The 117,256-nt window shown below is 48.1% G+C and overlaps 7 protein-coding genes across 11 annotated transcripts; 6 read left to right on the top strand and 1 right to left on the bottom strand.

Annotated features, from left to right (window-relative positions):
• The first annotated feature begins 7,659 nt into the window (after positions 1-7,659).
• Positions 7,660-27,519, top strand: RNF169 (ring finger protein 169). Of its 3 annotated transcripts, none has more exons than XM_050334169.1 (6): positions 7,660-7,996; positions 16,538-16,614; positions 19,876-20,022; positions 20,663-20,766; positions 21,448-21,547; positions 22,346-27,519. In XM_050334169.1, the coding sequence occupies exons 1-6, from the start codon at positions 7,660-7,662 to the stop codon at positions 23,522-23,524; spliced, it is 1,944 nt and encodes a 647-aa protein (XP_050190126.1). In that variant the 3' UTR covers positions 23,525-27,519. The 3 variants fall into 3 exon arrangements, with proteins under 3 accessions (XP_050190126.1, XP_050190127.1, XP_050190128.1); XM_050334170.1 differs by lacking the exon at positions 7,660-7,996 and adding an exon at positions 8,354-9,558; XM_050334171.1 differs by lacking the exon at positions 7,660-7,996 and adding an exon at positions 12,545-16,015.
• A 1,512-nt stretch (positions 27,520-29,031) lies between these two features.
• Positions 29,032-34,139, top strand: SPCS2 (signal peptidase complex subunit 2). Its single transcript, XM_050334186.1, has 5 exons — positions 29,032-29,110; positions 32,142-32,225; positions 32,532-32,696; positions 33,434-33,564; positions 33,884-34,139. Exons 1-5 carry the CDS (start codon positions 29,072-29,074, stop codon positions 34,068-34,070), a joined length of 606 nt encoding a protein of 201 aa, XP_050190143.1. The 5' UTR covers positions 29,032-29,071; the 3' UTR covers positions 34,071-34,139.
• Positions 34,140-35,857: 1,718 nt separating this feature from the next.
• On the top strand, positions 35,858-38,691 carry NEU3 (neuraminidase 3). The gene is given in 5 exon segments (XM_050333811.1): positions 35,858-35,926; positions 36,703-36,747; positions 36,839-36,857; positions 36,860-37,077; positions 37,196-38,691. Coding segments are annotated over 5 exon segments (1,296 nt in total). The 3' UTR covers positions 38,141-38,691.
• A 635-nt stretch (positions 38,692-39,326) lies between these two features.
• Positions 39,327-45,958, top strand: P4HA3 (prolyl 4-hydroxylase subunit alpha 3). Its single transcript, XM_050333854.1, is given in 14 exon segments — positions 39,327-40,164; positions 40,628-40,770; positions 41,449-41,669; positions 42,194-42,343; positions 42,434-42,485; positions 42,662-42,724; positions 42,727-42,818; positions 42,909-43,085; positions 43,562-43,626; positions 43,787-43,946; positions 44,481-44,543; positions 44,823-44,891; positions 45,587-45,683; positions 45,826-45,958. Coding segments are annotated over 14 exon segments (1,821 nt in total). The 5' UTR covers positions 39,327-39,766; the 3' UTR covers positions 45,897-45,958.
• A 1,050-nt stretch (positions 45,959-47,008) lies between these two features.
• PPME1 (protein phosphatase methylesterase 1) lies at positions 47,009-70,542 on the bottom strand. Its single transcript, XM_050332918.1, has 14 exons — positions 70,362-70,542; positions 63,127-63,220; positions 61,280-61,372; positions 59,335-59,392; positions 58,774-58,825; positions 56,819-56,973; positions 56,217-56,307; positions 55,876-55,941; positions 55,153-55,288; positions 54,580-54,709; positions 54,088-54,132; positions 53,261-53,325; positions 52,073-52,140; positions 47,009-51,164 (listed from the first exon to the last, which is right to left on the bottom strand). The coding sequence occupies exons 1-14, from the start codon at positions 70,457-70,459 to the stop codon at positions 51,146-51,148; spliced, it is 1,170 nt and encodes a 389-aa protein (XP_050188875.1). The 5' UTR covers positions 70,460-70,542; the 3' UTR covers positions 47,009-51,145.
• A 546-nt stretch (positions 70,543-71,088) lies between these two features.
• On the top strand, positions 71,089-111,418 carry C2CD3 (C2 domain containing 3 centriole elongation regulator). The gene is made up of 33 exons (XM_050332648.1): positions 71,089-71,124; positions 71,272-71,529; positions 72,471-72,628; positions 73,183-73,373; positions 74,084-74,289; positions 75,118-75,250; positions 76,324-76,452; positions 77,547-77,691; positions 78,006-78,160; positions 78,790-78,996; positions 79,469-79,581; positions 80,491-80,609; positions 81,620-81,742; positions 83,511-83,945; positions 84,247-84,398; positions 85,292-85,535; positions 86,254-86,434; positions 87,334-87,514; positions 88,577-88,749; positions 90,532-90,649; positions 91,829-92,097; positions 92,569-92,658; positions 93,690-94,302; positions 95,067-95,404; positions 96,650-96,788; positions 97,454-97,518; positions 98,251-98,456; positions 99,174-99,274; positions 100,072-100,248; positions 101,029-101,246; positions 102,623-103,610; positions 104,218-104,317; positions 110,374-111,418. The coding sequence occupies exons 1-33, from the start codon at positions 71,109-71,111 to the stop codon at positions 110,509-110,511; spliced, it is 6,879 nt and encodes a 2,292-aa protein (XP_050188605.1). The 5' UTR covers positions 71,089-71,108; the 3' UTR covers positions 110,512-111,418.
• A 171-nt stretch (positions 111,419-111,589) lies between these two features.
• Positions 111,590-114,883, top strand: UCP3 (uncoupling protein 3). Of its 3 annotated transcripts, XM_050332645.1 has the most exons (6): positions 111,590-112,833; positions 112,980-113,190; positions 113,509-113,706; positions 113,860-113,961; positions 114,115-114,295; positions 114,454-114,883. In XM_050332645.1, exons 1-6 carry the CDS (start codon positions 112,708-112,710, stop codon positions 114,557-114,559), a joined length of 924 nt encoding a protein of 307 aa, XP_050188602.1. In that variant the 5' UTR covers positions 111,590-112,707; the 3' UTR covers positions 114,560-114,883. The 3 variants fall into 3 exon arrangements, with proteins under 3 accessions (XP_050188602.1, XP_050188603.1, XP_050188604.1); XM_050332646.1 differs by having other exon boundaries at positions 112,469-112,833; positions 113,860-114,295; XM_050332647.1 differs by having other exon boundaries at positions 112,728-113,190.
• Positions 114,884-117,256: the final 2,373 nt, after the last annotated feature.

Here is a 117,256-nt window from a genome sequence, read left to right as displayed (position 1 = left end):
CCGCGCAGACCCTTCTGCCCCACCCCGGGGTGAAGCCCTGGCACAGCCCTGAGCATCCCACGCTCCGAATGGGGCAAAGCAGAAATCCGAGGTGTGCAGTATTCCTTCCCAGGGCTCTGCTTCACCACCGAGGTCCCCCAGTGCCATGAAACTCTTCCCAATAAACCCCAGTTCCCTTTCTAGTGCCATGGACAAGCTCCTTCTCTCCTGTGGCAGTGGAGGCAGCACACAAGGGACAGAGGTTTCAGAGAGACAAAGCGGTCGAGACCTCTCCCCACCAGCTGTTTGACATTCCTCCTGCTGCATAAAGCCATTTAAACGACCAGCATAGCCCCTGCCTACAGCAGCAACCCCACCCCTGACCCCAAGCCACAATCCCAAATCCTCCTCCCACCATCTCAGCAGCGTGGACAGTGCTCCCACCTCACCTGCCCTTCATCTCCGCATGCTGGGAATGAAATGCCATCGGTTGGAAAGCCACTGGTCACACAGTCACCCCTGGAGAAGCCACCTGGCCTCTACACCACTTTGCTCCTGTTACTGCTGCTCCCCAGTTCCTGCATGAAGTGGTCCAGCTCTGGCTGCCAGCCCTTCTCTGCCTGTCTGTGAGGCTCAGCTTTCTGCTCTCCAGGATTCCTTAGACTCCCAAGACCAGATTTTGCATGGTTTTTTCCCATTCTACTGCTCCACCTTCGCAATTTGCACTTCCAGGAGTGCTCAGAGCAAGACACTCCATTAGCACACAAAACACAGGCTTTAATGCAGAGCTGAACACCTTCATGCCCATGTTCCACCACTGGGAAGGCTTGGGTGGAGGTTCCAGACCTTGCAGGAGCCCTGGGTTTCTCTTTTGCAAATGGCTTCATGTCTCTTCCCCTCATCTCCTTTGGCTTCCTTGCACCACTGGCCAGGAGAGACTGTCACTGCCTGTGATCCCTTTGGTGACCGGAGATCTCCTCCATCAGCCAAGTTCTTTATTTCCTTCCATTAATTCAAGCGTGGGACTGGGCTTTCCAGGCTAGGAGATCTTTGTGCCCAATGCCATCCCACTTGAGATGTGGCATCAAGCCACCAGTCTGCCAAGAGCTCCAAGGTCTCCCCAAACCCCTATCCTGCTCACACCAGCCACAAGCCCCATTTGTCACAGAGATGGAAGCAATCAAGGGGAATTTCTGCAGCAAAACCTCTTTTTTCCATCCACTTCTTATTTCTGTCTCTCTCTAGCCCTATCCCAGGTGCCAAAAACATCCTCCTTTTCCAAACCATGTTTGCAGGTGCCTGTTCCTGAGGGAAATCTTGGTAATAAGAAACCTATTTTAATAACTCTTTGAATCACCAGCTTTGTTATTTTCTCTCTACACATCTCTGGCACTGGTCCTCTACAGAAAGCACAAGCAGTACCACCCCTCTTGCATTTCAGGGCCAACCAGAAATGGGAGTTCTTCTCACAGGGAAGAATTTCTTCCCTATTTCCAATCTAACCCCGCCCTCTGGCAGTGAGACGACATTCCCCCTCGTCCTCTCCCTCCAGACCCTTGTCCAAAGTCCCTCTCCAGCTCTCTTGAAGCCCCTTTAGGCACTGAAAGGGGCTCTAAGGTCTCCCTGGAGCCTTCTCTTTTCCAGGCTGAACACCCCCAGCTGTCCCAGTCTGTCTCCAGAGCACAGGGTTCCAGCCCTTGGAGCATCTTTGTGGCCTCCTCTGGACACACTCCAGCAGCTCCACATCCTTCTTCTGTCGTGGACTCCAGAGCTGAAAGTTCTCACCACCTACTGCAGCTTCCCTTATTTCACTGCTCTGCTCGTTTCCAGCTCCCTGTAAGTTTTGCTGGCAATGCCTCTCTATTTTCTCCTCGTGCCTCGATAAAGATATTAAAGGGTTGTGGGTAAACAGCAGGCTCCTTCCATCTCGCACCACGAACAGCCGGCACCTTCTTTCCCAGCTTTTCCCTTGCACAGGACGGACTTGAAAAGCCCATTTGTAGCACAGGTTTGTGGGCAAGTTATGAAAGTGCTTAGAAAAATGGGGACACGAAGCCCAAGTCAATGAAGTTATTTTGCACCTCTGCTGTAACAGCAACAGCTGAATTCAGGACTGTAGATCCTGGCCCCGCATCAGGGCTAAAACTTATGAGAAAGTTCAGGCCTGTCCTAAGTGCAGACCCAGGAAATAAAGGCCAGCCTTGTCAGGAGCAAGGTGCTGTGTTACATCTCTGTTGGGTCTCATAAAGAATACATTCACGCTTTGGCAAAACCCAGGCGCTTTATCTTCATCTGCAAAGGAATCTGTCTGGCAGTTCAATAGTGCCAACATCAATCCTTGAATCGGGCTCCAAAACCCATGGCACTGACCTGCAAATAATAAAACCTGGGTCTTTTTTATTTGCCTCCTGGTTCCTGAGTCTTTAGGTCAAGCTCACTGCATGTTTTCTGGGCACTTGAGAAGATGAGACGATTCCTTTTTTTCTTTTTTTTCTTTTTTTTTTTGCAGGGGGGAGGAAGGAGAAAGAGAGAGAAAACTGAGTTTCTCCTACAACCTGAGTAAAAAGCATGGGCTCCAACAACACCCCCTGCCTTGAGAGCCCCGTGGCAGGATCGGGAGCTGACAAGGCTGCAGGCTGGAGGAGCTGGCTGCACACTGGACCTACCCTTGGAAGTTTGTAGCGCCGCATCCCTGACATTTGATCTGACCTGGGCAGGGAGAAACACACATGTGAGGGCTGTCAGCTGCAGGCAACGGAGCTGGAAACCTGCAGGACCATAAGATGTTGGAAACTGGACTAAAGAAATCCTGCTGCAGGAGTGAGTGCTGTCCCAGGAACTGAGGAGCTGCTGCATCACTTGAGGTCAGGCTGCTAAAACCTGTAGCTTGCTGCAGGTTTCTTCTGCCCAGGCATGAAGGCTGCCCATGCCAGGGAAGGCAGGAGTAAGTCCTGATTATGGAATCACGGAATTGTTAAGGTTGGAAAAGGCATCTAAGATGGAGTCCAACAGTTCCCCCAGCACTGCCAAGGCCACCATTAACCCATGTCCCCAAGTGCCACATCCACACAGCTTTTAAATCCCTCCAGGGCTGGGGACTCCAGCCTGGGCCAAGGCTGGACAACCCTTCTGGGGAAGGAATTTTCCTCATATCCCACCTACACCTCCCCTGGCACAACTTGAGGCCATTTCCTCTTCTTCTCTCCCTTGTTCCCTGGGAGCAGAGCCCGATTTCTACCTGGTTCCACCCTCCTGTCAGGGAGTTGGAGAGTGCGAGATGGTCCCCCCTGAGCCTTCTTTTCTCCAGGTTGAGCTCCCCAGAGTTCCCTCAGCCACTCCTGGTGCTCCAGACCCTTCCCCAGCTTCATTCCCTTCTCTGGACACGCTCCAGCCCTGCAATATCCTTCTTGGAGTGGGAGGTCCAAAACGGCCCCCAGCACTGGAGGTGCCTCATGGTCACTGCCCTGGTGCTACTGCCACACCAGTGCTGACACAAGCTGGGATGCTGATCAGGCAGCTGCTATCCAGGGTGCATTATCCATGATCCTGCAGTGAAAACCACAGTCCCCTCTCAGGGTACAGCTAAATCAAGCAAAATCCGTATTTTTGGTCTCTTCCAGCCCAAACCAGTCTATGATTCTAAACCATCTCTGGGCTGCAGAGTCAATCCTGCCTCGCTGCACAATGCCCAAGGAGCTCCTCTCACAGCTCTGATCCAGGGGGAAGAGGAGAGCTGACAATGATCCTTCAGGCTGAGCCTTGGCCTCTTTTATGCTGTTCCTTCTCATGCATTGAGCCAGTGGTAGAGCAATGCTGTAATTCACAGCAGTGAAACCATGGGAGAGGAGTTCTCTCCTTTCTATGAGTGATGGTGTAACCCTTGAACTCCTCGCTGGGCTCCTTGCAGCCACCTTTGCAGCCAGTCTCCTCTCCTCTTCCCAGAACCTGGTTCTGACTCAGTGATGGCAGGAGATGTGCCTGCAAGCCAGAAGTCAGCACTGAATGTCCCCTGGAGCTGCAAGGAGTCACATCTCCTGCAGGCAATCACCACCTCCTCGTGTGGCCGCAGTTCTAAAACAGACATTGCTTTATCCAGCACCTGATTCCCTGCTCCCATCCTGATTTCTCTGCTTCTCACCCCTCCCTTTCACCACGGAGCAGCCCCAGAGATTGCTTTTCCCAATGGACCATGGGTGAAACTCAGCCTTGCCCGGGAGCTTTCTCATGTCTCACAACCCACCTCAAGCTGCAGAGGTGTCAGAGGACATCACCCCACGTCTCCTGACTCCGACTCGTGCTCTGGGGGAAAGGAGGAGTGGTCTTTGCATTTATCACCCCACAGTGACCTAACAGCCTGCAGAACCTGTGCTGGAGGCAGCATCCTCTGTTACAGCACCTTGGATGCAAAGTGTGTTCCCAAGGGCTTCGTGCAGTTGCAGCAGGGTGCAGTGAAACCCTCTGAGGGCACAAGCCAGCTCTCAGTTGCATCTGGGAAGGTCTTTTCCCATAAAACAGGCCATAAGCACTGCAGGCAGGGGTTGTTTACCCATCAGTCTGAGTGCTGGTGGACTTTCAAGGGCTCTAAAGCTGCACTTTTGGGAGGGTTTAAGGCAGTCAATGACTGATGAGGCTTAAAATAATAATTTAGCAATGGAACCACGTAGTCCAACCTGGAATGGGAAATCGGGTCATTTTTTTAGATTCTGTGCATGTTGCCAAGCACAAATCCAAATAAATAGTAAAATCCAAACAAATTACAAATCCAATCCAAATAATCAGGCAAACCAGTGATAGAGAGAGGACAGTGAGTATGAGATTCTCCTCCAGGGATGGAGATCAGCAACCAAATAAGAGAGAGGTGTGAAGAAGGGTTGGACAAAGCACAGGGGAAGGAGAGAGAGGAAAAATGGGGGAACACATGCCATGGGTCTGTCTGTATTTCCTGTTTCCTCTGGGACATATCCCACTTGCTCCCTATGTAAGTGTCTGTCTAGGGCTGACATTGCCGGAGGATCATGAAGAGAAATGGTGGTGGCAAAACCCTGCCAGCTCCTCAGGAGAGGTGAGCAGAGAAACGTTCCCTGGCAGGCTGAGGTTTTAGCTGGAGTCGGCAGGATTTGAGGCTGGAGCCTTGCATGGGATTAGGATTCCCTCTGCAGGCCAACACTGAGCTCCGCACATCCCGAACTGGAGAACCACAGACTGGAAAGGATCTTAAAGACCATCCAGTTCCACCCTCTGCCATGGGCAGGAACACCTTGCACAAGACCCTGTTGCCCCAAGTCCAGTCCAACCTGGCCTTGAACACTTCCAGGGATGGGGCAGTCACAGCTTCTCTGGACAACCTGTGCCAGAGCCTCCCCACCCTCACAGGGAAGAATTTCTTCCCAATATCCCATCTAACCCTGCCTTCCCTATGTAAAACCGTTCCCCTTGCAGGCGTTTGGCTTGGAAGACAAATTGGACACACAGAAACCAAGTTCTGTCCAAGGTGGGCTGGATGTGCAGAAGTAATTTGGGAGAACATCTGGCAGAGATCCCTTTCCAAATCTGCTATCACTTGAACATCTGCAGAGCCCTAAAGATCTTCACAGTTGCTTGTTCTACAAGTAGCTTTGGTGGGGAACTGTCTCCTCTTTCAATGTTCTCTGTCCCCGAGGGATCCTGGGAGCCCAGATCCCTGCCTGATCCTAGAGAATAACACACTCCCCATCTGACTCTGTCCAGCATCAGGTTCCTGGCACAGAGTTAGAGGCTGTTTCTTGGGCACAGATCTTCCCTTCCTCTCTCTAACTGTGGCTCAAAGGTTTCAAGCTTCACCTCTGTCCCTGCAGCAACACTTTTTCTGATGCCAATCCGATGTAGCTGAGAGGCTTCATCAGAGAGGTGCAAAAATATGATGAAAAAACTACAGATTTGTTCAGTGTCCCAGTAAAGAGATGAAAAGCAAAAGAAATTTCCATAGCAACCGGTGCAGAGGCTCTGCCTCCTCTGGTTTGCTCTGAGTCACCTTCTATCGTGGTTTAACTCTGGCTGGACTCTGGGTGCCCACCGAAGCTGCTCCATCACTGCCCTCCTTGGTTGGACAGGGGAGAGAAAATGTACCAAAAGACTCCTGGGTTGGGATAAGGGCAGGGAGAGATCACTCACCTGTTACTATCATGGGCAGCACAGCCTCGACTTGGGGATATTATTGAATTTGTTGTCAATCAAATCAAGAGTAGGCCAATGAGAAGTAAAACAAATCTTAAAAACATCTTCCCACCACCCTTCCCTCATTCCCAGGCTTAACTTTATTAAAAATTCTCTACCTCAGTCCCAACCTTTTATCAACCTCACTCTTCTACTTAATTTTCTCTTGTTGAAATTTAAGCCTGGGATTTATTGTTCCCACTGGGATGTTGGCCCTTACCTGCTGTTCCGCCTGAACAAGTATTTGTTTCTATTATATATCCCTATGATAAGTAGAAGAGAATACCTCAAATGCCAGCACAGCTCAGAGGACATTCCCAGCACAAGAAGGATGTGGAGTTGATGGAGTGAGTCCAGAGGAGGCCACGGAGATGCTCTGAGGGCTGGAGCCCCTGTGCTCTGGAGACAGGCAGGGAGGGCTGGGGGTATTCACCTGGAGAAGAGAAGGCTCCAGGGAGACCTTAGAGCCCCTCCCAGTGCCTAAAGGTGCTCCAAGAGAGCTGGAGAGGGACTTTGGAAAAGGGGTAATGTCTTCCCACTGCCAGGGAGCAGGGTTAGGTGGGATACTGGGAAGAAATTCATCCCCATGAGGGTGGGGAGGCCCTGGCACGGGTTGCCCAGAGCAGCTGTTGCTGCCCCATCCCTGGAAATGTCCAAGGCCAGGTTGGAGGGGGCTTGGAGCAACCTGTTCTAGTGGAAGGTGTCTAGTGCAGGTGGAACTGGATGATCTTTAAGGTCCCTTCCAACCCACTTTAAGGTCCCTTCCAACCCAATGCAGTCTGTGATTCCATGATTTGTCTTTAAAAACAGATGGTCTGTTTAGTACCCTGTCTAACATAGCAGAGAGGTTTGCATTCCCCTTGTTCCCGGGAAAAGCATGTGCATTTGGATGCCATAGCATCTCTCCTCATCCCTTCCCTCCTGGAAGAGCGTCCCTCTGCAAACCGTGCCCGGAAGAAGCAGCAGAAAACGGGAGACAGATCCAAGCAAGCTGCTCCCAAGGCAGCTGACAATCCCACAGGGATGGAGCTGGGCTTCACTGGACACACCGAGCCAGCCCAGCACCCCTTTCCCACGGCCACGTCTCGCTCTCCTGCTTTTCAAACCATTGCCTGGCTGTTCGCCGCCTCCGCACCCCTGCCCGTCCTGCTCTGGAGCCACAGCCCCTCCATGGCGTTATTTGTTTTGTGACCTCCCCGGGTTCGTGGCGGGGACAGCGGCACCCTCGAAGGGCCGAGGCCCCACAGGGTGACTCCGTCTCCCTGCAGGAGCTCCGACCGCAGCGGGAACGGAGCGGCAGCCGCGGGAGGAGTGGAGCGGCGGACCGTCCTTATATACCGCACTCATGAATATTCATCGAGAGGGCGTGGTCTGTGCGGAGGCGGGCCGCGCGAGCGCCGCGCTCATTACTATGAATGACAGCGCGCGCCCCTCTCATTAATTATGCGGGATGGGCGTGGCCTCCGCGGCCCTTCAAAGTGTGGGAAGATGGCGGCGGCGGCGGCGGGCGCTGGCGGCCGGGCCGCGCTGCGGGGGCGGCGGCGGCGGGGGCGGCCCGCGGCCGAGGAGGAGCAGGACGGGGTGGTGCTGGCGGTGGCGGAGTGCCCGGTGTGCCGGCAGGCGCTGGCGGAGGCGGTGACGGTGACGCCGCCCTGCCGCCACTCGCTCTGCCTCGCCTGCTCGCAGCGCTGCCTGCAGGGCCCGGGCCTGTGCTGCCCGCTGTGCCGCAGCCGCCTCTCCACACGGGCCCGGCGGCAGCAGGCCGAGCCCGCAGCCAGCACGGCGGCCGGAGGAGGAGGCGGGGAGCAGCGGCCGCCGGACCAAGGTGCGGCGGCGGCACCTGCGCCCCCCCATCGGCGGGGCGGGGGCGCGGGGGCCGGGGCGTGGCCCGGGGCGCGAGGAGTGCGCGGGGCTCAGCCCCGGGCGCGGCCACGCGCGGGGCGGGCGGGGGTGCGCGGGGGCTCGGACCGCGGGAGGCGGCGCCGCTCGCCAGAAGTGCGACGAGTTTGCGGGGCTCAGACGGGCCGGAGGGTGGGGGGGATCCAGACACGGGAGGTGTGATGAGTTTGCGGAGGCTCGGCCCCCAGGGGGGTGTGGCCAGCGCGGGAGGGGGCGGCAGCGCGGCAGGTGCGATGAGTTCCTGGGGGCTCAGGCCCGCCCCGAGCCCAGCGGAGCCAAGCGTGGGAGGTGCGATGAGTTCGCGGGGACTCAGACAGGGGTCGAGCAGGAGGAGTGATGAGTTTTACCAGGAATCAGCTACCCCGAGTCCTGCAGGGCCGTGCCCCGTCGGGGCCCAGACCCCGTGGGGCGTGGCCAGTGCAGGGGGCAGGGGGGGCGATGAGTTTGCGGGTGCTCAGGTGTCGTTCCCTCCTCCCCTTCTTCCCCCCCCCCCGCCGTGTCCTGCGGGGCCAAACGCGGAAGGTGCGATGAGTTTGTGGGGACTCAGCCGTCTCTCTCCCTCCCACCCCCCGAATCCTGCGGGACCGAGCAGTGAGGGGGCGGCGGGGCTGAGCCCACCCCTCCTCTGTGGCGTCAGGAGATGGAGTGGATGGATGGCGTAATCCCTGGAAGGGATGCCCGGACGGGGGGGATATTTCCCCACTCTGCTGTGCCCAGATCAGCAGCTCTACGCTCTGAGTGCCCATCGGGTCCCCTCACCCTGGAAGGCCCTGGAAGGATGCGCCATGGGAAGTCCTGCTCCCTTGCTGGCATAAAATAATCCATCGTTCCTGAGTTCCTGGCTTCTTGTCACGCGTTTCCTTCCTGCCTCTAAAGCCAGCTGCCTTCCTCAACTCCTGGAAAACCGCTCCCTGCGTTTCCTTCAAAATCCTTGTCTGAGCCGGCGGTGTTCTTCTTTCCCAGTGGGAGCTGCTGGAGATGCCCACCTTGCTGCTGTGAGCTCTTGGAATGTGCCAGGATCTCTTAGTTGGGGAGGTGATGCAGAGATCGACCACCCAGAAGCCGTGCCAGGGGGGAGCCCTCTGGAACAGACAAGGATTTAAGCTACGGATAAACATCCTTTTAGCTGGACCCGGAGCATGTTCCTGGTCTCCCAGTTCGTGCTTGTGTCAGCATCCTCTAATTGGCTGCGGGAAGAATTGGCAGGACGAGCTTAAACAGCTTAAATTGGTGGTTTGAACTAACCCCGCTAACCTGGAAGAGATTTAAGGAGCCTTTGCCTGGAAGGATTTGCAGAATCAATGAACAGCCGGGCTGTCCAGAGGGAGCTGAGCCAAAGGGATGGGAGTGGTTCCTCTGGGAACTCCCCAAGTCAATCTCTGCTCCGAGGCAGTGCTGTCAGTCCTGCTTAAATGGACTCGGCTTGGTCCAGGCAGGCTTGGATGGGAGTATCCAGCTATCCTGCAGGAATGCTTGTGCAGTATCTTGGTTGGTTTTCTTTAAAAGGAATTAGTTTTAATTCTCTGCTTGTCCTGAATTGTGTGTGGGATAAGGGGGAATGGCTTTCTTCTGCCAGAGGGCAGGGTTAGATGAGATATTGGGATGAAATCCTTCCCTGTGAGGTTATTGAGGCTTGGCACAGGCTGCCCAGAGAAGCTGTGGCTGCCCCATTCCTGGAAGTGTTCAAGGAGCAACATGGTCTAGGGGAAAGTGTCCCTGCCTATGGCACTGGATTGGAACATGATGAGCTTTATGGTCCTTTCCAATCCAAACCATTCCATGACTATATTTTGCAATAAGGCACAGAGTAATTGTCTTGGTTGTCATTTTCTTGTGCTCCAAGTTGTGCTCGTAGTGTGGGAATCAAAGGCAGATGATCCATTGCAAACAGGGACCTCCCCTTGCAGGGAGAGAGCAGTCAAAGTGGTTTATCCTTGCATTAGTGAGGCTGATGGAGGATCCCAGCATGGCAGGGAGAGCCAAGCCCTGCTCAAAGCAGGGTCTCCAGGAATGTGTCCAGGTGGGTTAGTACCATCTCCAAGAGACTCTGTGGCCTCCCTGGACAACCAGTACCAGTGCTTGACCACCCTGACAGTAAAAAAGTGATTTTTCTATGTTCAATGAACTTCTTTTATTTTAATTTGTGCCCATTTCCTCCTGTTCTGTTACCACAGAGAAGAGCCTGGCTCTGTCTTCTCCACTTGTCATTTAAAGCATTGGTGAGATCCCTCTGAGCTTTCTTCTTTTTCTGTGAGGGTGACTAAGCACCAGCACGAGTTTGCCAGGTGGAGTTTCCATCCTGGACATGGACCTGGCCAGCCTGCTCCTGGTGACCCTGCTTGAGCAGAAGGGTTACGTGCCCAGAGGTCTTTGCTAACCTGAATTATTCTGTGAATTCTGTTATGAAACACCCATTAAGCTTATATTAAAACAGTTGCTTGTTGAAAGTCTTGGAAGGCAGAAAGGAGCAGCAGATGGGAGGCTGGGAGACCACATATGTGTGTGTGAGGATTCAGCAGGCCAAGGAGAAGGAACAGAACATGTTTGCAGGGAGGTGCTCAGCCAGATTTTTAACAAAATAAGTACATTCACATTTCATAGAGTCAGAGAATTGTTTAGGTTGGAAAAGCCCTTCAAGACCATTGAGTGCAATCGTTCCCCAGCACTGCCACGGCCACCACTAACCCATGTCCCCAGGTGCCACATCCACACAGGTTTTAAATCCCTCCAGCCTGTTCCAATGCCTGACCACCCTTTCAGTGAAGAAATTTTGCCGAATATCCAACCTAAGCCTCCCTGGCACAACTTGAGGCCACTTCCAAGGAGATGGAATATCTTATTAATAAAGAAAAAAGAAAAGAGGCTCGTGAAGAAGGACAAACAGATGAGATTGTGGCTGTGTCTTCTCAGCAGGCACAAGGCCAAACTTCAGGATCAGATCCCCATCTGCACTGATAGATTTCTGCATGTCAATTCTGACATTACCATCTCAGATTATAGATGATGTCAAGAGAGCTTGGAAGATTGCTGAAGAACAAATGTTCCCTCATGAACTGGGAAACAGAAATGCAGTTTTCTAAGGAAAGGGCTTGATAAGATGGTCTAGAGCTTTAGACTGCTAAAATGAAAGTGGCCTAGGAGCGAGAGAATAAATAATCATAAATCAACCTGGATGGTTTGGGTTGGAAGGGATCTCAATGCACATCCAGTTCCACCCCCCTGCTGTGGACAGGGACACCTTCCACTAGACCACATTGCTCCAGCCTGGCCTTGAACACTTCCAGGGATGGGGCAGCCACAGCTGCTCTTAGCAACCTGTGCCAGGGCCTTCCCACCCTCATAGGGAAGAATTCTTTCCCAATATCCCAATCTAACCCTGCCCTCTGGCAGTTGGAAGCTGCTATTCCCCCTTGTCCTGTCACTTAGTGACGATCCATGTGGGTCCCTTCCAACTCATGTAGAAAGTCACTCCCCTTCTTTTTTTACAAACTTTCTTTAAGTGCTGAGGGGCTGCAATAAGTGACTGGGTATGTAACAGACCCCCAGGTGTTTTTGGAAGGGACAGGGAAATTCTGCTCCCTGTGCTGAGGTAGGACTGGGTGTACCCAAACCATTCCTCACAGACATCCCAAGTCTCTCATCTGAACACAGACAGCAGGATGGGATCCCACCTTTGCTTCAGCCTCTGAACACTTGGAAAACTTTCCCTAATGTCTAATCGAAATCTCCCTTATTACAAAGGCAGCTGATTTCTTTTGTTTCTCTTTTGCACTACAATTAATAACTGATGCTCACAGAAGAGTGTTTTTGCCAAACTTTTAACATGACTTCCCCCTCCTTCCTCACAGTCTTTTTTTGGCTGTGGTTTCCCTCTTTCCCCACTGGCCCGGACCAGTCTAGTTCTGGAGCATTTCCTGGTGATTCCTTAATTTCCTGTTGTTTCTGTTGTTCTCTAGTCTGTCACCAGTTGTTTTTTATCTCAAGGCCACAGTGTTTGGAAGTGGCAATCCCGATGAACAAGGCAATCCCTGCCTTGGGAAAAGCAGTGATTTGCCCCCCTTTCCCCCCCATATCAAACTGATTAAAGACAACACCACTTCTTTTTTTAATCTACCATTCAAGCTGTTAATGAAGAGAATGATTAGGGCCAGACGCCATGGCCAGTGTGAGAGGCTCTCCTAGCATGGCAGTGGATCGTTAGCTCCTGGAAAATAATTTTCCAGCTAGTTGTGCCTCCATCTGAATAGTGCTTATACCTACAATAGGGGTTTTTTTCCTCACTGTGCTTCTAAATGTTTTTTAAATGTTCTTCCCAATTAAAACAACAAAATACTGGCTCTGTGGAGACCTTAGAGCCCCTTCCAGAGCCTGAAGGGGCTTCCAAGAGGGTTGGAGAGGGACTTTGGACAAGGGCCTGGAGTGCCAGGACAAGGGGGAATGGCTTACCAGAGGGGGGAGGGTTAGATGGGATATTGGGAAAGAATTCTTCCCTGTGGGGGTGGTGAGGCCCTGGGCACGGATTGCCCAGAGAAGTTGTGGGTGCCCCATCCCTGGAAGTGTTAGAGGCCATGTTTGGAGCAACGTGGTCTCGTGGAAGGTGTCCCTGCCCATGGCAGGGAGTGGAACTGGATGGGCTTTAAGTCCCTCCCAATCTCAACCATTCCATAATTCTATGCAAATCTGTTGGGAAGCTTTATCTCAGCTGTTGGCATATCTTCATATCATTTAATTAAACTGCTCCTCTTGGAAAACTGTTTCCAAACCTCTCTGCACTCACAAAACTTCTTGGTTTGTATTTCGAAAACATTTTAAAATTTCACCTTCAGCTGCAAGTATAAACACTCACTGACTGCTGGGAGGGGAAAATAGTGAAAACCTCAAGGGTTTTTTATCCCTGCCAGGAGGAAAGGGGAGAAGGAAGCTACAACGTCTACTGGAAGTTCCCTTGGAAGCTGGGGTTGAGGAAATTTGCTCCTGCTCATGGCACAGTTTTGACTTGCCGGATGGAATCAGATTGGCAAAACTCAGGAGCCTCTGAATGACAGACAGGCCTCTGAGTCGAGTTCAGCTTTACTTTTATCCAGCCCCTGGTGCTGAATTCGCCAGATGGAGGTTTCTGGATCTTTTGCCAGTAAATATAAAATGTGCTGGTCGGGAGTGTGGCTCCACGGAGATGGTGTGTAAGGCACACTTCCAACCTGGAAAGGATGGAGTCAGAGGGGATTTAGGCTGTCAGATGCCTCTTATAAAGAAAACCAGCATTAAATAATTAGAAAATCTGTTGTCCTCTCAAATAGTGCAGAAATCAATTGTTTTTTCCAAGGCTGAGCACAGCGGAATGAAACTCTTGTCTGCCAGGATAAAAGAGCAGGATGCCAGGTCTGATCCTGTTTTGGTGCTCTTACCTGGGCTTGGAAGGAGCATCCCAGTGCCAGCCTTCCCGGCAGCCCTTCAGAAAACATTTCTGTTGGCCCACAGATCACTTGAGAGGAAGACCAAGCAGGAGATCTGCTGCAAAATCGCGTGAAAAGCCTTTTCTTCCATGTTTTTGCCCATTTTGTTGCTCTCTGTGGCACAGCTGAGCAGCCTTGTCCTGGCCCTGAACATCCAGGACTGGCACAGTGAGGTATTCCAGGGAAACACGTGTGGTGCTCTGGTCATCTTGCTGTCCTTCCTGGCCGCATCCCAGTGTGAGGACTGGTGTGGTTCCACCTGGAGTGGTTCTGATGGCCAGGAAGTTCTACCTGAAGATGAGGAAGAACTTCCTTCCTATGTGGGTGACCATGCACAGGAACAGATTATCCAGAGGGGATGTGGAGTCTCCCTCACTGGAAATATTCCAGAACTCTCTGGACACAATCCTATGCCATGTGCTCTGGGATGACCCTCCTTGAGCAGGGAAGTGGGACCAGATGATCCACTGTGGTCCCTTCCAACCTGACCCGTTCTGGGATTCTGTGGAGTGCAGATATATAGCTATGCATACATTTTTGATTCCATCTCTTCTACAGAGTTGGACCCAACTATAAAATATTCAAGTTGGTTCATAAAGACACTATGGACAAAATTGCCTCCCTTGAGCTAAACCAGCACAACTTTACAAATAAGTGTTATCCCACTATTAAAAATCTCTTCTGGCTTGCTGAACCCATGTGAGCAATGAGACAGTTGACGTGGCTCCTCTTTCCAGTTGTATGTTTCCCTGAAGGGGAAAAAATATCCACCTTTTTACCTCTGGAGATGAGGTCTGAGACAAGCCTTAACCATTGAGAAGTAGCTGAAGTTTGCTGCAGGGGAGTTAAATTCCTGTTGCTGTCAGGAGCATCCCAGTGGAAATTCAGCTTGATAAAGCTCACAAAGAGCTGGAAGTACTCAAGGACACAACTGGAAAAACATTTGGGGAAACCAGTGGAAAGTTTCCAGCATGGCTGGTTGCAGGAGCAAGGAATGCAGCCTGGCCTTCCCAGCACTACCTCTGCTTGGGATTTTCATCCCACATATTGGGACATTTGGGAAGTTCTCCTTTAAAAACAAGCCTGGCTCTCGTAGGCGTGCAAGGAGGAGGGAATAGCAGCTTTTTTATTTAAAAAAAAGTGCCTTATAATCTATATGCTTGATGTTTGCTTGCATGAGATTATTTTTCTCCTTTCTGAAGGGAGTATTAAAGAAATACTCTGTGATTTGTTCTGCATTCCCATCTCCAGAGGCTACAGAGTTTGAACTCGCCCTCAGTGGGAGGGACTCAAGTTACAGGAGTCTTCTGTAAGATAAAAGCAAACCAGTGGAAAGCAGGACAAGTGAAAACAGAATTTAGTGAGTGATTAAGTGGCATATGTGGGCACCAGGGCTGTGACCTGAACCCAGGGAGGAGGGAAATGTGGCCCTGAACCCGAGGATGCCCAGCAGGACAGTCAGCAACAGGTCACTGGGCGTTTGATTCACTCCCCCCGCTGTGAACCTTTCATTTTGGGCCAAGTGAAAGTGCTTCCTAAATAAAGGAAGTCCTGTGAGGAGTGGCTGAGGGAGCTCGGGGGTTTCAGCCTGGAGAAAAGGAGGGGCGTGGGGAACCTTTTTGCTCTGTCCAACTCCCTTGACAGGAGAGTAGAGCAAGGTGGGGGTAGGGAACAAGTGACAGGAGGAGAGGACACAGCCTCAAACTGCACCAGGGGAGGTTCATACTGGACATCAGGAGAAGTTTTTTCATGGAAGGGGTTTTTAAGCACTGGAAGGGGCTGCCCAGGGACGTGGTGGAGCCCCATCCTTGGAGGTGTTCAAGGAATGACTGGATGTGGCTCTCAGTGCTCTGGTCTGATTGACAAGGTGGGGACCAGTCACAGGTTGGATTCTTGGAGGTCTTTTCCAACCTAAATGTTCTGTGATTCTCTGAAAACGTGATGGAGCTGCTGGTTTATATCCTTTAATTTTAGCAAGCTGGAAGAAGGAAATACCCCTGATGTTTCCTCCATGCTCGTACCTGTTCCATCCTGACCACATCACATTAGGATGATGGGCTGTCCTGCTCCCTGCCTGGAATACTGATAGGGATTGAGCCAGGATGGTTGTCCAGGGCTTGTTTTGTTCTTGTTGTTCCCTTTTCCATCCAGGCTCCTCCAACGGTAGTGCAACTTGCCCAGACTTGCACTGCACAGAAGTGGGAGGGAGCTTTGTGGCCGACAGAAGGAAGGGAGTCCTTTGGGAATAACAGACTCCACGAGGTTAAACTGTAACCCCGTGCCAGTAGCCTTTTGGTTCCTGAATTCCCGAGGGGGAAGGGAGGAAGTGGGAGCAGGACGGGGAATTCCTGCCAGACAGAGAGAAATATTGACCTCGGGGAATGAATTGCAAGTGGAAAAAAAAAAGGCTGTGCTTGCTCCAGATCAGTGGGATAATGCTGCAAACAGCTGGAAGGGGATGTGGAGGAGAAAAAGCACTGTTTATCCAGAAAGTAGGTAGCATTCCCAATGCACTGGTGTCAGTGGAAGAAGGGCAGGGATGTGAATTGAGGGTGCTGTGCTGCAGCTGTCAGCCTGTGTGCTTTGGGTGTCTGGGAGTAGGAGCTTAAAGCCTGAGTTTATTCCTAGGCTTCAGATTCCCTGTGCTTAAAGCCTGGCTTTATTCCTGGGACTGAGATCCCCTGTGATATCACCAGGCTGTTACTTCACCTCTGTGTTTACATCATGCCAATACTCCTCTGATTGCTTAACTGCTTGTCAAGGACTCTTGAGAGTCTCCAAGGAAACTCTGGAAGTGCAAAGTAGGATTGCTTGGCCACCCTCCTCCTGATGTCCCTGCCTGTTAAACAGAGCTTTGATAGCAGTGGTGGAATATAAACATCTGGAGTTGGAAAAAGTGCTGCAGAACCTCTTGCACAGCCCATGGCGATCTCACACTTTTTGGGAAATACTGGCCAACACCATTATCCTGCACTAAAAAGTGTTTCCTTTCTTTTTTTCCCTTCTCTTTCCAGATTTTATATTCAGAGCACCCATTAAATTAAGCAAAGCAGGGGAACTCCGAGAAGAATATGAAAGCCAGCTAAGGAAGGTCAGTATTCTGGGTAATTGTGTGTTTTGTTCCAGGAGAACTTGGATTTCTTGCAGGAATGCTATCCTGTAGAGAAACCTGAAGGGCTCTTTATTCCTGCTCTGTGACAAAAGTCATTTATTCCCCTTATGCTGTTCAGCCACTTCAGGAAATGGCTGTAATTGAGCATTTAGAAACCAAATTTTGCTGTCTTAGTCTGTCTTCCAGAACATGGAAATGTACCTTCCTTGGAGCAACTGGTTGTGGATGTAATTCCATAAAGGCTTTTGCAGCATAAGGTATCTCCTGCAATAACATCCTTCTCCTCAGAAACAAACTATTCCAAACCAGAGCTTTCTGTTTATTTTTAGGCAAGGAAAAAATGTCATTTAAAGGTCAAAAAAATGATAAGGGAGGAAAAGCTTTTCAGCTGGTTTGCAGTTAAAGTCCATGAAAATATTTTCTCCATTTAAAAAGGGATTTTTGACTTCTGTGATGGTGTTTTCCCTTGAGATGGGTCTGGCCCCTCATTGGTTATTCTGCCTGCTGGGGAAAAGGATCCCAGGGGGCTCGTCATTGCTGAATTTTCTTTGGGTTTTCACTTGAAAATACCAACAGGGGTAGAAAGGGCTGTGGAGCTGAGTTAGAAAAACAGCCTTGTCTGAGGAGGAAAATTCTGTTTAGGTGATACTTAAGGTAAATAACTAGGCTGAGAAATGCATCTGAGTGAGGAGACAGTTGAAAAGTGTGGAAGGGCCTTCCCTCCTGCTTCCCCTCGAGTGGAATTAGCCATGGCACTGATGGGAAATGTCGCTGCAGGTTATTAGGGTAACTTTGGCTGACTGTTTCATTAACTGATCTCAAGCAGTTGCAGACTCTTCTCCCATCCAGGTGGCTTGGAAGGAAGGGAAGGAAACTTTGTGTGCAAAGCTGTGGGGCTTGTGGCATTTTCAGCAATGATGTTGAGGAGCAGCTGGGTTTGGGCAACAATGTCAGACTTTAAGTGCACAGGAATCTTACTGCTGTAAAAATATAATTAAGTAATTTAAATGTGCATCACTGTGTTTTTCACTGTGGTCTTTAAGATGAGTTGATTCAGGGCATCTTTGGCTTAAAGATGAAGAAATGAAGTTTTTTGTATAGGTATTAACAGATGATCTAAAGGTCCCTTCCAATGCCTTCAAGGAAGCTGTAGAGGGACTTTTCTTCAGGTACTAGTGACAAGACAAGAGGGAATGGCTTCCCACTACCAGAGAGCAGGATTAGATGGGATATTGAGAAGAAATTCCTCCCTGTGAGGGTGGTGAGCCCCTGGCACAGGTTGCCCAGAGCAGCTGTGGCTGCCCCAGCCCTGGAAGTGTTCAAGGCCAGGTTGGACAGGGTTTAGAGCAATGTGGTCTAGTGGAAGGTGTCCCTGCCCATGGCAAGGGGTGGAACTGGATGTGCTCTAAAGTCCTTTCCAACCCAAACCATTCAGGGATTCTGTGAGGCATATCTGGATCTTCTGGAAGGATTAAACCATCTTCTCTCCCATGATCTATAACCCTTTTATAGGAACATTGCTGAAAGATACTGCGTGCAGTCCCATGCCAACACCTCTACCTTCCCCATCAGTCACAAGGAAATGTTTTAACTTGTTTCTGGCATTTTGGGCCTGGTTCTGTCTCATTCCTGTTCAGCCTCCTGCCTTGCCCTTTCTGTCCCTTGCCAGATGAGAGATGAGTTTCCTTCCCCTGCCAACTTAAACCTGCTTTTTATGAAACTCAGCTGAAAGAGCTATGGGGGGAGAGATTCCCTGAATCGTCATCGAAGAGGAAACTGCAGTGCAATTTTGCTGATGAAATCACAACCGGTGCTGCAGTCACTCACTGTTTCCTCATTCATAGAATCACAGAATCATTTAGGTTGGAAAAGCCCTCTGAGATCATGGAGTCCAACCGTTCCCCAGCACTGCCAAGGCCACCACTAAATCGTGTTCCCAAGTGCCACATCCACACAGCTGTTAAATCCCTCCAGGGATGGGGATTCCTGTTCCAGTGCCTGACCAGCCTTTCAGGGAAGGAATTTTCCAATTTAAGCCTCTAGTGGTGCAGCTTGAGGACGTTTCCTCTCATGCCATCACTTGTTCTGTGGGAGAACAGACCAACCTCTCCAATCAGAGAGTTACAGAGGCAAAATTGGGACTGTTGTCACTTATCAAGGATTTCTCGGTGTCTCTGAACTGAATTAGGCAGGAGGAGAATTCAGGTCTGGGAATCTAAGCTTTTCCTGATGGGTATTCCCTCTGTGTCTGGAAGCAGAAGCTCTCATCTCAGCTCCCCCTGCCTGTGGAATGGGGATAAGCCAGGCTGGCTTTCCTGAGAAAGGGAGAGGAGCATTTCAAAACTCCTTTACTCATCCCAGTTGCGAGCTGTTTTCTAAATCTGGCAGTTTGTGAAGATCCCAAGTGTGCGTTTGCCAAACTTTTGGAAATAAATATTAATATCAGGAATGATGGTGTTTCTTGAACAGAAAATTACCACATGTTCAGCATTTTTTCCCTGCAGTTCCAGTACTCAAAACAGCTACAAACAAGTTAAAATGCATTTTCTGCTAATTGTGCTGCTAATTTTGCCGATGGTCTTGCATTCAGTATTCCGGAGATGCTACTTGGATAAACTTCTCCCAGGGTGGATGTTTCACACCACGTTGTTTCAGTTTCTGATCCTCACGTCCCAGCACATTTCTATGTGCTAGCATTTGTAAAGAAATTCTCTGGGAGATAATTTACACAAGGCTACTTAATTTTTTGGTTTTTAATTAGTATAGATTTTATCATTAGAGTTTGTGTGCAGCCTGAATTCTGGACCTAAATTCTGGTTTGTATCCCTTGATTAGGATCCTGTTGTTGTCTTTTTGACTGGTCACCGTCAGCAAAGATTGTGCTGGCACCTCATAGGCTGGGTTTGCCCAAAATCCTTAAATATTCCTGTATGATGTTACATATCCACAGAGGTTAGATGGGGGAAGGAGGGAGGCTGTTCTATTTACAGATATATGTAGACTATTCATGGCCTGTGTCTAAGTGCCTTTGTTGTCCTGAAAAGAAGATAAAATCCCTGCTATTTGTGTCAAAACCACAAATGTGTTGTAGAAACAAACCAATCTTCATGTTATTATGAGAGAGAGGCAGGAGCTCTGCCTTGAAGGCACAAAATTTAGTGCTGTGACCTGACTCTTGCTATTGCAAATTTGTGTGGAGGACTTCATATATTATAAATACTCTTTTTTCATTCTTTCCAGCTGAGAGAAGAAAAACTACAAGAAGAAAAGGCGTCTGAGGAGCTGATTCACAAGTTCATTGTAGATGACATGGATGTAGGGAAAAGAAAAACAGAGGAACAACAGAAAAAGGATGAATCTGTCGTGCTGAAAGTGAACCAAGAGTGTGTAAGTAAGCTCATGCTTCTGCTTCCTATCCACATATCCAGAGCTTTCATCCTTTGGCTTTCCAGGATGATTTGATTGACCCTTTATAGTCCCTGAAGGCTGTGAGCTAACAGATTATAAAGATCCATGTTGATTATGGCAGATGTTCTTCCAGAGGTTTCTGTCCCCCTTTTACCCACCAACACATGACTTCCAAACAGAGCAGATAAATCTCTGCTTTGGGAGGATCCTTGTGCACTTCCTTTAACACTTCCCCGTGAATCTTCTGCACGATTCTGAAGTTCAACACATCCTTCAGGCTGAGTCTTGGCTGTTTCCCATTTCAGTTGGGAGGCTCTGTAGGAAATGCTCTTACCATTTCAGTTTGATGGGCTGATCTGTGGGGGCTGAGTAATGAACACCCTGTAGTAATTTAACTGTAGGATTTTCTCACTTTTTCTTGATCAGTAGATAAGTTTATTCAATGACTACAAATAGGAGCTGTGTGCTTATTTTTGCATTATTTATGCTTTATGTCCTCTCGGTACAATCAGAAACTAGGGCTTTGGGGATCTTTAACACCTTTGCAAGAAAGAATTTTATTTTCCAAGTTATTTTCTTTGTTGTACATGTCAGTTAACTCTTCCTTGATTGACTTCAGTTTCCTGAACGGCTCTCGGATTCAGAGAATGAAGAACCATTCCAGGGCAAGCAAACTCATCGGTCGGCTTTTGTTTCCAAGACCTCCTTTGCTCTCCTTTCAGGGTAAGATGCTGAGACTTTATTCAGTGTCCCTTAAAGATGTTCTTTCAACTTGTTCTAAACACACCTGAGATGCTCTAATTCAAATGGTGGTTTCAATCCAAAATAAGTGATTTTTTTTTTTTCTGGAATTTTAGAGCAGGTTCATTGTTAGGACATGGTGTCCATCTGCTTACTTTCTGCCTGTTATAAAATCCAGGGGATCAAGGAATTTAGTGTTCACCCCATGAAGCAGAAGAATCATTGCCTGTAGATTTAAATCATTAGTCAGAAATCAAAGTCCTGTGGGATGAACTCAGGAGTGCTGGATCCTTCTCCAGCACAGACATGAAGAGAGACCATCAGTCCCAGACAGCTTTTTCCCTAGAAAGCTGTTGCTTGACCTAGTGGAAGCAGCTGAGTAACCAAGTGTGTTTCCACATGAGAAGCAAAGGGGTTTCCACAGCTTCATCATTAGCTCTGACCTCAGTAAATTATGAGCCGTGGGTGGAGGTGTCCATATGTTTAGTGGGGAGCCCATGAACACAATCTAAAATTCTTGGATCCCTTTCCCAGAGGGCATAGGAGGTATCTCTTACAGTCAGGTGCTGCCAAGGCTGATGCCTCTCCCAACAGCTGCCAGGGCTGTTGAGCTGGTTGTCCTTAAGGCCATGAACAATCCCGTTCCACCCATCTGCTTTCCAGGAATTTAACCGCCAAGCTGGAGAGGAGTCGGAGCTGCAACGACACCATTCAGGAGAGATCCAAGAGCAGGCAGAGATCAGCCCCAGCCAACAAAGCAAAGGTACAGGCAGCGTCTGGGAACAGGTTGTTGTATGTAAATGTCCTTATCTGAGGTTACGCAGCACCAGTAATCTGCAGATATGAAACATGGCGTTTGTGGTGCTGCGTTATTGCCCTGGGGCCAGTCACTTCCCAGTAAAAACCTGATGGGTTGGGAATTGCTGAGCAGAAAAGCAGACAGGTGACAGAGTTATTGGAGGCTAATTGGGAGGATTGTCCTTAGCCTTTTGTTTTGTGATTCATTTTCTTTTCAAGGCTGAATCTGCAGCCAATTAAAGAAAAATCTTACAGAAGTTTAGGAAAATAATCCTTTCTTCCTTTCCCTTTCTCTTCAAAGCTCTTTAAACAGAGCAAAGCTTGTTTATTTGTTTTCCTGATGTCAGGATATGTTCTTTGGCACTTCCATGCTATGGGAAGAGATTCATAAGATCGTAGAATGGTTTGGGTTGGATGGGACCTTAAAGCTCATCCAGTTCCAGTCCCCTGGCATGGGAAGGGTCACCTTCTAGGTGCTCCAAGCCCCATCCAGCCTCATTGGAGTGAGATGATCTTCAAGGTCCCTTCCAAACCAAACCATCCCGTGATTTTGCCATTGGAGGGGTTGCCCTGCTCTTGCACTGACATAACTTCAGACCCAAATCATGCTGGATCTGGTGTGTCCTGCTCGTGCCCCATATTGAGCATGGAAGGTGCTGTGCCCAGAGATCACAGTAACCTCGGGCTCTCCTGTTTCCCTCTCACATTCTTGTCCTTCTCCTCTCCGTGACCAATATCCCGGGTGTTCTGCCTTGCCTTTCAGGTGCTGCCCGTGACTGGCACATCGACACCGCTGATCGGGGTCCTGTCATCCACGCAGAACAACCGCTGCCTCTCGGCCCCGGACCTGACGGCAGAGAAGCGCCTGGTCCTCACCGCTGTGTCGTCCCTCTCGGCCCTGCACAAGCCAGAGCGGTCCATCAGCCCCGAGAGCAACGACAGCATCTCTGAGGAGCTCAACCACTTCAAGCCCATCGTCTGCTCCCCGTGTACTCCTCCGAAGAGGCTTCCCGACGGCAGAGTCCTGAGCCCTCTCATCATCAAATCCACCCCGAGGAACCTGAACCGGAGCCTGCAGAAGCCAACCACCTACGAGGCCAGTCCTAGGATACTGAAAAAATGGGAGCAGATATTTCAGGAGCGTCAGATCAAAAAGACTCTCTCTAAAGCGACCCTCACATCCCTGGCCTCAGAGCCCGTGGAAGACGTTACGGTTCCTGACATCACCAACTCCAGCACTTACACTAAAGAGCAGCCACAAGTGCAGGATGACCACCTTCCACCTGACACAGTGGGAGAGCCTCACCCCAAGCTGGATTCCTTCCCTTCCATCAGTGAAATGAAGCTGGGAAGAGGGAGCGACAAGAACAAGGGTTCACAGGCCTTAACAACAGATGACAGCGCTGCCGAAGCAGATGTGAGATCAAATGTAACCTCCTCGAACACACGAGTGTCTGAAGGCCCTGACCTAAAACTCGTGGACAAATCCTGTCTTGGTCTTGGCCCGAAAATGCTGAGCGTGGGCGTTGGCACGACGCTGCCCGACAGCAGCACGCTCGGAGTCCCCGCCAAGGCGCCGGCGAAAAAGCAGCTGAAGTACCTGAACAACAGCAAGCTGATGAACGTGCAGAACAGCACCTGCAATTCCGTCGGGAACATCATCACGGAGCAGCCGCCGCTCCTGAGGCGGGGCCGGAAGAGATGCTGCAAAACAAAGCACTTGGAGCACAACGGCTCCGTCAAGAGACTGAGGCACACGGCAGGGGAGGTGCCTCCGGAGGTGCGGGAGAGGGAGCAGAAGCTCCAGCAGGAGGAGGAGGACAGGAGGTTGGCCCTGCACCTCCAGCGGATTTTTGACAGCGAGAACAGGACAGTGGACAGGAGGAAAGTCCGAGTGGATCGGTACCTGCTGCGCTCCAAGAGCACTCTGGGGGCCAAGTAGCACTGGTGGGCCATGCTGCCTTTCTAGAGGACGATGAGGTTTATCAGATTGTCTTACAGGAAAACTATTTTTTGCCCTACTTCCACCCACCCCATTGTTTTCTCGTTCCAGTGGTAAGGCGTTCGTAGGTCCAGTTCGGAGAGAAGCCAGAGTCCTTTCAGATTTGACAAAAAAAAAAACAGGAGAGAACGAGGAAAGAAAATCCCTTCTGGTCCGTTGGTGTGAAGGAGTTGTTATCCCTGTGAATACACTGCAAGGCCTCCACACTCACGTGGGTTCCCCAGCCTGGAGGGTTGTGAACATGGGGTACGAGGTAAGGACCTCGTTCATCCCTTGCCAAGGGAAATCTGAGCTCTGCTCATGGAAATTAGGTTTGTTCTGTCTTACAGTCTTCTCCTCTCTGCCTGCCCGATTTTCTCCCTCAGACTGTGGAGTCAGGCCTTACCCATGTCAAATGACTTGAGGGCTGCTGGGGAGGGAGCCTGTTCCGTATTTCTCCAAGGAAATCCCGAACAGTACTTAAAAATGAATGTATCTCACTGTCTGCAACAGCAGTACAGACCATGCGTCACTTTCTTGATGTAAAAAACCAAATGAAGTGGAAAAAAAAGAGACCTAAAATAAGGGTTTTACCGAAAAGCCTTATAGGGACTTGTAATTCTGGGTTAGTGACAGGGCAGAGAGCTTGGGTGGAGCACTGGGCGCTGGGATCCAGGGAGCTTTTCTCCTAGTCCCTGCCTCTTCCAAGCCAAGAGGATTTCCTATTCTTCCCTCTAACACTGAAGGAAGGGAAATACCAGCTGGGTGATTTTGTTCAGCAGACATTCTCCCTGCTGACACATACCCTCAGGATCTTGCTTGGTTAAGAGCTCTCTGTCTAAGACCTGTTCTTACATGTCCCAGAGGAGGCTCCTGAGGGATCTGACGCATCCCTGTGCTCTCCAGGCACCCAGTGGTTGGTTGTGGAGCTGGGATGGGAGACCAGCCTTCCAGAGGGCTTTCCCTGCTCTGAGCTCCCTGGCTCCAGGTCCAAACCACTGAGAAAGCTCAGGTGAGCAATGCACTAAAAATTCCCACTTCCAGGCATAAAGTCGGGCCTGCAGCAGAGCTGGCCTGGAGCCTGGGCTTGGTGGAGCGTGTGTTCTCTGCGCAGATGTGGCCTCCCGCCCTTTGAATGTTTGTAACACTCATCCATCCGTTAACTCTGTGGATTATTTCCAGTAACGGAGCTCAAACAACACTGTTCCACCTCGATCCTTGAAAGCTGCCTTGCAGAGTATTCACTGGGATCCTCGGAGCCCACGGGGATCTTTGTCCAGGGCGGAGCTGTGGCGTTCCCCACCTGCCCACCCACGTGCCAGAGATTTTGGGGGATGAGCACAGTGCTGGGGCAAGCTTCTCCATGGATGGTGTGAAGGGAGGACACCCAGTGCGCTTAAACAAACAGATCTGATCTAAAAGAACATTTGTTGCCCAATTTCCTCTGTCTAAGAACAGTTGAATTTTCTCCCTCCATCTTAAAACGGTTAAAAAGAAAACAGGAACTGGTTTTCTTTTTCACTGCAAGGACCCTGGCAGATTTTTTTTTTCCCTAATTGAACTGGATTTTTACAAAAAAAAAAAAAAAGGCAAAAAAAAAAAGAAATCTTATATTTTAATGGATAAAATTTATATATTTTAAATACTATATTTCGAAAGATTGACACTTTTGTTTGGAGAAATCTTATAGCAATGATTCCATAATATATATCTGTATCTCTGGATCTCCTTGCCACACAAACTACTGGATGGTTAAAGTTGTCCCCGGGACTGGTGAGACCTGGCCTGCTCTGTCTTTCCAGCACTCCAGGCCCTCTCAGAGCCTTAGGAGGTGTTGCTTGAATCAGGCACTTTTGACCCAAACTGAATGCTGCTCCTCTTTCCAGCTGTGAATTAGAGGGAAATTGAGGAATTAGAGCCTTGGCCAGACCTGGAAGAGCAGCACAGAGAGAAGGAGCAATGGCCTGGATGTGTCCTTAGAGCTCAGGAGGGAAAGCCACAGCTTTAACTGAGAATCCATGTAGTTTCTCCCAACATTTTGAGCTAAAGTATGCACTTCCCAAGTGCATTTAGATTTAGAATTATTTTTCCACAGTTAATCCCTGCAGCCCCACTCAGACTTCCCTGAAGTTTCTTTCTTTCTTGTGGCACTTCTTGTGTGGGTTCAGCCAGGCCTGGGCTGCCACACCACAAAAAACCTAGATTTACATGCTGAATGTATCTTTTCTTTCCCCTCTTCAAAGAGATTTCACAGCCCAATGCACCAGGCCAGTGTCTTAAATATCTCCTTTGGAAAAGATTTTATAAATATTTCGGGGGTTTGTGCGTTAATTTCCTCTTTCCAAATCCGAGCTGGGTAGGAGGCATGCCTCAGCTGGAGTTTGTCCCCAGCCAAAAAAAGCTCCATGGGACCCCAGCTCCCCCCAAAACAGAGATCCCGACTCCCCAAGCATCACGCACAGGCTGTGGCATCCACATTTAAGGAGACCTTTGGATGTGGAATCACAATCGTGGAAGGGTTGCGGCAATGCGAAGCAGGATGAATGTTCTATTAATTTAACACTCTCGAAGTCTGTGTAAGCTTGCACAAAAAACCACAAAAATTGTAAATAATTACACTCAAAAGAGCAGGAGTTCCCATCCTCTCCCATAAAAAGGTCAGGAATGGCACTACCTTTGCCAGAAATTCAGCCAGCTGAGGAGGAAAATACCTCTTGCAAGATGTGCAGAGGCCTGAGATTAAACCACGTATTTATTCACACCTTAGGAAAGTCCTTTCTAACCCTCAGCCTTCCCTCTGGGATGAAGGCATTCTCTGTGGGAGCATCCTCCCAGAATGTGAAGCTGGGGTTGGTTCCATGACTTGTGTCTGCCAAAGATGCCGCTGACTCCAGAAAGTCACTTTTTAACCCTCTGGAGCTCTTTGCCCGGGAACAGCCACACGGAATGAATGGTCCATGTTTGGAGCCAGCAAGATCAGATAAATGAAGGAAAAGTGCCAAAAGGGATCATACCAGGTGATTGTACGATGTTGTTCTATATTGTCAGTATTTCTCTTCCAATGCTCTTGTACCTGCAGTGCACAGCAGTCAGGAAGTGTAGCTTGAACAAGTATTTTCTCAATGAAAGCAAAGGGGGAGGTTGAAGCCTTAAAGACTCTCACTGATTTTAAAAACCAAGCCTTTAGCAATGCTCCGAGGGGAGAGACCCTCCGACAGAGCTCGTCCCGTGCATTAGGGGAAGCATTTCAGGAAAACCTGGACCATTTCACCCCTGAGGGCAAAACTAACCACTGTCCATGATGGACATCCATGGATGGGAGCTGGGTAGAAGCACAGCACGGAAACTGGGATGATCCACGCACCTGACACAAACTTTCCCCCTCCCCATGTCTGGAAAACACCGCAACTCATCCGCTCTAGCATTAGCTCTTCACTATGCAAACGGGAAAACCCTCAGCTGGGCACGGATTGGGATTTGCTGTCAAACTGTTCAAAACAAACCTAGGTGTCGCTACACTTTTTTTTTTTTTTTCCTTTTTCCAATAATGCTTTATATTGTGCTTTTCCATTTGTGGAAAAATTCCAATTGTGCTTTCGCGTTCTCAGCTCGCCAGCGGAGCACTGGGCTGGTGACAGAGACTTTCCACGGTCATTTTGGGTCTCAGCTGAACCACCTGAATGTTTCCAAAAGGCACCGAAGGACCGCTGACTTGCATGTGTGAAATGTGTGAGTGGAATGACAACACGCAGGCAATCCCTCATGTTGTGGCTTCTGTTTGTTTGAAACAGAGTAAATCCTGCTTGTGAAACAACTGTCACAAACCAGAAACACGCCGACAAAATAGCAAATGTGTACAAATAATGTTGTACGTTTTAACAGCAACCAGGACTTGGAGAGACTGCAGGGCAGAGGCCGGGGTTCAAACAGAATAAAACCAGGTTCTGACAGTGAAATCCCTGTTTCTGTCAAAGGTGCTGTGCTTGGTGACAGGCGGGATCCTACTGCTGCTTGTGCCAAACGGGCGAGGTTATTGAGTGACCAGAGAGAATCCTTGAGTTTGGAAAAGCCCTTCAGGATCATCCAGTCCAGCTGTTCCCCCAGCACTGCCAATCCCACCAGTAAACCATGTCCCCAGGTGTCACGTCCACACAGCTTTTAAATTCCCCCAGGGATGGGCACTCACTACTGCCCTGGGCAACCCGTGCCAGGGCTGGACAACCCTTTTGGGGAAGGAATTTTTCCTAATATGTTTTGGAGGGGGAAAAATTGGTGAAAGTGGGTGTAACGACCTATTTTTTCATGTAGGGAAGCAGCTAGTGGGCAGTGAGCATCCTCCATTGCTTCTCATCGCTTGTCCCAGCCACTCTGATTCCAGTTTTTGGGCAGGGATGGATGAGATGAATCTTGTCCTGGATTTTCCAGGACAAGATTGGATTTTCTGATCCAATTTTCCTACTAGATTTCCTTACCTCAGGAGGGGGAAAGTGGCTTGGCCGTCTCCTCGCTGATGGTTACAGGGGGGAATATCGAACACCACATGGAATTCCTGCTGCCTCCAGACCTGCCCTGGGCTGGATTCCCTGTTTTGGAGGCCAGGGTTGTGAGCAGAGGGATGGTATGGCTCCTTGGATGGCTTGGCTCTCTTCCGTCCCCACATGGTAGGGATCCAGTTCTATCCTGGAACACGCATGAAACATGGGAGCCCCAAAAGTAAAGGCACCAGCAATCCTGAGCAATTCCAAAGGGAAAGCAGATGTGCTGGGTTATTTACTATTAGCTGCAAAAGGCGCCTTAATTTCCTGCCTCTCTGCCTCCTCTCTTCCCCAGCCAGTGCAGAGAAGTATCAGGTCCTGCTTGCACTGGCAGTTCAGATGGAACCACCATTGGAGCTGGGATGGAGATGAAACATGGAAGAGATCGAAGTCCTACTTCACATTGGGGCACATTCACTTTTACTCCAAGGCTGTTCTCCCAACAGCTGGGTTTGAGGTGAGGTTAATCCAGCTGTGAATCCAAGGGACCCCCAGCAGTATCTGTGTGGCATTTGCCCCTCTGTAGCCACAGCATTGGGGTCCAGCCTTGTGGCTTGGCCACACAGCAGATCTGTTGAAGATCATGGAATCATGGAATAGTTAGGGTTGGAAAAGATCTCCAGGGTCATCCAGTTCCCCCAGCACTGCCAAGGCCACCACTGTTAAATCCCTCCAGGGACGGTGACTGCGGGCAGCCCTTTTGCGGTTGGACAGGGCTTGGAGCAACCTGGTGTAGTGGAAGGTGTCCCCGCCCATGGAACTGGACGGGATTTAAGGTTCCTCCCAACCCAAACATCCCGTGATTCCAAGATTTGAACACCCCGTCCCTCACAGGAGTAACCTGAGGAGCGGACTACATTTCCCAGCGTGCCTCGCGGCGCGCGCGAGGGTGACGGGGCGTAACTTCCTCCCGCGCGGCCAATCAGGAGCGCCCAGGTGTCGCGCGCGGGGAGGGGGCAGAGACAGTGAGAAGATGGCGGCCAAAGGCGGCCGGAACGGGCTCCTGGACAAGGTACCGCGGGCGGGGCTCCTGGGCCCGCCCCGACCGCCACCCTGCCCCGGCCGGGCCCCTGGGCATCCCCCCGCCAGCCCTGGGCACCCAGCCTTCATCCCTGGGCATCCTCCCCTTATTCCTGGGCACCCATCCTTCACCCCTGGGCACCCATCCTTCACCCCTGGGCATCCCCCCCTTCACCCCTGGGCATCCCCCCCTTATCCCTGGGCATCCCTCCCTTCATCCCTGAACATCCCTCCCTTCATCCCTGAGCATCCATCCTTCACCCCTGGGTATCCATCCTTTAGTCCTGTGCATCCCCCCTCCTCATTCCTGAACATCCTCATCCCTGAGCATCCCTCCCTCATCCCGAGTATCCTCCCTCATTCCTGAACATCCATCCTTCATTTCTGAGCGTCAACCCCCTCATTCCTGAGCATCCCGCCCTTCCTTCCTATCTCCCCACCCTGTCCCTGGGCATCCACCCCCTCATCCTGAGCATCCTCATCCCTGAGCATCCTCAGGCCCAGGAGTTGGACTCGGTGATCCTTGTGGGTCCCTTCCAGCTCAGGGTATTCCATGATCCTCTGGGATGTTGGGGGGAGCAGATCTGACAATCCCAATCTCATCCCAGTAGTGTAAAGTACCTTAGGTTTGGATTAGCTTTGGTCTCAACTCGGCGTCCAGATATCGTGTCCCAGCTTCTGGGGATACTTGGCAGCCTGGGAGCTGGAATGAAAGACCTAGAGGCTCTTTTTGTGCTTCCTAAGGAGATGGAGTTGGTCTGTATCTATGGATGTATCTCCAGAGGGATGGGCTTGGCAACTTGTACTGAACTTCAAAACACAGGCACTTGCAGTTGGGATTTAAAGAGTATAGTTTTCCTGCACATGTTTGAGGTGATGTTTTCCATGCATTCCTAAGAATTCCATGGTTCTCCTTTGGAACAGTAGATTTAAGCTGTTAAGTTGGTGCTTTTAGGGCATTGTCTTTGCAGATGTGCTCAGCAGTCCTTTTGTGGTTAAACTTCCAGAACTCATGGAAACACCCTGCTCCCAAGGCATTCCTGTTCTTCCTGCCGTGTTCTCTGGATGCTGAGGGGTGAAAACCAGGAGTCATGGGGAAGGGAAATACAATGAATCCTCTAGGGAGAAACCCCTGAGGAGTTCCCACCCCAAGAACACACACGCTTGGCAATGTTCCTCCTTCTTTTCCCTGTGTGTGCCTTCGTTTCCTCTCTCTGCCTGAGGGAAGTCTGGTCATTTCTGTGAACTCTTGTATCCGTTGATGGAGTCACCTGGAATCACCTGGAGAATTCTGGCCTTAAGTCCATAATTTGTCCCAGTTTCTCCGCAGCAGGGAAATAACTGATGACCAGCGAGGCTTCGAAGCCTTAGGACATATTGCTTGTTTACCTTTCTGTGCTTCCCTGGAAGATTAAATCGGGAGTATAGGGAGATTTGTGGTTTAACTATTCCATGTTTTTTTTGGTCTTTCTGATGTCCTTGAAGTCTTTGTGATAACTGGGAAGCTATTCCCGAGCATTCCCTGCTCATCCAGGGCCACTTAAGTGTGCACAGACACGGAATTTGGGATGGTGTGGCCACAGTTCCTCCTCAGGAAATGCCTGGGGATTTCTCCCATTTAAAGCACACTGAATTAATCAAATTAATACCCATTTAAGCACAACACCAAGAGTTGGCTCCAGGACTAAAACCACTTCCTGAACACCAACTGCCTTCTGTGCCCCAGAATTGCATCATGCACTGAGGCTCTTCCAGCCTCTTGTCTCCCAGTTTGAAAAATTCCTGATTTTAGAAAGGAGGGGTTCCTTTCTTTTCATCCTTATCATAGAAAACACAGATTAGACACAGAAACGTTGTTTCCCTTGAAGAGTTTTTACACTGGTGCTCCTCTTGCAGTAGCAACAAACCTGATTTTACTTTGTGACTTGATTATTGATGTTTGTAATTCCCAAAGTGTGCTAGAAACTCCGGTGGAATATTTAAAGAGCCAAGCCAGGTACCCAGCCTAAAACTGAATGGAATGTAAAGCAGCACAAGGAATAATCCTTGGGGGAAGAAAGGTTTGTGTCAAAACACACCCAAACTTAAAAAAACCTGTGTTTTGAACTGGTTGGTTTCTTCTTTTCTCCATCAGGCTGGAACCAAAGTCTGAGTTTTTCTTTATAAGCCTTTGGAGCTCCTTTCCTCAAAGTCCTCAAACTGGATAACTGGGAGCAGTGAGGTCAAGGCTGGATGGGTTTCTTGGAAGCATTTTGATTTTCCTGTGGGATAAGGAAGCAGGGGTTGGGGGTTGGTGGTGTTACTCAAAGACTTGGACCGGGGGTTAATAATCCAATTCAGGAGCTGTAGGAGCAGGAAATAACATGAGGGAAATTGAGGATTGCTCTCCTGGCAGCTAAAATTCCATCTCCAGTCACTCAACTGAAATAAGGAATGACTTAAAATACACAGGGCTCAAAAAATAATATAGTTCAGGTGAAGGCAAACCCCTTGGAAAAGCTGAGCTGTTGTATCTGGGAATTGTTGTTAGGCAGGGACCTATTTCCAAGGAAAACCTGAATATGGAAGAACAACAGAAGCTTTTGGTTTCATCCTGGAGGATAGTTTAACTGAAACTTCATTTCTTATTTGTGCCTTTTAATTCTCCCCTTGTACCCAGATAGTTGGGGATTCTTGGAATTTTCCTCCTGCCATCCAAGAGTCCGCGTGTAACAGCAGGAATACATTCAAAGGCAGGAATTCAGTCACAATCTGGGGATGGCAGCAAATGTAGAAGCAAATTTAGAGTAAACCTGATGTGAAAAGCCCCTTCAAACCTGTGACAAGATGAACGAGCTGGAACCTGCACAGGGAACAGGTTTGGTGGTGCTGAGGGGGCTTTTGGATCCCAGATTCCCTCTGTCTCCACTGAGGTTTTCCCAAACTGGCAGCTGCTCTCTGGTTTGCCTCCTGTCTTTGTGTTCAGGGCAGGAACAAGGGCACTAGGATGAAATTCTCCTCACTCCCTTTGGTTTCCTTTGCAGTGGAAGATTGATGACAAGCCAGTGAAAATTGACAAATGGGACGGTTCGGCCGTGAAAAATTCCCTGGATGACTCTGCCAAAAAGGTACCTTCTGCCACTGCTGACTTTTTCCTTCTTGGGAAACGCTCTTATTTTCTTTTCTACTTTTTTGGGGTTGTCTGTGCCCCTATCCTTGCCAGGCCTGTAGCACCTCATGTGATTCCCATGGATTGTGCTTAATTCCCAGTGTTAATCAGCAAATTATCAGGATGCCTGGCATTAATTCTCCATGAACTCTCTGCTCAGTTTACCCGTCTCATGGAGGCTGTTTCCTCTAAACCTTTCCCAGAAACAGTTTGTCATATTCACGGAAAGCACAAAATAAACTCAGCCACTCATTTTCTCCCACAGGTTCTCCTGGAAAAGTACAAATATGTGGAAAATTTCCGCTTGATCGACGGCCGCCTCCTCATCTGCACAATCTCTTGTCTCTTTGCAATTGTTGCTTTGATTTGGGATTACCTGCACCCTTTTCCTGAATCCAAACCCGTCCTTGCTTTTTGTGTTGTCTCATATCCTTTAGAAATGTTGTCTCACTTCTACCAAAAGGCTTTGATCTTCCACATGAAGGAAACCCTTGTCTCTCCTGTTTTCAGGCCTGTGGGAATTTTTCGTCCCGAGGTCAGCTGATAATCAGACAGTTTTTCATGTGATGGGAAAATTCCTGCCTGTCTGGGTATGATGCACCCACATTTGGGTGACCTCAGAGCAAATCATTCCCTTATTCTATCCACAGTGCAGTTACAGACATGTCTGCTCTTCCCTAATACCACAGGGCAGATACTGAGAGGGAAAAGTGGAACAGAGGGAATTCTTGCCAGCACCTCTGCAGACAGATCTGGGTAGCCTGGATCCATGGGCTGAGGCCACTCTGGGAGGTTCAGCAGGGTGAAGGATTAGTGGTGGCCCTGGCAGTGCTGAGGGAACAGTTGGACTTTTCCAGCCTAAACAGTTCCATGAAAGACCTTCCAGCTCTAACCCCAGCCATGGGCAGGGACACTTTTCACTAGACCAGGTTGCTCCAAGCCCCGTCCAACCTGGCCTTGGACACTTCCAGGGAGTTAATAAGAAAATAATTTTGTTATTATTAAAGGTAAGAATTCATTAGTAATTTCTCATGCTAATGAGGCATCAGCCATGCATGAGAACGGAGTGTCACAAGAGGTGGTTAAACAATCTCTCTGAGGGGATCCGAGGGACTTCCCTGCCTGTCTTTGCAACTCCCCGATTTCCTTAACTTTCTCTGCACATATTTTGTGATGATGGGAATCCTGACCATCTACACCTCATACAAGGAGAAGAGTATTTTCCTCGTGGCTCACAGGAAAGACCCGGCGGGGATGGACCCCGACGACGTTTGGCAACTCTCCTCCAGCCTCAAACGGTACCCTTTGCTCCAACATCCCAGGCTTAGCCAGAGCCACCATTTCCATCCCTATCCCTCCAGAGCATCACCCTAAATACTCTCTTTCCATTCCAAACCTACAAATATTCTATCAAAAATTCCATGTCCTGGTCTAGAAACAGTGCCGAGTGGTTTCCTGCTGCAAATGGGTTCTGGTTCTCTTTAATCCCCCTGATTTAAGCACAGACTATAAAACTGTGTTAATTGTAGCTGTGGGTGCCCAGGTGGAGACTCCAGCCTGGGAGGGTTCTGATTCCAGCTGGGATCCTGCTCTGAGACCTCTCTGCTCTCCCTGCAGGTTTGATGACAAGTACACCCTGAAGCTGACGTTCATCAGCGGGAAAACCAAGCAGCAGAGGGAAGCCGAGTTCACCAAATCCATCGCCAAGTTCTTCGATAACAACGGGACGTTAGTCATGGAAGCCTACGAGCCAGAGGTGTCCAAGCTCCATGATAGTCTGGCCCTGGAGAGGAAAACAAAATGATCCCGGACACCGTCCCACCTTCCCGGGAACGTGCTGAGTTAACACCAATAAAGTCGAATGGCAAAGAAAGCGAATCATGGCCTCTGTTTTTGTCCTGAAATCCTATTCCATTTTTGGATTTTTAATCTTGCATCCAAGATTTCTTGAAGCTCATGGCTAAGCTTGGGCTGTGTGCTTGCAGGGCAGACCCTCAAGTTGGATTTTGGGGACCCCCGTGAGGGGAGACACGTCACTGATGCTGCCCCAGCTTCCTCCGCTGTACCTGGCAGTGCTTTATCACATGGCTCCATGTCTGGGGGCTGTTTTACTAATCCCACCTTTCCCTTCCATGTTAGGAATTCAGGACAAAACTCTTGTGTGGAACAACCGTCCCCTGGCAAACAAGTTTTCTTTATTTTTGTATTTATCTAAGTGGGGATAGATTGTTTTGTATAAAAACCTTTTATGTGTTGGGGGGGGAGGGGGGGATAAAATATGCTACTTCTGTGTGTTTGGCCACAGAGCTTCTCAAAAAGGTGTAAAAGAGGTTTTCCAAGCTGTGTCTGTCCGTCTGTCCCGCTGTTTCCTTGTGGCACCTCTTGTCCTGCGTGTCCCTTCTATAAACTGGCATTTTTTAAAAGATTTTTTGGGAGTTTTTTTTTCAATAAAAGGGAAGAACAGACATCAAACGTGTCCTGGAGCATCTCTGGGGTGTTTCAGGGGAGGTGGAGACCAGAGAGGGAATCCCAGTTCACAGAATCGTTCCCTCCTGGATTACAGGGGCTTCACTCAGCTCCCCATCACTGACTTCCAGCTCTGGGAGCTGGATATCCTGAGGTTTTGGTATTAAAGACTGAGGCAAAGGAGGCATTGAGTCCCTCAGCCTTTTCCTCATTCCCTGACACAGCTGCCCTCCACATCCAGCAAAGTATGGAGACTCTCCTTGGTCCTCCTTTTGCTGCCTATTTATTTAATGATAGGAACTGTTATCTTTCACCTCAGTGGCCAAATTAAGTTTCGGTTTGGCTTTGGTCCTTATAATTTTCTCCCTGCATCACCTCATACTATCTTTGTGGTGTCGTCGTTCCACCCCTCACCCCCCAAGTTTCCTGTCCTCTTTCTGCTCTTTTTTTCCCCGAGTTCCAACTTAAGTTCCCTGGACAACCAACGGCAGGTAATAGGGGGCCGTAAAGATCAGGGAGTTTCCTAGTAGTGTCCCTTACCCGGGCCCCAGGGAGGCAGCAGAATTCCTTGTGGGATGGGTCCAATCGGTTTATCAGACCCTCCATTCCCCTCGGAAGGGAGCGGACGATTCCCTTTTTTTTTCCCCTTGCAGAGCTCGTTGGGGTTGGCTGACTCACCCCAGGGAACCCCCCGATGGTCCTTCATCGTTTTCCTGGCCCTCACTCTCCGCACCTGTTCCATAGGGACACCTGGGAAGGTGAGGTCGGTCGGCAGGGGCACCCCAAGCCTCCATCCCGCTCTTGGGTCCCCTCCCGCCTGTTGGGAAGAGAACCTCCTCGGGAGCAGCTCCAGCACTCAGTATCCTCCCGAAATCCCACCTTTCCACCTCCTCTGCAGGGGGCTGATCACATCACCTGCCCACACCTGCGCAGGTATCGGCCCTCTGGCACCAGGACCAGGCTCTGCTGTCCCCACACTTGGATCCCCGCCCATTTCCTTGGGCTCTCCGACCGCCTGATCCGGTTCCCCCCCCTCTCCGGGAGCTGCAGGAAGAGGCGGAGCGGGGCGGCCCCGGCGCGGCGGAGGCGGTGGCTGAGGAACGGGGTCTGCGGAGGGATGCGGGAATGTGGGAATGCGGCGTGTCGGGGCACGGAGAGGATTGGGGGGTCGTGAGGAGTCATTACGTGCGGGGGGTAGGGGACTCAGGGGTTTGGGGGGCAGGGGTGTGCGGCGGGTCCGGGATGGGGGGGATTGTGGGGGGATCGGTGCATGTGGGGTGCAGGGAAGTCGGGGTTTTGGGTGTGCAGGGGGATGGAAGGGGGGTCTGGGAAAGGGAATGGGCAGGATTGGTGCATGCGGGGTGTAGGGGAGTCGGGGTGTTGGGGGTCAGGGAATGGGAAGGTCGCTGCGTGTGGGGTGAAGGGGAATCGGGGTTTGAGGGTGCAGGGCAGGTGTGCAGGGGAGTCGGACCAAGGGGGTACACGGGGAGGGCCTGGGCACTGGAGGTGGATGAGGGGGTCGGTGCATGAGGGGAAGGGGGTGAGGACATGTGGGGTGCAGGGGGGTGCACAGCGGGGGTGTCTGTCGTTGGGGGTCAGTGCTTTCTGAGGTGTGGGGGATTTATGCTGTGGGGTGTAGAGGGGGTTGCAGGGACATGGGGGTGCAGGATGGGATCCAGGTGGGAGGTCGTGCATGGGGGGGATTGGGGCAGGGGAATGCATGGGCATGGGGACTCTGGGGTGGGGACACTGGGGGACCTAAAGGAGTTGTAGGCTTGGAAGTACTGGAGAGGCACGGGGGGTGCAGAGCCCTTGGGAACAGCATGGGGAGTGGGCTTGGGGGCGAAATAGGGGAGCTTGTGCAGCACTGGGGATCAGAGGGACACGGAGACACCACAGACAGGCAGGAGAGTGGGCTGTGACCCCTCCAAGGGGCTCTGCTCTCAGTCCCCCTCTCCTACCCCGCTTAGGCCCCAGCAGGAGCCACCATGTTCCAGGCCACCACTTGCCTCAAGGTGAGTCCTTATCCCTATCCCTCCATACAGGGGGACATGAGGGCTTTTCCTGGTATTTAACCCTTTACACCCGGCATTCCCACACTTCCAGCACCAGGGAGATGGCAGGGAGAGCCCCCACTGCCACCACCATCGGAATCCCCGCTTGTCTCCCCTCCGGAGACGCTGTTCCGACAGGGAAGTGGGGTCACCTACCGCATCCCAGCTCTGCTCTACATCCCCCCGGATGAATCCTTCCTTGCCTTTGCCGAGAAACGCTCCTCAGCCCGGGATGAGGACGCCAAGTACCTGGTGCTGCGTCGGGGCTGCCGGCACGGCTCCTCGGTGAAGGTAAAATCCACCCCGCGCTGCAGGAACAACCTGTGTCCGCATCCACGCCGGGTGGTTCCAGGGTGCGGCGACGCTGGTGCACCCCACGATTGAGCCCCGTTTCCCTCATTGCCGGCAGTGGGGTCCGGTGGAGGAGCTGTCGGCGCTGGCGCTGCCCGGCCGCCGCACCATGAACCCGTGTCCGCTCCTCGATGCCAGGAGCGGCACCATCTTCCTCTTCTGCATCTGCGTGGAGCAGGGGAAGACAGAGCAGCACCAGATCTGGAGGGGGAGCAGCGCCGCGCGTCTCTGCTTCTCCACGAGCGCCGACGGCGGCCGCAGCTGGGCCCCGCTGCGGGACGTGACGGACGAGGCCGTCGGCGCCGACCTGTCCCGCTGGGCCACCTTTGCCGTGGGGCCGGGCCACGGCGTGCAGCTGGATTCGGGGCGGCTCGTGGTGCCGGCGTACACCTACTACATGCACGGGCTCCTGTGCGGGGCCGCTCGGCTGCCCTGCTGGACCCGCCAGCACTCCCTCGTCTTCTACAGCGATGACGGCGGGCGCCGCTGGCACAAGGGCGCCCTGCTCGCCGGCGAGCGCACGGGCGAGTGCCAGGTAGCCGAAATCCGCGGCGCCCAGCCGCCCTTGCTGTACTGCAGCGCCCGTGCCCCGCACGGCTGCCGCGCCGTGGCGCTCAGCGCCGACCGCGGGCTGCGCTTCCAGCGCCCGGCGCGCTGCCCGGCGCTGGCCGAGCCCCCGCACGGCTGCCAGGGCAGCGTGGTGAGCTTTGCCGCGCCCGCCGGCACCGCCGGGGCGCCCACGTGGCTGCTCTACTCCCACCCCACCGACCGGCGCCACCGGCGCGATTTGGGTGTCTACCTGAACCCGTCGCCGCTGGACGGGGCGGGCTGGCGGCGCCCCTGGGTGCTGCACGCGGGGCCTGCCGGGTATTCCGACCTGGCCGTGTGTCCAGGCAGAGTTTTCGGCTGCTTGTTCGAGTGCGGCACCGCCAGCGCCTGCGAGGAGATCGTCTTCTGCCTCTTCACCCTGGACTCCTCTGATCAGAACCTCAAGGCTTCCTAAAAACAGACCTGTGTTAGTCAAGGGGGTCACTCCTGACTGCTGGTATCCCGATCCAGACCTCCCCAGGATGTTTTGGATGCTCCAGAGGCTCAGCATCGTGTCGCTTTTAATTTTATATTTAATTATGGCTTTTTAATCACCCATCAGTTGGTGGTGGTAGAGGATCTGCTGCAGGCTGGCCAAGGGGTGCTGGCACAGCACCCAAAATGATGCTGCTCCTCCAAAAATGGGCATTTTTCACCTGGTAGCAGCAAAAAAGTGCCACCGAGAGCAGCTGGTTCCCTGAGGCAGAAGTCCCCTAAAGTCTTATGTAAGTTAAAAATGTTTCCAGTCCCTGTGTCGCCCTCATGTGGCAGAGAGAATTCCTATTTTTTATCCTGTTTTATTCCAATTGCCTGCTTTGGGCCTGTATTCCCATAGGAAAAAGAACTCTGGTCTTGCAGGGATTTTTTTATTCTGCTCCATAGGAATGGGTTGTGGCATCCTGACGGCGACAGCAACCTCACAGTCCTGTGCTGCTGGCAAATAAAGTCCTCCCAAAGCAGGTGAAATCCAACCAGTATTGGGGAAAAAAAACTGGGAAAAGCCCTGCACCCATCATGTCTTTGCACTCATCACCCCATGGTGGAGAACAGGGCTGGCCCCTCACAGCCCCTCAGCGCAGGCACCCTCGGAAAACCACACTTCCCATTTCTTGGCCCTGCTTTTGGGAATTCAGCCAGTTCTGGCCCATTTTCCCTGGGAGGCTCCAGGGTTCCAGGGGCTGGGGGTACTTTGGGGTGCCATTGTGGTGCTGTCCCCACAGAAGGGGTACCTGAGCACCTCCTCCAACAGGGTTTTCTCCTAAAAAGGGTTCTTCCATGGTGAGTGTCCACATATTGATTGGGAACGAAGTGGGATGTTCCCAACCCGCCACCCTCAACCCACTGGGACAGGATGGATAGGGACAGGACAGAATGGGATGGGGACAGGATGGGATTATGACAGGACAGAGTGGAGTCAGGCAGCAGAGGACACATAGGAGGGGGACAAGGATGGGATAGGGACAGGACAGGATGGGGAGAGACAGGAGTGGGCCAGTCCAGCTGAGCACAGGGCAGGGTGGGGACAGGAAAGATGGGGATGGGATGGGAACAGAGGACAGCAACAGGCAGGATGAGTCCAGAACAGTTTGGGGACAGACAAAAGGTAGGATGGGATGGGGACAGGAAGGATGAGTGCAAGGCAGGAAAAGGGACAGGTAGGATGGGGGCAAGATAGAATAGGGACAGGGACAGGCAGGATGAGGGCAGACAAAAGTGGGACAGGGTGAGATGGAGACAGAGGACAAAATGGGGACAGGCAGGAGCAGGACAGGCAAAATGAAGCTGAGGACAGGGCAGGATGGGACCAGCAGGGAATAGGGAGAGGGACAGGCGGGATTAGTTTGTGGCAGGACGGAGACAAGAGAGGGACAAGCAGGATGGGGACAGGGACAGGCAAGAGGGGGAACAGCACCACCCTTCCCCTCCCCAGCCAGCGTGGCGGATCCGGGAAACCCCCACCCCTCTACCCCCCTTTTCCCCCATAAAGGCGGGGCCTCTCCGCCCCTTCCCCCCTCCTTTCTCCGGCGGCGGCGGCGGCCGGATGCGGGCGCTGGAGCTGGGGTCACTGGTGACACTGGGAGTGCTGGGGGCGCTGCTGGGACGGGGAGCACTGGGAATACCGGAGGTACTGGGAGCGCTGAGGGTACTGAGGATTCTTTGCGTGCTGTTGGCACTGGGGGAACCTGGAGCACTGAGAGCACTGCTGGCACTGGGGGCGCTGAGGGCACTGGAGGCGCTGGGGGCACTTGGAGCACTGGGGGCACTTGGAGCACTGGGGGTACTGGGGGCGCTGCTGGCGCTGCTGCCGCCCCCCGCCCCGGCCGAAACCTTCTCGGCGATGCTGAGCGTGCGAGCAGCGCTGGGCGCCGAGCGCCGCCTGCTCCGCCGGCTCCGGTCCTACCTGCGGGAGGAGAACGCCCGCCTCCGCCGCCTCCGCAGGTACTGCAGACTCCCCACCCCGCCGCGGTCACGCGTGGGGGCACCTGCAGCGTCCCCTCCCCTCCAGCCGCCCATCCTGCCCACCCAGCCCCAAGGGTGGGTGATGCCCTGGCAGTGAGGGGGGTTAATCCATCTCCACCTCCCCGCAGCACCCGATTTTCGGGGTGCCCCCAACTGAAAGAGGATGGGGAGCTCAGACCGTACACTGCTTGTGGGCCCCCCAGCCGTGCCACTGGACGGGGACATGGCCTCCCCACCCCCGGGGATGTGACTCACAGCATCCCCAAGGCACAGCCCATCCCACGCACCCACCAGGGATGCGGGTGGACAATCCCTCAGCTCTGGCTTTGGCCCAAAAGTGGACACCGAGGCAAAGCCACCCAAGGATGGGGGGACTCAGCCCCCACCCCGGGGGTGTGACCACTGAGGAGCATCAAGGTGTCACCCAGTGGGTGCCTTGTAGGTTCTATGAGAAGGTCCAGGTGCTGCACCAGGACCCCGAGGCCTCGGTGGACAATCCCTTGCTGGCCTTCAGCCTCATCAAGCGCCTCCACTCCGACTGGCTCAACATCATCTACAGCGACGAGGCCACCAGGAATGCCCAGGGTATGGCCACGTGTCCCCTCTGTCACCTGGCAGAGCCAGGAAGTGGTGAGGAAAGGGTGGATGGAAAAGCAGAGGGGAATGGGTGGAGGAGCAGGAGAATAGATGGAGGAGCAGAACATATGGAAGAGCAGGAGAATGGACGGAGGAGGTCAGTGGGTAGAGGAGCAGGAGAAGAATGGGTGGAGGAGCAGGGGAATGGATGGATGGAGAAGAGGTAAATGGGTGGAGGAGCAGAATGTGGAAGAGCACAAGAATGGACAGAGGAGAAGGGTTAACAGATAGAGGAGCAGGAGAATGGAGCCAAAGAATGGATGGAATAGCCAGGGAATGGATAGAGGAGCCAGGGAATGGATGGAATAGCCAGGGAATGGATGGAGGGGCCAGGGAATGGATGGAGAAGCCATAAAATGGGTGGAGGAGCAGAATGGATGGAGAACCCAGGGAATGGATGAGGGAATGGAACATGTGGAGGAGCAAGGGAATGGATGGAGGAGGAGAGCAGGTGGAGAAGCAGAAGAACGGTTGGAGGAGCAGGCAAATGGATAAGGGAGTGGAACATGTGAAGGACCACAATGGATGGAGAAGAAGGAGAATGGATGGATGTGGGTCCCTAGGGATTGAGAAGGGCTGACAGGGGTGATTACACCCCAAAACCTGCACCCCATTCCCACCCTGCAGCACTCCATGCTGGTCTCAGGGAGGTGGAGCAGGAGCTGCCTGGAGCCGAGGACCTGGACGGAGCCGCCCGGGCGCTGATGCGGCTGCAGGACGTCTACGCCCTCAGTGTCAAGGGTTTGGCCAGCGGCATCTTCCAGAGATCTGGCACTGACCACCTGCCCCTCTACAGCCCCAACCGGCGCGTCTCCCTGTCCGCCGACGACTGCTTCCATGTGGGAAAGGTGAGGGCAAGCCCCACCACCCCACACAAAGCTTTTTCAGCCCAGGACATTGCTTCCATAGGGATAGACATTGCGTTTTCTTCGCTTGGGAAGAGATGGAGGTGCAGGTGCAGATGGGGATGGAGACTGAGACGGAAAGGGAGATGGAGATGAGCAGAATGGATGGGGATGATGTGGGAGGGAATGGGGATGGAGATGGGAATAAGAAAGTGACAGGATGTAATGGGACAGGATGGGTGGGTGCAATGGGGTGGGATAGAATGGCATGAGGATGGGATAGAATGGGATGGGAGAGGACAGGGTAAGGCAAGGGTGGAAGGAGATAGGGTTGAGATTGGGATGAGGATGGTGATGGGGATAGGATGGGATAAGAAGGGGATGGGATGGGTCAGGATGGGATAAGGGTGGGGATGTGGTGGGATGGTAGAGAAGGGGATGGGATGGGATGGGATGGGATGGGAAGGGGACAGGATGCAGGCCAGGATGGCCCAGCTGGCGGGTCCAGGTGATGTGTTGCCTCACAGGTAGCCTATGACACAGGTAACTATTACCACTCCATCGCGTGGCTGGAGGAGGCCGTCAGCCTCTTCCGCCTCTCCTATGGCAGCTGGAACCCGGAGGACAGGAGCAGCCTGGAGGATGCTCTGGACCACCTTGCCTTCTCCTACTTCATGGTACAGCCACAAGCCCCCTCCATCCCCACAGTATCCATAGAGACAAACCACAGAGAGGGGATGCTCATGCCTCTCCACTCCCCCATCCAGGCTGGAAACATCTCTCATGCCTTGAGCCTCTCCAGGGAGTTTCTCCACTACGGTATGTGGGACAACCTTGGCTGCAGAAGGATGAGGGGAGAGGTTTTGGTATGCCCCCATCAGCTCTGCGTGACAACAGCTTCCTTCACCCCATTTCTTGCCCCCACATGGGGCAGTTCCCCAGGGAAGGGGGGTGATGGGGACATGGCATTTTGGGTGACACCACCTCTCCGGCAGATCCCAGTAATCAAAGGGTGACCAGGAACGTGGCCAAGTATGAGAAGCTGCTGGAGATGGGGACGGGGTGAGCGCCAGACCTCTGAGACGCCCCAACAGTACCCGCCTGCAGAGCCGGGACACCTACGAGGAGCTGTGCCAGCGCCCCAGGGGGCAGGTGGGGCTAGCAGGGGGGGCCATGGTCACCCCCCAACCACCTTATCACCTCCCTGCCCCTTATGCCCTCCTTTGTCCCCTTTCTTCCCAGCCAGCCCCAGAGCAGCTCCTGCAGCTTGGCTGCTCCTATGAGACCAACAGCAATCCCTACCTCCTCCTCCAGCCTGCCAAGAAGGAGATGGTCAGGATCCGACCCTATGTGGCTCTGTACCATGATTTCATCAGCGATGCTGAGGCTGAGACCATCAAGTGGTTGGCAGGGCCCTGGGTGAGCCGTCCCTGTCCCCAGGGATGTCTCCTTCCTGGAGGAGGGCGTCCCGAGAGCTGAATGCAGAGATAGGAGGGGTTTTAAGGCAAAGCTCAGCCAAAGCCTTCTCCAGCAAGTCCAGGCTGGACAGGGCTTGGAGCAATATGGTCTAGTGGAAGGTGTCCCTGCCCATGGAGGGGGGTGGAACTGGATGATCTTTAAGGTCCCTTCCAACCCAAACCAGTCAGTGATTCTATGAGACCCTTGGGATTATGAGCCAGACAAAAGATTTTCTGGGGAGAAATCAAGTTCACACGTGCACCTAAACCACTTCCTAACCAAGCCTGACTTGGTGATACCCACCTGTTGGATCTGTAGGACACCTTGGGGTGGGGATGTTTGGCAACCACTGGCAAGCACCAGCTTCGATCCTGACTGGGGTCTCTGCTCGGTGTGAGGGTCCCCATGTGCAGCAACCTCCCCCATTTGTCCTGCAGCTGCAGAGATCCGTGGTCGCCTCTGGGGAGAAGCAGCAGAAAGCCGAGTACCGGATAAGCCAGAGGTGGGAGTCAGCCCCTGCCTTGTCCTCCAGCCAGTGGCACCACCGTGGCCACCACCGAGGTGGCAGTGGAGCCACACTGGGCAGGCCTGGTGCCTCCAGCAGCGCCACAAGGGCTAAGCCCAGCCTGAATCGGGGGGCTGAAGGTGTGGTGGTCCCGCAGTGCGTGGCTGAAGGACACGGCTGACCCCGTGGTGAGGGCCCTGGATCGGCGCATCGCTGCCGTCACCGGCCTGGACCTGCGGCCACCCTACGCAGAGTACCTGCAAGTGGTCAACTACGGGCTGGGAGGCCACTATGAGCCACACTTCGACCACGCCACGGTCAGGGAGCTGCCTGGGCGGACTATGGGGAGGGCCACGGGTGGGCCGTGGGGTGATGTTCCTGTGGTGTTCTTGGGGTGCTCTTTGGAGTGCTCCTGGGGTGGCCTCTGGGATATTCCTGGAAGTGGTCCATGGGGTGGGCTCTGGAGTGGTCCCTCATGTTCCTGGAGATGGACCCTGAGGATGGTCTTTGGGGTGATTCCTCAGATGTTCCTGAAGGTGCACCATGGGGTGGTTCCCGGAGGTGAACCCTGGGGTGGTCCCTCAGAATGTTCCTGGAGATGGACCCTGGCAGGGTGGGTGGTCCCAGGATGGTGATCCCTGGGTGGGTGCCTGGGAAGGGGGAGGAGGGAGGAAGGAGGTGAGGGAAGAGGGAAGGAAGGAGGGGGAGAAAAGAAGGGAGAGGGAGGGATTTCACAGGGAGGGGGAGCAGCTCGGAGCTGTTGGGGCATGAGGTGCCTCTGGGCTGAGGTGCATCAGCACAGGACTGTTCCCACGGGACTGACCATTCCTACCTCGTCACTCTTGGAGCAGTCCAGGAAGAGCCCCCTTTACAGAATGAAGTCGGGCAACAGGATCGCCACAGTCATGATCTATGTGAGTCCTCCCTCACTGCCACACCTGGAGACACGGCCCTGCCGGTCACAGTAGGGTTCAGAGTGAACGGGGTGCGAGATGGGCAAGGGCAGCCCTCCAATGCTGCAGTGGGGTGTTAAACGCCAACGTTTGGGGAGTATTTCAGAACTTGTGGGGTGACAAAGCAAGGGAAATGCAGTTGGGGACCGAGGGAGGAGTCGTGCCTCAGTTTCCCTGTGCACAGCAGCTAGATCTTGGGAAGAGGGACAACCATGGCTCCTGTTTTTGCTCCTTTTCCAGCTGAGTGCAGTGGAGGCTGGGGGCTCCACCGCCTTCATCTACGCCAACTTCAGCGTGCCTGTGGTCAAGGTGAGGGGGACCCACTGAACCCCCAGGAGCAGGGAAGGGGGGGATGCTGCTCCCAGGATGTCAGCTCTTGCAGGGAATTGTGCTCGAGCCTGTTCTGATGCTAAACCCCAATCCTGGGGCTCCTAGCCCTGTTTTGGGGTGACAAACCTAAACCCCAGATCTCCCTGTTTTGGGATGCCAAAATCCTTTCTCTGGGATCCCAGCTCTGTTTTGGAGTGACAAATCCTAACCCTGGGACTCCCAGCACTGTTTTGGGATGTAAAAATCCAGTTTCAGGGATGCTAGCCCTGTTTTGGGGTGCTAAACTCCAACCCCAAGGATCCCAGCCCTGTTTTGGGGTGCCAAAATCCAGCCCTGGGGCTCCTGGCTCCCTTTGCAGGGTGTCAAACCCTGATCCCACAGCTCCCAGCTCTGTTTTGGGGTGCCAAACCTCAATCTCAAGCCAGGGCTCCCTGATCTATTTTGGGGTGCCAAACCCCAATCTCAGGGATACCAGCCCTGTTTTAAGGTGCCAAAGCTCAGCCCTGGGCTCTGGCTCCTTTTGAGGGGCATCAAATCCTGCAGTTCCCAGCTCTGCTTTGGGGTGCCAAACCCTAACCCTGGAGCTCTCACCTGTGTTTTGGGATGCCAAAATATCCAGTCTCAGGGATCCCAGCTCTGCTTTAGGGTGCCAAAATCCAGTCTCTGCTCCTCAGAATGCCGCTCTTTTCTGGTGGAACCTGCGGAGGAACGGGAACGGTGATGGTGACACTCTCCACGCCGGCTGCCCTGTCCTGGCTGGGGACAAGTGGGGTGAGAGAGACTGCTGGGTGTCACCCTGGGGTGACAAAGGGTTGGATGGGCGGGGAACACACAAAAATCCTGGATAACAGGAAAAAAGGTCCCCAGTATCAGCACAGGGACAGACCGGGATCTGTGTCCTTGTCCCTTCCAGTGGCGAATAAGTGGATCCACGAGCACGGGCAGGAGTTCCGGCGGCCATGTGGTGCCGACCCGTGGGACTGAGCCATCGTGGGATCGTGGATGTGGCAAAGCCATCCCAGCACAGCATGTTCCCAAGGCTGGAGCGAGAGAGGGAGGGAGGAAGTGGGTGGAAACATAGTGGGGGGTGATCCGGGGTGGGGGGATGTCACTTGCTCAGCCATGACCAAATTGTGTGGAAATAAAGTGAAAGGGCACTAAGCTGGAGTCTCTTTTGGGGTGACAAACCTAATCCTGGGGCTCCCAGAGCTGTTTGGGGATGTCAAAATCCAGTCTCAGGGATCCCAACTCTGTTTTGGGGTGTCAAAACCTCACTTTCAGAGCTCCCATCTGTGCTTTGAGGTGCCAAAATCCGGTCTCAGGGATCCCAGCTTTGTTTTGGGGTGCCAAAACCTCGATCCCTGTGCTCCCATCCATTTCTTAGGATGCCAGAATCCAGTCTCAGGGAGATGGCAGCTCCTTCCAGCCCTCCTGGCTCCCTGCCTGCCCGCAGACATATTCCCCTTCTGCTGCAACCACAGCTCTTCAGTGACTGGAAGGCCAAGAGGAGAGAGCCAGGATCTCCAGCAGCGCCTGGAGATTGGGCAGCTGATCCCCCTAGGCACTTCCCAGGAGAAACAATCCGGATGAAGTGAGGGTCTCGCTGAAGGACACCATTGGCACAGAAACTCTGTGTCCATCCAGCCTCATCTAAGAACATTTGGATGAGATTCAAATCCTCTGGGATGCCCCCAGCTCCCCACGGGGGCCGAGGCAACCACGTCACCTCTCAGGCTCTTTCCTAACTGGAAGAAAAAAGGATAAAAATAATGAAGGGGGATGGAAACAGCAGGCAGACCTCTCCCAAGGGCTCTCCTGCTCACTTTCAGTTAAAAAATGTGCATTTATCACTCCTTGGCTGCTATCCAGCCCTGGCTTAACCCTTCCATAGGCACACAGGAGTGGAGGGGAGCTGCGAGCAGCGTTCAGGCAGGACAACAGGAGCTGGAGCACTGGGAAGAGGCTCCAGGAGCCCTTCGGGGGTCTGTTAAACCTGTCTGAATGTGAAAACAGCCTGGAAGATTTCCAGTTTCCCCAAATTCCTGCTTTTTCAAAGAGGAACAACCACGCCAGGACTCAGAGATGGTTGGACAGAGCACAGGTTACTCAGCAGCCCGAGGGCCGTGGTTTATTACTTCCAGATGTTTCTGTACACGTGGGAGTTGGTCATGGAAAAGAGCGGAAAGAGCAAAAGCTGGTGCTAAATTCCCCACTTTCCCCCACCTTAGAGTGCAGAGAAGGGATGGAGGAGCATTTCGGATGACAAGAGGCTTCCATGAGTCACCAGAAAAACCCAAGGCTTGGGGATGGCACAGGAACAGCTGGATCAACACCCTTCCTCCACTGGCTTCTCCGAGGAGCCCAAGTACCACAGCTGAAGGGAAAGCAGGAATTCCTACTCCAGGCTTTTCACAAATGCTTTATTTGTAGGCGAGGGAAACGGACACGGAACAAGACAGGAACAGGATGTGGCGGACACGGGACACGGCGCGCGGTCTCTGGAGAACTCACACACACACACACACACACGCATACACATTTTCCATCTGGGAATAGCAGCACGTGGTAAAAGGTCACCCTGCCGGACTCGGAATGCTCGGCCACAACCGACCAAGGATCCGACAGCAAAGCCTGGATCAAACACCTATCCCTATCCCGCTGTTCTGGGATGCCTTACGGACACGGTGCCATCAGACGGGTCCCTACGGATGACACAACCAAGGGATGCAGGATTGGGCAACACAAAGGGCACTTCCAGGCTGTGAGATGGGTAGTAGATGCACCAGGGCCAGGATTTCTTGGAAGGGACAACCCAAAAACTCTATTTTTTGACCTCAGCTGAAGATCCAGGTCTAGATTTCCAAGAGCATGGAGCACCAGTTCAAACCAGTGAATCACTGGTTGCCAGGCTCTTTTCCCAGGCCTTTCTGCTCCCAAGAGTAAAGGGAATAGTGGAGGGCAGGATAAATGTCAGTGCCAAAGTTACAGAATCAGAGTAGTTTGGGTTGGGAGGAACTATAAAGCCCATCCAATTCCAACTCTCTCCCACCAGACCACATTGCTCCAAGCATCATCCAACCTGGCCTTGAACACTTCCAGGGATGGGGAATCCACAATCTCTCTGGAAAACCAGAGCCAGGGCCACAACTGTAAACGAACTTCTTCCTAATATCTAATCCACCCTCCTGGGGGGGGATTTTTCAAGGTTTGTGTTGCCCTGCAATGCACGGCTCTGGCTGGAACAGGCTTCCTCAGGTTTTCCAGGCCTTTCTGTGGCCAAAAAAGGGAAAAATAACAACTTTGCCCATAAATGCATTACCCTCTGCAAATGCCCTATCACAGCCTGATGGGAGAATTCCACGTGGAAAACCCCAGGCCTGAGTTTTCATTCCTCGTTCAAGAGTTGGTTCATTCAAAGCAAGACCACATGCTTTAGCAATAGAGGAAATAATCTTTTTCCAACAATCCCAGTGCTCCATCCAGTCACTGATGGCTTTTTCTGGTGTGTATAATCTGGCAAAACCCATCCTAGGCCTCATTTTTTCATTTATTTATTTAACTTATTAAATTAAAGCAAAGCCTGTTACAAACCAGCCTCCCAAACTCCATGTCATGCTCCTGCCAAGCCTTGGGATCTTCCACAGGGAAAGTTTCCACTTATCTTCAATCCAACAACTGCAACAAAAGCAAGTGTGATTTCTAAATAATCCAAAGGCTGCAGGAAAAATGCAGTGAAAAGCTGGGAGTTTGGGGACAGTTCACTCTGTGCTCGTTTTTCATGAGCTGAACAGAATATTCCTTCTCTCTGCAGTCCCTTTTCTCACAGCCTGTGCTATCCCTCTACCTAAATCCCATTTAGCCCAGCCTGGAGCTCCCTGGAAACTGCAGCAGGAGCATTAATACTTCTCAGACAAAAGTACAGTCTCAAGAATGTACATGGCTCGACGGAACCGAAAGGAATTTCCCCTCCACCCACTCCCACACTGCTGCTGTCTCTGGAATCCCTTTTTTTTTTTTCCAAATCCAGCACCAGTCCCTGAACTATTCCCACCTAATTCCAGGCAAGGCAGGGCTGGGAGCTCAGCACAGAGCGACGCACCATTAAATAGGCTGTTGAAACATTTATTTTCTTTTCACTCACCTCTCCAGTGTTAAACAACAAACCAGAATCCTACGGCCCCACAGGCCACAAAGGCCCCACGTGCCCCATAGGGCCATACAGGCCCCCCTAGACTACATATGCCCCACAGGCTTCAAAGGCCTCCCAGGCCCTGTGGGCCCCACAGGCTTCAGAGGCCGCACAGGCCCTGCAGGCCAAACGGGCCCCACAGGCCTCACCAACAGGATTCCAAAAGTCATCCTTTTTCCAGTGGCGCCTGCAGAGAATCCAGGATTGATCTGCTTTCCACAGAGTATTCGGTGTGGTTGGGATTTATTTTTCAGATCTCATAAACGAAAGAGGTAACGCGAGGAATCCCTTGGATTCTCCAAGTTAACTTCCAGAGGAGGAATGTGAATTCACGAGGATCACTCAGGACTATGATCACAGGCTTAATTACCCCAGGAAGTGAGATTCTTGGATGCACACATACTATATTATTTAATCCCGAACAATTTGAACAAAGGAGTCACCTGGAAAAGAGAGTTTTGCCAATTTTCAGGATATGTCTCGGGAAGGTGTTATTTTGCGTCTCAATTATTGAAGATCCATTGAATCCATAAGGAACAGGGTTGGACATCATGGCCACAGGAAATTAATGCAATCATTCACATGGTGACCATTACAGAGGGAAGTGCTGGGAGCCAGCAATTCCCTTTAATCACCTGATGGCCAAAGTGCCAGGAGGGAGAAGAGCTCTCTGGAATGAGCTTCTCCTGTCCCTAACCCAGGCATTTCCCATCCTGATGTGTCAGGAGCAAGGCCAGGACTCCTGTGGCCAGTGAATCAGACATGAGTGGATTTCCACCAGGTTCAAAGTTAAACCCTTTGCCCCACCTGCACCTCTCTCAAATACCAAAAATTCCTGATGGCTCTTGTCGATGGGATATACACATGGATGCAAATGGCAGCTCCCAAATCACAAAAATCATCCTACAGCAGCAAAGGGTGATGGACACCAGGCAGGAAAAAAGGGATTTCAGATATCCACTGGGAAAATATCGAGGAAAACTGCTCCAAAACATGCCTGCTCTTACACTCACGAGTGACTCTGTCTAGGGATCATTTATCCCTGAAGAAAAGCTCTCTGTGTATATGGAATTCCGGAGGGCAGGCAGCAAAATGATCCAGGAAGTGACAGTGGAAACAAGGTCCTTCCTCCAATTCTGGGGGAGCAGCTGCCTCACCTCTGCATCCACATCAGCAGGACTGACTCTAAGCTCTCCTAGGGCTTCACCTACAGCCATTCCAGCGATGCCGAGCAATGCCTGGCTGTGTGTGGCAGCTATAAAAAGGGAAGCACAGACACGTGCCGGGGCAGGAACAACCTGTTGGCCCTCTTGGGTCTGTCCCATCAGCGCAGGCCCCAGCGTCCCCTTCGTGGGATGTGTCTGCAGTAGATGGAGTTATCCAGGCTATTCTTCCCAGAAAGGACTCGAAAAAAGTACTAAGAAAACTGCCCAGACTGAAACAGAGCTCAGGGCTCCCCCTCACCTTTTTGAGATACAATCCCATCCAACTTTTCCCAGGAAAGTGTCCTCTAGGCTCTTCCCACACCTTAACCGTGTCGGTGAGATGAAACCTGAGCTTTCAACAAAGCCAATTCCTCATTTGCTTTGGGGGAAAGAGAATGTGAATATATAAAACCCAAACCTAAGGGGCACTTCCAAGATGATTCCACAGAGAAATCCCGAAGCCTTTGGCTGTGCTGCAAAGCCTTTGGTGGATCTGGACTGTCCACGGCCCTTCTGCAGTTGGGTCCAAGAAAGCCTGAGAATTGATGGAGATTGGTCTGATCGACTGACTTGGGATTCCAGGAGGTCTTTCCTTGTGGCAGCAGAGAGGAGGATCCCACTCCCAAGGGCCTGAAGAGCTTTTCATGGTCTTCAGTAGAAGCTGCTTCCCAGCAAGGAAGTCCCTAAGAATTTAGACTGGAGAACTAGTTCTAGGGGATGAATCTCACACCAACTTCCCACTGCTGCTGGACTGGGAGATGAGAGCATATGGATACATCACAGTGGCCTCTGGTGCAGTTTATTTACAATAGGATTCAGTGCTGGAGAACACCAGGATATTAACAAGCAGGAAACACACTAGGAGGAAAAAAAAAGAGAGTGGAAGAAAGATCCCATATTAAAATACAAGTATTCTCTGCAGATTCTGCAATACCCTAAACTTAGCTGCAAAGTCCTTTAGTCTTCTCCCTCTCTTCCATCAACCTACACCATATGCTTTCACTGGACTTAAAATATGCAGTTCCCAGTCCTGCATTCCTACTGTTTCATCCCCAAAGATACTGGCTAAAGGAAGAAAAAGGAAGAGGTCATGCAGCAATAACTCTTTAGCATTGCTAGTCTAGTGTCATTCTGGGGCTTCCAGTTTTTGTTGGGGAATTCTTAGCTAAAAGCAGGAAGACTTCTCAGGATTATACCACTCACCTGAAATATGATCCTAAAACACTTTCTCTGAGGTTTAACTAAGACTTTGGGAGTTTTTCCACTCAACCTTATCAGTCACACCCTCCTCTCACTGCTGATCACATAGGCCTGGCTTCCATAGTTCATTTTGATAGGAAAACACATGGGATAAGTACAGAAAGTCTGGAAAGTGAAGTACACAGCTTTATCTGCCTCATCTCATCAATATTTCTTAGCCAAAGAAGTGTGATGGAAGTTGTTTGCAAGGCCTTGATTACTTAAATAAAATATTATTTAAGCTAAATGCCATAAAATTTGTCATTTTCCTTGCCTGGAAGGTTATAAAGGAAGGAATCAGCTTTGCTCCTCCTCTCCAAGGGGGAGAAATTCAGAGGGACATGAGAAATTCAGAGGGAACACACAAACATCAAATGCATTAATGGCTGTGACTCAGAGCTGTTTGTTTACCTGTGGTTTTTAGCATTATGCCAAAATTCCAACCTCCCACCTTGAGAGCCAAATTGGCAGCAGGAGCAAAAGTTCTGCTCAAGGGCAGCACAGCTCCAGTTTCCCTGAATCCTTACCACTGGAATCCTCCGATGGGCTCTGTAAACCTGTGACGGATCAGAAATGTTGCAACAGCTTCAGCGACCTGAGGGAACGGGGAAAAAAAATGGGGCAGGATTTAAAGGGGCACAAAGAGAACAAGAAATTCAGGCAATTTTCCAAACCTGCAGTATTCCCAACAAGAGTTCACGTCCTTGGGGGTCTCTTGCTGAGTCAAGTTTGTTCCTTTAAATAAGAGCTCTGTACAACATGCTTATATATATATATATATACACACACACATATATATACATACATATATATATAAATATGTAAAATGCTTCCACCTTGACTCTGACACTGATCTCACAATCAAGAGCTGACCAAACTTTTTCTCCACCCTTTTCAGTAATTCTTAAAACAAGGTCTGGTAAAACCACAATGCAAGTTATTCCTATAAAGAACAAAGGAAGACAATAACATGACAGCAGCAATAATGGAATGGTTTGGGGTTGGAAAGGACCTTAAAGCTCACCCGGTTCCATGGGCAGGGACACCTTCCACTAAACCAGGTTGCTCCAAGCCCCATCCAGCCTGGCCTTAAACACTTCCAGGGATGGAGCAGCCACAGTTTCTCTGGGCAACCTGTGCCAGGGCCTCACCACCCTCACAGGGAAGCATTTCTTCCCAATATCCCAGTATCAGTACGTTTAGATAAAAATACCTATTTCAGACTGTGAAATGAAGCACAGAAAGGCTGAGTTTTACAGTCACAGCTGTCAGAGCTTTAAAACAGACATGTTCCCAACCACATTCCTGCTTCTGTGTGGACACTAATTCCAGCAGTGCCCAGAAGCAGCGCTGCTCCGTCAGTCTGAAAGTTGTTTCAGGAACATTTGGTTTCCATTTGGAAAATGTGAGCCACTCAATTCAACAAAACACAGACCAACCCCTAAAGCTGCAGCTTGGTGCATGGGATAGTGGGGAACTGCATGAGGAAAGGCAGGGATAAGAAATCCACACTGGGAAGAATTAGGTACATCCCGCACCCAGCATGTAACATCTTAGCCCAGGCTTTCCAGCCAGCTTCAAACTCCAAGCTATTTGTGAAAAGCCAGCTGTCGTGCCAAAAAAAAAATACCCCTCTGCTCCATGGTAAAGAACAGATCCCTTTTGCATTTAACCTGGGGAAGACAGAGTAGCTTTAATCCCATGGTGGGGCTCACCTTGTCTGGAGCGTCTTCATGGACTGCATGGCCACACTGTGGGAGGACCTGCATCTGGAACTTCCCTGTGGATCAAGAGTCAGCACATGGATCTCACATTCTTTGCCAAGAAATCTCACTAAATGCATCTGGCAAAGAGGGACCAGGGAAGGCATGGAAGTCTGGGCAAACTGTACAAGACAAACAGGAGATGGGCTCCAAAGAAAACACGGATCAGCTGCATAATTCGTGTTCCCCAGGTGTAATTAGAGCTGGTTCCCAGGAGTTAAAATGAAGTTAAACTTCTCAGAGTTTCTCAATGCAACTTCTTTCAGAGTTGGAACTGTTATAAATCTATCTTATAGTAACATTTATCCTGCTATCCAATACTATTTTCCAGTACTGGTTGCTCTGGAAAGCTGGGATTGGTTAAAAAACCAGCCCAAATCCCAAAACATTAATGAAGATGCTTAATCTTGGTCTGATGTCTGCCAAAAACACCAGGAGATGGGACAATTTTAGATGGTTGCAGGTGTGCTGCATAGGAACATCAGGAATATAGATAGAAAGGGGAATAATGGACTAGAAAGAAGCCCTCACACACAGTGGGATCCAAGAGAAATGTGGGAGCTCCACTGCTGGAACACTGAACACTGGACTGAACAAAAATTCAGCTTCTTCCTCCTCAACTTCCCCACCTTTCCTCAAGCACAGGAGTTAAAGAACACTTTGGGATGGGCTAATTCTTTAATGCACATTTGTCTGGATATAGACTGTACCCATAGCAACAAGCTGTCCTCTAAAACCAGCATTACAGTAAGGCTGGAGTAACAATAGTAAATATTTACCTTGCATCTGCCCAATGGTCAGATCTTTATCCAGCCTGTCAACACCTGCAATCAAACAAACAGATATATTGGAGAAAAGCCAGAGAGAACACCACTGCATTTTGAAAGAGACATTAGCTTGGAAAACACAAAATAAACACGTCTGCCACCCATGAGGACATTTCACTGCTGCACCTCGAGAGAGTGAGGTGACAGTGAAGAAACACAGCCAAAAAATCCAAGAGCACATCCCTCTCTAAACTTCAAAGGAGATTTATCTTAGTTGCACACTTTACTTCCTACTAAGGTACAAAAAGGGCCTATAGCTCTATCTGACTTTCACTTGAGGAGTTGAAATCACACCACAGTATTTCAAAAGACATGGAAAAGCCAACGTGGAAGAGGCAAGTTTGCTATTCCCAGAGAAACACAGCAGCCAAATGTTGACCCTATTCTCTTAAATACAAGTGGGGTGTCACTGAACACCTAAACAGGACTGGGAGAGACACCTACCAGCTAAAAGCAAAAGCTTTGGAGTGGGACAGCTCAGGAAGAGGTTGGATAAACCCCTGAACCAGCCATCCCAGTACTTCTCTGTTTTAGCCAGTTCAATCCGCCACGTGTATAAATGCTCCTTCTTTGTCTGCAGGGAGGAGAGAGAGAGTTCTGCATTAGTGATCAGGAAAACAGCAGGAAGAAAATGAACTCAGGGAGTCACTTGGAAGTGCACATATATATAAATATACATAAAAATACTGGCTCCCTCTGGTGGATCACACACGGCCAGGGGATTACCCTCCCTCCTCCAAATTTCTTTCCAAATCACAGTCCAACTACACGAGTAGGGAACAAAAAAGTCAGCAAGAGCTACACCAAGAGCAGAAGAGCCTTCAAGACAAGGGTGAGGAACTCGGGGTAATCAATTTGCTATTTTTTACTAACACAAATAGCTCACAAATTGTTTCAACGTTCAGACTTGGAGTTTTCCATCCCTGGAGTTGCTCCTTTTCAAATCAGAATGATCTGGATAATTACTGGTGCCTACTCTTGCAGGGGAAAGTGAAAACACAGCAAGAAACTCCCCACCTCTGTGTCATCTTCTTTCTTCCTTTTGTTGACAGAGCCTCCCCCTTCCTCATCCTCATCCTCTTCCTCCTCCTCCTCTTCAATAATTCCCTCCACTATGGCTTTAGGACATTCAGGACTGGCAGCCCCTTCACACCTGTGGAAATAAACCCAGAAACTGATTCCTTGCCAAAAGAAAAAACTCCAAACCAAAAAAACCACCCAGAATTCAATTTAAAGTGTTCAGAAATTTCTCAGGTATTGGCTGAAAAAAAAACCCTCAAGTTTAGAAGGAGCTGTGGATGAAAGACTGGGATTGAGTGAATGTGCAGCACATGTATCCCTGTGCAAACAGAAATGCCAACAGCTCCTTAGATGAGGCAGAAGTTGTCAAAAAACCAACTTAAGCTTTTCTTAACGGAGTGTGAGACATTTGTAAAGGCTTCAGGTATGTCAAGGATTCAAGTGCCACAAGCAGGTTACTCTGATCCATCCACCACCTCAGATCACTCCTCAGGTAACACTTATTTCTTAAGGTGTGCAGCAAGGCAGGAAAACCAAGGAACACACAACAGTTAAACTTTCTTAAACACAGTGAATTTCTTTTAAATCTTTGTGGGTTTTGCTCAAAGAAATTTTCCCTTTCACATGCACTCAGGTAGCAAATATTTATTGTAAAACAGACTAGGTGACTTTAAGAACTCCAGAAAAATAAATAAATAAAATAACCCCAAAGCAACCTACTGTTTGACTTGACCGACCATAGAAACTCTGGCAGATTCGAGATTTCTTATTTGTCCACTTTTTACACTAGAAAAAAATAATAGGAGAGAAATATTTATTGAAGAGATTCAGGAACCAGCAGGTCCAGAAACAGGAGCAAAATCCCTGCACAGTTCAAGATTTCCTCAAACCGTTCCCAAACCCTGTTCTCAGAAGGAATTTGGAGTGGCTCGTGCTAAATGTCAACTTCAACCACCCCCGCCCCATTGTCGCTGTAACTGTGAATTTAAGATTCATGTGGGAAAAGTGCTGGTGGGGAAACAAGGAAGACAAGTGATTTTAGAGACTAATCCATCCCTTACCTCCACTCAATGGCATTTTCAAGTGACTTGAAAGTTTTGGGACGACTTCTCAGGAAGTTCTGCATGCTGTTCAATGCATCCATGGCTGTTCCTAAAAGCAAGTATTACAGCTTTGTGGCATCTGATGAAATCATTGCCACATCCCTTTATACAGAACTGGTTGCAACACCTTCAGAGAGAGCTGGAGCTCCCCCCGGGGATTTAACGTTGTTAAGGCAAGTACAGTGTTCCTAAACCAATGGTCATTAGTGGAAAATTAGTATTTGAAAAGGTAGGACATTCAGATAGTAAGATAAGAAGGAATCATTAATTAGCACCAGGCATTATAGGAAAAGCCACCCTTTTCCCCACTAAAAAGAAAGTATTTCAAAGCAATTAGCAGGAAAAAAGTGAACAAGGGAAAAGGAGAAGGAAGAAGGGAGAAGAAGGGAGGGTCATACAGGAAAGATTTTTGTGCAGGCAGGATTTTTTAGGAGGATAGAATTGGTTTAAAAACTGGGCAAAACTTTCTGTATCCAGGGGATTTGGGGCTAAAGGAAAAAGTAGAAGGGGTAAGCCCAGCCAAAGGGGTGGCAGGCCATCTGAGGGAACCCATCACTCACCTTCCACGACATCGATCATGCACAGCCCCAGCAGACTCGGCACCAGGTTTGCGACCGCCGTGTGCACCGCGATGGCCCCCCCCATGCTGTGCCCTATCAGCATGATGGGGGGGGGGAGGTCCCCATACAGAGCTTCCACCACATTCCCAACGTCTCTGCCAGGGGGAGAGCAAACCAGGGTTGGCATCTCCACCTCCACACGAGGAGAAAGTACCGATCCCAGAGAGATTTCTGGCTCCAAACTGTCTTTTAACCCACAGGGAACAAGTTTATTCTCCTGTCACTGCTTCATCTCGGTATCAGTGAAGGAAATCCTTCAAATCAATGCTTTCCTGAACATCCATGAAATTTCCGCTTTTATTAACAGAAAGTTCTCATTTAGAAGGTACCCATTTAAAAGATACCTATTTAAAAGAAATTAGAGCAACCCACTCCACTGGAAGGTGTCCCTACCCATGAGGAGATGAGCTTTAAGGTTCCTCCCAACCCAAATTTTGTGATTCCTCAAGGAAATCATTTTAGGTTGACATTTGCTGGTGGGAATGTTAAATAAAAGGTGAGGAAAAAGCTGTCAAATCCTCTTGCATGGAAGCACAGAGCAAGAAATTCATTGTTCTGAAAGAATTGTTTGGAATTAGAGGGAGAAAATAACTGAACCAACTGACCAAGGCAAAGATGAACAATACTGGGCATGAGCAAAAAGATTGACTCTCTACGAGCACAGATATCACAAGGCAAGGGGCAATTTCCCCATCTTTTCCATAAGGAACCTTCTTAATCTGAAGCTGTGACTTCTCGACACTTTCCCAGGATGGGAAAGCTGGATGATGTGATCCTCAACCCCCAAAACAGCAGCAGAGCTAAGGGTTGAAATCTACTGAAGAGCACTGTAGTTTGAAGACATCCCAGTTTCTTTCCTGACTACAACCATTCTGAGGAGCCTGAGCACTGAGCAGTACTGAAAACACAAAAGAAGGGAAAAAATAGGTTGACTGGTTTGTTTGCTCTGCTAGAGAAAACTGCTCGAGGATTTGATTTAAAAGAGTAAGGATAAAGCCAGCACTAACTTAAGGCTCCTATTTAAAAGATATTTAGGATTAACTTGCAAGCTCATTACTAAGAGAAGGGAAAGGTCTGAAAACAAAAGGGACTTGTTTTCCCCACACAGTGGTGCTGCTCTGGACTGAAAACATTCTAATTATTTCATCAGGCATGTCCTCAGGACAGCAACACATCAGGGCCTGACAAGGCATAAGCAGCAGGAATAAGGTACACAATGGAAGTCAGAATCCATTTCACACATGGCCTCCCCACAACAAACCAAGTGGATTTGTCCATGGGAAGGTTACAAAATCCTTCATGATTTAACTGTTGGGGTAGCAAAGAGTCTCTTTGTACTAAAACCAGGCAGAGCATAATGTGCTTTACAGTGGGTATTTGCTTTTCTTACAGTTTTGTCAAGAGGGGGATTTGCATACCAAAGCAGGTCGTGGTAGTTGGAAAAAGCAACCCTCTCTGTGCTTGAAAAATCTCAGTCTGTGACCCAGACTTTGGGGGTGTCACCAGTCCAAGGTGGGTCCACTCTGAACACTCGCTCCAGGAACTGAGGGAGAGCCAAACTGGTGATTTCAGGTTAAAATCCCCCCAGGAATCTCCAAGGAAAGCATTCCCCTGCTATTACAAACTCTCTAGCAAGCGTTGTAGGCTTAAAGTGCTCTCTGATGAGAAGCCACTGAGTTACAAACTGAGGGAACCCCGAGAATGGCTCCAGTTTGGAATCTGACTTCAAACTGTCCCAAAAAGGAAGGAAAAGATGGGATAACTACCAGAATCACATGAAATGAAATCTCCCAGCTCTCTGAATGAATGTTTTATGTCCTCGACTAGTTTACTGTTCAATCAAGGAAAGACAATAAGAGGTTTGTGAAAAGAAAAATGAGCATAAACTTCCTTACTTGGACATAGTTTCTGCAGACAGATCTTCAGGATTCCTAACTTTTGTTTCTCCTAGAAAAGAAAAAAAACCAACCCCAAGTTAAATGCACTTCAGTTGAAAACCTTCAGGCCCTCTCAGGACTCAGAGCACGGAGTGTACAAAGCTTTTTGGCACAGATAATAACAGTGAGTCTACCGTACTGAACATAAATAATTAAGAAACACAGAATTAATAGGAACAGTTATTGCAGTTATGGGTTGGAAATACTGCCCATAACTGTGCTGTATTTGCAACGTATCTTAAAATTAAAGAACAGCCCTTATTTCTCATGGAAAAAATCACCTACAGGTCATGGAAATAGAGAGGAAGGAGTTGGTGGAAGGAACAAACCAACCACTGCCTTGCACAGAAGTTCAGGGAGTCTCAGCTCCTGGCAGAAGCCACTTTTCCATCCTCGCTTTGAATAAAAATTGGGATGCCTTAAAATGCTTTCTTCGTCATTTTGGGAGGAATTCACTACACCTTTAAAAAAACAAGCGTAACACACCGATGTGATCCCAGGTTTATTTATCTGACTTACCATGGCCTCGGAGATCCAAAGCCACGATCCTACACTGGATCCTGTTAATGATTGCAGACTGCAAGGAGGCACAGAGAGTGTGGGATTAGCGACATCAAGCACTCCCTAAAAACCCTTCATTGCCAACAGAGTGGTTGAACCCGCACTGGACAAGGTGTTACAGAGAGCAAGCAAGACTGTTCCATAAAATTACCCTTAATAAACCAAAAGCTCCATCCATGCACTGCTAATGAGGACATTTATTTCCCTGGGCATCAAACATTATAAACACTCATCAAATCATGAATTCAAGCTCTGCAGCACCTCTGAAAACTGAAACAGCAGTGGGATTACAGACACCAAAGGAATTCCCTCCCTCTCCAAGCCCCAGATGGTACAGAATTAACTCCTGGCTGCATGGTTGACATGAAGATGAAGCAGCTCCTTTGCACCACATGTTCAGTTTGCTCTCAAACAACAGAATTTTACAGGTTGAAATGTATAAAAATTGATTAGTCCAAAGAGGTCAGGGGGAACAAGTGAGGAATTTTTTTTTAAGGTAAAGTAGGCTCTATTTGTTGTTGGCAGATCAATTTAACTAAGTTATTTCAGATATCACAGAGATTAAGTGGCATTCTTTGTTGACAGGAAGACCTCTGCGTTAAGCAATCATTGATTATTTAAATAACAGCCCTGCAGGAATGGGGAAATTTGCTGAGGAATTCTTAATAGAACCACCCACATAAATGCCAAAAGCTACCCAACTCTTTTATTTTGATTTTTCAGTTATTCAGCTCCTAAATGGCTGCAGCAGTTGCTCTTCCAAAACCCACTGAATCCAGAAGTTAATTTTTTCCAGCCCCTAAAGACACTACAAACCCACCATCTGCAAGGTGCTGATGCACCATAGCAATAATTTAACAGAGGTCTGCTGCTAAAAATCAGACTATTGTTAGTAGGCAGCAAGGAAAGAGGATCATGGTGTGATGTGAGAAAGTGGAAGGACTTCCAGTGCCCTGAGTTTTATCCAAATTTATCCAGACTCATCGCCAAGAAGTTCCTGCTCAAACAGCAAGAGAAAAGAGGAACACACTGCTCCTGCAGGTTGTTATTTTATTTACAGATGATTACCCTCAATGCTTCTCAAATTGTGTTGTTTTTATTTTGAAGGAGGGGTTTGGGTTGGTTTTTATAAGCTCTGGTTCATCCTAAATATTTAACACTTGATTGTTTGGAACAAATTCATTCCAAAATGCACGAAGAACATAATTCTGTAGCAGGTGTTAAAACTAACAAATATTACAGACACCAGAATTACAGTCCAGTTGGAAAAGCATTTTTCTGGTATGTCCCATCATATTATAAGATAGTTTCTGGTTAGATCATCAGGATCACTCCACAATCCTGTTGGGAATTTAAGAGCAATGACTCCAGCAAAATGGTCATTCTTGGTAGCCTTTAAGCAGAGACTGAAATGAAGAAGTCACCAACATGTCATTAAATTGTTAAAAGGTATTAAATGGCACAAGGAAAACATGGAGGTGTCCCAATTCCATGTAAGTCATCCTATTATCTGTTAAGGACACCAGAGAGCTCAAAGATTTGCTGGATTGAAAAGGTCCTAAATAAACATCCAACACAGCAAGGGATTTTTACTTTATTTGAAGTCTTCAGTTTTCTTCCTTAACTCCATTTTTCAAAGGGAATGGGTGGGATGGAGGAATTCTGGCCTGGTCAGTCCCCACAGCCACTCGTGGTTGGCACCACCTCAGTTTTTGTTCCAGAGAGTTTCAGAGAGTGGCTTGAGCAGCAAAGGAGGTTTCTCAGCAGGACCTCAACCACACAAAGATAATATTGTTATTATCTTTTCTAATATTGTTTTCCTGTGTTTCCCAGAGCTGAATCCACACTCACACAGTAACAGTTCCACACACATTTGTTTCTCTCAAGCAGCAGTTTTACTTACAGTAAACACAGCCCAGGACAGGGCAGAGTGGCCTCCACCGTGTAACAGCAGCAGGACAGGTCCCTCCAACCCGCTTTTGTAAATTCGAAAAGTGTATGAACAGTTAAGGGCATTCCAGAGAGTTACTCAGAGTCACTTGGATGTGTTTTGGAGCCTGCAATACCCAATACTGTTTTATTTCTACCCTTGTGTACTCATTTGCCCCTCTGATTACGTTCAAGCATTACCCGGACAAAACGTAACTGAATTTAAGCTTCAAGAGTTGTTTTCCGCCTGCCCAGTTTTTCTCCTCCCTGTAATTCCCACATCTCCCACCCCCACCCTTTTCCCCCTGTGCACAACAGTGAATTGAACAATGGAGAGAAAACTAGAAAGCCACTAAGCTGACACAGGGACTGGAGCCCCTCTGCTCTGGAGCCAGGCTGGGAGAACAGGGGCTGTTCAGCCTGGAGGAGAAAAGACTCCAGGGAGACCTCAGAATCCCTTCCAGTGCCTAAAGGGGCTCCAAGGGAGCTGGAGAGGGACTTTGGACAAGGACCTGGAGGGACAGGACAAGGGGGAATGGCTTCCCACTGCCACAGGGCACTGTCAGATGGGATATTGGGAAGAAATTCTTCCCTGTGAGGGTGGGGAGGCCCTGGCACAGGTTGCCCAGGGAAGCTGTGACTGCCCCATCCCTGGAAGTGCCCAAGGCCAGGTTGGACAGGGTTTGGAGCAACCTTGGGATAGTGGGAAGTGCCACTGCCCATGGCAGGGGGTGGAACTGGATGAGTTTTAAGGTTCCCCCCAGTCCAAATTACTCCAACAGGTCACTGGGGCAGAGCAGAGGGCACCAACTCACCCATTAATTCAGCTGCTTCCACAGTTCACATCTGCCCAAAACGTTTCAAACAAAGCTGAAGCTTCTCTAAAGGGAGCAGAAAAAATCCCAAATAACTAAGATTTGCTTAAATTTGGGATGTTTATAGGCACAACCCATCCAAATAGATCTATTATGCTTTTTATTTCATATCGGGGCCTCAGGGGACTGCACATTAAACACAGCCAAGGTGCACATCATGAATCATGGAATCATCATGGAATCACAGAATGTCTTGGGTTGGAAGGGACCTTACAGCTCACCAAGTTCCACCCCCTGGCATGGGCATGGACACCTCCCACTAGACCAGCTTGCTCCATGCCCCGTCCAACCTGGTCTGGAATCCTTTTGAGGGCTGGGGCATGAAGAATCCATGGGATCAACTGGACAAATCTGTAATGAAAAGCTGTGCAAAACAACAAGGACAGAGAATTCTCTCATTTCAAAGCATCCTATGCTACTGGGATTATAGGAGTAATTACTAAATTGGTATTTGGAGAGAAATAGCCTGAAAGTTTGGTTTTCCTAATCGTGGAGAAGAAATAGCTGCAGAAAAAAAACTGGCTGGCACTGCCAGAAGACTCTGATGGCATCGCCACCTCGGCCAAAAATTTCGAAGTACTTATCAACATCTAAGTGTTGATGTCGAGGCTGACCTGTTGTCCTGCTGAAGTTGTTAATAAAAAAATCAATAAGCAGCTTTGATCCTTATGGGGTTTGAATGATGGGAACCTGCTGAGTGTTTCCCTGCAAACAAAGGTATCGAGCTGTTGGAAATACTCCTTTTAAATGAATGATGACTAAAGAAACAACGGCCTTGCCCGGAACAGCTTAAAAGGGATAGTTCTAGTATGGAGCCCTGCAAGGGACATAATGGATGAGGATGAGAAGAAACACATGAAAAAGCTGAAGAGAACCCCAATAAACATGTGATACCACCCCAGTCACTGAGATTATGACAAGTGAAATCTGCGAAATAAAAGGATATATCCTTGCCAGTGTCGTTTTCCACCACTACATCCTCCATAGATTCAAAGTACTGGCTCCAAAGCACTGGTGAAAAATCCCTCTTTCTTCCGGGGCTGCAAGACAGAAAAAAAAAAATCCCTGAGAAAGGAGTTATTTTTAAAATCTTCCACTGCAATTGGCATCCAGGCTTCCCTCCATCCACCGAAGAGAACACGCTGGTGTTATGCAACAGTTCAGGACTGGAAGTGAAATTCCCACACAACAATATTAAGGATTTTATGGTCAGTGAGGAAATCCTTCCTTTTTTCCCCTAATTGTTACTGCTGCTGAGGAGAACTCGTGGAAACACAGAGAGAAGAGTATTTTCCTCATCAAATAATTCCAAGGAAGACTGAAAAACAGTGATTTAGACTACACTAAGCCAAGGGAAAATAAAAGGAACACGGAATACAGACATGCCATCCCAGTACAACCTCCCAGTTTGCAGGTGCTTCAAAACAGAGTCAAAAGTCATTAAATACTTTGTAATTTTGCTCTGGCCTTGAGGCAAACATGACACTCGCATGGCTGGGAGTATTCCAGAGCCTGGAACACAGGAAGCCATCCCAAATTTATGACTCAGCCCGTGAATCATAATTTAAAAAAAAAAAAAAAAGAATATGTTGTTCTCAGAAGTCACCTTGACCCACAGTATTGAAAAGCAGTGTCAGATATTTACTGAAGGTTATTACTTTACCACCTACTACCTGGCACAGATTATAACATTCCTAGAAATCCCCTCTAATTTTTGGAAGAAGTAACATTCAAATAGAAAGTCAACCTCTTCCAAAGTCTGGTGGAAAAACTATGGATAGAATTGAAGAGTGTGGTATAAATGAAAATAATTTATAATTTATAAATTACATTTTAAATTTAATTTATAAATTAATTTTAAAATTTAATTTATAAATCAAAAACGCTATTGGAAGCAGAATTAAAAAAAAAATTCACCCACCAGGTTTAATTTCACAGCAGCAAGTTTTAATTACAGCTCAAGTGTTGTGGAATTTATTGTGACAGTCAAAAATCTGACATATTTGTAAAGAGTATTTAAAATGGGAGGTAGGGCAACATCAGGAACATGAAGGGAAGAGAGAAAGCAATTAATTCATTTTGTGCTTCCACATCTATCCTGCCTCAGTTAAGTATAAAGGACCATGGGAAAACGTCACCATAAAATAGAACAAACACTCCTCAAAATGCTGTTTTCCATGTCCTTAGAGCTCTTCTACAGGCAATTTCCTGGGAATCTGACAATATCCTATCCTAAAAATACTCCATTAAGAAGGATGCTTTCAAGTCCAGCAATGCAGGTAAAACATATTGAGGTTATATTTATTAAAACAAAAAATTCAATTAATTTTAAAAGGTAGGATTTTTAAAAACTATTTTAAATTAAGGATCGTAATGACCAAACTGTGTAACACAGATGCTGGTGGAGTATTTCCACACCAGGATGGTGGACTTGGAGTGATGAAAAACTAGGATATCAATGCTACTACCTGTGGCCACTTCATGTCTAGGAATTACCTTTGGCCTTTTCATGTAACCTGGTGTCTTCTCCCACATGCTCAGGGAACAATAACTGAACAAAGGCAGCAAACACCTCCTGGTTTTCCCAGGAAAACACTTCCAAACTGTGAATTACAGTCGTTATTCCCCATCTCCTCTTTGCAATAATTTCTGCTGCAGTTTTCTGGTGGTTACATCACAAAGCACTGCAACAAATTACCCCTTAACCGAGCCGCTCCTGCAGCAATAACGTCAGGGCATATCCAGCACTCTACGGAATGCAATCCCCCTAAATTATCACTAGGCCCGTGGACATCCCATTAGCCAACTCTCAAAGGTGCCCAGTTGCAAAAAAAAAACCAATTTATCTTTCAAGAGGTGCAGCTGTGCCCTCTCCTTGTATCCCCATTTCCAACAAAAAGCTCCGCAATCAGAATTTTCCTGATGACTCAGTTGATGCAAAATCTGGTTCTCGGGCTGCTATTCACTCAGGAAGGCTAAAAGAGTAGGGCTTAATTTTGGAAGTGGCATAATTAGGCTGCATTCGAGCCCAGGATGAGTAACTGCACCATTTTAACTGTGTTTTTGCACTTCAACTCATCTGAGGGAAGAAAACAGGCAGCACAGAATATTAAAATCCAGCATGGGCGTGAGGGGTGAAAGACCTTCCCAGCGGAGAAATGCCCGTGGAAGGAGATTTCTCCCGAATTCACGGTTTCCTAAGGAAATAGAACAGAACAGGCAAAGTAGCTTCTGGATTTTGTAGAAACAGAACTCCTATTTCCCCTTGTATTTCTAGAATATGAAACATAAACCCGCTGCTCCCTGAATCCCAGGATGAAATTTCCACTGTGGGTTTCCAGACCTCCTGTCAAATTTCAGTTAAATAAAATGGGAGGGGTCAGCTACATAAATCCAGAAAATATTAATCTCTTTTACTGCCTCAGCTTAATCTCATGCTCTGATCAAGAAAAAAAATCACATTCAAACCTTAATTTTTTTCCCTGGAAGCCATCCCAGCTCTGCTCATGTGCTCTCTCCACACCTTTCTGGTTCTTTCTGGAGATGCAAAGAACTTCTCACGGCCTGGATGAATTCCCTTCTCCCATTTTTGAACAGGTAAGAAATAAACTCCACCACCCTTTTAAAATGCAGCATTTCAGCTGCAGCCAGACTTTTCCACAGCGTGTTTGTTATGGTTGGATTTAGGTTTGATTTTCCTGAGGAATTCCAGGTGATTAGGAAATATCGTTGTGTGGTTACACCCCTTCCAACATAATCCGTAAACCCGGTCAACAGCAGGAACTCCTGGGAACCACCTGTATCGTGATAGCAGAAATTTTAAGGGAATTCTCTTCTCCCTAGGGGAGGCAGGACATGGGGAAGCTCCTGATTATGCCATGGAAGAGTTCTGGTTGTATGACAAGTTATTGAATTTTTCTGGAAGAAGGGCTTTAGGATGGACAGCCAGGGAATCCATAAATATGTGGGAGATGCATGAAATCACACAACTCCTCAGTAGCACAAATTTGGGATATTTAGCCTCAAAATTAATGACAATAAAAAGCAAGAAATGAACTTCTTGCTGCTGCACACCAAGGCCACGAGACCAAGCTGCAAGGACACAAAATACCTCCCAGATGGCCACAGGCTCAGGGTCTGCCCCAAACAGCAAACCCCAGGGTTTTACCATCCAATCAGATCTTTAAGCACTCGAGGCTGCCATGGGGAATATGAAGCACAGCACTAACCAAAATCACCAAACCCTGCAGCTGGATCGATAAATTAGGGGCACAACTGGAAGAGGATCCAGAGAAGTACAGAAATAATCCAGACTGGAAAACGGGGCATAGAGCAAGAAGCTTTACTGGGATGGGTAAATTAAATTAACTCAGAAGCTGCTTGGATTGAAGGGGATTTTTAGCTTGTTTTCCCAAGCAGATGATTTGAGAGACCCTGGAGAACCTGGTATCAGTCTCAAGCCTCTTAGACTGGCCTGGAGCAGCTCCCTTTCTCCTGGAAAAAGGTTTCCCAGTTCCTGGGAGCTCTGATACACAATCCCTGGACCACAGAACAAACCTGTGAGGTTTCTTCTCCATTCTCCCTGGGAATAGATCCAGCTTTTCAGAGAACTCCAGACTGATTTGGGTTGGGAGGGACCTTAAAGCCCATCCCATTCCAACTCCCTGTTATCCCTCCCTTCCATTGGTCCAAACCCTGCCCAACCTGGCCTTGAGCACTTCCAAGGATGAGTATTTTTGTGTCTCCTTCCATTTCTGACAGCAGAGATCCAACGCTAAAATTTCCAAGCAGGAGGCAGGCAGATGGTAATACCACGACAGATCCATGGAGAGCACCTCAGGAATTGCAAGAGGTATCCATGAAACCAAAGCTGAGCCCTTCCCCGGGAACTCGCCCTACTGATGGATTCAGCAGCTTCAAGTTCAGCTTCAACTTCCACAAGAGTTAACACCTCCAGGGAAAACCTTAATAGTCGAGTGACAAACATGGAATATCTGGGGAAAAGATTTCACAAGAATTCCTATGTTTGCAAGGGAATTGGAGCAGAAAGTGAAGAGGACCTGGGAATTAAAAACTGTTGTCACCTCTGATGCAAATACATAATTTAAAAAAAAAAAAAACCAAACCTCCCAGCAATGCTGAAACATAAAATAACCTCATATTTAACACTGAACCCTTCCCCACAAAGGGCAGACTAAATGTGGAGTTTTCCACAAAATCCCAAGTGACCACGGGGGGTGGAAAACATTTCTCCCGAGAAAAGAATGAGTATCTTTGATTTTGAATTTATCCAGAGCTGCCTTTTTTTAGCGCAACACACACTCAAAATTCAAAATTAGAAGCGCACCCATCAAACAGCTGCTGTGGGTTTGCACCTTCCTCTGCTGAAGCAACATTTTGTTGACCAAATGTTTGAACTGACACAACTAATGAGTGCTTTTTAAAGGACCCAGCAAACCAAACCAGAAATGGGTGCCACAGAATAATTTTTCTGGAACGATCCTTAAACTCCAGCACTGTTAAGCTGGAATTACAGAACACATCCCGGGCACCTTCTGCAGCTGTTTTATCCCACTGTGAACTGAACCTTGGAAGGATAAACTCAGCCTAAGCTAAACTCTATCCCACTTTTTCTTGGCTACTTTCTATACAAGCCACAAGCCCCTCTGGACGAGGCCATTCCATGTTGGGAATGGAAGCCAAAAATACAACTGTGCCACGCAACACAACATTGTTATGGACTATTCCCTGCTACTTCCAAGAGGAAGAATTCCAGGGGAATTCTTGATCCTTAAACCAAAACACCAGGTTTCATATCAGTGCTCTCAGGAAGCATTTGAAAGGGAAAAAAAGCTTTATAGGACAACAGAAAGCAAATTTTCCTTCATGAATCCCCTAATGGTGTTTCAAAACTCTCCAAAGTGCAGCAAGACAGGAAGAACTACATAAATTAATATATAAAATTGCTACTAATGAGCATAAATATCTCTAACTTGTAAAAAAAACCCAACACACAGGTATCTATAAAACCCTTTGAAAAATCCCTGGAAATGCCCATTAGATGTTTGTTTACCTGCAATGAGCAAATGAAGTGACAAATACATGGGGGGTTGATTTGTCAGCACCTCGTTAAGTCAGTAACTTAAATGCCTTTCGTTTTGTGGGGTTTTCTAACAAAAATTATCACAAGGGTTGATGGAGCGTTGACAAAGTTTACAGTGCATGAAACCTGTATAAAGCACACTCAAAACCACACAGAATAGCTGTGAAGGACGAGTTAACAAGAGGAAGAGTTAAAAACTTAATTTCTTCATCTAAACCAGGAAAACTGTGCTCGGCAGACTTTGCTTGGTGAAGCCTGTGAACAACAGAGCCAGCAAGATTAAATAATACATTTAACACCGAGTCTAACTTGGTATGTCCACGTAACCCTCAGCACACTCCTGTGAAATCCAAGTCTCCCCACGGCACCAACTGGGGAATTGGGAGCTTTGTGGCTTGCTCACAGCCCCACGTTTCAACACACCATAAGGAAACCCTTAATTCAGGTAACCAAGGGCCACAGGAGAGCAGACAACAGTCCTGAAAGAGAGAAAGTCATTCAAGCTCGCTTGTTTTCTAATTTCTAGGCATATCTCCTAAATGAAACCATAAACACAACTGTTTTGCTTAACCTGAAGGCCACGCCTTGGCTTTAAAATAAGCTTGGCTTTAAAATAATTCCCATTAAAATAAAGCACTGTTTGATGAAGATTTGGCAGCATTAATTCATGTCCTAACAACACCAATTGCATTCCATCCATCCAAGTATAAACAATGGATACCCCATAAATATGGATGGAAGTACAAAAATAATGTGAACCAACCTTTTAAAACCCTGTTTTTAAGGAGAGGAAAGTGATCCCATCCATAAATACCCCAACAGTTTATTTCCATTTTTCCAATAATTTCCATTATTTCTTTTAGTTATCTGATTTCCTGCATCAAAGCAGGTTTCCTATGGGAACTGTAGGATATTTTTATCCTCCTAATGGAGCAGGAATCTTGCAGAGTCCTGAGGTGGAGAGCACCAGAGCACCAAGCCCTGGTCTCTGTCACAAGCCAGACCTCAAATTCCATATTCTCACATCCCTGAAAACACATTTTCTCCAGATTTAATAAAACCTCAGTTTTTCTGATTAATTAAATTAGTCAAAGCCCCCATGTTTTAAATCTGCACCATCCCTGCCAGCTTCCTTTGCTTCCCTCTTCACCTGGAAACCCCCTCCCTCCAAACCAACCTGCTGCAAGATCCTGTTTTTCTCCTCACATCACAACAAGCTCCTCCCTCACACCTTTGGAGGCAGAATCAGAAAATTCCCTTCAAGAGTGTCCCGTTTGCAGCCCATTTTCTCTCTCGGACTCAGGGAATAAGGGCTGTTCTTGCCCGTTCTATCCTTTCTATTTGCCATCCACATCCTTAAGTCAGCTCCCAAAATGTGCTCTCAACTCATGCTCGAAATATTTAAGAGTATCCCAGATTTTCCATCACCTGGAGCAGGGATTTAAGTCCCTAGGCAGAGCTCACCTACTTCACAGGGAGACCTGCTGCTGAGAAATCCCATTTCACAGAATCACGGGACACCCTGAGTTGGAAAAAGGGACCCACCATAAGGATCATCAAAGTCCAACTCCGACTTAGGAACCCAATTCCCAGAAATTCTAACACACCTCTCTCCCCCAGCCACACTCTGAGGTACCAGCTGGGCAAGGTTCTCGACCCTCCCTCCCAAAACTGATGGCAAAAGGATTCGAAGGAAAGGGCTAGAGAGCAATCCCGGGAGGTGTCACTTCCCCCCAGCTCCGAGGATACTCCAGGCAGGGCCACCTTTGCCCGTTGCGGCTGGAGAAAACTGATCCAGGTGCTGCTCGTCCTGGAGCACCGGGAAGCAGGGCCACCCCTCCCTCCAGACCCCCCAGTGCGAGCCCCCCTTCTGGACTCCCCAATACGAGCGCCCCTCCCTCCAGACCCCCAACAAGCACCACCTCCGTATAACCCCCCCGATACGAACACCCCTCCCTCCACGTCCGCCAAAATGAATCCTCCTCCCTCCAGACCCCCAAAACAACCACCCCTGCCCCCAGAGCTCACCCCTGACCCCTTCAGCCGCCCCTGCCCTCCCCTGCCCTTCCCCCGCCTACCCCATGCGCATCTTGGAGCCGGACTGGCCGCCGCCGCCAGGCAACGGAGGCCGCGGCGAGAGGCGGCCCAGGTGCAGCTGCTTCTCCAGGGCCGACATGACGGCGAGGGACACACCGGGAATACCGGGATACGCCGGGATACACCGGGATACACCGGGATACGCCGGAACCCCCCAGCCGCCCCCGCCCGCTCCGCCCCGCCCCGCCGGAAGCGGCCTCCCTCGACAGCGCCGCCGCGCGGCACCAAGGGAAAGTGACGCGGGGCATCATGGGAGATGTAGTCCGAGGCTCCGCTGCGCTCTGCGGGGCGCGGTGCATGACGGGAGTTGTAGTCTACCGCCATGGCGGCTGTTGTGGGGCAGGATGCGGCACTGGAGTGGGGAACGAGCTGCCGGCCCAGGACCCGGCGTAGGAGAGGTGTGGAGAGGGATGGAAGGATGGAAGGGTTCTGGGATGTCACAGGGGAGACACGGGAGCTCGGGATTGCGGGGCGTAATGCGGGTCCCCGTGGCACTACGGGAAATGTAGTCCACAGCTCCGCCGTACCTTACAGGGCGCGGTGCATGACGGGAGCTGTAGTTCCCCGGGGCGAGGCTCCGGCGCTAGGCGGGCGGGGAAGAGACGTAATCCCGTGGCGCTCTGGGAAGTGTAGTCCGTAGCCGCGCTGGTCTCTACCGGGCGCGGTGCATGACGGGAGCTGTAGTCCCCGGGGGGGGCGGCCGTTGCCGGGCGGGAGGCGCGGGCGGGATGCGGCGGAGGGAAGGTGTGGAAGGGCATGGGATGGGATGGGATGGGATGGGATGGGCGGAGGGAAGGTTTGGAGGGATCCCGCGGGGATGGAACGGCGGCGGGATGGGGCGGAAAGCAACACGGGAGCTCGGGTCGCCGCTGACGCCGCCTGTGCCCGCAGGTGCCGGCGCAGCCCCCGCCACAACCAGCCTCCCTCCGCTCGTCCAGGGCCCGCCGCGCTGCTTCCTGCGCTGCACCGTGCCCAGGGTGGTCTGGGCGTCCCCCAAACCGCCCGTCCTCGTCCGCCTGAGGTGGTGGGGGGAGACCTCCGGCGGCACCTTGTTCCAGCCCGCCTCCCGTGCCGGGCATCCCGCCGGGAGAACCACCGCCCGCTTCCCGGTGCGCTGCGGGCCCCGGCAGCTCGCCGCCTACCTGGCAGGTAGGGACAGTTCGCGTGGGAGACCCGCAAAAGCCCAGGAGTTTATTAGGGGTGGGTTAGAACAAGGGGACATAGGCTTAGGCTGCACCAGGGGAGGGTCAGGTTGGACATCAGAAGGAATTTCCTCATGGAAATTTAACGGTTGTTAAAACATTGGAAGAAGCTGCCTAGGGAGGTGGTGGAGCCCCATCCCAGGAGGTGCTCAAGGAACGACTGGACGTAGTACCCAGTGCTCTGCTTTGATTCACGAGGTGGGGATCAGTCACAGGGTGGACTCGAGAGTGTCCAGAGGTCTTTTCCAACCCCAGCTGTTCTGGGATTCTGTGGGACTTGGTATTATTCATACAGGCATTTCAATGTCTAAAGGCATGGAAAATAGAAAGGTACTCAGATGAGCTTGTAATGTCATTAAGGTGTTTAATTTAGCGAAAGATATGCAGGAAATTAATGCAAGCCTGATGTCCGGAATCTGTCCGTAAAACCTGTGCCAGCTGTTGCTACTCATGGAATCCCAGACTGGTTTGGGTTGGGAGGCACCTTAAAGATCATCCAGGTCCACCCCTTGCTGTAGATTAGACCGTGTTGCTCCAAGTCCCATCCAACATGGCCTTGGACAATTTCAGGAATGGGGCAGCCACAGCTTCTCTGGGCAACCTGTGGCAGTGCCTCATCACCCTCACAGGAGAGAATTTCTTCCCAACATCCCGTCTAACCCTGCCCTCTGGCAGTGGGAAGCCATTCCCATTTGTTATGTCATTCCTTTTCTGGTAATCTTGTGTTTATTTATCGTAATAATATCTGTAGTGACTCTTCTTTTCCCTGATGTCTCATTATCATAATTTCCGTGTAAAACATAACACCTCTGACATTTCTGTCACTTGAACCAAAAAGTGTTAATTGTGACCATGAGACTGACCTGAAACTGTTCCTGATTTTCACAGATATGGGTGTGCTTGTCCTGGAGGTCCTGACCAAGCTTGACCACCTCCCCATTGGCAGGGTGCAGATCACCAAACTGTCCCAGCTCTCTCCGAGCCATCCCATCAAAGGGTCTTTCCCCTTGGTGTCACCAACATCTGCTAAACTTGGAGAGCTGCAGGTGGTCCTGATGTCTTTTGCTCTTTGTTATAAGTTATTGTGTGTGTAATCAGGTGGCAGGATCAAGCTGTACATGGCACACTGCAGACCTGCTCTCTGTCCAAGGCATTTCTGAGCTAAGGTAGCAAATGAAAAATAAATATTGGTGGGTTTGACTCTATTTTGTTTGGAGGGGTGTGTTGTAGTTCAACTTGATAAAGAAAATGTCGTCTGTACACTGAGAGTGAGTTTTAACAGGGGATTTAAAAATGGACCCTCAGTTCTAACACTTCACTGGGCTGGAATTGTAGGAGGTTTTGAAATCTGGAATGAGGAAAGTTCTGTCCTGCAGCCCTGGCTCTGGAGAATTGATGATGAAAGATAATTGTCTGGGATTGGAAAACATGGAGTGGGAAACAAGTGGTTATAAATCAGTCAGAGTCATGCAAAATGTAAATATTCCTTTATGTGGAAGAGCAACAGTTTTTCCTGGCACGACAAGTAAAGTTGAATACAGTACGTGCTGCACTTAGCTAAGGAAAGAACAAAGTCGTATTTTCACCTTCTGTCTTTCAGGTCTCGCTGGCTCTGGAACCTCTGCCAGAAGTGTACGACACCAGCACCACCACAGAGGGGAGTTCAGACCCTGCTCCTGCTCAGGGAAGCAGCAAGTCCCAGCTTACTGCTCCATGCCAGCAGCCCAGGCACACACAGGTGGCTGTTGCTGACCCAGAGTCTGTTGACGACAGCAAAGCCACAAGCCCCAGGTACTCTTTTTTTTTTTTTTGGTCCCGTTACAAAATTCTGGTTTATTTTGCAGTTCACACACATTTTTTTGGTAATAACTATGCATTTGTGAGTTATGGAATGCTTGATAATTTTGTACACGTTACGTTGCATGAAATCCAGACTGTTGAAGGTTTCTGAGCTTACAGGGGCAGTTTGTCATCCGGCAGAAATTCACGTCCTATGTTGACTCAGTTCAAGCCGTGCTGGTTCACACAAGAGGTGCAGCAAATCACAGAATGGTTTGGGTTGGGAGGAACTTAAAGCTCATCCAGTTCCACCCCCTGCCAAGGGCAGGGGCACCTTCCACTAGACCACATTGCTCCAAGCCCTGTCCAACCTGACCTTGAACACTTCCAGGGATGGGGCAGCCACAGCTTCTCTGGGCAACCTGTGCCAGGGGCTCACCACCCTCACAGGGAGGAATTACCTCCTCATGTCTAATCTAAACCTACTCTCTGTCAGTTTGAATCCATTCCCCCTTGTCCTGTCACTACATGCTTTTGCAAAAAGATCTTTTAAAAAGATGTATTTTACTTGCAGCTTGAGTTGGGCCTCTCTTATGGTCTAAGTGGAAGGTGAGGAGTCATGAAAATAACATTACATTTCTTCTTGGAGCATTTGAAGAGTCTGGAATCTCTTTACCCATCCATTTGCGTTGTTACTGAAATAACATTTCATTTTTCACTAGAGGAAAGGACTGTTTGCTCTTCCAAGAGAACTCTGAAAACATGAAAGACACTTCTCCTGCTTCTCACCACCCTGGGATTTTACCAGATGAGCCTTGGAAAATAAATCCTTCAAATCCTTCCCTGTTGTTTCCCACCAGCACCAGTGCTGGAATGAACACACGGATGCTCTCCATGCACAGCCCAGCTACAAAAGACCTGCTGTCAGGTTTGTGTGCAACTGGCATCATCTTTGATGTTCACAACAAACAGCACTTGATGATATTTCCAGTGCTTCTCCAGAGCTGAGATTTTCTGAAGGCGAAGGGATCCTTCACACCCTTTCACTGTGTTATATCAAAGATAATTTTTATATTATTTACTTTACCTAAAAACTACTGATCTAGTCTTGTTGGAAGGTGACTGGAATACCCAGCTCAGGGAAAACATGGTGGCCCAGCAGGATTCCTGAGCCTGGAGGGATGAAAAGAAAAGGAAACTCACCTTCACAGGTTCTTTAGTCTTGGAGGTGTCTTTTGAAGTGACCCTCAGAGCTGCTGCTCCTGTTGAGGGTGGACTTGGGAGGGTTCCAATTCTGTTGGCATTTTCAGGTGGAGAACTATTTTCATTCTTTTTAGACCACAGGCTGCCTGGACTGGATTGAAATGAGCATCAGAGTAGGACACATTTCCCTATGTGCTGTGTTTTGTGCTTCATATTCACAGAAAAGACCTAAAATTAGACACTGTAAGGTGACAAACTACTCCTCCCTAAATTAGTTTGGCTTCTGTATCCTAATAATGCCTTTCCACTGCCCAACTTGGTGTGTGTGGGTGAGTTGTTTTTACGGCTCTGAGTGGGAAACTGGTGCAGGATCACTCTCACTGAGCTGCTTTTTGGTGTATCAGACATGTTTAGTCCCCAGGGTGTTAAGATCTTTTTATAACAGCAGAAAACAGAAGTTTCTTGACTGTCACCGACACATTTATTGCCTTTATGTGTTGCTTTCAAATCCCATTTGACCGCTGAAATATAAATCCCTCTGCTTGTTTCCCAGCTCTCCTGGATCAGGGCAGGAAACTCCGGGATGCCATGGTTGTCTCTGCACTGAAATCCAGCCCTGACATGGAGATTGAGCTGAATAAAGGGGCTCCATTTGTAGAGAGAGAGGATTTTAAAGCATCAACAAAGTGAGCTTGGAATGGGGGGAAGTGAGATTTAAGTTCCAGACTATATATTTTAGGCCTTATCAGGAAAACTTGAAATGCTCCTATTCGTGGGATGTGTTGTAGGATTCTCATTCAAATGGGGAGTTAAATTCTACCTGTGAATAAAACCTACATTTTGTGAATTTATTTTGATCTTCAAGTAGTAAGCCTTGATTTTAATTCTGCTTTGTAGTATGTTTGTATTTAGTTGATAAGGAAATATTGATAAGAAATATTAAATAGTGATAAGGAAATATTATTGATATTATATTATTGATATTGATATTTAATATAGAGGAAATATTAAATGTTGATAAAGAATAAGAGTAGCATAAGGAAATGCAAGTGAAATGCTTACTTCATCCCAGAGAACACGTTTTCAAATTAGTAAATTGGATACTTTTTATTCTATATTTCATTCTATAGATTATAAAAAATACACCATAATACAAATAATATTATAAAATATTAAAATACATAATTACATAAAATATTATTAAATAGTAAATATTATTTTTATCTATTTTGTTATATTCTAGTTTGTATCTCCTGATGTCAAAATTCCCATGCAAATTTGCATCTGTATAACTGTGTTCTCAAAATTATTAGTCATTATCTTCTTCCACATGATTTTTATTAACAGACTGGAAAAAAAAAGTGTTGGTGCCTTTTCAGCTTCGAACTCCACCTTTGTTTAGTATTAGACTTAATAAACATTCTCAGTTCAGTGATATTTAAAAGTATTAAAACAAATGCTTTTTTTTTTAATAGGAGAAACCTCATTTCCTTGTTTTTCCTCTGGAAAAATAGAAATATTTCCTGTTGTTCTGTGATAACCAGAAAGTAGTGTCATTATCTTTGACAGTCAGTGATGCTGTTGCAAACACAATTTAAATTAGTTCTGCTCAAACTAATACTGTTTGTTTAAAGTAGAGGATTTTGGACTCTGCAGGAAAAATTGATAGACCAATGAATGGGTTAATCTTGAATTCCTTTTACTGTTTAATATCTTTATTTTTCCTTTTACCCTCTGTGCTTCCATCGCTGTTATCCAGGAGCCCCAAGGGCTTGAAGTCCAGTTTGGTGCCCCCTCCTGTAGATTTCCATCACTCTGAATCTGAAGTTTCAGAGCAGCAATTGGATCTAAATTCTGAAGAAAGGGCAATCCAGTTACTGCTGGGCAGGTGAGTGTGGTGCACTGGGGGTTGTTACTGCAAAGTTGTCCTTTTTTGACCATTTTATACTAAAAAAATGTCTCTTGACTCCTCAATTTTTCCACATTTTTCGGAATGTAACCAATGTGCAAGTGGTGGAGGTGTTTTATAACTCAGCTTTAAGGCAGGACAGCCTGGAAAGCTGCAAGTCGTGTTGATTTAACAAGAGAAATTACCAAAATCTTTGAAAAAACTTAATTTTTTAATAGTTGTTACTGCTGTATCCTAAAATGTTACCAAGTATACAAAACAAATACACTGTTTCTTTGAAGAAGAAACAGTAAATGAAAACCACAGAGAACCAATAGTTATTTTTCAACTTCCTCCAAATATTAACGTAACATTTCTCTCTCATTTTGTGTGGCAGGAGAATAAATGGTGCTCCCATTGTGCCCAAATCAGGCATGTGAAGCATCCTGAACAACACAGTTTCTGGGTCAGATATTCGGAATTTCAGTTCATTGTTTGCAGATCACAAAATGATGTTGAACTCACAGCACAGAGAAAACCCTTTAAACCAAACAAACCCCAATTTGTTCCAACCATGTTCTAAAAATACTTGGATTTCCCTCCTCAGATGTAGTTTGTTTGGGTTTTTTATTGAAATAAACTGTCCTCAAGTATTAGTGGTACTTTAAAGCAGAAGTTATAAAGCAGTTAAGGATAAAAATTAGATTACTAAATTAGATCTTAATAGATATATTTTATTATGAAAGTCACCAAGGTCTGGAGCCAGTTACCCACAGAGTTTATGGAACCTGCAGCTTGGGAGACACTCCCAATCCAGTGGGATGATTTTTATTTGCATCCTTTCCCTTTGAGCAGGGGTTGGACTAGATGATCTCCAGGGATCTCTTCCAACCTGCAATTCACACACAGTTTTTTCCTGTTGGATCCAGGGATGTTACTACGGGATAACCCTTCAGGTTGGGTCACGGACTGGCTCCATCTGGAGTCAAAACTGCCCAAATCTGGTATAAAAGAGACAGTATTGTCCAGATTCCTTAGAAAATACCTCCAGAACCTGGAAAACTAAGCTATGTTTCTCTCTCTTTTACCCACAGTGCTGATTTCTCTCCGGGGCATTTGTGGGATCGCACAGGATCCCTTTGGGATTCCCTCTCTCTTGGCAGTGAGGTGTATGACAGTGAACTGGGGGACCCCCACTATGACCAGAGTCTGCTGGAGAGGCTTTTTTACACCACTCCTGTAAGTGGAGATCCAAAGGAAAATGTGCATTCCCTGATGGGAAGAAAACCAGAAGTTTGCCTAATCAAAAATTCAACAGATTTCAGGATTTTAAGGCTGAGTTTGGAAATTGCTCAGGAAGAATTGTCCAGGAAGACTTTTTTTTTTTTTTTTTTAAACTGCTGAAAAATTTTGATACCATTGCAATTGTTTCAAGTTAAACAATCCTCAAGTTGGATTTCTTTTTAATATATGTATCATGACTATTATGTATCTCTCCATACATATCTCTCTTCTAATTAACTTCCTATTTATGTGCCTTATTTTTGTTTCAGAAATCTGATTCCAGTTTAAGTGATTCCCTCAGTGATGATGATGTTAAATCCTCAAACAAAGCATCCAAGAGAGAAGCTCTTAGGAAAGCTAATCCAGCAAATCCACAGAAAGATCTTAATGCCTTTGATCAGAATGTGACAGAAATTAAATGCAGGTAAATAGTTACATCACTGACTTCTGACCTCATCTAGTTGTATTCCCTTTTTTTCATGACAGAACCAATAAAAGTGTACCTAAAAATCAAGCTTCACAATACAATTAGTATTATAGTTTTATGACTCCTTTTTTTTAATAATTCAGCTCCAAACAATTATTGCTGATTTTTTTTTTCTTACAAATACTGCTATTTTTACAGTCTTCCTATATCCAGAGGTACCAACACAAAACCATCTACATGTCTTACAAATTAGACAAGTGAAACTGTAAATTATGACTAAAATCCTGGTGCTGTTCCTCTGCAGCAGACGACTTGTTCTTGTGTATAACTGTGTCATCTCCCCAGTTTTGTACATGACATTGAATAAATCTTTTCTTTTTGAAGAGTTAACGTAAGATTTTTTTCTAATTAACAGTGTGGAACCTGCACTTTCTGGGTTGGTTTTTTATTTCAGTTGTGTACCCCAGGTATTGTAACATTTCTGGTACAGAGAGTACCAAAATTGTTGTAAAAATACATTTAAAACATCCATTTTTAAAATAACATCCCAGCAAGCTACAGTTTTCCCTTCATGTGGTCACACTGAGGATGTTTCTGTATCCTGAGTCTCATTTTCATCTCTCCAGCTGCTCTCCCACTGCTCCTCCAGAAGATCACAGGGAAGCAGCTCACGTCACATCCTTGGATTCAGACATGTTGGCATTTCTGCAGCAAATACATCTGGCCAGAGTCATCATTGACAGCCTGAAGATCCCTCCTAAGAGCATCCAGATATTCCAGAGGAAAAAGGATTTAATGGGAAAACCTCCACGACCTGCATCTGTTAATAAGTGGTAAGAGGGATTGTGTCCTCCCAGCTTGTTTCCTGGGCCTTTAAGGTAGTTTTCCCTGAGGTTTGCTGAGTAATCCAGCTTCCCTGAGTTCTCCAGGCTTCTGAGGTCTCCCTATTTCTCTTTCTCTCAGAAAGTGTATCCTGTAATCTTGTTAAAGATGTGTCTAATTTATTGTGATGTGGCCTCACTTCAGGCTGTGCTTTTCCAGGGGTTTTGGGGAGGTCCAAATGTACACTGAAAACAAGAGGTTGTATTGGAGGAGAACCTGTAATATGGAAAAAATTCAGAAAATAGGTGATTCAGTTATCCTAAAAAAAAAAAGAGTGACAGTGTAAACATGGAACTTGCCTGCTGTGTTCGCTTTCATTACATACATTTTTTCATGGATCTTTGGTGGATTTTGTTTTTTAGATTATTTTTCTAATTTGATTCTTGATGGATTGTGATCATCCATTAACTTTTTTATTCACAGCACTTTCTTTGTGGAGTACCACTTTCCCATGGGAGTCTCCAAGGATGATAAGGGACAGGTCTCCATAAAAACGGAAGTAATTCGAGTAGCTTCAAGTAAAATCACAGATGATGGTAAGGGCATTATTTCCCCCCCCCCTTATATTTAGTTTTGTTGACTCTTTCATCTCTTAGAAATTATTTAGTAGTGTTTTCTATTTCTTTTGCTGCCTGAAAATCACAGTGTGATTAGAGTAGAGTTGCTGTGCTGCAGGTGCTGGAATGGTTCTCTCAGGGAGAGGGAAGCCAATTGATTTTTGAACTTTTTTTTTTTTTCAAGAAGTCTTGCTATTGGGATTTTCAAATTTTCTTTCCTAGGGAAAGAACAGTAAGTCAATAATCCCATTCTTTCAGTTCAATGTTAAGCAATTGTCCTTTCTGCCATAGTAAGAGGAAGATAAATTACTTTTAGAAATAGAGATGCTTATACCTCAAATAAGTAATTTTCCAGATGATGTCATGTAACATCTCCAAGAGCTCAGAAAATCTGTTGGATCCAAGGGACCCTGAGTCCTGTGCTCAAATCAGACATTAAGCACTTTTCTGAGAGTCACCATTGTTTGTATCTCCAAAAACAATTCCTGAGCAGAGAATGCTTTAGAAGCAATGCTGTCTTCCCAGAAACTGGAATTCCAGAGTGACTTTCCAATGCCTCTCCAATATGGTCATTGATTGACTATATGAACTGTATAACTCAGAATGAGGCACGGTTCTCCCACTGAAAAAAGGGCAAGAATTACTGTATACAGATGACAGAGCCTTGGTGTCAACTGCAGCCTTTAAATGCTGTTATAATCTTAATTATAATCCTGATTTTCTCCCCCTGTTCTTTTCGGCCCTTGGAAAATGAAGAACAGTTCACTTTGGCCTTGTTGTTAATAAATTATGCAAAATTAAATGGTTGTGTGTGTAACAGAGTGATCTCCAGGGGGAAGTTTATTTATTTTCAGGTAATTTGGTATATTTGTTGCTCCTGTCTTCCAGAGGTGAAATTCCAACAGCGGTCTGTGTTCCCTGTGCGTTTCGGTGGAACAATGATAGAGCACTGGTGGGAGTCTGACCTTCCTTTTAAAATCTACATGAGGAAAAGCACCCAGAAAAAGGTATTGATTAGTTGTTGTTTCTCCTTTGTGTCTTGAAAAAACAAAGAATTCCTGGCATTTTGATTTCCCACACACACTTAATGCAGACAGCCAGATATTGAGAAGGGAAATGACATTATGGGCAGATAATAGAACTTGAACTGGTTGCTGTTCTACTGTCACAGAATCCCAGAATATCCTGAGTGGGAAGGGACCACTAGGATCTGAGTCCAACTCCTGGACTCCAAAATCCCACCCTGTGCCTGAAAGTGTTGTCCAAACACTCCTTGAGCTCTGTCAGGCTTGGAAGTGACCACTTCCCCAGGGAAGCCCGTTCCAGGCTTGTCACTCTTTGTCACTCCATTCAAGGATTTTCTGAGTTCAAAACCAACAGGCAAAAAACCCCTGTCCTTTCCTCATCTTTAAAACTGATCTCCTGTTTTTAAAAACATCAGATCAATTGTAAACATTATTCTTCAGTGAGAACACAGCTCATTTAGCAACATACAATGAGGTCATGTGGATGCAGTTTGTATCTTTACCCTGCCCAGGTTAAGAGGAATAACATGAGCTGTGAAAAACTGGTGTAACCTGTGCATTTGGGGGGAAAAAAGTGCATTTCTGTTCACTAAGATTGTTTTTATAATAATCTACCTGTGATGAAGAGGGTGAGAAGGGTTAACTCAGCTTATGTTGCATTTTAATCAAGACTAAGGATATCTGCTTTTCTTTTGACGGGTGAATAAATTGCATCTCTAAGTATGGAAATTTTGCTCATTTACTAGGGTTTGGGATGGTCATTTTTTGCCTTAATCTGGAATTCTTTACAGTAGGTTCTGGGAGAAATTGTCTTACTGTTGTTCTAATAATTGGAACGAGGGGAAAATTTCCAAATGCCTGTTGGTACTACTGATGTTATGGGAGTGAGGAGTCTGTGTGGCTGCCCGTGGCTTCCCAGAAAGCTTTTGTTTCACAGAAGTCCTTTAAACCTGACCGAAATCTTGCAAAATTGATTCTTTGCTTGTCCTCAGCCCGTGGCCATTGGCTCAGCAGCGCTTCAGCTCCGCAGGGTCATCCAGGCCAAGCTGCTCACTGTCAGCTGGGAAATACCTGTGGAAAAAGAGGGAGATCACCCCCAAGTTGGACCACTTGTGGTACGTGTTTTACCATCTCGACTTTGTTAAACAACCTCTTACTACCAATTTTGGCTGCACGCTGATTTTTCCCTCCTCTGTCTGTTCTCTCTTTGTTTTAATTTGCTGGGTCTTGGATATGAAGGTTTGTAAGACCAATACAAGATAATATAAACTTTTTTTTATTCCTTAAGGGTTTGGAGAAATATTTTGAATTTCCTGCACGTCTAAGGATGTTGCAAATAAGCTGGGGCTTGGATACAGAAACCGCTCCACAGGCAAAGTTTGAGGGGCACATGTTCAGGGCTGGGAGTTTTGGCTTCTGCTTCACATGTAACACGAGCTGATGTGGGGCCTGGTGTTCCCTGTCCTTGGTACCACCTTGTCACTTCAGGAGTTATTTTCTCCAGCCAAAGTTTCTGCTCAGCTCCTCATTGAGAAGGATTAAAACTCCTGCGCAGCAGATCTGCCAGTTCTGAAGATAAAGAGCTCTCTAGATTAGCAGCTGAAGGCTTAAGAAAGTATGTTTAGATGTGGAAAGTGCTGAAGGCAGGGAGGAGAAATGGTGTGTTTATTCAGGGAGAGAATGGAGTGCAACAGGGTATGAGAGAGGAAAAGTGGAAGAAGGTATTGGAGGGAATTGATGAACCCAAGTTCAATGCAAAAACTCAGTGAAGGGGATGTTAATACTTCAAGAAAACTGATTTTGGTTGCCCCATCTCCTGGGTTTCAGATGCTCAGTGAAATACCTGATTATTATGTTTTCCTTATTTGGTCACTTTGTGGCTCAAATCCTTTTCTTTATTTTATTACTTTATCTTCTGGTCTTCAGTTTATTCCCCTCCTTCTTGCTGCCTTGTCACCTGAATGCATCCAGCAAATCTGTGGTGCTGTGTAGCAATTAACACTTGCAGATGGCTAAAATCAGCAGGCAGCTTAAAAGTGAAAGAGCAGTGACAGAAAACATTCAGAAACGCTTCTTTTTCCTAATTTTTCTCGAGCAGCATGTACTGTAGCAACATGGAGCAAGTGACAGTTGTGATACTTTTTCACAGTACTTTTCACCTTGGCTGGGTAGGGGTTCATTTTCAGCCAGCTTTGGGTTTGGGATTGGTTTATTTTTTTACTTTATTCAGAGGAGGGTCAGCAAGATGATTAGAGGGATGGAGCAACTCTCCTGTGAGGAAAGGCTGAGAGAATTGGGATTGTTCGCACCCGAAAGGAGAAGGCTTTGGGGTGACCTAAATGTGGCCTTCCAGTACCTGAAGGAAATGTGGAGAGAGACTATTTACAAGGGCCTGGAGTGACAGGGCAAGGGGGAATGGTTTCAAATGGAAATAGAGTAGGTGTCGATTGGATATTAGGAAGGAATTCTTCCCTGTGAGGGTGGGGAGGACCTGGCACAGGTTACCCAGGGAAGCTGTGGCTGCCCCATCCCTGGAAGTGTCTAAGGCCACATTGGACAGGGCTTGGAGTAACCTGGTCTAGTAGGAGGTGTCCCTGCCCATGGCAGGGGGTGGAACTGGATGAGCTTTAAGGTCCCTTCCAACCCAAACCATTCTCTGAATCATCTGTAATTGTGTGGTTTTGAACTCCAGTTTGGGCTTTATTTAATAAAACCACACGTTTATTTAGCAGTGACAGCTGTAGCTTGTAACCAGCACATGCCTTAGGGTGAGACACCTCAGCTCTGGAGCAAAGCACGGGATATATTTTCCATAGTTTCTGTTGCAGTCCCTTGTTTTGGGATGGGACACACCTGACCAACCCACTTGGCCTTACCTTGCAGGGACTCTTAGAGCTTGCAGCCGACAACAAGGACTTCACCTGCACCACTGCCAGGTCAGCTCCTGCCGGGCACCGAGTCCTGGCTCATGCTGTGAGAAGCCCCCAGCTGGAATTCCAGGAGTCCAGCAGGACAAGTGCAAATGCAGAAGGCCCTCACTGCTTGAGAACAAGCCCTGAAGATCCCCAGAAGGCAGGGGCGGGCAGCAGGAAAGTCGTGGCCCAGGATGTGCTGACCCAGATAACCCCATCTGAGGAGGTGCTACATCTGCTGCACGTGCTGTTGATGGTGCCTGATGGGAAGGATTTTGTTGCTGGGGACAAGGGGCTCCCCAGTTCTTGCAATGTGTATTTAAACTGCAAACTGCTCGGCACGGAGGGGGCAACGAAATCTGCTGTCACGTGGGGCACAACGCAACCTGCCTTCAATTTTTGTCAGGCAAGTCACACGTTTTCCACTTCACACTGATGGTTCCACACTGGCAAACACATTTCATAGATAAATTACTTTTATTTATTTAGGAATATCTCTACTTGGCTCTGTCCAATATATCAAAAAGCGTTCCAAGCCTACCAGTTTTCTGAATTTCATTAGGCAAATGCAAATTTAATTTTTAATTTCCACCTCTGAAAAGCACAGTTCTTTAGACTGGAATGATGTAGTGCTACCAGAATGCTCCTGACTTAGCCAATATTTTCCAGTTTATTCTGAATGCTAATCCTGTGTCAAACCCTTCCAGGTGATGCCTTTTCCATTGAGTTCCAAACGCTTGGAGAGGCTGAAAGACAATGTCATGATTATTGAAGCTTGGAACAAGCTGGGAAGCACTGGCTGTGACAGACTGCTGGGATTAGTGAAACTTCCTCTGCATCAGTTTTACATCTCATTCAAGTAAACATCTTTTTTTTTTTCCCCATATTTTATTGGTTTGGGAAATATCCTCACTGATGCTGAGGGAAGGAAGTCATGGATGATGTCTGGGGGTTTTGTGGGAGGGTTCTTAATGACACTTTTTATAGCAAAAGGCATTTTTGTCCTGGTAAACTTCCTATAGTGAGCAGTGTATGAGTAAGTTACACTGTCCTTGTTCAGGAGTAAAAAGTTCTTTGTTCTTTTTGGGTTTAATCTTGTAGCTTCTTGTTCAGTCAGTAAATATACCTGCCTAACACAGTTTAAATTAATGGAAATACTGGACAGAAGAGATTCTTTCTGATACAAAGGATTAATTGCTTTTATTTTGGTCAGATCTAGTGGTAGGTGTAAATCAGATGGTACTGGAAGTGGCTGGACACCACTTTGCTAGTTATTACTGTGTCATTTGTGTAACTTTTTCAGTAATCCACTGTATTTTACTTGTTTATATCTTAAAATCCTGGATGGTTTGGGTTGGAAGGGACCTTAAAGCTCATCCAGTTCCATCCCCTGCCATGGGTGGGAATACCTTCCACTACACCAGGTTGCTCCAAGCCCTGTCAATCTGACCTTGAATATCTTCAGTGTGTTGTTAGAGGTTTTTACATTTTTTTCTAGGTGATTTTTTTCTGGGAGAACAGTTCCTGTTCCTTCTTTTCTTCGGGCCCAAGTCCATCCATAAAACACGTAACTGCCTCATAAAAGTGTAATATGGCTACTCCCATTAGCAAATGGAAGTCTTCTTCCATCTGATCATGGATGTCTAGGCTGGCTCATAGGTGAGGCTGTGTTAAGACGAGCTTCATGTGATCCTGTTCCTACTCAAATGGCTCATTATTTTGTTGGTCTGTTTTTGTTTCAATCCTCTGTAGAGATCCAAAGGTTTCCCACCTGCTCCTCCAGGCTCAGTACCCGGTGGTTGCTGTGGACAGTTACATGCCTGTGGTTGATGTTTTCACTGGCAGCACAAGTGGGAGCCTCAGAGTCATCCTGGCAATGGGATCAGCTGATCAAATAGTGGCACTGCAAAGGCTAAAGAATGGAGAAGGAGTGGTACCTGCTGTCCCACAACGTCCTTCCCACTCTCTGGACCCTCCTCCTACAAAACCCACAATGGTATTTATTAATCAGTAATACCTTTTTATGAATCGTTCAGTAAATCCCCATTCTTGCTGTTAGGGACATGTGAAAAGGGTTTTACCAGTAGGTTCATTAACAGATGAGTGACCCCCAATCTCCTTTTGAAGCTGTTTTGTCATAAATAATCACATTCCACATGGAACTATATTGTTTATATTCTTTTCTTACCAACTGGCTCTCACCAGTCTTGACATTAGATATCTATTGCCCTTTTTGTTTCCTTGCATATCCACTGCTTCTATCTAAAAAAAAAACCTACCAAATGTTAGAAAATCTTAATTCTCACAGCCTCGTTGTGGAGGCTTTGCCACTACTTTTGAGTTGGATGTGTAAGAACTTTTATGTGCTGAGTTTTGGGTTCTGCAGGGAAAAAAAATTGCTCTCAGGCTTTCAGTGTTTCTGTGACCCTGAGGAGGACATTGGCAGATAATGGCTCCGTCCCCCATCTCAGGCTTCTTAATTCTTGTCATACATGATCATTTAGGTTGGAAAAGCCCTTTAAGATCATCAGGTCCAACCATCCCCCAGCACTGCCAAGGCCACCACTAACCCATGTCCCCAAGTGCCACATCTACACATCTTCTAAATCCTTCCAGGGGTGACTCAACTGCTTTCCTGGGTAGCGTGTTGAAATGTTCCCAGTTTTCCTAGAGGGTCATCCTTTCCATGTGGATTCCCTTTGTTTTGTCAGCAGATAGACCCAGAAGGGGAAGACCTGATGGAACACGTGTTTGAGATCCACGTGGAGAGTGTGAAAGGACTCACTCCCTTGCAGTCCACGGTGTGGGGAGAGGCCGACTGCTACATCCAGTACCATTTCCCAGTTCAGGAGGCTGGTTGTGCTGCACTGCAAGGCCCTGGATTGCATGAGGATGGTAAATTTGGTCTATAGTTCCTTCTTATTTAGAGCATTGCTTTAATTAAGTATTGTTTAGTCATGTTCTCTCTGCCTAAGGAAGAGGTGGGGGTTTTTCTGAGCATTCATGCAGCCAGTGCTTGTTTTTCTTGTAATATCTGCATCCAACTGTACTTGGGCTGTCTCACTGAATTAAAAGCCCAGGGCAGTGGTGGAGTCAACATCCCTGGAAATGTTCAAAAACATGTGAATATGGCACTTGGAGACATGATTCAGTGATGGCCTTGACAGTGCTGAGTTAGTGGCTGGACTTGATGATCTTAGTGGGCTTTTTCAACCTTAATGATTCTATGATCTTCATGGATACAGCAAGAGAAGACTTGTGTGGTTTAATCATTAGGATTATCATGGAATGGTTTGGGTTGGAAGGCAATTTAAAGATCATCCAATTCCACCCCCCTGCCATGGGCAGGGACACCTTCCACTACAACAGCTTGCTCCAACTTGGCCTTGAACATTTCCAGGGATGGGGCAGCCACAGCTGCTCTGGGCAGCCAGTGCCAGGGCCTCACCACCTTCACAGGGAAGAATTTCTTCTCAATATCCCATCTAAACCCACCATTTTTCAGATTATTAAAGAGTGCTTAATTAATTGCAGTTGTAGAAAAGAACATAGGGTTGATTTGAGGGCTTTGGATCACTAACATGTCATCCCACTGAAAAATAGCATTGTTCCATAGCAAATCCTGTGGAATTTGTCAGCTTTCAGCCACATTTAGCAGTGTTTTCCAGCCTGTGGCTCATAGGATCATGGTGCTGCATAGATTACTTGGGTCCTGCCTCCTGGAGGATTGCAAGTAGGAAAAGTTTGGAAACCCCAAATGCCACCATTTTGAACCAACCTTGCTTATTTTTTAGGCATCAAATTGAAGCCATTTCGAACAGCAACCACTTTGTGTGTCCCTGATCCCGTCTTTAATGATGAGCATCATCATTCCCTGGTGGTTCCTGCTGATGTCCCAGTCCAGAGGCTCCTGGTCAATGTTTTTATGGCCCCAGGAGTGGCTGGAGGAGGAATCCAGTTTGAAGTTTGGTGCAGGTACAGAATAACATCCTGTTCTTTGTAGATGGCACATCAATACAGATAGAGATGTATTCAAAAGCTATGAGATGGATATTGCATAGTATTATTTAATAATAACTGAAAAAAATTTAAAAGGTCATCAACATCTGGTGATAAATATCTGCATTTTCAACCCATAAGCCTTTTTTCCTCCCCAAAAGCGGTAATTACTCTATTCTTTTTACAGTTTTCTTTAGAAAAGGGTATGTTCTTAGTGTCCTTTCTTCCACTTTTTTATCAGCACAACAACAATCTAAAAGTAGTGTTTAAAAGCTTGACACATCTAAATTTCACTTAATAGCACCCTGACAGTATAATTTCATTTGTTGGGTTTGATTATTTCCCTACTACAAAAGAAATACTATAAAATAAATAATATAAAATGTTTTGTAAGTCCAAATTGTTTCTTTGGCAACCAAAGATAAGTATTAGTAGCCATGAAGACAAATAGCTTTAGAAAAACGTAATAATCTGTTCATTCTGTAGTAAACAAGTCAAGCATTTTAAAGTTTGCAAAAAGTCACATGAGAATTACTGCAAGTTGTCCGTTAGATAAAGTGCCAAAACTCGCTTTAGGATAAATCTGAAGCCATGTAACACAGTAAGGAAAGGTCTGGAGTAACTTTTTGCACTCACAAGGTGGTACCACAAATCTGTTCTGCAAGAGGCATTTTCATTAATTGATGAAAATTGAGAGCGGAGAATATTTGGTGCCAGATCCTTCTCTAGTTTTTCTTTGGGATACCAGTTTATTAGTGGAGTTTCTGCTTGTTGATCTGTTAGAACCAGTGAAAAAGTATATTTGTAGCATTATCTACTCCCTTTCATTATGATTCATTACTTACTTTCATGTGAATTATTCGGTTACTTTCATAGCATTAACTTAAGCACTTACTGATTCTCTGCTCCGGTGGAAATTCATTTCCTTGAGATTTCAGCTATTGAGAGACTAATTAGGGTTTGAAGACACACAGATTAAAGTTGATTTCTGTGCACTTGTGAGAGAAACGTTGGTGCTGCTTCTTTGTGTCTTCTCAGGTATTATTACCCAAATGTCAGGGACCAGCTGGTGGCGAAAGGGACCTTGCCTTTGTCCCGGCTCTGTGCCATGGTGACCATGCAGCATCGGGAAGAAATAGGGATACAGACTTTTAATCTTCCGTTGGTCCCCCGGACTGATTCCTCCGAGGAATTTCATCCACAATCTTCAGGTAAGGAAGCCTTTGGGTTTTCACTTTGTGTGGTAAAACCAGGCTTAGTAGAGAAGCCTCGGGCAGCGTGTGTTAGTGAAGTCCTTCACTGTGCTGCCTCAGGAGAGGCAGGAAATGGAGATCCACGGGGTGCAAAGACACGAGGGATATGGATGTGTCAGGAACCACAGAAGTGCGTGGGCAGGGTCACATAAGAAGTAGAGCTTCTCCCACAAAAAGGATGTCGGGATCAACAGCCCAATTGAAGTGCTTCTACACCTGTGAGGGAAGCAAACAGGAGGAGCTTGATTTCACTGGGCAGCAGGAATATTGAGCAGGTCCCAGCTGACTGGAAGTTGGCAAAAGTAACACCCATGTACAGGAAGGTTCCAGGGAATTATAGGCCTGTCAGCCTGACCTCAGTGCCGGAGAAGGTCACGGGACAGATCATCTTGCACTTGGCTCACGACAACTCCATGCAGTGCTAAGAGTGGCTGAAAAGCTGGAAAAAGAGCTGGGGGTGCTGGTGACAGCAGCTGAACATGAGCCCAGGTGTGGTCCAGGTGGGCAAGAGGCCAAGGGCACGTGGTTTGTGTCAGCACTGGGGTGGCCACAGGCCCAGGGCAGTGCCTGTCCCCTGTGCTGGGCACTGCTGAGGCATCTCCAGTGCTGGGGGCAGCTCTGGGCCCCTCACTGCAGGAAGGACACTGAGGGCCTGGAGCGTGTCCAGAGGAGGAAACAGAGCTGGAGAAGGGGCTGGAGCACCAGGAGCAGCTGAGGGAGCTGGGAAGGCTCAGCCTGGAGAAAAGGAGGCTCAGAGGGGACCTTCTCACTCTCTCCAACTCCCTGACAGGAGGGTGGAGCCAGGTGGGGGTCAGGCTCTGCTCCCAGGGAGCAAGGGACAGGATGAGAGGAAACAGCCTCAAGTTATGCCAGGGGAGGTTTATTGGGATAATTTCTTCCCCAAAATAATTGTCCTATCCAGAGCAGTGATGGAGTCCCCATCCATGGAGAGATTTAACAGCCATGTGGATGTGGCACTCGGTGGCATAGGTTAGTGGTGGCCTTGGCAGTGCTGGGGGAACAGTTGGACTCCATGATCTTATGGGTCTTTTCCAACCTAACCAATTCTCTGATCCTGTGTGTAAAAATAAAGTCTATTTGCTTCCAAGGCAAATAAAAATACATATTTGTGTTGGCAAGTGAAACCAACCAGGACTGTTTTTCCTTCCAGCTTTCACTGTTGCCATAATGAGTGCAAAATCAGGGATTAAGCACGGGCAACCCTCAGATTCCCCAAAAATTGTATCAAAATGCTTTGCTGACAAATAAGCCACAGCCTGTAGTGAAACTCCTATGTAAGGTGGGAAAAAGGGGATCTGAAGAAGGGCTGTTTATGGTGTGAGCAGAGACATCTCTAAGTTCTCTCGTGGCTTTTCCAAATAACACGAACATCAGCTCTGGGAAGGCCACAAGGAATTATGAGGCAGCTTCTTAGAAAAAAGGGCTGTAAAACAAGCTGGGGCCAGACAAGTGAGGTCACTGTGCCACAGTTACTTTGTAATAGGTGAGTATCATGCAGCAGCAGAACATCTGTTCATTCCAGCATCTCTTGGAAGATTTTGTCACTGCAGTGCTACAAAAAGGTGTGTTGAAATGCTTGAGGAGGGTATTTTAAAGCTCTGATAGTGAGTGCACACGTGAGGGCTTGTTTTAAGAGGTATAGCTAAATACTGATTAGATTGGATGTAACTGTATTAAAAACTGACCCCTTTTTTCCTCCCTTTCTTCCATTTAATCCAGGTTTGCTCGACGTGAGCGTGAGATACCAACGATCCCTGAAAAAAGCAGGAATAACTGCTCAAGCTGTTTCACTTTCTGTACACATACACAGAGCAGCAGGTTTGCAAGCAGCAGCCAGGTAAAGCCTCATTCAAAAAGGACCATTTTTCGCTTAAAACGGCTTTATCTGGAGGCAGCAGGCTGAGGCATGAGATTAAAATGAATTGTAACTCAACAACTTTCCATCTGCAGAGACCGAGATTCAAAGTGGGTTCTGCTCTGAGAGAAAATTAACTTTATATATAAAGTCCATCAGTGGTTATTTTGGTCACTGAAGCTGCAGTACAGAGTGGTAGCATTTGTCCAGTGCGGGATGAAGATTGGAAGGGCACAATTTCCTACATTTCCACATTTTTCTACACCAAGGACTGATATAAAATTGATATAAGACAGTACCTATTTGGATATTGGACCTTGGTGTTACTGATGGTATTTAAAAGTTAACTGAGCTCTGTTTTCTTGCATTTCACTGTCAGAACCTCAGTAAACTAACTAGTAAATGAAACATGGTCCTTTCCACCATAAGGCTGCTGCTCAAAGTGCATGGGATCACCTGGATTTAGTTCCAAAATGTGATTTTCAAGAATTTTAAAAAAGCTAACACTAGAGAGAGTCAATTCCATAAGAGAAGAATGGCCTCTTTCATTCCAGAGCACTGTTCTGACCCTTTCTCACTATTGCTGAGCTCCTGATCCATCTTAATTCAAGTAGACCCTGTAAGATGAGGATCCCTGCCAAAGTCAAGGACGTGATGGAGGTGACCTCAGACTCCTCATCCTTCAGGCATTTGACCTCAGTAATATCTGAGTCTGGTTTACTTGTAAATGATTCCATCTGCAGATTTCCCCTCCTTTTGCTAGTCTGTAAAAATAATTTGGCTTGGCCTTGGGCTCCCTTCTGGAGCAAGTTCTTTGGGAAGTTATTCTAGAGTACAGTGTATTTCTAAGGGTGCTGAGTACTTTCTCAACCACTTACACAGGTAAGAGGACAGCCATCAGTGATGAACCTCACAATAGTTCCTCTTCCCATTTCCTATCTGTTCCTAGTTTGTTCAGATGAAAAAAAAAGATGAAAAATAATATGCAACCAGAACCCACATCTCTGTGGACTTCAAACATTCACCGTTCTGTCTCATCTTTTCACCATGAGGCCTCGAAACCTTTGCTTTAATTGTGTTGGTTCCTAGATTCCTTGTACAATTTATTCATTCTATTTATTCTTTTCTTTTTCTTTTTTCTTTTTTTCATGTGAAATGAAGAGCTGTGGCACAGAAGAACCCCGCAGTCCAGTACTATGCAGGTGTGGGAGTGAACTCTTATGTCTCTGTGCTCCTCTCCTTCCTGCCTGAGGCAGAGACACAAAACACACAAGTCGTGGCTTGTACTTTCTGCCCGGAGTTTGAGCATCACGTAGAGTTTCTTTGCAGCCTCATCAGTCAGAAAAGCAGCGGAGAATCCTCCAGTCTGGGGGAACTCCTGCAGTCTGGCATCATCACCTTCTCTATCTACCATCAGAGCACCAAGTCAGGTGAGGAGTACAAGTGGTTACAAGGACTGAATGCTGTTGCAGAAATCCCCTTAATTTTTAGTATAGAAAAGAGAATAATCATAGAATCACAGAATAGTTTGGGTTGGAACTTCCAAAAACCATCTGGTCCAAACCCCTGCAATGAGCAGGGCCATCCACCACTAGGGCAGATTGCTGAGAGCCCTGTCCAACCTGAATTTCAATGTTCCCAGGGTCTGTTCTGTGCTACTAGAAGTAATTACCTGAACTGGCATTGGGAGAGAACTGTTCCCCTGGAGCAAAGAGTTGTTAAGACTCCTGGTGATCAAGATCATCTCTTAAATGAGGAGATAATGCATTTAAAAGGATTAAAAGTGTTTTGAGGATGGCAGCTGAGCTGTTTGCTGTTGAGGCAACAGAGCTTTTCTTTCAGAGGAGGTACTAAATCTTGAGTTCCAGTATGGAGTATTTACAAAATCATTTCTTTTCCAGCCACTGACAGATTGGCTGATCGGGCATCGAGAGATTATCTCCTTGGGACAGTCACAATTCCAACCAGAGACCTGCTGACAAGAAGATCGGGTAATTACACTACTGACATTCTGTGCAAATGCTGTTGGAATTCCATAAAACAGTTTTCATTCCCATTTTTGGAATGACATGAAATTAAACCCATTTTGAGGGTTTTTTTTAGACCTAAGTGGGTTTTTTGTCTGGTTTCTTTTTAGACCAAAGTTCTTTCAGACCATGTGTTCACTAAAAATCTTGTATTAGAAAACTCATATAAAGATTGTTTGAAGATCTTTTTTTCAGGATGTAGGATGACTGAGTAGCTGAAGGAATAATCTGAGGCTACTATGAAGAAATTTAACCACATCTCAGCTAAAACGAGCGCCTACAATCCTTAGGATTTTATTTAGTTTGTTTATTTTGGTTATTTTCTACTTTTAAGATGGAAAGTCCAAGAGCTGTAGTGTTTAGTGGAGGATCAGTGATTCCTTTCCAGATGTCTAAGCTGGAAACAAAGGTGTTAGATAATAAGAAAACAGTAGCATTGTTTGTGGTTTTTTTTTTTACTAAGTCTAAAATATCTCGATGATCCCTGTGGGTCCCTTCCAACTCAGAATATATCTGTGAAAAAATTATTCACATACTTCTCCACTCATGATCTCCTCTATCTAGTGTTAGTTTGGGATTATTTTGTCTTGTAGTAATGATGTTTTCATTATTACCCTGGTTATTTCTGCTTTAAGTTCAGTATAATTCTCATTTTCTCCAGCAGGAAATTTTGGGGTTATTTTTAATGGGAAGAGAGAAGGAATTAAATGAGAATACCTGATTTTATAATTGTAGATCCATGATGTGTAGCTTCATTGTAAAATGGGTGTTGTTCATGAAATGGAAAGCAAAGTGCCTTCGGGATCGGAACTACTGAAGTTTTCTGAAGTCTAATAGTTTGTTGCTTTTTCACCTTAGAAATTATTTCATAGATTCCAAATGAGAAATAAACACCTCAAGTTCTGGTCCTTGACTGATGGCCAGAGAGGTGACAATTCTTCACTGACGTTTTCCAAAGGGTAGGATGAGTCTAATGGTGATCTTTCCTCCCGAAGGTATTTCGGGCTGGTTCCCAGTGACCCTCTCCAGCGATCCGATGCCTCCACACTGCACGAACGTCACACAGGCCATTGTGGGGGGGCTGGAACTTTCTGTTACTTTTGCTCATTGGGGTGACAGAGAACGTGTTTTGGACGCTGCTAAACTCCTGGGATGGAGCAGTGAGGAGATCCATGGAGACAGCACGGAGGAGAGCAAGGACTGGGAGCCGAGTGCCGACCCAGTGACTGTGACCATCTCCACCCCAAGAGTGTGGCTGCCACTCCACTGTGTGCTGCTCGCAGGCCAGACACACCTCGATAGAAGCACCTTTTGCTACCTCAGGTATAAGCTCTACAACCAGGAAGCCACGTGGACTTGGCTTAAGCGGCCAAAACTGAGCGGCGACGCGGAGAATGTCACGGTGAACTTTAGGAAGCCAAACAAGGTGACTCTCAGAAGGAGCCAAGGGCTGCTGTGGTTCTTCAGGGAGGAGAAATTAGAAATCCAGGTGTGGTGGGCATATGGCAAAGAGGATGAGGTGGAAAGACCACTCGATACAGATCGTCTGATTGGATCTGCCTATGTCGACCTCGCAGCGTTGGCAGAGAGATCCAGGAGAACACTCAAGTGTTAGTGGTGAGTTCCTGGAGCAGAGTCATGCTCATTCCTCATTATTGGTGATTTAATTCGGTTTCTTCTCTAGTAACTTTAAGCAAAATGTTTACAGCTTTACTTTGTCCTGCATGGAATTCCAGAATAGTCAGGGTTGGAAGGGACCTCTGGAGATCATCCAGTCCAACCCCCCTGCCAAGGCAGGGCCACCTGGAGCAGGTGACATAGGAACCCAGGTGGGTTTGGAATGTCTTCAGAAAGGGAGACTCCACACCCTCCCTGGGCAGCTGTTCCAGTGCTCTGCCACCCTCTATGGAAAGTTCTTCCTCATGTTGAGGTGGAACTTATATTTTAGCTTATGGCTTTATGGTACCCATCATCCACCAGGTAGATTTGTGGATGGGTCATTGGCTCTTCTTTGAGATATTCTCAGGGAAGGGAGAAGGAGCAAAAGTTAAACCAAGTTTTTATTCTGGGTGTGTGTTGTATTCTCCATAGATGTATATAAAATTATGCAGAGTCACTATTGCCAGGGCTCTCAGGGAGCTGATGTGCTTTAAAACAGTAATCTGAGCTGCGAGGGGGAATATGAAGGTTTGCCCAATTTGGGGGATTGAGCATGGATTTTAACCTTTCCAAGCGGATCCTTCTGGGCGACACCTCACATAGAAATTACACTGAAAATCAAAATTCCTTCTGCTGGGCTACTGTGAGATCTCTGCTGTAGTGAACTGTACCAGCTGTTTCCCAAGCTCCTGCTTTTCCTTTGGCTTGTTCAGCTGGTTGGTTGTGGGTTCTCCTGCAGGGGTGTATCCGTTGTTCAGATGCAACGCCGCAGACCTGGCAGGAGCCGCCGTGCGTGTCCACGTCAGCCTCGCTCCCGCTCCTGCTGCTCTGCCCAGCAGAATTCCCTGTGCCCAGGAATGCAGCAGCAGTGAGGATGAAGGCACAGGGAAAACCGCCGATCTGAGCCAGCAGGTCCCTGAAAATCAGCAGCTGGATACTGTAAGTCCAGGAATCACCAATGGCAAACCACAGGAAGAAGACGTGATGTTTCTGGAAAACACAATTGCTGTCAATATCCTTGTAGAAAGAGCAATGCATCTGAGTTTGAAAGGTAATATCACCACCCCCCTTTTTATTTTCTTTTTTGTTTCTTTTATTTGTTTCTTTCTTTCTTTTTTCCTCTGGGATCTGTTCATACTCCAAGAAAATTTGGAACCTGCAGCCCCAATCACTGTGTAAAAAGCAGGAGATTAAACTATTCAGCCTCTATGAATACAATTCAAAATATAAGTAACATAATGTTTCCTGTTACACATGACAGCTGAATTCTGAAGTTAAGCTTTATCTGAATAACTAAACCCTGAGACTCTCCTAAAATTGCTCTTTGCTTTGAAATTTAGGCTGAATGTATTAAAATATTCCTTCCTGGCAGGTGATGTTTGGGGTTTGATGTGCAGCAGTTGGGGAATTCATGGGTTTATGGAGCCTTTTCCCTGGTCTGTAAAGGAATCTCTTTAGTTCAAGATGGGTTAAACCCTTTCAAACACATCAGGGGCTCTGCCTTTCACCTTGGGCCAAAATACGAACAGGAGTAAGGAACTGATCTAGGTGAGTTTGCTGGAAACATCTCTGTTAGGATCCACTGTTTCACCCTCCAGGTGATATGCCATGAATATGGCATGGATGGAAGTGTGATGTGAATTGAAAATTCAACTTTTTGTCCCTGAGAACACAACTAAAAGTCAAATATAAGCCATGATTTAAGTGTGTGTAATTCCAAAAGATTCTGAGCCCTGCAGATGGATTTTTTGGTAATGATTCTGGAATCTTCTGGAATTCATAGTCTTGGGAAACTGATGTGACGTTGTTTGCTACTAAAAGTTTTTGGTGAGATAAAGGAGGTTTCTTCTGAATATTGCAGAAATATTGCAATATTCAACGTATCATTTTTAGGGGATTTTTGGAAGTAACTAATTGAGAGGCAATGAATACACTGAAACAAATGCAAGCTGGTTTCAAGAAGAAATTTTATTCCTTATTATTGCCAAACGGGTAGGGTACTGTGGACCTGGATTTTATTCCTAGCTTTGCCTCTGACCTCTCAGATGATCTTGGGCAAATGGTTTTTCCATTTCTCCCTTGAGTATTCCAGTATTCTGCTCTGTAAATGTTCATGTAATATTTGCTCCCATTGTAAACATAAAGGGCTTTCGGCTCCACCTCTGGAAAGAAGCATTTTCTAGATGGTGGATTTCTTTGCTGATTGTCTGGTTTTAATTGCTGAACTGTCTTTAGATTTTTTTTTTTTATTGTTACTATTACTAACAAATTAGTATTTAATTCTGTGTAATTTTAGGAAGTCCTTTGACAGAACGGGAAGTAACAGCCCCTAGTAGCTGTGTATCGTTTGCTGTTGCTGGTGCAGATGCTCCAATAACCACTCCAGTAATAGAAAATACAGACTCACCAGTCTGGGACTTCCAGGAACAAGCCAGGTAAGAGATGGGAACTCACACAGAAACACCCTGGATCTGAGAGCCAGGCCAAGTGTGAAAAGGATGTGTCACGGAATCACAGGTTTGGGTTGGAAGGAACCTTAAAGCTCACCCAGTTCCACCCCCTGCCATGGGCAGGGACACCTTCCTCTAGCCCTCAGCAGATCAAGTCATACATATTCAGGAATATTCAGGAATAAACCTGTGTTTCCAACCTAGTGGCTCTTCCAGCATTTCTAATACCTGAATTGCTTCAAACAGCTTAAAAACTGTTCTACAATTTGACACTTCAATTTTCGGCTTGGGTTTTTTTTATTTCAGAAATGAACCTCAAACATTACAGCTTTCAGCCATGACCTCAGTGCTTTGCTGTCACTGTGTTGTTGAGTCATGAACTAGGCATATTTCTGTTCCTTCATGGTTTTATTGTCCTGTCTTTTAAATGTGCAGCAAGAATGAGGAGAGGGAAATAAGTAGAAGCCCAAACCAAGTAAAGATAGTTATGCTCTGAAGGCTTAATAATTTGGGGGTTTGTTTTGTTCCTGCCCCTATCAGTCCAGAAAGAAACTGGGTAGATACAGTGGCACTGAAACTCCAGGGGCATCTTACTGTACTTGTTCTTTTTCCTGTTTTGCATAAGATATTATGATTTTTGTTCTTAACAGGTTATCCAAAGAGCTTCTGCTGGATCCACAGCAAACCTTGGTCTTCAAAGTTTGGCACAAAGCAGGTAAAGTTTGCAGTACAGTATTGAGAGGAGTGTCTTCTCTGCATCCCTTTCCTTGGGTTACTTGTATTTAATTCAAGGAAAATAAATAAATCAAAGACTAGAATCGTAATTTTTTTAACTTACACTAAAAGAATGCTAGAGATAAATACCTACTGATTTCCTGGCCCTTGGCATCCTCCTTCTCCCCATTAATCACCTTACAAGGTTTGCTTTATTTGTATTCTTTCAGATTTTGTTTTGACAATATTTTAGAAGTTGGATTTTCCTACTGAAGGAAATTCTTTACTGTGTTCTTTCTGCCAAAGAAACTCTTTACTCTGTTCTTTATTGTCTCTTCAAACATGCTGTTTGTTGTCCCTGCAGTTGGTTGAAGCGCAACCAGTTGTAACCAAATACTTTTATTTCTTTTTTTTTTATATTAAAGTTCAACTGCCTGATTTTTGCTTCCAAAATAAACTCCCTCAGCCTTTCTGTATCATCCAGAGTAATGTGTGTTTACAGTGATACTCCTGCCAATCCCTCTCCCTTCCCTGGGCTTTCACTGGTTCTGCAGGGACATTTTTAGCTGAATGTAACTAAGATAACCAAATAATATCCTCTTCTTGGATAGAACTGGTTGTTCTGGAGATGGGGTCTCTTTCCAAGGCATAATGTAAGGGCTGTATAGTTGACTGTGTTTCAGCATTCCTGAAAATGCTTCATTTCGATGCATCCGTGTTTTATATCATCCAGAGACAGAGCGAGTGATTGGATTTGCATCCGTGGACCTTTCCCCTCTCCTTTCTGGCTTCCAGCTCGTGTGTGGGTGGTACAACATCACAGATTTCAGTGGGCAGTGCCGAGGGCAGATTAAAGTAGCAATTTCCCCTCTCCAAAACATAAATCACCTCAAAGAAGAAAGACAGGCCAGGGCCCGAACCCAGCCGGAAAGTTCTTCTGTAAGTGCTTCCATTTCCTCCCCTCTCATATTTAATCAGATTCCTCCTAATTAGCACCGAGTCTCCAGGTTTGTCAGCAAATTCACAGCACTCTTGTGGGCCACAGTCTGTGTAAATGTATCAGAACCACTTAATTCCTTAGAGAATTCTGCTCCATGTTTGCATGGGAGCTGCACGCCAACACTACTTACAGCACTCAAACCAAGTCATGAACGTTCCCAGTAGCTTCACTCTGTTATTTGGAACTTTTTTTAGGATAATAATCTAAATAGTGTGGTTCTGGATGTCTGGGTGTCTGGCATTGTTCTATTCTGTTTGCTGCTTTGGGTGGCAGCTGATGGCCAAAAACAGACCATAAATTCAGCCTTTCATTTCTAATCTGTCAGGAATCTCTTTTTCTGGAAGATTTGCCGTTTCTTCTGGGTTTTTCTTTATTCTTTGGACTTTCCAGATAGACTGGGGTGTGTTATACACATGTAATGGAGCCCCTATCCTACTTTTCATCAGTTTCCTCTTTGATACATGGGAGGAATTAACAAAAGTGTCTGAAATCAGTGTGTTGTGAAATGGTACTTTGGCCCAGTGCTGGAAAATCCACTGAAAATTTAAAGCTATTTAGAAAACGTGAGTTTTTGTTAGTTCGAGCACCATAATGTTTTCATTTCTCTTATTTTCCTGCTGTGGAAGACTCATGTACAGTGTTCCTCTTCATTCTAGGGGAAGGCAAGCTTTCTACCATCTCCTGGGAATGCTGCAAACTTTTCCAAGCAGATGCTGAATTCCTTGTCAAAGGAACTGACTGTTCCTACTCGAGAGCGGTGAGTCCACAGACCATCAACCTTTTTGATTATTTTCAGGGCTCAGATGAAAAAGGCAAACCCTGTCAAAGGTCTTGCTCTTAAAAACTAGAGGAAATTCCCCTTCCCAGTGTGAGGGCAGCACAGGAGATTGCAATCCTGGGACGGGCTCCTTTTGACACAACCCAGATGTTCTTTTTCTTCTCGCTGATATTTTCATTTACACCCTTGTAAATTAGGATTTACATGATGCCATTCCTAAAACTGGCAGGTTCTTCTTCCAGGCTCTGATTATATTTGTCTTTGCTTTTATTTTTAATAAGTTAGAAGAGAGTATTTCTGATATATCCCCTTTATTTTGCCATAAATTCTACCCCTGACCACTTAATGACAGCTGGTAAAATGCTGTCGCATTACATATTCCAGGAGTAAGACTGTCAGATATCCTGCAGTAATTCCTGCTTTTTGTCCCTTAAAACAAGCACCAAATATATTTAACTAGAGAGAGAGTGTTTTAATTCATGATTTGTGTAATTAGCCTATAGAGGTGATCCTTTTCCCACGTGTATCTTTGAAGTTTAGAGGGACCGTGGTTCTACCATTATGGAATCTGTCAGTGGGCATGGAAGATTCCCAGCCACACCACTGAACTCGATTTTGGTGTAAATCTGAAACAGTAAATGCCATTCCCATAGACATTTGAAAGACTTCATTTCATCCACAGTGGCTCTTCAATGGATTTCAAGGCACTGGATATTCTTAGTTAGCGGGCTCTTCACAGTTAGAGATTTCAGCCTGGTTTTTGGTGTTGAACACAGGGCTGTTTTCAGCAGGATTAGCACTCCTGGAACGCACACGCCTCGCCACGAAGAGCACATGCAGAACGTGCGCAGATTCCACGAATCCCTGCAGCAGGAAGGGAACGCGCGGCGGGCAGCGAGGCTGGACTCGGCATCGCCGGCATCATCGCGCGCCGGTCTCCTCACTGCCCTCAGGTAAAATTACAAGGCAATGCCAAGCCTCGGGTTTGCAGAGCAGAGCTTGGAAGTGAAGGATCCAGTTTTGAAGGACTGGAGCGAAACAGCAACAGCAGCGTTTCCAAACCGGGAGAGAGTGCCTGGATTTATCTGTCCTGTCACCCAAGACGCGCCGTGAAGCCGATAGTCCCCTGAACTGGTTTTTACAAAGATAACCTGTAAGCATTTTTATGGTGTGTGGAGCAGGCTTCCCTTTCCCCACAGGATGCTTTTCTCTTTGCTGGAAGCACTTTTCTCCTGGCTATATTCTAGGTTTAAGTAAGGTATAAATTTAGAAGAATATTAAAGTCTGTAGGAATATAGGGCTGAAAGAGACTTTCTGAGGTGTTTCGTCCCTACCCCTGCTACCACAAGCAATATATCTTAAAATCCCTGGATCTTATGCAGGTAGGAATCCTCAGATTTTTATCAAGCTCAGACACAAAATCAATTCATATTCTTGACTTTATGAGTTGTTGGAAGGTCATCTCAAATCCAACTGCTTTGATTAAATAAGTTTAAAGCTAGCTCTTTTTTTAACTTCCAGCCTAAGTTTCATGGCTAATTCAGGATTTGTTCATGAGTGTTATTCTCTTACTTAGAGCAATCTCAACATTTGCCAACTGATCTATTTTTCAATAACCTTTAATCTTGTATTTGCATATTTACATGCTGTTGCCTAGAAAGATACAATTAAAACCCATTTGCCACAGGCTTTTTTTATCCCATTCTTACCAAATTTCTTACCACTGCTTCCAGAAAAAACTTGAGTGAGCTGGATGAGGTTCAAAGATACTTCAGCCAGAAGCTGACCAGGTCTTTTCCTGACTTCAGTTACGGCAACACATCCAAACCAAGCCATGAGGAGCAGGAGAGGGACAACCAGGGCTCCGTGAGCAGAGAATTGGATCCCAAAGGATGCCATCTTTTGGAAAAATCCAGTCAGTTGGTGTCTCAGGTCAGCAGCCTAATCAATGGTAAGTTGTTGCTGTGAGTAGCAAAATGAGATGGAAATCAATTTAAAAGTTGATGCTTTTAAAAGAATTTATCAGAACAGAGAATAAACTGTAGCTCAGAGATGCAGTTGCTGCCAGTGGAGAAGTTACTCCATGCTTTTTCTGCCAGTGGCTCCCTACAGGGAAGCAGCATTTCCAAGAGATGGAGTTAAAAGGCACATCTCTTTTATGCTAGGATTCACTGTTCTTGTATCACCACCTTAAACTTCTCTTTTTTTTTTTCTCTCTTTATTCTCCAAGTTTTGCTCTTTTATTTCCCTTCTTATCCTTAGCAATTGTTTTTCTGTTTCTTTACATGCTCTTCTCTACAGTCTGCCTCAGACTCTTCCTTCTGCTTTCCCAAATGTCCTCCACCATTCCCTTGGAGCAGGACTTGCCTCAGAATAGTTTCCCATTTTTCTTAACACTGGTAAACTCATTTCTCAGAAGATGCAAGCAATGAACAGGATTTGCTCACTAGGAACCAAAAACACCTGTGATTGTGGCTTTTTAAGGAATTTGTAAAATCCCTAGAGATTCTCAGGATTGCATAGGTTTGATTAATTCCAATCCCCTTTTCCAGGGTCTGTGTTAGGAAACACAGTCCTGTTGTTTGCAGCTCTGACAATTTCACCCCCCACAACTGAGCAACAGTGAATTTCTGTGTTACAAATATTACCTTAACCATTGTCTGTCGTTTGATCCAAGTTGGAGAGTTTGACTGGAAGCTGGAAAATATCAGTAACAACTGTGCACATAAAACTAGGGGACCTGTGGAATGGAAAGGTGGAAAGATTATCCACCTTTCCTGTCTAGATTATTCCTTTTATTTTCTCATGTGCTGTGAACTGTCAAAACTGGTTTTAACCACTCCAAAATACCAATAGAATAATAGAATTATAGAATCACAGAAGGTTTGGGTTGGAAGAGACCTTAAAGATGATCCAGTTCCAGCCCCTGCCAAGGGCAGGGACACTTCCCACGAGACCAGGTTGCTCCAAGTCCCATCCAACCTGGTCTTGAACACTTCCAGGGATGGGGTAGCAACAGCTTCTCTGGGCAACCTGTGCCAGGGTCTCACCACCCTCACAGGGAAGAATTTCTTCTAACCCTGCCCTTTGGCAATGGGAGGCCATTCCTCCTTGGCCTGTCACTCCATGCCCTTGTCCAAAGTCCCTCTCCAGCTCTTTTGGAGCCCCTTTAGGCACTGGAAGGGGCTCTAAAGTCTCCCCAGAGCCAGTATTTTGCCTTTTTCATTTGGAAGAACACATAGGATTATCTGGAGAAAGCCAAAACAAATCAATTATAAGCTGAATTGTTGCTCCATGCATTTGCTGATGCTGTTTTTTGTTAACCAGACTTACAGACCATAACTAAAAATAGCAAAGAAGCTTCTAATGTGCATCCAGACAGCAGCAGGAAGCCGAGTGCTGTGGATGCATCCAGCTGGACGGAGGAAGGAGCCAGACAGGAAGTCCGTCAAGGCCAGCTGGAGTTGGACCCACCCAGAATTTCCAGTGATCCACACCAGCCGTGCAATTCTGGGAGACCTGTGTTTGAGAGACACATGTTGCACAAACTCCTAGACCCCATTGTCCCTGAAGATGAGCATCCAATGGATTATATCCAGGAAGATGAAGGTGCTTTTGCCATCCAGCCACACAGTGAAGAGGAATATGAGGAAGATGTTATAGAGCCACAAGCTCTCAATGACATAACAACCATAACAGACAGGATGAGTCCCTGGTCCAGTGTGATCTCTGAAACTGGGCAGGGGCCTGAGCAGCATTCCGTGGACTCCAGGCCTGGAGATCAGCACTCCATGGATGTGGGTTGTTTGCAAAGGGAAAACAGCAGCACCAGCATCCTGCAAGGGGACAGCCAGAGCCAGCTCACAGCCCTGAGCCCATCCGTGAGCCTCCATGCTGGTGGGAATGGCAACAGTCCTTGGGAAGCAATGGAAGGCTTCCAAAGCTTCAACAGCGGCACAGAAACAGCAGAGAAGGAGCCTCTTCAACCTGCTGGACAGAGCCTCTGGAACAGAGCATTTAACTCTGAACACAGAAAGAAAAGTGTCAAGGTCCATGCAGGCTCCAAGGAATTACCGCCGTTCCCAGGAGACGTGGGTTTGGTCAATCCAAAAACCACAGGGAGAGAGGAGGAGGAAAACGCTGAGGATTTAAATGAAGAGCATCATGACAAGGAAGGAAGTGGTTCTGATGAGAATTGTGTTAGGAGTGTATCGACCCAAGCTGGCTCAGAAAGAAACCGTGACAGTTTTCCTGATGACAGCAGTGAAGACCCACTGGAAGAGTCAGAAAACTCCACCAAACCAAAAATCACTTTGTATCCTTTTTACTCTTTCCTTAAGCACTCCTTGCATTCCCAGAGCGTGTCTGCCTGTTTACTCAGACTGTCCCTGGCCTCAGGAAAGAGAAATTCACTCTGTGGAGGTCTTCCCTGGAAAATGAAGACCCTGTTACTTGTGTTTCACTCAGTGTAGCGATGACTCTCTCGCAGCTTTTAACCAGTATATTTTGTGATCTTCATTTTGGCTAATTCCAGTGTGTCTTCTCGCATTTTTTCCCATGTTGTTTTTTTCCATACATTAGAGCTCTTGTGTTTCTTCTGTGTGAAAAGAAATGTGATTTAGTTTGCTTTTAAGATACTTCCCGACGTTTCTTGCACAGATCCCAAATCTTGCACTCAGTTCCACTAAGCAGTCTTGGAAATTTTGCAGGATGAAGCGCTCTACAGATTTGTGAGGTATTGCTGTAAGTCAGGTCAGTGTTCCACACTCTGTGAGAGAGAACCAAGCATTCAGAACAATAGAATATTGATTAAAATGAATGAGATTCACTGTCATCTGGGATCCATTAACAAGCTGATTGCACATCTGGAGCTCTGTGCAACCACTCGCTGCCAAAAGTTGTTCCTTAACAGCTCTGCTCAGATCTGATCCTGTCGTTGTTCCGAACTTCTTCCTCCCACCCCAGGAGATGGAAGCCTCCATGAGACTGCTCAGCACTTCTCATCCTTCCACAGTTCCGAAAGTAAGTATGGGATGCCCTTTCTTTCATTGTCAAACTTAAGTCCATTCCTTAAAGCAGGAACAGAAGTACTTCTCTCTTCTTTTGCCTGCCAGCGCTCTGCTTAGACATGATGGCTTCCAAATCATGTCAAGGAGAATCTTCCTGATCCCTTTTCTCTCTGTCAGGATCATTTTTAATGTTCATGGGTGCATTGTCTGTGCTCATCGGGATGAAATGAGGGAACTGGAAGCAGGAGAGGCTTTCCTGGAGAGACATCAAGGAGCTGTTCTGTGACACAGGGAATAGCAGAATAACAGGCATGATTGTCCCTCCTGCAGCAAAGCTGCATTTTGCTGAGGTTTCACTTTTTTATGTGCATAAATATTTATTTACTGCAAGAGGTCTGTGGCTCAGTCATTTCAAAGTCTACATATTAATCTTATTTTCAGTACTTTTCATAAAAAAGAGGGAAAGCGACTTCTTACACAGGCAGATAGTGATGGGATAAGGGGAAACAGTTTTAAACTAGATGAGGAGAGATTTAAGTTGGACATTAGGAGGAAATTCTTGGCTGTGAGGGTGGGGAGGCCCTGGCACAGGTTGCCCGGAGAAGCTGTGGCTGCCCCATCCCTGGAAGTGTCCAAGGCCAGGTTGGATGGGGCTTGGAGCAACCTGTTCTAATGGGAGGTGTCCCTGCCCATGCCAGGGGGGTTGGAGTGAGATAAGCTTTAAGGTCACTTCCAACCCAAACCATTCAGTGAGTCTGTGATTTTATAGAAAAGTTTATTAACTCTCCCATTTTTAAAATCCATCCTCCTGCCCACTCTAAGAGCAGAGTGTGGAAGAGAAGAACCTCGAGAACTGGAAGCCTGAGTCTGATTGGGAGAAGAAGAGTAAAAAAAAAATCTAGGTTGTGTGAGGCTCTGCAAAACTCGAATCCCTGGAAGGTGGTCATGGATCCAGGCTGAGGCCTGAGCTGCCGCAGCACCTCCTCAGGTCCCCACGTCCTCACAGCAGGAGCTGAGACAGCATTTTTGTCTCAAAATGCTGTCAGCCTTCCCACCTCGTTACTGCTTCATCACTCCCTGAGGGAAGAGTGGGAAAGCAGGGAGTCAGACAAGCCAGAGAGGGGTGGCAGGAGCACTGGGGAAGCCAGGAGGTGTTTGCCAGCTGCCACGTGAGCGAGAGGTGATCTTCAGAGAACAGCTCAGATTGCAGCCATGCTGTCACGCTCAGCGTTCGCTGAACTGTGCAGAAACCAAACAGTCCAGGTTTAGAAACTGATGTTACCAAGGCCAGTTAGAACCAAAACTATGAGAAAGCAGTTTTGCTGAACTCTGTTTTACCATTGGCAGCAGCAAATGGTTTTCACACAGGGTGTTTGGTGGAGCACAGGGCACAACAGAATCCTGTCTCAGCAGACCCTACAAAAAGTGCTGCAGCTAATCCTGGATTTAGGCTGGTTTAAGATTAGCTCTTTCCAAACAGTGCCTTGCTATTAGGCAAATCTACCTAATTATTAATCATTTTCAGGGCTGTGTTTCCAGCCACTCAGCTCAGAACTGCAGAGAGAGGGAATTTGAGTAAAACTGGTATTAGTGTCAAACCGCAGGGTTCCTTGAGTTCAGAGCTATCCTGCCTTATTCTGTTCTGATTCGTCAAGAAAACTGCTTCCAGTGTCATAAATGTTCCTTAGAGCATTTATTTTATAGGTCATACAGAGAGGAATCAATGCATCATCTTATCTGGGAGTGGTAAACAAACAGCCTGAAAAAGACTCATGGAATCCCAGAGTGGTTTGGGTTGGAAGGGACATTAAAGCTCATCCAGTCTCACCCCCTGCCATGGGCAGGGACACCTTCCACTAGAACAGGTTACTCCAAGCCCTGTCCAGCCTTGAACACTTCCAGGGATGGAGCAGCTACAGCTTCTCTGGGCAACCTGTGCCAGTGCCTCACCACCCTCACAGGGAAGAATTTCTTCCCAATATCCCATCTAACCCTGCCCTCTGGCAGGAGGAAGCCATCCCCTCCTGTCCTGTCACTCCAAACCCTTGTCTAAAGTCCCGCTCCAAGTATTTTTCATTTCTTTCTTCCCTCACCTCTAGGAATATTCCAAAAGGATAAGAAAACAGTCTTCCTCAGAATAATTCTTATTTGTATATAGATAGATTTACCTTCAGAGTGAATTAGACACAGCCTTGGGCAGATTCACAGTAACAGGTTTTATATGTTCTAAAAATGCTGACAGCAGCAACAGCCGAAACATCCTTTTTGTGGGTTGTGTTGTTTCTTCTTGATCTGCTGGATCTACTTGATTTCTTACCTGGAAAGCAGGAATAGGTGCAACTCCCAGGGGAGGTTGTAGCCTGTTAACATCCCCTCCATCCCTGGGCACAAACAAAACCACCAGCAAACCTACTGAGCCACAGTCCTGAAATATTCCCTGGCTCCAGTCCCTACCCTCTCTGTGACCTGTAAAATGCTCATGGATCTGTTTGCTTTAATCCAGCCCCTGGATAATCCTCAGATGGTTTCGGTGTCACTGCCATTCCTATAAAAAGAAAAGTGAAGCGTGATCCTCAGTGCACAGTCCCTTTCCCAATGGAATGTGGGAGCTTCCTGGCTGAGTACCAGACATTTGAAGTCTGAGAGAGAGAGAGAGAGAGAGAGGGAGATCCTGGGATGGGCTCTGTGTGTGCTCAGGTCGGAGCCTGGATGAGCCTTTTCCTGTGGTGAGGAACAGTGTAAACACAACATTTCGGATGTGTACTCTGGAAAATATGCAGGTGAAAACTGATGGGTAGAAACTGCCTGTTTGATGGATCAAAGGGAGGTTTGATGTCCAAAAAAAGAGCAATGGGGCTGAGGAAAAGTCTGGAGCACCAGGAGCAGCTGAGGGAACTGGGGGGAAATCAGCCTGGAGAAAAGGAGGCTCAGAGGGGACCTCAGAGTTGCTTTCTCCAACTCCCTGACAGGAGGGTGGAGCCAGGTGGGGGTCAGGCTCTGCTCCCAGGGAACAAGGGACAGGATGAGAGGAAATGGCCTCAGGTTGTGTCAGGGTAGATTTAGATTGGATATTGGGAAAATTCTTTCCCTAAAAGCGTTGTCCAGTCCCTAGGGGGATTTAACAGCTGTGTGGATGTGGCACTTGGGCCCGTGGGTTAGTGGTGGCTTTGGTAATACTGGGGGAACAGTTGGACTCCATGATCTTATGCATCTTTTCTAACCTCAGAAATTCCATGATTCACGATTCTGGACATCTGTGTGAGCTGGGAGCGCTAACAGTGCTTTTAAACCTCTCTCATTTTCATTCATACCTGTACACGTAGAAAAGCAGCAAGGAGAGCTGCTAAACCTTTCTCACAGTTCTCCTTAGGAACATCCTTGGGATAGATACACACATCCCAACACCTCTGCATCCTGCACATTGGAACGGAGGTGTGAAAATGGCAGGAGGTCTATTTTAGCCACTTCTATCTGAAACAACATGCTAGTGACGTGTTTTTCGAGCACATCTTGTTTACTGGCTTCGTGAGCAAACAAACTGCTCTCCTTCCCTTCAGTGACGTCAAATAGCATCAAACACCTGCTCTTGTGTCGTGGTTTCCATTCCTGGAAGTGTCCAAGGCCAGGTCGGAGCAACCTGGTCTGGTGGAAGGTGTCCCTGCCCATGGCAGGGCGCTGGAACTGGATGATCTTTAAGGTCCCTTCCAACTCAAACAACTCTTCCTCACAAAACAGGAGGTGCTGGCCCTCCATCCCTGGCTGAGCATGACGATATGTGTGGCACATGGAAAAGGGAAACTGTGAGACATGGGAAGTGCAGTTTCATTCACCTCTGAAATAGGGTTAATTAGCAGATTTGGGGAATTTTCTAGAGAGCTGCACAGCGATGAACTCCAGGATCAGCACCGTGTCTGGGAACTGCCGCTCTCCAGCCGCTCCTGGTATTTTGGCTGTTCATGGACACGTGGGCAGAAAACAGTGTGGGAAGAATGAGCTACTGACCTGGTCTTCTCTAGACAGCCCTGCACTATCCAAGAGAGGTGCTTTGTGCAGAGAGCAGCTCTCTTTCCTGGTTTTTAAGTTTTTGCTGTTGCCAGGTCTGCATTTAACCTCTCTTGGCTCGTTAGTTTTGTTTTAGGAAAATCATCCTGGAGAATTGTTAAGAACAAACAAGAACAAAGCAAAGATTCTCCTAATTATCCATGTATGTTATTTCAGTGTGATAAAATTGGAAGTGGTTTAAAGTATATTTATCTGCACACTGTCATCTGAGTCTGTAATGTACATGTAACCAAACACAAGGACTCACTTATTCCTAAAAAAGCCGTTTGCCTCTCAATATCAAAGAGAGGAGCTCACTAAAACAGAATCCTGGTGCTATTTCTCTTGGGAAGGAGCTGGTCACCTCAAGAGACCTTTCCTGGGACTCAGAGAAGCAGCCCAGTGATGTAGGTGAAAGGCCAGACTGGTGGATCAGCTTTCCAGGAGCCTTTCCTGGCGCCGCAGCTTCATCCTCTCAAAGCTCCCGGAGCCAGATCATGGCTTTCTCGGGTCTTCATAGGCATGGCCTGGCTCTCGCTGGGGTCATGAGTTTCTTTGTTGCTGAAATTACCTGTCTTTAGTGCTACAGGAACATTTGGGACAAAGCCAGGTTCCTGGGAGGCTGCCAGCAAACTACAGAGGAGGTGACACTGCTTAATCCAGGGATTTTCCTCTTGCGGGATTCTCCTTTGGGGTCCCTTCAGCTGAGCCTGGCTGTTCCAATCTGCTTAGATGCAGGGGGGAACCAGGTTCTAAAACATTCCCATAAGCGAGATTAAGGCACAAACAAGGCCAGATGCTGGATCCCAAAAGGAGAATTCAACTTTATTTTGTAACACAAAAGAGCAGAGAGAAAGAAGGAAGATAGAAAAGTAGGAAAAGCTGAGGGTAACTGTTAAAAGCACAGTGGACAGGAGTTACCACCACCATGAAGTGCCACTGGCACTGGTAGATCTCTGCTGGGCTTCTTCCCTGGTCGCCTTGTAGCCTCCGAGGAGGGAGCCAAACCTGCAGGGTAACAGAGTGGCAGCAGCTCCCACAGGAGTCCTCTCAAACAGCCCCTCCAGCAGTCCCTGGGCTCGGCCCTAAATCCCCTCACCGTGGCAGACCCTTGGATGCCCACTGGCCAGGTCACCTGGGACCAAGATGGGCCCCGAGTGTCCATTGGCAGCTTCCCCACTCTCCAAGCAAGATCTGCCTGGCATACCAGAGAGTAAGTCCTGGCTGTGTTCTTGGTTGTAACAACTTTCTATCTTTTTCACCGGTCTGCCTGCCTCTGCTGGCTTGCTGGGTGCCTCCTGGAGCTTTTGCAAGCAGCTCAGCTCCTGCAGCAGCCCAGCTGTGCCATCAAGGCTTTTTAGCTCAAGACAGTGGGGAAGCAGACTCCATCTTTTAATTGGTACATTACACTGGCCCATCCCATTTGCTCCTGAAATCATATTTGGGTTGGAAAGGACTTCAAAGCTCATCTCATTCCCTCATTCCCACCCCCCTGCCATGGGCAGGGACACCTTCCATTAGAACAGGTTGCTCCAAGCCCTGTCCAACCTAGCCTGGGACTCTCCCAGGGATGGGGCAGCCACAGCTTCTCTGGGCAACCTGTGCCAGGGCCTCCCCACCCTCACAGGGAAGAATTTCTTTCCAATAGCTAATCTAAATCTCTCCTTTTTCAGTTTAAACCCATCCCTGCCTTGTCCTGTCAGCCAGTTTGGATTTGTTGTGCTGGAGCCTTGCCTCTCCGCTGCAAGGAGGTTTCTCTTTAGGGTTCTGCAAATTAAAGAAATGAAATAATAATTGAAAATCAAAACAGAGAGAGTCAGATCCCAGTGACTACACCAGTGTCATTCCTTTGGCTTCACACGAGGAGGCTTTGCCTGAGGATGGGCCTTCACAAATTCAGAGTTAAGGGTTGGGACCTCTCTCATTGTGGTGGTTTTTCCTGTGTATCCAACTGGTCTCCCCATGTTTTGCCACAACCCAAATCCAGATGCTGGCGGAGTTCTCACACCTGATCCCTTCTCTCCACAGGAGAGAAGGAGCGGAGCAGTTCCAGGGGGCATCCCATACCGAAGACCAAATCATCCCAAGCCCACACCCAACCTCTCAGAAGAGGAAGCCCAAAGAATTGCCAGGATCTTCTCAGCTCAGCTCTCCAAGAAGGAATAGCATTCACAAGAGATCGTCTGCAGTGGAGCTTCCCGATCCCAACCACTGGGTACTCCAGTAAAGGGGAGGTGGAAGCCACAGCTTTCAGGCTCTGCTTTTAGTTTGCCTAATTGGTTGGTTAATTGGCATCCCCTAATTAGAGGGGCTTAAAGCCTTTGATCACCCACAGGGAGCTGCAAGACCGTGTGTCTTGCAGGGGCAGGTCCCCAAGGAGATGCACCCCTGTGGGTGACCCATGAACTCTCCAGATAGTCCAATTTTGGGATGTATTCCTGTGAAATCACCCTTTCAAAAATAGCTGGTGGGCAGCACAATTTGCAGTTTCTAAAGATGCCCAAAGTGCTTGTGTGAACACAGGCCAAGGGCACTGTGAAACACTGCTGGGTGTACAAAAGGGGGGGGGACTAGAAAGATGACATTTTTTTATCCTAAATTATTTTTGTATATTTTTATGTCCTGCACCTTTTGGAGAACAGACTTTGAGGCCACCAGAGCTCAGTTATTTTTGTACTGCTCTCCCTCTAGTGTTTGTGTTTCAATAAAATTCCCTGGTTTCTTGTCAGCTGGTGCGAACTGTCCCCCTCAACAGGGAATAGGACTCCTTCTTCCACAAGCTTCCAGGGTGGAGAAATGCTGCTGGAAGCTGGGCTGGCTGGGCACACGTGGAAAGGTCACTGCTTTGCCAAGGAACTCAGTATCATCGTGCAGCACAGCTGCATGGGACAAGTTGCTCCCAATTCAAGCTGCTTTTCAAACGATACATGTAATTCAGGATTTAAAGGAGCCAAAGGATCAGCATCCCCTTTTCCTCCTCCCTCTGTAGTGTTGTTTTTCCCAGGGGACACCCTAAATGTGTAATTCACTGCTGGCACAACTTGTCCTGGGATCCTGGCCCCTTTCCCTCCTGCCCTTACTGGGTTGGGAGATAAACATGCCCAGTGTCCCCTGCGGGGACAGGAGTGACATGCAGGCTGCTTTCTCTCAGTTGCATTCCCAAAAAAACCCAGGCAGGATGCCAGCTGGGCTGGGAACACTGTCACAGAGGAGGTGACCCCTCGGGCATGAGGTAAACAGCACCTTCCTCTTGGGTTTAGGTCAGCGGCACGGACGGGCAGGAAAACAAGGCAGGAGCCAACTGGAAAAGGGTGTCAGTGCCAGGCAGCTTTTTCCTGGAGCCCAAGGGATGGAGTAAAGGTGGTTTCAGGGCATCAGGGCCACTCAAAGTCCCTCTTATGTGAGGCAAGCTCAGGTGTGAGTGTGGAGTTTCCTATAGGGATGTGGCTCATCCCTTCAGGTTTTGTGAGTGCGGTGCTGAGGAACACCAAGGGTTAAACACATGACGTTTTTAAAATAGGAGTTAAAGGGACACTTCTGCACTCCACCTTGGCATCCAGCCTCTTGTCCTGAGCCCTGTCCTCCCTGGAAGCCTCAGCCTTAGTGCCCAGCCACGCTCTGAAAGGTGTCATGGGGATGGTGGTTTTTTTGGCAAGGGTTTTCTGCATCTCATCCTTCCCAGAGCACTTTTAGGTTAAAACCTGGCATTCCTCCTCGATCCCTGCACTCCCAGTGGCCACCTGGACATTGCTGGGTGCTTCCCCACAGCATTGCTCCAACGGGCACTGGGGATTTGGGCAGGACCCCCCTTCCCGTGCCTGAGCCCTGGGTGTGAGCAGAGGGCTGAAACAACCCCGTCACGGGTACCAGGTGACCCCACTCCCATCAGCGCAAATGCCACGGGGGGAACTCAGTTTCCCTGTCACCCGATCCGTGGCTGCTGGAATGTCATCCTGGGTGCTATATAAGGGTGGGGCCAAGGAGTCGGCTCTCAGGGTGCTGCCTGAGCAAGGCAGGAGCCAGGAAGCGGTGCCGGGGTCCCTACGGTGAGGCCATGGGGGGAACACAGACGGTCACCCTGGGGGAGAAGCTCTTACTGAGCCGTTATGGCTGGGGTGGGATAGGGAAGGGTGGGAATTGGTGAATCCCATGCTGAGCGAGGAAGCCCCGTGCCTCAGCTTCCCCTGGGGATGTAAGCGAGGAAAGAGGGCAGCATATGGTTTTTGGATTGTCCCAAGCCAGCGGAAACCACCACGGCACATCATCACCTCCGTCACCAAACCTGCGTGAAGCCCCATCCAGTGCAGCATCCCGGATCCTCCACAAACCCTTCCCTCCCCTGCCTCCAGCCCCTCTGCCACCATGGTGGGTCTGAAGCCCCCTGAGGTGCCCCCAACCACCGCCATGAAGTTCGTCAGTGCGGGGATGGCCGGATGCATCGCCGACCTCTGCACCTTCCCCCTGGACACCGCCAAAGTGCGGCTGCAGGTATGACCCGCCGGGCCCCCCAGAGTCCCACGGGCAGAGGGAACACACAGCGACAATGGGAGCCCCCCCACACGCCAGCTCCACCCCAGAGCTGGTGGCATTTGGAGGGGAACAGAAGAGGTGGTGACACGGTTGGCACCCTGCAGATCCAGGGCGAGGTGAGGATCCCCCGGGCCATCAACTCAGTGGAGTACCGGGGTGTTTTGGGGACACTGAGCACCATGGTGAGGACAGAGGGACCCCGCAGCCTGTATAGCGGGTTGGCAGCCGGGCTGCAGCGCCAGATGAGCTTCGCCTCCATCCGCATTGGGCTCTATGACTCTGTGAAGCAGCTCTACACCCCTAAGGGTGCCGAGAGTGAGTATTCATATGATCCAAACAACCCTGCACTCCCCCATCCCAGTGCACAACCCCACCCTACCTACCTGGAGGGGCACAGCCCACCTCAGGGTGAGCAATCCACTCGGGGGGGGGGGGGTGCACAAACTGCCAAGATGACCCCTGGTGAAGCCCAGGGGACCCCACTTGCCCCAGCATCCCCCCATAGCCCAGGGTGCCCACAGGGCTGAGGGTCCCTGCAGGTCCAGGGTCCCCACACAGCCCAGGGTCCCCCTTGCCCCGGGGGGGGTTGGGGGTTCCCGCAGGGCCGGGGATCTCAGCACCTGCTCTCTCCAGACACAGGCCTGACTGCGCGGCTCCTGGCAGGCTGCACCACGGGGGCCGTGGCTGTGGCCTGTGCCCAGCCCACCGATGTGGTCAAGGTCCGGTTCCAAGCCAGCGGGGCAATGCTGGACGGCGCCCGCCGGTACAGCGGCACCGTGGATGCCTATCGCACCATCGCCAGGGAGGAGGGGGTCCGCGGGCTCTGGAGAGGTACGGGGGAAAGGGATGGGATGGGAATAAAAATGGAAATGGGGATGAGGAAGGGGACAAGGTTAGGGACATCACAGCTGGGGCACCCACACAGGGTTCTCCAGGAGGAGCTGTGAGCCCCCACTCACAGTGCCCCCCTCCCCCCCTACCCAGGAACGCTGCCCAACATTGCCCGCAATGCCATCATCAACTGCGGGGAGCTCGTCACCTACGACCTCCTCAAGGATGTGCTGCTGCGGACACAGCTCATGGCAGGTGAGAATGGCATGGGAGGGACACTGAGGGGCCTTCCCTGTCCCCACAACGTCCAACCCCGGCTCTTGCCTGCCTTTAGACAGCATCCTGTGCAGGGGGGACACGGGCAGGGCCTTCCCTGTCCCCACAACCCTGGCTCTTCCCCACCTTTAGACAATGTTCCGTGCCACTTTGTGGCTGCCTTCGGTGCTGGGTTCTGTGCCACAGTGGTGGCATCACCAGTAGATGTGGTGAAGACGCGGTACATGAACTCCAGTCCCGGGCAGTACCGGAACGCCCTGAGCTGCCTCCTGGCCCTGCTCATGCAGGATGGCCTTGCCGGCCTCTACAAGGGGTGAGTTGGCAACATCCCCCCTGCATGCCCACAAGCTCAGTGTGACAGCCACGTGGACGCAGCAGCACTGAACTCCAGATACCCCAACCCACGTGCAGGGCTTTGGGGATGGGGGTGTCCCTGGGACGTCCTCTCCAGCGTTGCTTTTCCCGGTACAGATTCATCCCATCCTTCCTGCGGTTGGGCTCCTGGAATGTGGTCATGTTTGTGTCCTACGAGCAGCTGCAGCGTGCGGCGGTGTTGGCACGGCCAGCCCTGGCCTGATCCCACTCTGGCCCCTCTCACAATCCCAGAGAGGCTCAGCATCAATTATATTAATTGTGGAAACGCCAGGGAGCAGCAATGCCACTTCTGGAGAGACGGAAGGAGAGACGATGCTGTTTGAGGAGAAACATGGGAGAGTAGAAGTTTCCAGAGAGGAGTTTTAGGAAGTAAGAAAAGAAATTTTTCTAGGTTTTCCAGCTGGGAAGAACAGCACTTCCCAGGGACAGTGATGTGTGTAGGTGGGACCAAGCTGAGGGATGGGGGCTGTGGCAATTCCTGTTATTCCTTATTGGCACTTCCAATAAACCACCCCTATGGGGTCTGATCAAGCTGATTTTCTCTCTCGCTTCTGGTGCACTGAATAATTCCCCATTAACCTCTAATTATTCAGGTCCGTCACAGTCACCAACACCAGCTGTTGTAGTTTAAATTCTCTCGTGTTTTCCCCATGCCTCCGTGAGGGGGCTCTCTCTGAGAGAGATGCGCAAGGCGGGGCTCAGCAGCCCCCCCATACCCAAGCCTGGGGACGGGGCTGCGCCGTGCCCGGGGTGCCGGTCCCGAGTGGACGGAGCGGGCCGGGGCGGGAGCCCTGGAACTGAGATCCTGCGGGAACCGCGTGAGAACTGGAGGAATAAAAGCGCAGCCGTTTCCGCCCTTCGCTTCCCTCGGCTGCGGGCTGGATGCGGGAGCTCCCGCCGGCTCTGCTTGCCTGAGAACCTGCGGGCTTGGATTTGCCGCATCCCCGTTCCCGCACGCCGGAGCTCCCCCGTTTCCTGCCGTCCCGCGCCTCCAGCTCGTCCCTGCCGTTTGGATCTACCTGGATCCAAAGGTATCCAGGCTGCCAAAGGTCGTCACAGGTTATTAATGAGCGTGGCAATAATTAGGACAGGGTTTTGAAGCTTTCCACGTCCGCTGCCGAGCCTTATCCCAAGTGAAAGAAACCTTGCAGCTGCTCAGAGGGGACCCCCATCTACAAGTCGGTGTGAGCATCTCCTGGAATGAAGATATGAAATACGGGTTTCTGCCCCTGACAACATAATGATGATTCAGAATCAAGCAGTTAAATCTTCACAGGTTTAAAGATAAGAATCCAATTCTTACCCCAACACAGAGAAATGTTGGGATCAGAAGATTCATTGAAAAATCTCCATCAGCAAAATACTGTTTTATAGAAATATCCTTTAATTTTTAAAGTGAATATTCCTTTATTTCAGGGTCAGTGAGTGAGTTTATCTTCCCTCGGGAGTGTTCTCCCTTCTTGTCTCCTTAAACATACCAGAAGCAGCATGATTCCTGATCTTTGGAATCCTAACTGCATCCCAGAAAAACTATTTCAACATCTTTAATGAACACGGTGGATCAAACCTTTACCTGAGGTCAAACTCTGCAATCCCACCCGGATTCAGTTTATAATGGCTTTGGGAGACTGTAGAGGGAGGTGAGGTGTTTTTTTTTCTGGGGACTGCGCTTTACTTTTCCCCTGGGAGTGGAGAGAGGGTCTCCGGATTAATTTTTTTTCTTCAGCCGGGTCATTTTTGGCTTCTTCGAGCCCCAGGGAAGGTCCCAGTTTCACCTCGTCCCACTGCCTGGACACCTCCTCAGAGCTCCTGAGGACCTGTTTTGTGGTGTTACCTATATATATTTATTTTTATGGCCAGTCTTCGCGAGCGAAGATCCGGGGAAGGTCTTTACACCTTCCAGCCTGCGCATTGGATTTTTTAGGTGAGACACAGTGTGCGCGGAACTGAGCCCACCCTTTAATCCTGAGGTTCATCTGCCGGGGCCAAGCGAGCTTGGACGGTGGCAGCGAGGTCCTCAGGACGTAGGTGGGTTGCCTTTAAGGGCTAACGAGCCCCACCTGCCCGGGAGTGGCCCTGACCGGGAATCGAACCCGGGTCTCCGCGGTGATAGCGCAGCGCCTTTACCACTAGACCACCAGAGGCTCCCTATATATATACATAAATATATATATACACATAAATATATATATACACACACATATTCTTTAGTAAATAGCTGTTATTTTCTTTTCTGCACCTTTTCTACTGGAGCCTCTTAATTTCAAAGTTGTAATAACTCGGAAGAGCTTGGTTTTTCTCCTATCCTGCCTTCCTTAGCAGACATTTCTGTCTCATTAAACTGAAGTGTGCCAAGAGAGAAAGCTTTTGCTGACCTACCCCTTCTAATTGCAAATTTCTAGGCACTCCTAATTAAGTGACAGTCACTTTCCACTTGCAGCCTTTAAACTGTACACACCCCACGTTGCACTGCACGGGGAAAGAGCAGGCATGGGCTCGACCACTGGACTCCTTAGGGTTAGCATGTGAGACATGTGATAAGTGCAAGAGAAGGTGAGAGTCCATCTGCGTGAAAAGGAAAGAGCAGAGCCCCAGAGTGCAGCGTGTAGTTGAAAGGCTGCAATGAGAAGGGCTAATGCAGTAACTGTTTTTGCCCTGGCCCATTTTACTCTACGGGAGCTGTAGTGGACACTCTGGACTCTGCCAGAATGAAAGTGCTTCCCTTTACCTTCCCTGGGCATCCTCTGATCTGTACCACCAACGCTGGTGTAGGTGCTTCCCTTCATAAGGAAGAGCGCTGTCATCCACTTTCAGGAGGCCAATGTTGAAATTTGAATCTGTGCTCCAAAATTTAATACATCCAGAGATCGCTCTTGTTGGAAATTGTTAATAGTGGTTA

Source organism: Myiozetetes cayanensis, unplaced genomic scaffold (assembly GCF_022539395.1).
Source record: "Myiozetetes cayanensis isolate MyiCay16 unplaced genomic scaffold, myiCay2020 scf5-8, whole genome shotgun sequence".
In the NCBI taxonomy this organism is placed as follows: domain Eukaryota; kingdom Metazoa; phylum Chordata; class Aves; order Passeriformes; family Tyrannidae; genus Myiozetetes; species Myiozetetes cayanensis.
This window is presented reverse-complemented; position numbering and strand designations above follow the sequence as displayed.

What these genes read in the sequence shown, in the direction of transcription:
- RNF169 (XM_050334169.1), top strand. Translation starts at nt 7,660, where the DNA reads ATGGCGGCGGCGGCGGCGGGCGCTGGCGGCCGGGCCGCGCTGCGGGGG. An exon ending in ATGAAAGCCAGCTAAGGAAG is followed by an intron (nt 16,615 to 19,875) that starts GTCAGTATTCTG and finishes CATTCTTTCCAG; the next exon opens with CTGAGAGAAGAAAAACTACA. An exon ending in CCCCAGCCAACAAAGCAAAG is followed by an intron (nt 21,548 to 22,345) that starts GTACAGGCAGCG and finishes CTTGCCTTTCAG; the next exon opens with GTGCTGCCCGTGACTGGCAC.
- SPCS2 (XM_050334186.1), top strand. Translation starts at nt 29,072, where the DNA reads ATGGCGGCCAAAGGCGGCCGGAACGGGCTCCTGGACAAG. An exon ending in TGGATGACTCTGCCAAAAAG is followed by an intron (nt 32,226 to 32,531) that starts GTACCTTCTGCC and finishes TTTCTCCCACAG; the next exon opens with GTTCTCCTGGAAAAGTACAA. An exon ending in CTCTCCTCCAGCCTCAAACG is followed by an intron (nt 33,565 to 33,883) that starts GTACCCTTTGCT and finishes CTCTCCCTGCAG; the next exon opens with GTTTGATGACAAGTACACCC.
- PPME1 (XM_050332918.1), bottom strand. Translation starts at nt 70,459, where the DNA reads ATGTCGGCCCTGGAGAAGCAGCTGCACCTGGGCCGCCTCTCGCCGCGG. An exon ending in ATGGTCGGTCAAGTCAAACA is followed by an intron (nt 55,289 to 55,875) that starts GTAGGTTGCTTT and finishes TTATTTCCACAG; the next exon opens with GTGTGAAGGGGCTGCCAGTC. An exon ending in ATGAAGACGCTCCAGACAAG is followed by an intron (nt 52,141 to 53,260) that starts GTGAGCCCCACC and finishes CCGTTCCCTCAG; the next exon opens with GTCGCTGAAGCTGTTGCAAC.
- C2CD3 (XM_050332648.1), top strand. An exon ending in GGCTTTTTTACACCACTCCT is followed by an intron (nt 77,692 to 78,005) that starts GTAAGTGGAGAT and finishes TTTTTGTTTCAG; the next exon opens with AAATCTGATTCCAGTTTAAG. An exon ending in GGTCTCCTCACTGCCCTCAG is followed by an intron (nt 100,249 to 101,028) that starts GTAAAATTACAA and finishes CACTGCTTCCAG; the next exon opens with AAAAAACTTGAGTGAGCTGG.
- UCP3 (XM_050332646.1), top strand. Translation starts at nt 112,708, where the DNA reads ATGGTGGGTCTGAAGCCCCCTGAGGTGCCCCCAACCACCGCCATGAAG. An exon ending in CCGCCAAAGTGCGGCTGCAG is followed by an intron (nt 112,834 to 112,979) that starts GTATGACCCGCC and finishes GGCACCCTGCAG; the next exon opens with ATCCAGGGCGAGGTGAGGAT. An exon ending in GGTCCGCGGGCTCTGGAGAG is followed by an intron (nt 113,707 to 113,859) that starts GTACGGGGGAAA and finishes CCCCCTACCCAG; the next exon opens with GAACGCTGCCCAACATTGCC.